The 144,179-nt window shown below is 35.5% G+C and overlaps 9 protein-coding genes, 2 long non-coding RNA genes and 2 pseudogenes across 15 annotated transcripts; 9 read left to right on the forward strand and 4 right to left on the reverse strand.

Annotated features, from left to right (window-relative positions):
• Positions 1-1,439: 1,439 nt before the first annotated feature.
• On the forward strand, positions 1,440-6,647 carry LOC145572585 (short chain aldehyde dehydrogenase 1-like). The gene is made up of 2 exons (XM_081631550.1): positions 1,440-1,583; positions 5,623-6,647. The coding sequence occupies exons 1-2, from the start codon at positions 1,543-1,545 to the stop codon at positions 6,437-6,439; spliced, it is 858 nt and encodes a 285-aa protein (XP_081487676.1). The 5' UTR covers positions 1,440-1,542; the 3' UTR covers positions 6,440-6,647.
• Positions 6,648-8,465: 1,818 nt separating this feature from the next.
• Positions 8,466-11,165, forward strand: LOC145572586 (short chain aldehyde dehydrogenase 1-like; annotated as a pseudogene). The gene is made up of 2 exons (XR_014096887.1): positions 8,466-8,532; positions 10,091-11,165. The product of XR_014096887.1 is annotated as a short chain aldehyde dehydrogenase 1-like (transcript).
• A 3,174-nt stretch (positions 11,166-14,339) lies between these two features.
• LOC145572587 (short chain aldehyde dehydrogenase 1-like) lies at positions 14,340-15,863 on the forward strand. Its single transcript, XM_081631551.1, has 2 exons — positions 14,340-14,473; positions 15,031-15,863. Exons 1-2 carry the CDS (start codon positions 14,436-14,438, stop codon positions 15,848-15,850), a joined length of 858 nt encoding a protein of 285 aa, XP_081487677.1. The 5' UTR covers positions 14,340-14,435; the 3' UTR covers positions 15,851-15,863.
• A 2,962-nt stretch (positions 15,864-18,825) lies between these two features.
• LOC145572588 (short chain aldehyde dehydrogenase 1-like) lies at positions 18,826-21,173 on the reverse strand. Its single transcript, XM_081631552.1, has 2 exons — positions 21,058-21,173; positions 18,826-19,749 (listed from the first exon to the last, which is right to left on the reverse strand). Exons 1-2 carry the CDS (start codon positions 21,093-21,095, stop codon positions 18,888-18,890), a joined length of 900 nt encoding a protein of 299 aa, XP_081487678.1. The 5' UTR covers positions 21,096-21,173; the 3' UTR covers positions 18,826-18,887.
• A 14,196-nt stretch (positions 21,174-35,369) lies between these two features.
• On the forward strand, positions 35,370-36,092 carry LOC145572589 (small ribosomal subunit protein eS17-like). The gene has a single exon (XM_081631553.1). It carries the CDS (start codon positions 35,470-35,472, stop codon positions 35,902-35,904), a length of 435 nt encoding a protein of 144 aa, XP_081487679.1. The 5' UTR covers positions 35,370-35,469; the 3' UTR covers positions 35,905-36,092.
• Positions 36,093-39,217: 3,125 nt separating this feature from the next.
• Positions 39,218-40,202, reverse strand: LOC145571334 (uncharacterized). Its single transcript, XM_081630385.1, has 2 exons — positions 39,731-40,202; positions 39,218-39,639 (listed from the first exon to the last, which is right to left on the reverse strand). Exons 1-2 carry the CDS (start codon positions 40,200-40,202, stop codon positions 39,218-39,220), a joined length of 894 nt encoding a protein of 297 aa, XP_081486511.1.
• Positions 40,203-46,737: 6,535 nt separating this feature from the next.
• Positions 46,738-53,714, reverse strand: LOC145572590 (uncharacterized). The gene is made up of 8 exons (XM_081631554.1): positions 53,567-53,714; positions 53,378-53,480; positions 53,176-53,280; positions 53,006-53,091; positions 52,133-52,374; positions 48,272-48,458; positions 47,733-47,916; positions 46,738-47,304 (listed from the first exon to the last, which is right to left on the reverse strand). The coding sequence occupies exons 1-8, from the start codon at positions 53,617-53,619 to the stop codon at positions 47,002-47,004; spliced, it is 1,263 nt and encodes a 420-aa protein (XP_081487680.1). The 5' UTR covers positions 53,620-53,714; the 3' UTR covers positions 46,738-47,001.
• A 3,698-nt stretch (positions 53,715-57,412) lies between these two features.
• LOC145572591 (uncharacterized) lies at positions 57,413-59,014 on the forward strand. The gene is made up of 2 exons (XR_014096888.1): positions 57,413-57,994; positions 58,312-59,014. It is a non-coding gene; the product is annotated as an uncharacterized LOC145572591 (long non-coding RNA).
• Positions 59,015-64,449: 5,435 nt separating this feature from the next.
• On the reverse strand, positions 64,450-71,117 carry LOC145570609 (uncharacterized). 3 transcript variants are annotated; one of them, XR_014096531.1, is made up of 4 exons: positions 70,971-71,117; positions 66,971-69,419; positions 66,411-66,482; positions 64,450-66,095 (listed from the first exon to the last, which is right to left on the reverse strand). XR_014096531.1 is itself a non-coding variant. In XM_081629738.1 (2 exons), exon 2 carries the CDS (start codon positions 69,417-69,419, stop codon positions 67,050-67,052), a length of 2,370 nt encoding a protein of 789 aa, XP_081485864.1. In that variant the 5' UTR covers positions 70,971-71,117; the 3' UTR covers positions 66,522-67,049. The 3 variants fall into 3 exon arrangements, 1 of the variants encoding a protein (XP_081485864.1); XR_014096530.1 differs by having other exon boundaries at positions 64,450-66,482; XM_081629738.1 differs by lacking the exons at positions 64,450-66,095; positions 66,411-66,482 and having other exon boundaries at positions 66,522-69,419.
• A 14,491-nt stretch (positions 71,118-85,608) lies between these two features.
• Positions 85,609-86,739, forward strand: LOC145572592 (putative CCR4-associated factor 1 homolog 11 pseudogene; annotated as a pseudogene).
• A 5,711-nt stretch (positions 86,740-92,450) lies between these two features.
• LOC145572593 (uncharacterized) lies at positions 92,451-96,550 on the forward strand. Of its 2 annotated transcripts, XR_014096890.1 has the most exons (4): positions 92,451-94,066; positions 94,254-94,362; positions 94,457-94,564; positions 95,504-96,550. It is a non-coding gene; the product is annotated as an uncharacterized LOC145572593 (long non-coding RNA). The 2 variants fall into 2 exon arrangements; XR_014096889.1 differs by having other exon boundaries at positions 92,451-94,362.
• A 4,253-nt stretch (positions 96,551-100,803) lies between these two features.
• On the forward strand, positions 100,804-102,414 carry LOC145572594 (transcription repressor OFP13-like). The gene has a single exon (XM_081631555.1). The coding sequence runs from the start codon at positions 101,098-101,100 to the stop codon at positions 102,004-102,006; it is 909 nt and encodes a 302-aa protein (XP_081487681.1). The 5' UTR covers positions 100,804-101,097; the 3' UTR covers positions 102,007-102,414.
• Positions 102,415-127,298: 24,884 nt separating this feature from the next.
• LOC145571335 (uncharacterized) lies at positions 127,299-130,060 on the forward strand. The gene is made up of 3 exons (XM_081630387.1): positions 127,299-127,430; positions 127,578-128,471; positions 129,563-130,060. Exons 1-3 carry the CDS (start codon positions 127,299-127,301, stop codon positions 130,058-130,060), a joined length of 1,524 nt encoding a protein of 507 aa, XP_081486513.1.
• The last annotated feature ends 14,119 nt before the right edge of the window (positions 130,061-144,179 follow it).

The raw sequence follows: 144,179 nt of genomic DNA on the forward strand, positions 1-144,179 counted from the left end.
GAGTCAACTCGGGTCGGGTCTATTCGGGTCAAGTTTGTGTTGGGTCGCCAATATAAATTAACTTAAAAAAAATAGTTGGAAAATAAAGTAAAATCGTTAAAAAAAAAAAAAAATCGTGAGTACCTATTACTTAGAAAATAAAGAAGCCTTAAAACAAGTAATTAACCATTTCATCCTATTCTCTTATTATTCGGGTCAATTCGGGTCGGGTTGATTGGGGTCAATCAATTCGGGTTAAAATTGGGTCGGGCCACTTCGGGTTTCGGGTCATTTCGGGTCGGGTCAAGTTCGGGTTTCGGGTCAATTTCGGGTCAGGTCATTCGAGTCGGGTCACTTCGGGTCATCGGGTCATGTTCGAGTCAACTCCATTTCGGGTCGGGTTCAGGTCGGGTCGGGTTAGTTCGAGTTCGGGTCATTTTCGGGTCAATGATTTCGGGTCAACTTCAGGTTACGGGTCGGGTTATTCGGGTCGGGTCAATCGGGTCGGGTCAGGATTGCCAGGTCTACTTGGCTCTAAAAGGTACGGATGCACCATTTATTCGTATTTATTTAAGAGGAAGACTATAAATTAACACTTAAGGAGGAGATTGTTGTTCCATTTGATTTGACATAAAACATTTTTAATGAAATATTTCTTCGGTTTTCATTTAGTTGACACGTTTAATTTAGGCAAATATATATATATTAAGGAGAGGAGAGATAATGTGAGAGAATGATAAAGTAAGTAAGATACACTAGTAAATATAAGAGAAAAAGCTTGCCAAAAAAGAGAACGTATCAACTAAAAATAAATACGTGTCAACTAAAAAAAATGTAGATAAGTATGATTTTGTTATGAGGTTGGCCCACTTATTTAAAATGTGCCTACCCACTTATTTAAACCAACTTTTGAAAAATAAAAATAAATTTATGAGATCTTAAAGACGCATTGCGACCTAAAACATGAAATTAGTGAATATATGACATTACTCATTAATTAAAGGAAAATTTGGCCGTAACACCTTGAAGTATGGCTTAGGTGCACTGAGCACTCTGAACTTTTCGTAGTAACCAAAAACACCACCAACTATGGTGTAAGGTGTGATACATGTCTTAAATGAAAAATTTTGGCCACTTATTTCATCGGAATAGGTGATCTTCAGCCTCCAAAATAGTTTAAAGAAATGGTGAACAATTGTCATCCACTTGGCAAGCTCGGATTCACCTCCTTCGATGAAATAAGTGGTTAGAATTTTTCATTTAAGACACACGTTGCACCTTACACCATAGTTGGTGGTATTTTGGCTACTAAGCAAAGTTTAGGGTGCTCAGTGCACCTAAGCCATAATTCAGGGTGTTACGACCAATTACTACTCTCTCTCGAGGTTGTCAAAAAAAATACACCAAGTATGTGTCTTTTGGAAGCATGCACTTTATAGATAAGTTGCTAAAGGAACCATTTTCCAATTTCCACCCTATAATTTATACAGAATTATTAGAGAGCAAAAGTTGTAAGAATATATCAAAAGTGCGGATAAAAAATAAAGAGGTCAAGATTCAAAAATGAACAACACATCATCAATGACTCCTCTTACTGCCCAGAGGTGTGATTCTTCTTTCTTGCTCAATGTTCATTTTCTTAATTCACTTATTTTTATTTTTTTTAGATATGATTGTTTTATCATAGTTTTTGGGAAGTTTTAGGAGTATATTTGATGCAATATTTCAATCTCATGAAATTCGTTAATTTAGCTTCTTAGTTTTGGTATGATATGACCATAGAATGCGAATAATAAGTGAAATCACTTAGAAAAATCATTTTCTCAAAAAATGGTTTCATCAAAACAAACGAAATAGACTCATCAGAGCCTTAGTCATTGCACTGAATAAAAAATTGGACAAATGCATTTTTTTTGCGTTGCCAGCAATCAAATTGCATCTAATTGCTAAAAAAAAAAAAAAAAAAAAAAAAGAAAAAAAAAAAAAAAAAAAAAAGCTAGTCTTGACTTAATGGAACTCCGTAGCAAATTAAGTCATTACATTCTTACGGTCAATGTAATACAGGATTAATCTTTTTTTTTTTTGTTTTTTTTTGGAGGTTGGATTATTCGATTATTAAAAAGCTTTTTTTTATGGAGAATAATTAATATGTGTAATTAAATTAAAAAGGTTTGAAATTTACTCGCTTTACTTTTAATATGAGTTTATTTTGTTAATGCATCCAATCATCTATTTTAAATGTGTGCTAAAAACAGAGGTTGACATCTTAATGAGAAAGACAATGTACTAGTGCTGTCAAATTTCAAACCGAAACCGTTTAACTGCCCGAAACCGACCGACCCAAATGAGAACCGAACCGATTAAAAACCGATTTTTTTGAAACCGAAAACCGACCCGAACCGTATTTTAGTAAACCTAAAACCGAATCGACCCGAATAATGTTAAACCGTATAAGAACCGAACCCGTTAACAAACCGAACCAAATATAAATCGAACTGAAAGAAAACCGAACCGAAAAAGAACCGAACCGTATCTAACCCGAAACCGATTCTAACCCGAAACCGTTTAAACTGGCAAAAAAACCGTTTACACCGAACCGTTAGCAAACTGCTACCCGTTTTCACCGAACCATTTAAAAACCGAACAGATTGTAAACTGAACTGTTTATGAACCGAACCGTTTATGAACCAAACCGCTTCTAAATCGAACCGTTTACAAACTTTTTAATATAATTAAATGGATTTTTTTTTTACGGGAATTTAATTAAATGGATTAAATATTAGAATATTTTTTAAAATAACCGTTTATGAATAATCAGTGTTCACAAACAAGAGCAAAACAAGCCTCAGGTAGGGGTGTTCAAATCCGGGTACCCGGGTTTTCGGGTACCCGAAAAAGCGGGTACCCGGATCTTCGGGTAGTTCAAAAGTCGGCCCATGTCCCGACCCAAGAAAACCGGGTACATAGGGTACCCGAGTTTATCAAATCCATTCTACCAGGATTATAATTAATTAAAACAAAATTATAAAAATAATACTAACAGGCAGACCAGCAACAATTACAAAGCCAAATAATCCAAAAATCCAAAAAATTGAAGGATCTTGTAATATTTTATCATACTTTATCATAGGCAAACCACATTAACAATTAATAATGAACATCTTCCTTAAAACTCATAGCTAAACTGGACCCATCTCAAACCATGAAAACATCTAAATTAACACTGCAACTTGCAGTCATCGTCATGTGCTTGTTTGCGACGAGATCTTGTACTCGCGCAGTCACCGGCTTGCCGTTGCGGTAGGATATCCGTCGGACGTCATTTGACTATGTGAGAAAGGGAATGAGGGATGATTGTGGTCGACGGCAAAACTATAATGATTTGGGGGGTTTCAAAACTAGAACAAATTCGCTTGTCTGTCAAAGAATACACAAGAAATGAAATAGAATTAGAGAGATGAGAGAGAGGAACAGCAAGAGAGGAAGAGAGAGAGAGGGAGAGGAACAGCAAGGGCGCGGCGGAGAGAGAGAGGGGAAGATTGATAAGTGATTACCCTAATTCCAAATTGGGCTTCAAAAGGGTTTCACATAAATCTAACCATTGATTTTTTAATCTATGGTTTAGATTGGTGATCTGTGTGTGTTGTGGGAGAAAGAATCTAACCATTGATTTTTTTTAATCTATGGTTGAGAGTGGTGATCAGTGTGTGTTGTGGGAGAAAGAATCTAACCATTGATTTTTTAATCTATGGTTGAGAGTGGTGATCCGTGTGTGTTTGTGTGTTGTACATTCATCTACAAAAATATTATTCCCTCAATTCTTTAGTATTTTTTTGCCCCATTTGATCGGGATCAGTGCCCAAGACACGTATTAAAACATCTACTAGTATATCTTTATTTTCATACACGTAAAAATTATAAAAACATTATATTAATAAAATGTATAAATAGATAAATTTAAAAAGATCACTAATGAGTCTATAACTTTGTACTAATACATACGAATAACGATGATACGAATATTAAACTATGAGATGGTTAGATGCCATGTGTTAATAATGTGTACATATGATCGATTGAACTAATCAATACTACCTTGTTAATTAGTCATTAGTGTTTTCTTTCATTATACAAATCAAAGCACTTTGTAATATCTTCATAATTTCATGAAAATATATAATGATAAACTAGTCATAATTATCAGTTTTGTTGACTAATCAAGTATCGAATTACCAAATTGCAAATTTCCATTTCACAAGAAGTCAAGAACTCATCAAATCATGATTATGATACTATGCGTAATATATAAATGATTAAATAAGAAGCATATAATAACCTAATTGTAAAACAATAATACATTAATACACTAACTCTTATAATCTACTTCGTAATAAACTAGTAAAAACAGTATGACTAAACTTGAAATAGAACATAATATGTATTTATAAAATCAATGAGAATTTGTTTATAATATGATGCCTAAATAAGAAATGATTCGCGACTTGCCGACTTTATATAAAACTTGTGAACGCAAAAGGTTAGCAAGTACTATCAAATTTCAAACCAAAACCATTTAACTGCCCGAATCCAAACAACTCGATAAACAATTTATTTTTTGAAACCGAAAACCGACCGGAACCGTAATTTAGTAAACTTGAAATGGAACCGATATGAATAATGTTAAAGTGGTTAAACCATCGAAGAACCGAACCAGTTATAAACTGAACCGAAAAAGAACCGAACCAGTTAAAAACTGAACCGAAAAAGATCCGAACCAGTTATAAACTGAACCAAAAAAGAACCGAATTGTTTCCAACCCGAAACCGTTTCCAACCCGAAACTGTTTGAACCGGGATAAAAACCGTTTACACCGCACCGTTAACAAACCGCAACCCGCCTGCACCGAACCGTTTACTACCCGGACTGTGTACAACCCGAACCGAATTAAAACCGCTTAAGAATAAACCGAAACCGAATCGAACCGATAACTATTTAAACAGAACCAAAACCGACCCATGAGACAATTAAACCGATTTCAAACCGACCCGATTAACTACCGAACCGATTTCAAACCGAACCGAAACCGAACTGTCAAACCGTTTTGACAGTGCTACAATGTACCGTTTGTGTAAACTCGTCTACCTATGGCTCTTGGGCGGTTGGGCCTTTCATTGGTTTATATGAAAAAATGTTCACAATCCTTGTTTATTTTCTTTAATTTATTTATCTTTTCCACTTTTAATTTTCATATTGTATGCAAAGCCCTTAAAGGGATTACTCCACTTTGTACAAGCAATTTTTTATTTTTTTTTATTATTATTTTTTTTAAATTAACAAACTCTATTGAAAGATCATAACAAAACTTATACCAAAAAATCATGAACCTTACTCTTTTTGCCCCTAAAAAATTGTCTAACATTCTTTATTTTCCATCTACCATCAGAAATTGAAGTTTTGAACCACGCAGAAATCATATTTAATTGCATATACGTTACCACTAAGGGTCTGAAGCTATAATTTAGTCCAACTTAGTTTTGCTTATCTAATCTAATCTGAAATTAATTTTTCAGATTTGACCGGAACTTTTTTTTTTTTTTTTTTTGACATGGTATACAAATACCATTTTCAATTAAAACTTTGCAGGTTGAAAGGTAAGGTAGCTATCATAACCGGAGGAGCAAGTGGATTAGGAAAGGCCACAGGAAAACTCTTCGTCCAACACGGCGCCAAAGTTGTGGTCGGAGATGTCCAAGATGAGCAAGGACTATCCTTGTGCAATGAAATAATTGCTTCCAACAACGACAACGATCACGAAAACATAATCACTTACATTCATTGCAATGTATCCGATGACAATGATGTCAAAAATCTCATTGATCTCACCATCTCTAAACACGGAAAACTCGACATCATGTTCAACAACGCTGGTATATACGGAGACACAACCCCATCTATTTTAGATACCACAAATGAAAATTTTAAAAGCGTGTTTGAAACAAACGTGTATGGTGGCTTCTTAGGAGCTAAGCATGCCGCGAGGGTGATGATTCCGGCTAAGTCCGGTGTCATTCTCTTTACGGCTAGCATTGCATCGATGATGGCTCTCGATGCACCTCATGCATACACCATGTCGAAGCACGCAATCATTGGTTTGATGAAGAACTTGTGCGTTGAATTGGGACAATATGGCATTAGGGTGAATGCGATATCGCCTTGTGCTGTTTCTACGCCATTAGCAACGAATGCATTGGGGATGGATAAGGAGACGGTCGATGAAGTAATTCGTGAATCTTATGTGCTCAAAGGGGTTAAATCAGATCCCTTGGATGTTGCTAATGCAGCATTGTTTTTGGCAAGTGATGAAGCTAAATTTGTGAGTGGTGCTAATTTTGTAGTTGATGGTGGGTATACAGTTACTAATCCATCTTTTACCATGGCTCTCATTAAACATTCTGTATGATCTTAAAAAAAGGCCATATTGAACATTGGCCCAAGAAAATAAGGTGTTTTAGAAAAATCACAATGATATTGTTCAATAGTCGCGCACTCGCGCTAGCTAATATAGTAGGACCATATGTTTTAACCCATATTGGTACAATGTAATAAGGCCTATTTTAGCAAGCACAATGTTAGTGAAGCACAACATAAATATAGGCAAAATACAAGTTGATAACTGATATAAACGAATCTTGTTAATATAAGGGCACGGAGGTCATTTCGGCTGATTTAGTGAGGGGTAATGGAGTAAATTCAAGTACATTACTATTACCAGTTGAAAGAAATCCACAAATTAATTGGTTTTGTCGTTAACTCCGTCAAAGCTACCACCTCCATTATCACTTTTTCATTACTTAAAGTTGAAACCTTTAATAGAGAATGTTCACCTGCAATGGTCAATTCGAAGAAGATGATAAATCCCTAACCTTTAGGGTTAACCATGGCCTTTGTTTTATCTTTTATTTTTAGGGTTTTTGTTAATTACGGCGGCGAAGCCGTCGAAAATATGGTGGAGGTGGACATGGTTGGGCATCTTCAATGGAAGACGGAAGGTTGAGCGTTGTCAATGGAGGGTGAGAGCTTAAGCAAACAAAAGCTCATAACATTCCATTAACGGCTGCAAAACAGAGTAAACGACGTGAACGATGCTTTAATTTTTTTAGCTTTTATTTTGGTTTTATTTTGCCCATCCACGTCAGATTTTGGATGATATAAACGTTGGGTTGTTTATATCCGATACTAACCGGGTCTAGCTCATAAATATATGTATGTTATCGTTTTTTTTTCATTAATCTTTATCTTTCTTAACCGATTAAAACAAAATGGTTTATATCAAGTGCGATAGAGCTATGCATGTGTTGAGCCAAAATAAAAATGACCCGATTCAATATGAGCCTGATACAGCACAAGAGGCACATTGACAGATAACACGTAAAAATCTTTTAGCTAACATAAATATATCACAAAATATATTCCCAATAAATATCTTATACAAAATTGTTTAGTGATTGCCTGAGTAATGCTAATTTTGTAGTTGATGGTGAGTATATCTCAATACATGTACATCTTTGTTCAAAATTTTGTAAATGTGATGGCTGACACGAAATGACTAAATCCAACATGTGTAAGTTTACCAAATCCTACTACGTATTTATTTATTCATTTAGTCATCCAAATTCCATTGTTATATTTTTAGTCATTTAAATTCCATTGTTATATTATTTTTACTAACCTTCCTAAAAACTTATGCTAATAATGGCCAATGAGACTTACTTCCTCCGGTTTTTTTTAGTTCACACCATTTGATTTTTACACTATTTACACAGCACGCTTTGACTCGCTTTTGTGGTTTATAGATACGATAAAACATATTCACGTGGGATCTTCTTTGAATCATTTTAATGTATATTTTATTAATATCCACTTTTTATAATTTTACAATGTTAGATAATTAGATATATTAATCGTTAAAAACATGCGTTGGCAAGCGTGATACTCCCTCCGTTTTTAAAAACTTGCTCCACTTTTCTTTTCCGGCCGTTTTTAAATACTTGCTCCATTTCCTTATTTGGAAAGTTTTTACAATATTTTATTCATATATCTCACTTAGTGGACCCAACATAAATTATATTTTATTAATTTCATATTCTCTCTCCTTCAATTCTCTTCACTATTTTTGCTTTTTACAATTTTTTATTCTCCTACCTACCCCACTACCTCCATATTTTATTATTTTCTCCAACTTTTCCTAAAACTCCGCGGATGGAGAAATGGAACAAGTCTTTAGAAATGGAGGGAGTAATAAAAAGGTGTCAACTAAAAAAAACAAAGGAAGTATAAAGGAACGGATGAAGTAAAAGTGATTTAGACATTTCAATCAAGTAATCTCCTGGTATAGCACATGTGTTTTGGAAGGTAGCACTTTATTATGATTTAAAGAGAATTAGAGATAGAGCAAGAGTACTAGAGTAGTAAGATATTATCAAAAGCGTGGATAAGTAGAAAGAGGCCAAGAATGAATGGCATATCATCAACAGTTCCTCTTACCGTCCAAAGGTGTGAATTACCTCTTTCTTGCTTATTTTCTTACTTCACTTCTTTTTTTTAGATGTGAAAATCATAGTTTCTGTAGTACATCTATATGATGCAACATTTCGATTCATTAGCTTCTTAGTTTTTGGTAGGATAGAACATAAAGTATGAATATTTAGTGAAGAAATTACTTGATAGGAAAATCGATCATATTTTCATTGTTCTAATAATGTAATCGTGGAATTGATATATGAATTTATATTGGGGTTGGGGAGTTGGTTTGGAGGGATAACTACATGTTGTACCACATTCTTATAATCTAGATCTGAAGATGGGCAGGGTTGAGCCTAAGTTCAAACAAAAACAATTTGTGGCCAAAATCTCTTTCGTGTCAAAAATCACTGGCTTTTCATACCATTTTTAGGCCGAGTCAAAATTATTATAACTAAAAATTAAATGTTAAGTTGTCTAAACCCCCCCCCCCCAAAAAAAAAAGGGTCTAAACTTCGAATCCAAATATCTGCCCAAATCTGACTAATTATTTAGGGGTTCGCCCCAGTTGATCTTCATAATCAACATATTATGTCAATCTAGTGCTTACTCAACAGTTAGCTCATCCTTTTGCTTTGTGCTTAATTATCACAAACACATGGCCTAAATCCTAACTCCGTTTATCAATGCTAACAATGGTGTCCAAGCTACTTCCTCCATCGAAGCTTAACACCGACACCACCATCTTCATCATGTCCATCAACACCATCATCTCCCTCCATTAAATAGTCCACCAACACCACCACTTTCGGCAACTTTGCCGTCGAATTAAACAAAAACCCTAGAAAAAAGGGTGAAATTAAGGGCTTGGTTAACTCCAAAGGGTAAGGGTAACCATTTCACCTTAAAATTAATGACCTAGGGAGCTTTGTCAATGAGCTCTTGGACATATTTCTTGCCAACGTTGGCAGACGAGAATGATCAATTTGATTACAAACACCATCACTACCCATTGCCGGAGTCACAGCTAGCTTCTGCCCAGCACTAATTTTAGTGTCATTGTCGCTGAACACCTCCATCGTAGGAGCTACTACACTTTTGCCATTGTTGAGACTTGAGATAGAGGAGAGAGAAGGAGTGATTTTGGGATTTGGGGCTTTGCTCTTAACAGATGTTTTACGCTTGTTGTTAACGCCATCAACCACAATAGTGCATAGCTGACACTATGAACACATCATTACATGTAAAATGACACTACTATCCTTAATGAATGAAAAAGACGCCATCACCCCTTTGACAAATTATGTTGATGATGGATGAATATCAATTAGGAATAATTTCCTATTATCTAGCCAGACTCGGCTTAATTAGATTAGCTCTACCACACCAAAAGCCTTATAGATCGAGTTAATTAATAGCTCGATTACTTTGTTCAATTTTATTAAATAAGCAATAAATAATGAGTCTAAAGGTAGGTCAGATAGAGTATAAAACATATTGCAAGACCTTAACCCATTAATTACCGTTATCAATTTAGACCAAATAACTGAGATTTGATGGTATAATTTGTTGGCAAATCACAACTACGCAGGTTGAAAGGTAAGGTTGCAATTATAACAAGGGGAGTCAATGGATTTGGAAGGGCCACAGCAAAACTCTTTGTCCAACATGGTGCCAAAGTCGTGATCGCGGATGTTCAAGATGAGCGAGGCCTTTCCTTATGCAATGAAATTAGCAACGAAGACGGAGATATAATCACTTACGTTCATTGCAACGTATCCGATGACAACGATGTAATAAATCTCATTGATCACACCATCTCTAAGCGCGGAAAACCCGACATCATGTTGAACAATGCTGGTGTAGTTGGAGACCCAGACTAGTCAATTTTAACTTCCACAAATGAGAATTTTAAAAGCGTGTTTGAAACAAATGTGTACGGTGGTTTGTTAGGAGCTAAGCATGCCGCGAGGGTGATGATTCCGGCTAAGTCCGGTGTCATTCTCTTTACGGCTAGCATTGCATCAGTGATATGTATCGAGTCACCTTATGCATACACAATGTCGAAGCACGCAATAATTGGTTTGATGAAGAGCTTGTGCGTTGAAATGGGACAATATGGCATTAGGGTGAATGCAATATCACCCGGTGCTGTTTCTACGCCATTATCGATGAATACATTGGGGATGTATATGGAGAAAATCGACGAAATTATTGGTGAATCTTATGTGCTCAAAGGGGTTACACCGGAGCCCTTGGATGTTGCTAATGCAGCATTGTTTTTGGCAAGTGATGAAGCTAAATTTGTGAGTGGTGCTAATTTTGTTGTTGATGGTGGGTATTCCATCACTAATCCTTCTTTTTCCATGGCTCTTAATAAACATTTTGTATGAAATTGTCGTACAATTGACCAATGTTCCCAGCACATTTCTGGCGTCTTAAATCTAATTGGTAAGATGGACTCACCGTATCGTACTTATTGTACTGTAGGCCCGTATATTTGAGTCAGGGGGCTACCAGAGTGGTTTTTCAAGAGTCGTGTAAAAAGGCCTATGTTTTTTTAGGAAATATTTTGTAAATAGGAGATCAGTATGCGGTTTATATTTAATTTGTATGCTTATGCTATGCTATCACTCAGGATTTTAACTTATTTTTTAATCTGCATTTTCCTCGAAATCAATAAATTTTCCTTTCATTAGCCCGTGAAAATAGCTAATAATATGTCGTTAGTAAATAATGTTAATCTTTGAATTTTTATTGTGTATTTTTCAAATAGATATAGACCATATTATTTTAACACGGGCAAGACAACTAATATAGTTTGAACAAGTAAAATTACCCACTTGGCCACAGTAACCATTGCATTATGATAATTGTATAAGGGCATGAGTAATAGAACAAACCTATAAGAGGTTTGTTTACTTGCCACATCATCATCATACAAACCTCACACTTAACAAACCTTTCATCAACAATAAACAAACTTGTTCAAAGGTATATGGGACCTACTTACAACTCATTAAATTTACCTAAACAATAAAATAGGCCCTAACAAGATTTAATTTTTTTTTTTTAAAAAGAAGGAGAAAGTGGGCTATCTGGAGCAAAATGAACCAGTTTGTATATACAAACCTGTTGCTCATTTTGCTCTTCCCACAATAAGAGGTTTCTCAACAAACCTCAAAATTGTTCCCACAAACCCAATGACAAACCGATGCCCTAAGCTAGCTCATATGACTATTGGCCAATAAGATGCCTTTAATATCTTGAAAAATGAAATAAACAAGTTGTAGACCTATTGATTAACAGCGTATAATTCAGAAGTCAGAGTTTCAGAATTGCAATATCTGATCTACATGACCATAGCCACATGGCAACTTGAATGTACTGTTCTGGCCTGTCAACCAATTTATTGCAGTATCAATAAATTATTTACGCCTTAATATCACTATCACTACCAGTCTAAGTCTACCACAAGTTACAAGGGGTGGCAATTCTGGTCAACGTCTATAAATTTGGTACAATATAAGTACTCGTAGTTACGAAGTACAAAATATGATATATGAAGTATAAGTTAAATTGTGTTGAATACAATTTAAGTTGTTCCAACTCGATTTGGACTGAGTTGAGAATTTTGTATAGTGGTTAATGACTTGTAATGTCTCACAATATATTACTCTCATTGTCGAGCTTAGTTGATGCTTATTGAATTTTAATTTTTGAAATGCAATTGTATCGAAATATTAAAAGCTCACCTTTTCTATTATTTATTGGAAGATTAACTAAACTAGCTAAAATTTAAACTAATGTTGAAATTCCAATTCCATGCATGGTTAGTTATATATTACTCATATTTCACTAAGGAGTATTAGATTTGGATCCAAGAAAGTTACAACGACATTGTAGAAATTATAATAATAGAGATGAGAGGGGGAAAAGAAGAACTTCTTACATATTCAATTCATTGAAAAATCAAATAATAGTGCAAAATTAAGTTAAAAATAAGGAACATGTTCTCATAATCATCAACCTATCATGGCTAATATTAACCCTCTAAACTCACTACTATTATGATTCCACTAACACAAACTTATTACTTAGGGTAACTACACACCAACAATTTGAAGTAAATATTCCAACAAAAATTAGGTCCATTAAATTTACAATTTTGCTGATAGTATCTAGATACAACCCCTAAAAATAAAAATAGTAAAATAAAACTGAACACATTTATATATATTTGATTTTCAGTAGTGATACCCCAGATTATTTATTAATCTGTTTATGTAATTAAATACACAAGGCAAAAGGTCCCTTTCAATTCCGTCCTCAACCACCAAATTTCCGGCCAAACTTTTTCAGATAATTTTGATGAAATTTTCATCACGTATATTTTGAATTTATTACCATCTTTAATTTTCACTTATAATTACTAGAAATGCAAAATATGGATCCGAACAATCATTTTCACTGCATTGAAAACATATTACCTATATTTTGATATGGCTAAAAAGTACCTATATTTTTTTCGCAAACTCTTATATGTGGCTGGCCACATCGTGTGACAGGGTTACTTCGTCAGTGTAATAGGGATTACTTAGTCTGTGTTAAAGGGGTTACTTCGTCAGTGTTATAGGGTTACTCAGTTAGTGTTATAGGGGTTACTCAATTAATATTATAGGGATTACTTGGTCAGTTTTATACGAGTTACTTTGTTCTTTTATAAGTGGCCACACACAAGACGGACAATATTTTTTTTATGATGTAAGTTGGCAACAAGCATTTAATAAGATAAAAAATGACTGTGTTGGTCGGCAAGACGGCAAGAATTTACTGTAGCTTAATCTGTTGATCGGTCGAGAAGTCTTGGTAGTGAAGACTGTCAAATTGTTATTTATTTATTTATTTATTTTTGGTGTTTAGAGAGTCACAAGGGCGGGAGTGAGAATCAATCTCATAAAATCTCCTGGAATTAGAGAGAAATCTCTAACCACTTGAGCTATCTCTCACTCTCACTGTCAAATTTCTATGAACAATACTCCCTCCGTTTCAATATAATAGTCCCATATGGAATCAATCACATAAAATAAGAAAAGATGAATATTTGAAATCTAACATTAAAGTAAAAAACAGTTCATAAATAGTTTTGCCATATTTAATTTTTTTGATATTTTTAAGGAAAGCATTAGCCATAATTGCATAAATCAAGGGAGTAATTTCTTTACTTAGAGTCATATTATCAATTCACAATCAATTAATTTAACTAATCAGAATTTAATATGTGTAAAATAGGAAATAAAAACTAATTTAAAAGTGGAATACATTCAATATGGGTAAATCTTTTTGAAACGCCCAAAATAGTATATGGGACTAACAAATTAAAACGGAGGGAGAACTATAATTTTTAGATTATCAATATCGAAATATATTTGTATTTAATATGTAGAAAATACTCCTATAAAATAAGACAAATCTAACAATTAACAGGACTCCACGTGATTTCCGTACGAAAAAAAAAAAAAGAAAAAAACAGAGAGAGAGATTATGGTGTATATTTATTTTAAAAAGAAACAATGTAAATAGAAATACAAAGTAAAGAAACTACCTTCTATTGGCTTATTGTCAAATTAAATATTAAACCTTATTAATGTCTTATTGTCAATGAGTGTATGTACATGAGAAAAGGTAGGTTGGAGATGCATGGTGTATGTAATTAGTTGCACGTAAATAGCATGTGCTTTTAATTCTATCAAAAATGCATAATTCAAATACAAACCCCGGAGTCCTGACCTGCTATAAATATTAAATTCTCATTTCATAAATTTTAGAAGCATCCAATATTTGGAATACTATTGTCCTTCTTTTAGTGGCTTTCTTTCTGCGCCTTTCCTTCAATAGAGTTTGGAGCGTCTTCCCTCATAAATAAGGTTGCAAATATGAATGGCAAATCAACAACTCTTCCTATTGCTAAGAGGTATGCTCTTTTATTTTATTCTCTCTCTCTCTCTTTTTTTTTTCCATCGTCTAAAACATACATGAAATCATTCATTCATTTAGTCATTGCATATATGTCGTATATGTTAGTAAACTACCTACATAGCCATATATCGACGTGAGTTCAGTGGTAAATCCATCTGTATCTCGTGGCCTAGTTCCAAGTAAGAGCCTCATAACCCCTTTCAAACCCCTTCTTCCTCCCAACAACTATGCAAAAGTGCACTAACCGGCCACTAGGAAGGCCGGGTGGGGGTTTGTGCCTTTGCATAGTTGTATTAGTGGCCCGAATATAGGAAATAGAAGATACACTAAAGTCAGGACAGTCTTAGATTTTTCACCATATATATATACATATATATATATATACTCCGTATATAGTAGTAATATATACTATGTTTTTTTTTTTGACGAGTAATAAATATTCCGTAAGTATACTAGGTGAGATATATACTTGTATCTATATATACATGTAAATATAATTATAAAAATATAATTAATTTAGCTAACATTTAATATATGTATTTATTCCCACAGGCTAAAAGGAAAGGTGGCAATAATAACTGGGGGAGCAGGAGGATTTGGAGAGATGACGGCAAAGCTCTTCGTCCAACATGGAGCCAAAGTCATTATTGCCGACGTACAAGACGATAAAGGTATTTCCTTGTGTAACGAAATTAATGCTACCTACAAACATGGTGAAAACGACGAAGAAATAATCTCCTATGTGCATTGCAACATCTCCGATGAGACCAACATGAAAAACCTCGTTGATCTAGCTATCTCAAAGCATGGAAAACTCGACATCATGTTTAACAATGCTGGTATCCCGGGTGATATAAACCCTACTATTGTAGGTGCATCTAGTGACAATTTCAAAAAAGTGTTCAACATTAATGTGTATGGTGGTTTCTTAGGGGCTAAGCATGCTGCTAGGGTTATGATCCCGAACAAGTCCGGTGTAATCCTCTTCACCGCGAGTGTTGCAACTTTGGTGGCCGGGGAGTCACCACACGCGTACACAATGTCAAAGCACGCGATCATTGGTTTAATGAAAAACTTGTGTGTTGAACTGGGACAATATGGCATTCGAGTCAATGCAATTTCTCCTTGTGCCGTCTCTACACCGTTACTTAGTAATGCGTTAGGGATGGATAAGGAAGGTGTTGATGGGTTGATTTGTGAATCGGCCGTGCTTAAAGGGGTTGTGCCGGAGGCCTTAGATGTGGCTAATGCAGCGTTATTTTTGGCAAGCGACGAGGCTAAGCTTGTGAGCGGACTTAACTTGGTTCTTGATGGTGGGTATAGTGTCACCAACCCATCTTTCTCCATGGCTGTCAAAAAGTTGTTTTCATAGAAGGATTTTTATCATTGAAAGGGTCATGTATGGGTTGTAACGTACTTGGATATGTGTAGGTGCAACTTATTATGCCTGTTTGTGTGTGTGTGAAAGTATGTAATTGTTGGTATAATCCATTTCATGTATAATATAAATATTTCCCTATAATAATGTCTTGATATTGAATATAAATATATGCAAGTAATATTAATTTTTAGGTAGTCTTGGATTCCTTTTCTAGTCTTATGTTTTGGTCTGGATTCAATATTGTAATACGTGTGTTTGTGTCTTTATGAGCTTGCTTTAGGCATTACAGAGGAAAAGTAATAATAGCCCCAATAGTAGTCCAATATAGTACTACGGAGTAGTTGTTAGGACTAAGGGTTAAGGCTAACTCACGACAAGATAAGAAGGGTACATACGTTAAATCATGAGTAAGTGATTTTAAATTAATTGTACCCTTCTGATCTCATGAGTCTTGAAAACCAATCTCGGAATCCATATAATATTTTGAGAGCTTGTATCATAGTTCCATTTCCAGATACATAATTCCGATGGATGTATATTCATGAATTGGATCTCTTGTTGGTTGGCTAGCCAAGCAGCATTTATGGGTCGTAGACAATGAAATAACTTCTAGAATGACCACTTGATTATGTGTAACAATATAATAACTCAATCTTTGCACACTCTCTTATTGTTCTTGCTAGAAGGTACTAATAGAGTGGCCACTGGTCTGTTACAAATAGAATACGAGTAATAATATTCACATAATACTCAATTATTGTCCTTATTGCTATTTGCTAGCGAAGTACGTACTGATTAATTGAATGCCCCCTCACTACAAGAAAACACGGCATTTCCGATGGAAAGTTTCCGATGGCCATATAAAACCATCGGAAAATACATAATTTTCGATGGTTTTAGTGGTCGTAGGAAATTTCCGATGACAATGTATAATTTCCGATGGAAAAAGCCCTCGGAAATTTCCTATGGCCTTTAAAACCATCGGAAAATTAATTTTCGATGCTTTTTCGATGACAAAAGCCCTCGGAAATTTCCTACGACTTATAAAACCATCGGAAAATATAGAATTTCCGATGGATTTTAAAGCCATCGGAAATTTCCTATGGCTTGTATAGCCATCGGAAATTTCCGATGGCTTAAAACCATCGGAAAAAATATATTTTCCGATGGTTTTGAAAGCCATCAGAAATTTCCGATGGCTTTTTACAAAAAAAACCCTCGGAAAGTTTTTTTTTTAAATAAAACAAAAACCTGAAACTTCCTAACCCTAAACTGATCCCCAGCCGCCCCTTTTACATTTCACTCTCTTTTCATTTCCTCTATCCCTCTCGTTCTTCCTCTCTTCTCTTTCTTTTGATTTGTTCTTACATTACTCTCTCTCCTCATTTTCCCTTCTTTCTTTTCTGTTCTTCCATCTCCTCTCAATAAACTTCTCTCTTTTCCTTCTTCTCATCATTTGCTCTAGATTTTTAACGTTTGAACACAAAGTTAAGTTTTTGAGGCCAAATTCATCCATGAAAACTCTAGATCTAGAGTTTTTATGGACGAATTTGACCTTATAAAACCAAATTCGAAGCCGATTCGGAGTTTTTAGTGGTATATTTTGAGGTATGTTTTCGTTTTTATATTTTTCGTACTATTAATTCTACTTTTGAGTTCACTTTTTTTTTTTTAAATGTGTTGGGTTGTGGTTGATGAAACAAACGGTGGTTGTTGCGGTGGTTGGTGTCAGCGGTGTAGGTTTCGGTTTCAGGTCGTGGGGTTGGGTCTATAGTTCGTGTTTTAAAATATGGTGGGTGGATCTGGGTCTATGCTTGTGTTTTGAGGGGATTTAAGGTGGGTGGGTAGGTCTGGGGTCGTGGGTTAAGGTAAGGTGGGGGGAGAAGTGGTGGTGAATTTGGATGTAAGGGAGGGGTGATTGTGCTCGGTGGCGTCAGGGGTGGTTTTGGGTAGGGGTTTTGGGTTTTTTTTTTATTTTTTAATTGCCGGATTTTCCGATGGAAAAGCCGTCGGAATTTCCGACGGTTTGGTTGGCCGTCGGAACCTTCCGACGGTTTGTCCATCGGAAATCTACGATGGTTTCAGCCGTCGGAAATCTCCGATGGCCTTGAAAAACCATCGGAAAATTGATTTCCGATGGCTTATCCATCGGAAAAATGGAAATTTCCGACGAAGGGATTTCCGATGACACATTTCCGATGGAAAACCGTCGGAAACCATATTTCCGACGGTTTTTGGGTGATTTGCGATGGATTTTAACCATCGGAAATAAGCTATTTTCTAGTAGTGCCTTTCAATTATCTGTCCAAATTTAATTTTTGAGAAAAGGTTGCAACTCTCTAGCTACCATGGTCGGATGGTCCCACTTGCGACATGTGATATATAATTGAATGACGTTGCTAGGAAGGTTGCAAAGACACTTCAATTCATATTGATAGCATTTTGTATCATTCTCGTACTAGCTATGGCAAAAGTTTAACAAAAAAAGGGTGAGATTGCCCGCATTGATCCGGCATGCGATTTTATCCTTTTTACTCTAAATACACAGTATCTATTTTGCCCCTTGATATATGTACATAAATTCTTATGTACATATATATCAATCCATTAGGTTACCTATATATGTTACGAAAATCAACCAAACTCCATTAACTTCTTACATGGTTATTTACATATATATGTTACAAAAATCAACCAAACTCCATTAACTTCATGTGAGGTTTTGAATGCTTAAAAATGAATAAGAAAAGAAGATAATGGAGTTTGGTTGATTATATATGTATATGTAACAATGTAAGATACAATACTCTTTTGATTTTTGTAAGACCATAGCAAATATGGGCTATATAGTTAAGTGTAAAGATTAAAAGTTTTTTTTTCTTAAAATAAAAAATAAAAGAAGAAAAAAAAGTATTTGGAAAAGAATGAAAAACACAAGCTAAGTCCTTGGAGTGATTAACTATCTCTTTTACTTTTTTTTTTTTTTTTTTTTTTTGAGAGGACCACAACTAAGTCTTGCAAACCCCACTCAAGAAGTATAACCTTGTGATGCAAGAAAATTTTGTAGCACAAAGGAGAACGATGGGTTAGTAATGCCAGAACCACCATCAATCATGAAATTAACACCGCTCACAAACTTAGACTCGTCACTTGCCAAATACAACGCGGCATTAGCAACATCCTCAACATCCGGCGTCACACCTTTAAGCACCGTAGCTTCACACAACAACTCATCAACCGTCTTCTTATCCATCCCTAACGCATCGACTAATATCGCTGTAGCAACACCACCAGGGGAAATAGCATTCACCCTTATGCCATGTTGCCCTAATTCCACACACAAGTTCTTCATCAAACCTATAATCGCGTGCTTAGACATTGTGTAGGCATGGGGTGATTGGCCTCCTATCACTGATGCCAAGCTCGCGGTGAAGAGTATGACACCGGATTTCCTAGGAATCATAACCCTAGCAGCATGCTTAGCCCCTAAGAAACCTCCATACACATTAACATCAAACACCTTTTTAAAATTTTCATTAGTTGTGCCTAATATATTAGAGTTTAAATCTCCTGAAATGCCTGCATTATTAAACATGATGTCGAGTTTTCCATACTTGGAAATAGTGAGATCGATTAGGTTTTTCATATCGGTTTCATCGGAGATGTTGCAATGCACGTAGGAGATAATTTCTCCTACGTGACCATTGTTAATGTCATGGTGCCCATTGACCATGGTACTAGAAGCCATAATTTCGTTGTATAAGGCTACGCCTTTTTCGTCTTGCACGTCGGCGATTATGACTTTGGCACCTTGTTGGACAAAGAGTCTAGCTGTGGCCTCTCCGAAGCCGCCTGCTCCTCCGGTTATGATGGCTACCTTCCCTTTCAGCCTGCATAATTAATTGAAAAGTTACATATACATTAATATTTTTATTTTATGTTTTTTATATATATATAAAAAAAAGTAATAATTTAATTTCAAATCAATATTTATTAACATACTTCTAGTTTAGGATACTTTCTTTTTTGCCAAATAAAGGAGTATATAGTAGGTGAAAAAATTAAACAAAATTATGGTACGGTCTGAATAAATACTAATCACGTGATTTTACAAATTGAATTTATTTCTTAGACATTTGATAATTCATTGAACAACTAAATTCTACTCCCTCCATTCTATGATATAGTGTATTCTCTAGTTATATCCATTTCAGTTTTTTAAGAGGTAACATTTGATCGTTGATATCTTTTGATAGCAAAAATATAAAAAGTTGATTACACATTGAAAGAATCTAACAAAATATATATATATATATATATATATATATATATATATATATATATATATATATATATATATATATATATATATATATAATTATGTTTCTGTGTATATTAATGAAATTTTTTTGTCAAACCTTTAAACATTATTTGACCATGAAAAAAAAATTGAGCAATATATTATATGGGACGGAAGGCATACAAGATATGAAGAGTAATGCATTATTCAACTAATGTTGTCAAAATTTGTCACTTTGTCGGCTTAGACTAAATATCTACTACTTCGTATTATTGTTAAGTCATAGCTACTAAAATTTATAGCATGATAACGTTACCAAAAGACTTGTTCAAATGTCAATATCACATCATAACTCAATGCAAATTGCAATCAATAAATTCGTCAAACTTTGTGAACTCTAATGACTAAAACCATTTTTCATCCAATCTATATATGTGATTTTGAATATGTGATGATTAATCCTTGTTTGAAAGTTCCTAATGTAAAATAGGTTATAGTATAATGATCTTACCAAGATTTTAAAAGGAAAAATAATGATTTTAAGGATTTGAATGCCTGCGATCTAGTCCATTTCAAATAAAATTGGTTATTAAATGGTTTTGGACCGAGCAAAAACAAAAATCTACTCAAAGACCGTCTAATTGTCTTCGATTAGTTAAGTCTAGTCTAGTATCCATTTTCGGTGCAAATCGACTAGCTTTTGAACACTCCTAGCTAACAACCTAACTATAAGCTAAGGCTTCCTCTTATTTCATTCAAACATGTCGTACATACAAAAAAATATGTGTTGAAAGAAGGGATCACGTGACATGTAAAATACCATTTTGAAATAAAAAAAACTAGGAGAAGCCTATAAAATAACAATTATGTGCTAGAGAAGAGAAGTGATGAAACTCACCTCTTTGCAATAGGAGCTATTGATGACTTTCCATTCATTTTTCTGAATCCTTTTTTTTCTCCCTTAAAGAATTTTAATTTCAAATTCTTGAACCTATCTTTTTATATGGAAAAACAAGCACTAAAGAAAGCTATATATATCACTCAAATCTCGATGCTTAAATAGCATTCATACATAAGATTAGGGGGTAGCTGAGAATTGAATATATAATTAATAAAATTTCTTTCCTCTATGAAAAAATAAATGTTATATGCACAATTACACGTCCATTTCCACATGCTAATTAGTTCATATATAGGTGCAAGGTGCACCTAATTAACATCAAGAGTAATGACCTCCTCTCACTCTCATGTGATCGAGATGTGGACTTGTGGCCCTAATCAGAAGGTCTGGTCCATGTGATAATTAAGGCTATTGCAATTTCAACACCATTTTCTCAAATAATTAAAGCTTTCATTGGTTGGTCTACTTCTTTGGTTTTGGTGTAAGAAAAAACAGAATTTAAAGTTATATTGTCTCAGACTTTTATGATTATAATACCTACGTTACTAAGTTATTGTTGAAACAACAAAACTTAGAAACTTTTTGGTATTGAATTTTAGTAAGGATGTTTTTGTGATCGATGATGTGACAATTTTTCATAGATCATTCTTAGATGTGGTTGAATTGAGTGGCAATGTGGTTGGTGGCCGATTAAAGGAAAAATATGTTCTCTTGGAAGAAGAAAGACGTAATAGGATTCAAGATAGTCTCCATCGCGACAAGAGAAATATTGAGAGCTCATTAGATAACAAATTAAAAGCAAGTAAAAGGATTTTAAAAAAAAAATTCATTGAGATAAAATCCAAAAATGCAAGCAAAAAGCTATAGTCTTGTTTGTTTGCTAATAGTTTGGTATGATACTGAAAAGATACTTCTTATTAGATAGTGTATGGTAACTTGGGTTTGATTTGGTGTCGATATATTCAAGTCTAGAAATTGAAACGTTGAAATTGAATTTATGAGAGTGAGGGATAGATCAAGTGGTTAAAGCTTCCCTTTCGATTATAAGAAATCTTGGGATTGATTCTCATCTCCAGCCCTTGTGGCTTTCTAAACACCAAAAACAAATTGAATTCCTAATTAATCAAGTATTTGACTAATACCCATCTTTTGAAATCTAGAATTTAAATTCAATAATTGTAATTTAAATTTAAACAATTTTTAAAATGAAGATTATTATAATGTCTCAACATATTATGACTATAATATTTGTATTAAAATATTAATTAGAAACAATTACTTAGACCTTTTTGACACAAAATAATTTCTAAGGATAACCATAAAACAGTGTGACAATTTCCTTCACAATCTCTGAAAATAGCATAGTTTGTAATAATGAATAGTGACTAGTAACGTGGTTGGTGGAACCGTGGTTAAAGAAAGTATGTTACTCCCTTCATTTTTTAATACTTGCTCCATTTTTATTTTTTGCATTATTCATTTATCTTCCTTTAACTAATGTTTGTGATTTACACATAAAATATATATATATATATATATATATATATATATATATATATATATATAGTATTGTGGATGCTTGTTGAAATCATCTCAATGAATATATTATTAATTTTCAATTGTTATAGTTTATACTTATTGATAATTACAGAAATTATTGATCAAAGATTAACATCGGCATACATGTCCAAGTGAAATGGAGCAAGTATTTAAAAACGGAGGGGGACTACGTATATTCGTTGAGAAAAAGAGGGGAAAGAATTTTGCATATGACAGGATCCGGAATATTAAGAGCTAATTTAATAACAAAGGCAGGCAAAATAATAATTTTATTCTTTTGTAAGTAAGATATATAAAAGAGAAATATAAGAGAAAGCTTAGTCTTATTGTTTGGAATAATATTGTAAGATATTAGGAAGCATTTTAAATTATAACTTTTTGATGTGAAATCTTAAAGAAATTGAATGGTTGAAATAAAGAATTTTAAATCAAGTGTTTGACAAAATACCAATACTATATAATTCACTTGAATTAATTGATTTTTTTTTTTTTTACAAATGTTTAAACTAATATAACATATTACATGTGTATAAATAAATAAATTGTGTTTCTTATTGCAAAGTAGTAAAAAAAATTCTCATTATTATGTGACATAGCTTACAAATTATCGCGGTATGGAGTTCTAAATATTAAAAAATTTGATTAAATTAAAATTAATAGAGGTGATGAAAACATATATGGGATTTGATTGTGAATGTAGAAAATTAAGAAAGAAATTATTTATCATACATACAACAAAATTACAAAACAAACTTGGGAAGGAAGGTTAGTGAAATTTCAAGGCATTATTTTTATGAGACTCGCCACCAGTGGGAAAATTATGGTATTGATAAGCGTGTCGCGTACCTAACAAAAATAAACCTAACTAGACCACTACTATGTAGACAGGCAAGTAAGGGTCGGATCCCAAGAGACTATGGTTCAACTAATCAAATAGACTCAATTAACTACTAAGCAAGGAACCAAATCAAATAATTGAGAATTATAAACTAAATATCAAGAACGATGATTAAACTAAATAATATGATAAATCAAATACTAAAGACATCCAAGATCAAGCATTACTACGAATATAATCAATGCAATATAATGATAATTCTACCCCCAATGTATAAATCAATTAACAAGAGGAAAAGTAATCCCTAGAAAATACCAAAGATCTCTCTCGAGTTATCAATGGTTTCTCTAATCACAATTATACCTATTCTCATGGAGTCACGCAAATTAGAGACATTAAGCACATTACTCTAACTTCCTAATCATTCATTCAACTATTCTCATGATGAACTTCAAACCCTTAATTAATATATTCAATTCCGTTAAAACCCAACTCTCGCTGTGATTAAAACAAAGGAATAATAACAATACTAATTATCTCTAATCTAGTATTGGCATAAGCACAATCAATTAAAGATGTCAATTGGGATTATTATTGGAGAATATAAAGATTTAATTCATCTATCAATCATATTCGGGTTCCGCAAGATCCCAGATTAAAAGACTACTCACACATATTAATGGAAGCAAAAACAATATTCAATAAAGAAAACATGATTAATAAGTAAATAAAAGTAAAAGAAGAAGAAAAGATGAATACCAAATACTTGAATAAGGAAAAGTACCAATTATTGATGAACAAAGATCAAAACTTGAAAGTGCAAATTAATCTAGATCTAGAGAGAAAACTAGGGTTCTAGTGAAGGTTTAAAAGCTGGAAAATAATAACTAAGTATGTTTAGTCGGGGTTTACAAAGGGTATTTGTAACCCATAAAATAATTAAACTCGAAAAAGTAGGAAAATAAGATTCCCAAAACATTGCCCGGGCAGCCAAGGTAACGCTACCCATATTACTACGCTCTTCTTTTCTCCTTCCTTCGCCCTGGCTGCCAGGGCAATGTTGCCCTGCCAGGGCGGACACGGGGAAATCACTCCTCCATCTAAACAAACTCTCGTGGCCATCTAAATTAGTCTCATTCATCCTAAAATACATCAAAAACAACGAAACTACCCATAAAAGCATAAAATGATCACAACCAAACCAAGCTAAAATAAGCTATGAACAACTCATCTAGACTCGAAAACGAACTACTTAAATGGACTCTAAAAACACGCACAATACACGAATTATCAGATACAGTGGAGAACAACAAATTATGCAACACATTACTGTGAACACCTCCGACAATAGAAAATAACATATATTTTCCACAACCACGACATGCATTGAAGTAATAAGATCAGATTGAATTAAAATTTTGATATGGTATTTATTAAAATTGTTTTTTTTTTTTTTGTTTTTTTTTTGACAATGAGAACTTCATAAATAAAGGCAAATTACAACCTAAGAGATCTAAAACAAGAAACTAAAAACAACAAAACCCACTTAGCTAAACCAGTAGAGGGAAAACGAAGTGAATGATTACACCCTCGTGCATCATACCAAATTCCTCGTGATCCCTTTTTTTTTTTTTTTTTTTTGGCTATCATTTATTAAAATTGTTAAGTGAATCATTTGTGTTTTATTCGTAATTGCATAATAATAACATAAATTTGGTCCAAATTAATTAATTTGTCAATACTTGAATTGATTTGCTCATATTCTAGAATTCCAGCCAAATGAACCTCTTATTTTCAATTATTAGGTCATGCATTAATGAATTCATACCTAAATTTTCTGACGTAGATATCATATAGGTGCAATAATGCCATAATCTTACAAGTGTAATGTCTCATATCTTGTACCAAGCACGCACTATAATTATTTTCTTCATTTTCTCGATCCTATAATATTTTTTTTCCTTATCATCAATTTATGAGTGGTTTCTACTCATTGTACTGTGAACGCATTGAGCCACATTAACATTTTACATATTATTATATACATTATGTACACTAATATAATGTATGAAAAGAAAAGATATAACAAATCACTTCTAGCAAGCATTAAATACATCACTAATGAAATTGCGAGCTATAAAATTCAACTAAATGTAGCTAGCTAGTATTATTTGAACGACAGATCATATATATCATCTTGGCATCACTTTCATTATCGTGGGAGGCTGTCAAGTTGTATTATGTGCAAGTGCAAGTGCAAGTGCAAGTGCAACTAATGGCCGTGGGTAGATCGATCTATCATTAATGTAATTGTGATAGCACCGCAACTATATATGTTTGTGTAGTATATATTGATGATTTCAACCTAATGACAACTATATATCCTTCATTGAATTATTAAAGACAAGACTTTTAATCGCACCCTTTTAACTACATTCATGAAAACCTTTCATACTAGCATAATCTAAATCAAATATATACGGTTTAAATAAGTTTAATATACTATGATCTCATCTACCAATGGTACTAATTTAACCAAGTTATTGCTTATTAGTAATGAGCCTCAATGACCATCTAAATCTACCCTTTTTTCAGAGCTCAGCTCTACCAATAATTATATGTATTGGCGGATCTATAGTGGGGCCAAGGCGCCGACCACCAAATATTTTATAGCTTAAGTATAATTTTAATGTAATAGATAACAATATAATGGCTTTGATTTGCTTTAGCGATGATGCACTTACTTTGCGAATAGAGTGTGTTAATTGTTTCAAAGGTCTTAGGTTTAAGACTTTAAGTTAACTTAAATCCGGCTCACAAAGCATCATGACTCACAACAATACTTTCTCTTTACTCAAACAATAATTATTGTGTGAGTCTAATTCATAAACTTATATGAAATGTTCAATAACATATACCTTAATTTTATAAGTCGAGATTAAAAAAATAATAATAATAATAATAATAATAATAAAAAATAAAAAATAAAAAATAAAAAAAACATATATTCATCTCACCGTGGATTTCTACTCGCACAATACCTTCTCTCTTAATAGATACATAAAAGGTTATTATATATGAAGCACTAAACACTTTATAATGACATTGAAAATAAATCCACTAGAAAAGAGAGAATTGAGAGAAAGTCAAGCAATTTAACCTTTCCAAACGTCTCAACTCTTATTAAACAACCATTTCCTCCTTATCTAATCAAACACCCATAATAGAATCAGAGCTTCGTTAGTTGGGTTCATCACACTTTAACTAACATACATGGCATTGTAAAACCTTGATCATTAATATATCTTTTATTGTCTATTAGAGAAAGCTTTATATAATGATTATATGCATAGGACTAATCCATATACTACGTAAAATTTTATATAACAATACTATTACAATTACCTATTGATAATAAAAATGTTGACAAAATTAGTATATAAATACGAGAAAATTCAATATAAGTTTATCTAATCTTCTTAGTTGGTAAACAAATATCAAATGAGAAAAATATAAATATATAACCATGTTAAATATTTACCAATAGAAAGTTTTATTTAGAGAAATAAAGGAGGAGTAAGTGAAGATGGAAATTGGTGGTGTTGCTCCGGTAAATTTTTTTTGTATCATTTACACTTGCATGACACTCTATATATAGCATGAGTGTTCAATTAGGAGTACAATAATTACACACATATAGCCATATGAGTTCACAAGGGTTTGGACTCATATGAGCATTGTAACATCAAATCAATAATTGGCATTCATTATCTTCTAACACTCCCTCTTGAATGCCCATACTTATACATAAAAGGTATTTGTTGCCTCATTAAAAACCTCGCTAAGTAAAACCCTATGGGATAAAAACCATAGCTAGGAAAAGAGTACAACGATATTGCATTATATGCTTTGGTATACTGCCTCGTTAAAAACCTTGTCAGGAAAAACCCAGTAGGATAAAAACCCGATCGAAGGGAAAAAGAGTACAGTACATATAATACTCCCCCTGATTTCAGCATAGTTCGCAAAGATATCGCATTCCGATTTTGTGAACTAACTGCTCAAATTTCTTCGAAGGAAGTGATTTGGTGAACAGGTCGGCAAGATTGTCACAAGACTGAATTTGCTGGATATCTATTTCCTCGTCCTTTTGTAGATCATGTGTGAAGAATAGTTTTGGGGTAATATGTTTTGTTTTATCTCCCTTAATATATCCTTCAGTTACTTGAGCAATGCATGTTGCATTGTCTTCAAATATGATGGTTGGGTCTTCTGTTAATGCACTCATTCCACATGGATATTACTGATCATCGACCTCAGCCATACACATTCTCGTTCTGCTTTATAGAGAGCTATCAACTCTGCATGATTCGATGATGTCGCGGTCAATGTCTACTTTGTTGATTTCCATGATATTGCAGTGCCGCCATAGGTGAACACATATCCATTTTGTGACTTGGCATTTTGAGGATCCGATAAGTATCCAGGATCTGCGTACCCAATGAGAGCAGCATCTTGTTTTGGTTGATAATATAAACCAAGGTCTTGTGTCCCTCGTAAGTACCAGAGTAAGTGTCGAACTCCCTTCCAATGCCTATATGTTGGTGCGTTGTTGTGCCTGGCTAACAAGTTCACAGAGAAAGCTATGTCGGGTCTAGTGTTGTTAGCTAAGTACATTAAGGCTCCAATTTCACTTAAGTACGGTACTTCTGGACCCAGAATATTTTCATTTTCTTCTCGGGGTCTGAATGGATCATTTTTCATATTCAAAGAACGGACAACCATTGGGAAGTTGGTTGGAGTTGCTTTGTCCATGAAGAATCTTTTCAAAACTCTTTCTGTATAGTTTGATTGATGGACAAAAATACCATGACTCAAGTGCTCAATTTGCAGTCCAAGGCAAAATTTAGTTTTCCCAAGGTCTTTCATCTCAAATTCTTTTATCAAGTATTTTGCAGTTTTCTCGAGTTCATTTGGGGTTCCGATGATATTTAAATCATCAACATAAACTGCAATGATAGCGAATCCTGAATGTGATCGCCTTATGAAAACACAGGGACTAACTTGGTTGTTTTTGAATCCTTCTCTCATAAGGTATTCACTCAGACGGTTATACCACATCCTTCCAGATTGTTTCAATCCATAAAGTGACCTTTTTAGTTTTATGGAAAGCAATTGTCCAGGCTTGTGGTTTTCTGGTAATTTTAGTCCTTCGGGGACTTTCATGTAAATGTCTGTATCGAGTGACCCATACAAATACGCAGTCACTACATCCATTAATCGCATTTACAGTCGTTTTGTGACTGTCAAACTTACCAGAATTCTTAATGTAGTTGCATCAACCACTGGAGAATATGTTTCTTCATAATCAATCCCTGGAATTTGAGAAAATCCTTGGGCTACAAGTCTTGTCTTGTATCTAACTATCTCATTTTTCTCATTACGTTTCCTCACAAATACCCATTTGTATCCAACGGGTTTTACACCTGTTGGTGTAAGGGTTATTTTTCCAAAAACTTCTCGTTTTTCAAGTGACTTTAACTCAACTAGCATTGCCTCCTTCCACTTTGGCCAATCACTTATACGTCGACATACTTCTACTGTTCTTGGTTCAACATCATTTTCATCAGACACAATGTCGATTGCGATGCAATTTGCAAATATTTCATCCACGATAACATCTTTCCTATTCCACTGAGTCTTGGTAGAGACGTAATTCATTGAAATTTCATTTTTATCGATGTTTTGAATGTCTTGTTCATTCCCCGTAGGGTTGTCTTCTTGTTCGTGCCTTTTTAGATTATCATCATTTTCTTTACTTTCATCCACATTTGGTCTTTCTTGACCTTCTAACGGGGTAACATCATTAGTCTCATTTTCTATTCCATCCAATCTTTTCAATTTCCTTGGCTTAGAATCTTTTGAATCAAGTGGTCTTCCACGCTTTTTGCGTGCTTGAGATTCATTTTCTATGGTCTTATTACCAATTACAATTTCAATACGTGCAGGGGCATTTTCTGCTGGTATATGTGATTTTGTCACCTTCTTTGTGTCTACAAATGCATCAGGCAATTGATTTGCAACACTTTGTAAATGAACAATTTTCTTAGCTTCTTGTTCACACATATTTGTTCGTGGGTCTAACATCAACAGTTGTGTTGCATTCCAAATAAGTTCAATTTCTTTCTTACGTGGGTCCACTTTCTCTCCCCCTAAGGCTGGGAATAATGTTTCATTAAAGTGACAGTCGACAAATCTAGCCGTAAATAAGTCACCAGTCAATGGTTCAAGATATTTAATTATAGAGGGGGATTCAAACCCGACATAAATTCTCAGCCTTCTTTGTGGACCCATTTTTGTTCGTTGGGGTGGAGTAATGGGAACATATACAGCACAACCAAAGATTTTAGATGTGAGATACTTGGTTCTCGACCACAAACAAGTTATAGTGGTGAGAATTTATGATAAGCCGTAGGTCTCAATCTAATCAGCGCTGCTGCATGTATTATAGCATGTCCCCAAGCAGATGATGGCAATTTTGAACTCATTAATAATGGTCTTGCAATCAATTGTTATCTCTTAATTAGTGATTCAGCTAGACCATTTTGTGTATGAACATGAGCTACTGGGTGTTCAACATCAATTCCAATTGACATACAATAATCATTAAATGTTTGGGATGTGAATTCCCCAGCATTGTCAAGCCTTATTTTCTGTATTGTATGATCTGGGAACTGTGCTCTTAATTTGATAATTTGGGCAAGTAACTTTGCAAATGCAACATTTCTACTTGAAAGCAGACTGACATGTGACCATCGTGTAGAAGCATCAATTAAAACCATGAAATATCGAAATGGTCCGCATGCCGGATTAATTGGCCCACAAATATCTCCCTGAATTCTTTCCAAGAATTTTGGAGATTCAGTAGCAATTTTGTTCATAGATGGCCTTATTATTAATTTTCCAAGTGAACATGCAGAGCATGTTAATTCATCTGATCGAGGAATTTTGACATTTCTTATTCAATGTCCAACTTAATGTGTTATTATTCTTTGCATCATCCCAGTTGCTGGATGCCCCAGACGATCATGCCATAAAATAATCAAATCTTTGTCATCTAACTTCTGGTTAGATACCATATTGATTTCCACGGTTCGTATATTTATACGATATAACCCCGAAGAATATGCTGGCAATTTCTCATATATATGTTTCTTACCATGTTTTTCTGCCGTGAGGCATATATACTCCTTTTGATCTGTTGTCATTGTTTCTAGATGATAGCCATTTTGGCGTACATCTTTAAAGCTTATGAGATTTTTTCGAGATTTACTCGAATATAAAGCATTATTGATTATTAATTTTGTTCCATTTGGAAGCATTATACAAGCCTTTCCAGATCCTTCAATTAATTTAGCTGACCCGGAAATAGTGTTTACATTTGCTTGAAACAACTTTAGTTGTGAAAAATATTTTCTATACTTCAAGATAGTATGTGTTGTTCCACTGTCCAAAAGGCATTGATATTCGGAACTAACTTCAGGCAGATCCATATCTTCATAAAATAAATTTAAGATTAGTTTAGAATAATATCATACGAAGTTTTATTGATGATAGGGATTAAAAGTACATGACTAGAAATTTAAAATACAGGACTTAAAGAAAATACATTAAAACATAATATATGTTACACTAGTAGATGGGAAACCTAAGCATTGTTATTTTCTCCAAGGATGAAATCGTTTCCAATTTCAACATTATCCATGAAATAATCAAATACGTCAAGGCTGGGACAAGGAGCATTTTCTTCTTTAACATAATTTGCTTCTGCATTTTTCTCTTTGCCTTTTACAGAAGCCTGGTAAAGGTCTACCAAATGTTTGGCCATACGACAAGTACGTCCCCAATGCCCTGTCATGCCACATCTATAACATGTGTCTTTTCCTTTCGAAGGAGTTTGTTTGTGGCTTCCAAATGACTGTCCCTTCTGTTTTTCAAAATTTTTAAAATTACTGTTTCTTTGAAAATTGTTCCAACCACGACTCCGGCCACGACCGCGATAATTTCTACGGCCTCTTCCACAACCATTGTAATTTCCACGTCCACCTCTTCGTGTAGCATTTGACTCGGGTGGATAAAAATTTGTTGCATTTGCCTCATGATGAGTGGCCAAAGACCCAGTTGGTCCAAGATTATGATTTTTCAACAAAAGTTCACTATTTTGTTCCGCAACAAGCAATACACTCATTAATTCATTAAACCTTTTGAAACTTCTTTCACGATACTGTTCTTGCAACAATATGTTGCTTGCATGAAAGGTAGTGAGTATTTTTTCAATCATCTGTTCATCCATGACTGGATGATCACAGTATCTCAATATAGATACTATCTCATGTATAGTTGTATTATAATCAATTACAGATTTGAAATCCTGGAATCGTAAATTTGCCCAGTCAAATAATGCCTTAGGAAGGAGCACCCTTTTGTGGTGTCCAAATCTTTCATTAAGACAATCCCATAATTCTTTGGGATCTTCAACCATCATGTACTCAGTTTTAAGGCCTTCATGTAAATGATGCCTTAACAACACTAAGGCTTTTGCCTTATCTTGTTCAGTATTAGGTTTTACAACCGTCATTGCAGAAGTGGTAGCATCAGTTGTTTGACCAGAGGGACTTTTATTTTCTTTAACAGTGTGCTCCAAGCCTTGAGCTTTCAAATTCATCATTGCATCCATTTTCCATTCTAGAAATTTCTTTCCAGATAAATCTAAGATGTTGAACTGTCTTTTCATAAGGTCTCCCATTTTAGCTACAACAAATTAAGTGATAATTAGTTTATAATAATAAATTTTATGTACAACACATATGTTTAGTCCTTCCATAATTATAGTTAGGTTAATAAAATAAGTAATAATTAAATTTATCAATAATAAATCATAAATAATATAGTTTTTTTCTCCCCCTTGGTTTATTATTGTGAGTAATTATATGATTAAGCAAAAATTGATCATGCTAGTTGCAAAAAAAAAGCAAAACGACAACAAAAACAGTTGTAACAATAATTATAATGATAACGGTAATATTATACAATGATGATTAATAACAAAAGGCCAACATAATAAAACAAAAACAAGCTTTTAATCTACGAAAACGACAAAATAAGTGAGTTTTACTTATACATAATGACAAAAATTAATATTGCTACTAATAAAACTACAAGCGCCGTAATTAGAAGAAAATATTGTTTTATCTTCATTAAATCTTCCTCAAAAGTGAAGGTGTGGGTGTTTTGGTTGCCGTGGGCGGGGAACATTTCGAAGAAGAAGGGGGTGAAAAAAAAATTTTAGGTGATTTTTGGATAAAAAGTGAGAAGGGATAAGGGATTTGTGGTGAAATCGGGGGAAAAATCCGCCTTTTATAGAGGTAGATTTATCCGTTACTATTCTATACAACTGTAAAAATGTCATATAATAATCTAATATACAGACAAAAATTATGGTCCAAATATATATATTTATAATTGTAAAAGGTTATCACACTGGGAATGCAAGCCATAGTGGTCCGAGAGCCCTAATATCTAAAAAAGATTATGGGTTCGAAAACGAAAAGAAACACAAAAGTATGTAAAAGTAAGAAAAATAATAAGTATAAAAGGCTGCATCTTTTTGTGAATTTAGTTAATAATATGCATGCAGAATTACTACTACGCAATTATAACAACTAAAAATTAATACTTTACGTGAAAGATGAGCATGTAATAAAAAAAACAATATAACAACATGAATAAAACAAAGGAGGATATAATGATTTTACAAGTAAGAGAATTCTTTTTCACCGTTGTTTTTGAGGTATATGATACAATAAATGTTTGAGTTTCTGGTATAGAGGATCCCAAATATGGGCAACTATAGAGCATACTCCTCAAAACATTTAGAAATAGATAGTATGATTTGTTATAAATTTTTAGAAGTAGGTATAAATATACCTGATTTGGAACTGGTGCTGATAACGTGTTAAATATTTACCGATAGACAGTTTTATTTAGAGAAATAAAGGAGGAGTAAGTGAAGATGGAAATTGGTGGTGTTGCTCCGGTAAATTTTTTTTGTATCATTTACACTTGCATGACACTCTATATATAGCATGAGTGTTCAATTAGGAGTACAATAATTACATACATATAGCCATATAAGTTCACAAGGGTTTGGACTCATATGAGCATTGTCACATCAAATCAATAATTGGCATTCATTATCTTCTAACAAACCAACTTTTGTTATATACGGGTCCACAATTATAGATTTATTTACAAGATTGTAATGCTAATTGAATAAAATTGTTGATTTATTTACAACTTTAACTTTTTTTTTTTTTTGGAGAGGAGACTTCACCACTTATTAAAAATTAAAATGACACACTTATTAAAATATTGAGGGCGAAATAAAATATAATACAGAATATAGGAAAATCATTAAAGAATGATTTTAGATCAAATTAGGGGGGAATGTGGTCCGATTTAGGGCATAACCAAGCCAAAGCATACAAATACAGATTGACATTTTATTTCAAATCAAACCGAACCGAACCGTAATTTATGTCTAACCAAACTAAATTAAACTGCATTAAAACGATTTGGTGCAGTGGTGCTGTTTGGTTTGTGGTTTTACATTCATTTAATTTATTGTTGTAAAATATAAATTTTTTTTTAATGTAAAAAATGTTAATTGTTTAACTAGACAACTTAAAATGACTTGAAAAAAATCAACATGTTAGTAAAATAAATTATATACATCAATAAGATTAATAATTTTTCAAAATGAATATTAAAAAAAAAAAAGTTTTTTATACAACGGCTTATTGCAGTTTGCGATTTGGTTTGGTTTCAATTTTGAAGAAACCTAACCAAACTACAAAATTGTTGTTTTAAATTTTTATAAACCAAACCGTAAACCAAATTAGTCAAAAAAAAAAAAAATAGAAACCATAGTGAACAGCTTTAGATTTGCGGCTTGGTGCGATTCAGACCAAATTCTAGACTTCCCTAAATGAAATAGGAAGTATGAGACAAACAAATACGAGTAGGCATAAAGGGAGTATTTTTTTTTTTATTGGCTTGCACTTTGATTCAGCAGTAAACCCCTCGACCCATTCTAAAACCAAAATATAGTGTTAAACTAATATTTCCTCTATTCTTTTCTACTTGACCCGTTTCTTTTATCACGCTTGTCAATGCAAAACTTTAACGATCTATAACTTTAGTTCTACATAAGTAAAAAAAATATAAAAATTATATATTATGATAATACTTATAGAGACGAATTCAAAAAGATCCAACAAGAATATATTTTTCCTTACATATTATTTACAAAAGACGGTCAAAAGAGGGTTGGTGAATAGTGTAAAAGTCAAAACGGGTCAACTAAAAAAGAACAAAGGAAGTACTAAATAGTGAAACTTATCGTGCGTGACATGGGACCTAACCTAATAAATGAATACCAAAAAAAACTTATATAAAGTGAAAAAAATAATAATAAAGGCCTATAGTTTTAGAAGGACCAAAACCTTAACGACCAGATCATAAGCTACTTGACTCGACTTGAAACCTTTATGAGTACGAGTCGAGCAAGGTCTTATTGAGTTTAGGTAGTAACGAGCACGAGTCAAGTACATGTAAACAGTTTTTTAGTCAAGTCGAGCTGAGCACCCCTCAACTCGTGATTGATTAGCATTCCTAGTTCAAATTAAACTCTGACACTTTTAAATGAAAGACGAAGTATGAGGCAAACAAATAAACACGAAGGGAGGGAGGCAGGGAGTGAGCATTCCTTGTTGGGCTTGCACTTTGATTCAGCAACAAACCCCTCGGCCCATTCTAATACCAAAACACTAAAACCCTAATTTTTTCCCCTCCTTCATTTCTCACTCACAGCAGCAGTTTTCTCTCTCCTCATCTCCTTCCTCTCGATCTCATCTTACTGCAATTTTCTCTCTCCTAAACCCAGCACAACCATGGGTCGAGTTCGCACAAAAACAGTGAAGAAATCCTCACGCAATGTCATCGAGAAATACTACTCAAAGATGACCTTAGATTTCCACACCAACAAGAAGGTTCTCGAAGAGGTCGCCATCATCCCATCAAAGAGACTGCGCAACAAGATCGCTGGCTTCTCCACCCACCTCATGAAGCGAATTCAGAAAGGCCCAGTTCGTGGGATCTCGCTGAAATTGCAGGAGGAAGAGAGAGAAAGGCGTATGGACTTCGTTCCTGATGAATCCGCCATTAAAACTGATGTTATTGAGGTTGATAAGGAAACCATTGATATGTTGGCTTCTCTTGGTATGTCTGATTTGCCTGGTGTTGTTCAAATGGCTGCTGATCCTGTTCCTGTTCTTCCTGCTGCTGCTGGTTTTGGCCGTGGTGCTGCTGGTTCCAGAAGGTACTAATCAATTGGATTTAGGGTTTAAGATTTTAATTTTTTTCCTTTTAATTTTGCGAGTAATGGATTTAGTAATAGGTAAGTTTTGGGCATATTTTGGTGATGAAATGATGTCGTATTTTGAGGATTTTTCTCTATGATATGAATTTTTATTATCGTTTAATATATATATATATATGAAGGAATTATGTCTTATTGTTTGTCTTTTCTCTTAATTTTATGTTTATGTTGATTGATTGAACAATGTGGTATTGATTTCGTGATTGGTTATCTGAATTGGTTGAATTAGTTTTCATGGAGTTGTGAGAGTTACATTATCGACTCGGCCTGTGGTTGATTGTTGCATTATCGATTCGACCTGTGGTCGATTGTTGCGTAGTATGTGGATAAGGAAAGAGAGTCTTGAAGCAGATTGGGATGTTATTTATTTAGGTTTTGAAGTGGGGTACGGTGGATTATTTCAGTCATCATATACTAGCTAGCTTTTGCTTGTTACACACTTACAGTGTGCTGGATAGGCGAATACTGATAATGATCAAGATGGGTTTTGGGCCTTTGATTGGTGGAAAAGCTGAATTGTTCGAACTAATTTTCTATTAGTTAACTTTAGAAGATTGAATTTCATGAACATTTCAAACTACTACTACTTATTACGGATTCAAAATAGAGAAGTAGGTATTACGATAAGTGATTGTGAGTTGCCTTGCTTTGTAGCTTGGTGGTGGACTGGTGGCTATATAGAAAGAGCCTCTCGACTTCAGAGTCCTTTGAGATATTTTCGTAGATTAAGGGATTTGCTGAATGGTTATTTTGTATGGCTATATTATCGGGGTAGTTTGTTGTGATGTGGAAAATATTTCATATGTGTCAATGTTACCGCATAATGAATACAGAGGCGCCTTGCTTTTAATCAGTAGTTGCCTTGAGTTGATAGCTACTGATGCAGGGGCCTTAACGTTGCATTATGCTCTGCTTTTGTAATAGGTGCTTAAACTTGCAGTCTTTTTTTGCGCTACCTTATTTGCTTAAATTTCTGGTTCCATTTTGATGGTTGGTTGGCACAACTATTATTATAGGACTTTATGCTAGGCTCAGTAGCGCTGATGTTCCAATGTGATGCATAAATAGTTACCAGTTTTTGTGCTTCACGTTAGCACTGATTTCCAAATGCGATACATGAATAGTTACCCTGTTTTTGTTCTTCACGGTAGCTATTGACCTTGCAGAGTGCTTGAAATTACTGTGATTCCAAATTTCTAGGACTTTAAACCACATTAGGGGTGGGTTTTGTCTTTGTTTTGATAGGATTAATGCATGAAACTCCAATCGCACATGTTTGTCACATTAATAATTTGTTTATGACAACCATCATTACTGTCTCACATAACAAGTTCCACTCTATCTCTTTTATACGTAGCCGACCAATTTTGGCTTTCGGTGTGCTGCTAGAATTAAGATGGACGAACGTTTAGAGCATTACAATGGTGGCAAAATGTATCCCTACTCTTGCATGTCGCCGTTGCCTTTCGTGCAACAACACACCACAATGGTGAACTTCACTGCCTTCATCCTCGTTATTGCTATTTATATTCTGTTGCTGAAACTCCAAACTGACTTCGTCTGTGATTTAAAACCGAACACCTTCATTTTAGAGAAAAAGAACTTGTTCGTACAAATTGTGCCCCAAGAAGTAGAAATCTTGAGTTGTCCTCTAACAGACCATAAATCAGAGTACAGATTTGATCAGTCTATTTTACCAACGGCTATTTCAGCCAAAATCTGGAATACTAATTTGATAAAACCCTTGCTAATGGTCATATGTATCTTTTCTCTATAAATAGAGGTCCTCTCACAATTTTCTTTCATATTCTCCCTTGAAAGTCTTTTTCATCTCATATTACGGAGTACATACCAAGTGTCGTATACATTTGCTTCATTTTTTTAAAAATAAATTCCAATATAAATTCTCTACATTGTTAATTCATTCTCTAAAATTAGAATTTTCTAATTATGCACCCAAATAAACCCAATACCTCAAATAATCTGAACTCCCAAATAAATTTTGTTACTTCTCAACTTGACCCAAGTTTTGTTAATCATCCCCAATTCCAAATGTTAGTGCAAATGTGTCGAAATAATCCTCAACTACCACAACAATTTCTTAGCAGAATAAACACTCCTAATTTATACTTCCCCAACAAAATCCTCAAACTGGTACAAGAACTCCAACACTTAATTTGCCACAGCATTCAAAAACGACCCAACCATCTCCAAGTGAGGAAGGAAGTAATTCCGAAACCCAAATTCCTTCGTCTCCAAGTAGGGATGGAAGCGATTCTGAAACATCAAATGAAGAGTACAGCAGTGAATCACAACCATCACAATTCGATGAAGATGTTCTTCAGATTAACTCCCCACAACTTAACCAAACACAATTCAACATGAAATGGACAGTAGATGAAGATAAAGCTCTCCTTTGGGCTTTAATGATGTCAGGGGTAGATCAACTCAAGGGCACCAGTGAAACATCAAGAGAAAAGTGGGTGAATATTATGCGATACTTTGAGTTGGCTCGACAAGAGGATCCTTACAACATCAGGCATACAAAAATGGAGGCTATCAAAAGTCGATGGAGAAGAATGGATTTGTCTGTGAAAAAGTGGGTTGATGTGTACGCAAAAGCAAAGAAACAGAAAGGCAGTAGGTCAAGTGAGGCTGATATCTTGGCCGAAGCCCATAGGATGTATCAAGGGTGCTCAAATGGAGCACGGTTCACATTCGAGCACTCGTGGAACATAATGAAGCAACATCTAATTGGCAGGGCTCAATGAACCAATTCCCCTACGACAGTAGTGGTAATGTCGGGCAAGTAGTTATGAAGGAAACTCAAGAGAACAAGAAATTGTAGAAATTCTAGAGAAGATGCGAGATGAGAACATGAAAAAGATGGAAAAGATAGAGAGACTCAAGAAACTTCATATGCTAATGACTATAACAACTAAAACTGCCTAAGAAACAGAAGAATATCATAAAATGTTGGAAGAATGTCTGAAAATCTAAACTATTTTTCTGCAGCATTAAAAATTATGCAATCTTCTTTTACTTTAGCTTACGGTTGTGTTAGTGTTTGAATTTTGCAATCAGTTGAAGCAAAGCCTTCTTGAACACCTTTCTATTGAATTGCCTCCCTTATTGTTGTTGCTTCCGCCTGAAACGCCTGAATTCGGAATTGTTGGTTATGCTTTTGCATTTGTCTACTGTATCAAGTATAGTTTTTTTTTTTTTTTTTTTTTTTTCCGACGAAAAGTAATCAAATATTATTAAGCACTAGCAGAGTCAAAAGCAATAGCAGAAATTACATCATCAGGAGCATCTTCAATCCAAACTCGCATATCTACATAATTCTTACTAGATTGAGCTAATTTATGGGTAACATTATTGCCTTTTCTGCCAATATGAGTCACTTCAAAGAGAGTGCATGCTCTGGCTAGGTAGAGGATATCAGCAACAATAAGACCAAAGTAGGAGTTCTCCACTTTCTTTCTCTTTAAGTGATGAATCAGCTTCAGACTATCCGATTCCAGAGTGAGTCGAATGAGACCAGCATCAATTGCAATGCCAATGCTGTGTCTTGCTGCCATGGCTTCAGCTGTATCCACATCAAAGCTGCCACTAACACAACAGCAGGTAGCGAGCATAACATCCCCACAACAATCACGGACAATGCCCCCCAACCCAATAGCTGCATCCTTGAAAATAGCTCCAAACATGACCTGTCTGGCTTCTATTACCAATCTCATATGGTTGTGTGGAGTTTGCCTTTTCATACTCACCAACGATGCTAGTTGCTTTTCGAATAACATCAACCACCTGGGTTTCCTTCTTCTCAAACAACCAAGAATTTCGCCTCAGCCAAATTTCCCAGAGTATACACCAAATATTATCCCACCAAATTTTATCTTTAATAAGTTCATCTTTTGTTTTACACCAAGATAAGAAATTTTGGCAGGTCTCAGCTTGAATAATCAGTCTAAGGGGAGAGAAATACCACACCTCTTTGGCCACATTACAAAATAACAGAGCATGAGCAGCAGTTTCTGGAGCTTCGCCACACATAGGACATAGATCTTCATCACAAATTCCTCTTTTTCTCAGATTGACTCTGACTGGAATAGCTGATCGAAGAGCCCTCCAGCCAAAATGCTTTATCTTAGGGGGGATTTTAGCACCCCAAAGATTAGACCAGATAGCCTGATTAGGAGGATTCGAGGAAGAAGCAGAGCAGTTTTTAATAGCTTCACGCATAACATGATCGTGCTTCGAACTGAGAAATCACCATTTTTAGTGTGATGCCAAGTCCAAGTGTCCTCATCCCCAAATCGTGCTAAGGGGATTTTTCACTACTAGAATCCGGGCAAATAGCGACAATTTTTCTACAACAGCTAACAAAACTATCGTAATTTTTAAATTGTACGACAGTGTTAGTAGTTGTCGTAATATTACGACGGCTTTTTAAACTGTCGCTGAATTACGACAGTTTTTGACCAACAAAACTGTCGCAATAGACATTAAAAATAAATGTAAATTTTTTTTAATTATTTACGACAGCTATAAAATGTGGCAACTGTCGCAATTTGCGACTGTGGTATAGTTTTTTTTTTAAAAAATTTAATTATGGGCGTTTAAAAGCCCAACAATCCCACACGCCCCACACCAAACCCTAGCCTAATTTCATCCGCCATTCATCTCCTCTCTCAGTTTCTGTCTCCTCTCTCCTATCTCTTAGTTCATCTCTCCTCCTCCTCTCTCTGTTTCTCATTTTCTCTCTCCTATTCTCAATTTCTCTCTTAGCTCTGTTCACTTTGTACTACTCTGTTCTCTAATTTCATCATTCGAATTTCTTTATGTACTACTCTGTTCACTTTGTTTGATGGTTGAATTCCTGTAGAACACGAAACTTCATGTTTGGAGGTCCAATTTCGTGATGTTAGAGTTTATTTGGTCAAATTCGACCACAAAAATTCCAAATGTGGAGTTTTTGTGGTCGAATTTGACGATAAAATCTAACATAGAGGAAAATTTTGAAGGTATGTTATTTTTTTTGTACTTTTCGTTTTTATTGATGTGGTTTATGTTTAATTTCTGATTTTTTTTGTTTCAGTTCATTATTTTTGTTTATATTACTGTTTATTTAGTTATTTTTCGTTTATTTTCATTTACCTTAGTTATATGTGTTTATTTTCAATTATTCCAAGTTAGTTTTGATATATGGGGTGAATTTTCTTTATTTAAAGGTTATTATTGTTTATATGTCAACTTTCATGTACTGTTGTTCGAATTGATGAATATTTTATGGGTTTTTTTATTCGTTTGATATGTCGTGGCTTTTTTGTTGAATTTGGTATTTTTTCTGAAAAATTCTGGTTTTTCATTAACTCTTTGTTTGATTTTATTGGTGTTTTTTTTTATGTTGATGTATACTTGTATTTCATGCTTGTTATTTTTATGTTTTTTTTGTTTGTATATTATGTTGGTTTTTTTTTTTTTTTTTTTTTTTTTTTGGTGTAAGGTGTGAGGGTTGTCCATAGTGGTGGGAAATGGCGAGTTGGTGGGGGTGGGAATGGGGGCATGCAGGGAGGCCGCCTGGGTAAAAAGGGGGGGGGGGGGGGGAGCCGCAGAGGAAAATGGAAAAGGGCATTGATTTATTTTTTTTTTCTTTTTTTTTTTTATTTTTTGCAACGGCCAACCGTCAAAAATTTCATAATTTACGACAGTTTTGTTCTCCATCGCAAGTTGCGACGGTTTTAAACTGTCGTTAAATAATTGTAGCGACAAAACATAAAACTGTCATTGAAATTAATAAAACTATCATAATAAATTTTTACGACAGTCAAAATGTCGCAAAAATGAAATTTTGCGACATAGCTGACTACGACAAACCCCTTACGAAAGTTGGCTATCGTAACTATATTTAGCGATGTTTTTTGTAATTTTTGCGACAGATTTCGGCTGTCGCAAAATCGCTTATTTCTTGTAGTGTTTAGAATTTCAGTTCTCTCCCATTCGTGGAAATACCGAAATGTGAATTGAGAATGGAACGGTTCTACTCACCTTCATTGATCAAGTCAGCAACCAGAATAGAGGCACCATCATCAAGTTGCTGCTGCCTATTTAGAACACGAAACTTGGGTAAGGTGGGCACCCAAGGATCTTTCCATATTTCAATAGACAGCCCTTTTCCAATCAACTTCCTGGCACCTTGAGAGATTAAATCTCTTGCAGACATCAGAGATCATCAGAGATCTCCAAGTAAAGCCAGCATTAGCAGGCTCTTTAGCATCCATAAGCTCGGCATGAGGGAAGTATTTTTGCTTGAGAGTTCTGGCCATCAGAGAATGCGAGTTCAACAGCCTCCAAACCTGTTTCGCAAGCATAGCTTGATTAAAAATATGCAGATCACGCATACTCAGGCCTCTTTTTTTGAAAAAAATCATCTTATCCCAAGCAATCGCTGTTTTGCGCTCATTACTCTTTTGTCCCCAAAAGAAATTGCGACACATCTTTTCGATCTCATTGAGAATGCTAGAAGGGAGGCTAAAGCATTGCATTGCATATGTTGGAATAGCTTGAGCAATAGCCTTTAAAAGAACCTCACGACCAGCTTGTGAAAGAAAACCCTCCTTCCACCCTTTTCACTTTTTCCAAACCCGATCTTGAATGGTGGAAAAAATCCATTTTTTTGAACTACCAAGGTAAAATGGGAGCCCAAGGTATTTATCGTGTCCATCGACGGCCTTAAAGGATAACTTCGATTAAAGCAAATTTTTCTTTTCTAGATCAACGTTTCGACTAAAGGACACCTCGGATTTTTCCATGTTCAATTTTTGGCCCGAAGCAGCTTCATAAAAGGAAAGAATATCAAGAACATTCTCAAATTCATCTTCATTAGCCCTTATAAAGAGGAGACTATTATCGGCAAAGAATAAATGAGAAATCGGAGCAACTTTCTTCCCGATTTTCACCCCGTGAATAAGCTTCTTATTTTCGGCATCTCTGAGAAGGGTAGAAAGACCTTCTACACAGATAATAAAGAGGAACGAGGATAACGGGTCACCTTGTCGAAGCCCCCTAGATGGAAAGAACTCCCTCGAAGGCTGCCCATTAACAAGGACCTTGAAAGAGGCACTTTTAACGCAGCTCATAATCGGATTAACAAAAGAAGTCGGGAACCCCATTTTTTTCATCATTCTCTCCGAGAAACACCATTCCACTCTGTCATACACTTTGCTCATATCAAGCTTTAGACCCAAATGCCCAACTTTCCCTTTTTTCTTTTTCCTCAGATAATGGAAGCATTCATACGCCACGAGAATATTATCCGTTATCAATGTACCAGGCACAAAACCACTCTGAGACTCATGAATAATATTAGGCAAAACAAGTTTCAACCTATTAGCAAGGACCTTCGCAACAATTTTGTACAAAACATTGCACAAACTAATTGGTCTTTAATCAGCAGGAGACTCACCATCTTTCTTTTTAGGGATTAGGACAATGTAAGTCTAATTAATAGAACCAATATCACCACCATTATTCAAAATGTTAAGAACACGATCTATCACATCATTACCAACAATACTCCAAAATTTTTGATAAAATAGGGCGCACATACCATCGGGTCCGGGAGCTTTGGTGGGATACATTTGTTTCAAGGCCTCGTAGACTTCTTCACCCTTGAAAGGTTCGGTCAACATAGCTTGCATATCATCCGCAACACATGTCATCACTTTCTTAATAACATTGTCTGTCTCAACCTGAAGAGAGGAGCCGAAAAGATTATCAAAATGCTTGACAAAGACCTCAGCAATATGGTCCTCATCCTTATAAACATTCCCGGCCTTATCTCGAATTTTCACAATGGAGTTTCTCATATGCCTCTGTTGAGCTTTCAATTCGTATGAAAAAATTTGGAGTTTTTATCACCGCTCTTTAGCCACTCTTGCCTACTACGTTGCTTCCAATAAACCTCCTCCCTTTCTTCAAGTTCATCCATCCTTTCGTCAATGGCTCTCATTTAAGCAATATTTTCCAAGGTAGGATCTTTCTCCATAAGAGCAGCCATGCTAGCTTTACAGTCACCCATCTCCTTGGAAAAATTGCCAAAGTAGGCTTTACTCCGCCCTCCTAAGTTTGCGGCAGTACGAGTTATATTGTGAGAAATATCGACACCTCCTTCCCAAGCTTGACGGAGGATATCACTACATGAGTCCTCACGCTGCCACATTTCTTCAAAGCGAAAGATTTTGACTCTTTCTTTCTTCTTAGGGGTGTGGACTTTGTCCTTAATGCACAAGAGAATCAGAAGATGATATGATTTTCTTCTCTCAAGGTAAGTGACAAAACTACCCGGGAACAACTCTCTCCATTCGTGATTAGCCACAAAACGATCGAGCCTTTCTTGAACATTTTCTTCCCCTTTTCTATTATTCGACCAAGTGTACTAGTAGCCCACATAGCCAAGGTCACCAAGCTTGCATCTGTCAAGTATATCACGCATGATCGTAGCCTCGGTGAAGTCAAAACCAACTCTCCCTTTTCTCTCCATGGACCACATCATCAAATTGAAATCTCCACCAACTAGCCAAGGGGTGCCATTCATATCATTGAGGTTGTTCAAAATTTCACCTGTTTTGTGCTTGTTTTCAGTTTCAGGAAAGCCATAAAAGCCATAAACTCTGGTGAATCTCCAAGTTGCCACATTCTCCCATTTTATGCAAACATCAATGTGATTGTGGGAGTAGGAATTAAGTGTTACATCCCAATCATCTCTCCACAAAAAAACAATTCCACCCTTTCTTTTTCTCCCTTCTCCCCTACACCCAACTGTTATCATTCCCCTACACTTCAATTTATTTTTTATTTTTTCCATCTCAAAGAGGCTAAGTTTCGTTTTTTGAAAGAACACCAAGCCCGGATCTTCAGTGATGACAATGCGTTTTGGCGCATTGACTTTACGAGAGCTTCCCAACCCCCGGCAATTCCAAGAAAGGGTGTACTTCATTGTTCACCCAGAGCCCATGGTGTGGGGACTGCCTCATTCTCAGCCAAAATCGAGTCATAGTCATCTCCATGATTCCCACTAATTTTTGTTTTCTTTTTTGCATCCTTCATTCAACTCTCCCACCTCCTTGTTTCCTTCATCATCCCTCATTTTTTAGATCACTCCAGAACTTTGACTAAGTTGGGGGCTGCTCTCATTTTTTTCCACTCGAGTTTTAGCACGGTAGTGTTTTTTCACACGTTGGTTGGCAGTGTTGAGAGTTATGCTAGAGGTGGTATAGTCTTGGATGTTTTGGTTTTTGTAGGGGTATCACTCGGGTTAGTGTTTTGGTTACCTTCTTCTCCACCCTTCATGATGATAGGATCAATGGTGTTGATAGCCTTACTACCCTTGCATCCAAGTTCCACGTTACTTTCAGGTTCCTTCACATTCAAAAGTTGCAGCTCCCTAGTGGAAGTTGTGGAAGTTGACCCTCCACAACTTCCTTGTCTTTCTTTTTTGGTCTGGTGGTGAAGAGACTTCTCGCATATTCACTACTTTGCTGCTTTTCCCACATTGGCATCCTCCCCTTTGCAACTCTTCCATGGGGAAGCCTTTAGCCATCCCCCATAAGGCAGCTTTGGGTTATCTTCATCACCGCACCCTTCACAATCTTTAACTCCGTGCCCTATTTTGCCACAGAAAAAACAAAACAAAGGCGGTTTCTCATACTTTATATCAAAAAATTTGTCGATTCCTCGTCGCATCTTAACCTTCACTTTTTGAAGCAAAGGTTTGTTAGCAGAACCCTTAATCTTACAGATTTGTCAATCCCCATGAGACCAGAAGAGTCGGCCTTGATAAACTTCCCAATCTTGTTACCAATAGCTTCGAAATTAGCCGAGTTTAATCTACTTTTGAAAGGTAAATTGTAAACCCTAACCCACATTGGAAATTCAAATAACTCCACATCCATGGCTTTAACATTGTCTGCTATAACACCTAATATCAAAGCATGGCGATCAAGTGCCAAGGTTGTCCTTCCACAACATTCAATTTATCTTTCAATGAAAAAACTGAAAGACAAAAGTACTTTTGCCAATATTACTAACCTCCAAACCATGTTTGGGTTGCCAAACATTCTTCATGGTGGATATGAAGGCGTTAACATTCACATTTCGGTTCATCCAAATTTTCCCGACTAACCCTAGTTCCACCCTTGCATCCTCGTCTTCTTCAGCATTCTCAATCCAATCGACTGCATCATCCTTCGGTTTATCTTCAGAATTGCGATCATAAAACTCGACAGTTTTCTCTTGTGCACTGTCATTATTTTCAGAATTTTGTAGTAATGGATTTTCTACTTCCACCACAGCCTCTAAAGATTTAGATGCCATGGCGAAGCAAAAAGATGAATCAAACAAGTCAAAAAACAGAAAATCCTTTAGAAAAAGGGAACCCTAGCAAAGAACTAGGGCTAGAGGGAGCTGTGAGGGAAGGGGCGGATCCTTTAAATCCTCACAAGGGAAACCTAGAGGGAACTTTTTTTTTTTAAAAAAAAAAAAAAAAAAAAGTATCCATTGTTACACAGATTATAGTTTGGATCTTGTAAACGATACGAAGTAGATCTTCAGACGTAAGTAGTTTCTACACATCTTCACCGGGGATTCCAGAGTCCCGATAAGATGATAAAACCTTCACATGTTGACATCCAAAGACAGCCTATCTGCTTGACATTCACAGAAAATGATACTTTTCAATGTGTTATTCGAAGATAAAATAGTTTGAGATGATTCCAGCAAGTCACAGTAACAATTTTATAGGTAAATGAACAGTATCTGAGCAAATATAATTACATAATTAAAGAGCTTTTAGCAAAACAGTAAATCATTCATCATAATTATGATGATACACATCAATATCATACAAGCACTGTCATTGCCACAGCTTGCAAAAATACAACCCAGGGTGGTGGAGGGGGGGAGACCGTGGAAATAGGATCATCAAACTCCATAAAAAGACAATATGTATCCTTTCGTCAATAATGCCCATGATGCAAGCATGTTACTGACTGGAATTTGCAAGGCCGACCAAGTTAAGCATGTTTCTATCCTCAAACCTTTCTAGCACAGTACCTTCGAGTGCATTGCTCCCTTTTAGTTGCACTTCTCTAGGGAAAACACTCCAACATTCTATTACTTCCGGGCATATCCTGTTGGATTTCGAAAGGGGAGGACTCCCAAATGTAGTACACTCGAAGGTTTGTCCAGCGTCAAAATTTGCTGTCAGAAAGAGACCAAAGTGATGAGTCCGTCCTCCAAAGCCAATTCCATTTGGGATGGATTCTGAACTGTAATTGACAGCGCACTGCAAATGTAGAAGCCCATCAGCAAAGGAAATTGCAAGAGACATAATATAGAAGAATTCAAGGAATTCACAACAGTTAAAGCACATCAGAAAGTATAACAGGGTAATCTACACGACCATTTGGAAGTTTCCAGAAACTGATCTGTAATTCTAAAAAGGTAGTGAAACTACCATACATTGTATTGAGTTTATTGAAGTACCCTTATTAATTGCACTCAATATGAGAAATATTTCCCTTACATCTTAGTAATGGGTTCTTACTTTTTAGGGGCCAGGGAATTTCACGTTTTCAGGAAAGGGTAAACTAATAAATTCAGGTGTATAAGTGAGTGGAGAGTGGTAGATAATTTGTAAGGAAGAAATGATCGTTGCAGAAACACAATATTATTTACTTCAAAAAGAGAAATATTTCATTTCTTAGTTCTTACCCACTGCAAATTGTTATTTGCTCCAGTTGGCCGATAAATAGACAATTTTGGATGTAGCTGAAACAGAAAACACTTGAGATCACCGTAGAAATCACTGTGCTTTTGCCATGGTTGGGAAGCATAACCTCCATATATGTAGCCTTCGGTATCCTTGATAATCAACACAGTTGGACCTTCATCAACTCTGCACTCAAATTGTAATACTCATTACTACAGTTATAGTTTTAAGCTATCGGCATCAAACATGCATTGGCAAAAAAGAGGAGCATTTTCTTCATCAAACCACAGAACTTTCAAATATTAAGGTAGCCATTAGCTGTGAATAATTGGCTAAACGCATAAAAGGTAATAATAAATTGAAAAGTAGGTAAGACAACAACAAAAACCTTAACAATATGGAACAAGAATGAACCAAAGAGAAAAAATGAAGTATACATGAGAAAAGATAAGCTATATGTCTTCTATCATAAACCATGCTTTGATCTTTCCAAGATTAGGACAATTAAACACTCATTAGTGAAAGTAGATAGAAATCTCACGCGACTTTGCCCAGGAATGTGTTGAAACTCTGGCCATGGTATGAACTGTGGTACAAAAGTTTCCACTCCACCAGCTCTAGCTGGGTGAGAAGGCCACCTATCAGCCAAGCATATTGCTCCTTCAATAGTAGGTTGGAATCATAAGTGTCAGGGTACAGCAGACGAGGAACTTGAGAACCCACCCTCCCTACATGGAAAAAGGAGTCAAAGTTTGCATTAGAAAATAAAGTCCATCAACAAAAGTTTGTCCATAAACAAAACGGGTTCAACTTACTGACAGAACACAGCAATAAGGTTATAGCTTGTAAATTGTAAGCTAAAACTATAACAAACAAGATGGGGAACAGATGCCAAGAAAGAAAATAAATGATGCGTCACAGCATAAATCATACCCACTAAGTAAAATTAATATCAACTTTTGACACTAGAGCACAGGTAGGAAAACTAATTCAAGCATTCTACTAGCCTAATTATATAGATTTATCAATAATTATGCTATTGACTCCCATTTTACTTGTTTGGTTTTATGGTGATAGCTAAACCAAACAGGCAGCACAACCTACAGGATAGGATACATTAGAATACAAAACAGACATATTTCTCCTAATGGTTTACATGTTCTTCTTTACAAATCTCCTTCTAATTTGGGTTTTTTTCTATATAGAATGCTTAGATAAATAGCTCCATGATATGGTGCCATCTGATCTTAAATAATTTCTCCTTTCTCTTTTATTCACAACGTGTGGAAATTTGTACTATTCATGTTCTCTCATTTGACCACCTTTGTTGATTTATATGTTGGCAAAATGAAGTCAGGTGGAATCTTGGTAGATTCGTCTCGATTTATATTTTCACAATAGTAAATTTTTATTATTTTTTAAATATGTATAATTAAAGATATAAAGGGTTTAAAATATGCATCAACGAGCATAAAAGTCAAAACGTTATGAGTAAAAGAGAATGGAGGAAGTACAAAGTACCATAAGTTGCTATTTGTGGGATACGATTGGAGCTTCATGCATCCAAGTGCACAACTTGAAGTATATGTTGGGAACAAATTACAAATTAAGACACAGGAAGCACCTTGCACTCACAAAACTGTATAAAGGCCTTAAAACACTCTTAATCCTAGAACAAGCTTCTATTGAACAATAAAGCCAGAGAAGATACTGGTGCTTCCTAATATCAAGGTTGGTTCGCTTTCATCTTATTCCCAATAGTTACCACCCCAATGAACTCTTTGTTTTTCTCTTAGCACACACAATATCAACTGATTCTTATCATGTGATGTCAAGGAAGAGAGGCTCCAAATAAAATAAACCCACCAAAGGAACTGACGCAGCAACAGGAGTCGGCACTTTTGCCTAGTTCATAACTCGCCAATTTGCAGAAAAAGTCACAGGAGAAGTGTAAGCTCTCATTCTTTGAGGCAGGTAAGCTATAAGCTGCTATACTTTAATTAATTTAGTTCCCAAGTTCAAATGTCCAACTGTGGATGATTTCGATCTAATCTCCTATTATATAATTGTATCACTAAGCTTTTGTGTGAGCAACTAAGTTTAGGGCTACACTAAGCTTCTGTGAGAAAGACTGAGGAAATGTTTCACCTTGGCCTTCATTAAAACCATTATACACTATCTCTCACCTTCAACTTCTCTGGGAGACTTTTCAAGGGAGAAAAGGTAGTGATGGTGAAGAAAGTTGGGGCTGTGAAGTTTTTTTAGAACTTTTTGTAAAGGTTGAGTAATTTTGTGGATTTAAGAAGAGGGTTAGTTTTTTTTTTTTTTTTTTTTTTTTTTTTTTTGTGTGTGTGTGTGTGTGTGGAAACCATCAGCAGAGATAATATTAATGGAGGTCGAGTTCCGCCAAAGTTTCAAGGCTTTGGGAAAACAGACCAATCAAATGAACTTAATATGTGTCTTTTGTATTTCTATCTCACTTTAACTTAATATGTGTGCTAAAAGTAAATGTGTCAACTAATTTAAAATGGAGTAGAATCTATCTTGTTTCCCTCTCATTCGAATATAAAAAAAAAAATTATGAAATAATTTTTATAGATACTAAAAACTAGTTGTATTGGTATGTGAAAAAAAGTTCCAGAAATTCATTTGATCATATCTTAGTGCCATAAAGTTTGAACTAAACTGTTGGATCCTTAGATTTGTGCTCATGCCTCACTCTCTTTAAAAGTTTGCATAGTAGTTTGGAATGTTATAACTACCACCATAAAAAAAAAAAAAATTAAAAAAAAAAAAAAAAAAAAAGATACGACTTTTTACACTTGTTGTAAGAACTAGAGCTAAGATCCAATTCTAGTGCGCTAGAAGTATCTTAGATACTCGAACAAGATAATTCATTGATTCCATTTTATCTGGAATAGACAATTAAGTATAGCTTATCCTATTCCAAAGAAAGTGACAAATGTACTCTCAGGGTAAGAATGAGCAGATTTGCTCAAAGCTATTGTGTGTGGAATTACATAATAATTGCACTTGGGAAGTGGTGTTGGGGTTTACAGGAATTGAAAATACAGAGAAAGGTTTCAATTGTTCAGTGCTAATCTTTTATTTCAATTGTAAGGTAGCGAGCAGAAAAGTTCGGGTGGCATAAAATTATCAGACTCCTGCATAAATAAGATGGAGGTTACGGAAATGCGCATGTTAAGGTGGATGTGTGGAAACACTTTAAGAGATAGAATCAGAAATGAGGTTATTCGCAAGAAAGTAGGTGTGGCGGGCATTGTAGATAAATTAAGGGAAAATCGTCTGCGTTGGTTTGGACATGTAAGACGGAGACCCGAGGGTGCACCGGTGCGAAGAGTGGAAGAGTGGGACCATGGAGGGATTAAACGAGGAAGAGGGAGACCAAAGATGACTTGGTTGGAAGGAGTGAGGAAGGATATGAAGTGCATGGATTTACGTGAGGATGAAGTTTTGGATCGTAAGGGATGGAGGAGAAAGATTTATGTTGATGACTACACGGAATAATCAAATTTGGTTCATGTTAGCCGACCCCACTTTTGGGATTAAGGCTTTGATTGATTGATTGATTGCATAAATAAGGTCTACACGTACTCTTACAGCCTGCTAACCTAGAGAACTACTCTCTTGAAAGGAGAACATCTCTAGAGGTTGCTTGTATTTCAAGTGAAAGAAGACACTGAGCAATGAGCATCTAGTGCTCTGTAAGAATGGGAGCATCTCTAAGAAGGAAATCTAAAATTGTGAAAGCTTAGAAGGTGCATGATGTACAGGTTGCATAAAGCAACCAGAGCTAATATCATATTTGACAACTGTGGTATGCTTCAAATTAAGTCACTGGGTATTCTTCAATCTAAGTGACTAATAATTTCTTTTTCTCAGACCCCAATACTTTAGAGTGTCAAGCTTGGTGGTTCTTTGTAAACTTACAAATAATTAGCTCTAAATCTTGTCCTCCACAATGAAATAAAGGCTTATTCCAACACCCCACCAAAGCAGCACACATTAAATTACCTTTTTCGAATAGCATGTAACAATCCCTGAAGACAATGAGAAACATTCCCTATCTAACAAGTTCTATCCTTTTAGAAGCTGCAATTTTCAACCCTTGATCATTCTTACACGCCAAAAATATGAGAAGGTAATTGAAGGATGAATTAAATCAAGCATACACTGTCATACATAGTCAATAATCTGTTACAACTCTCTGCTTTCTGTTAGCTTAATGGCAGTGTATAGCAATACAAGAACACAGCATTTGTAGCATCCCATAGCAGGAGGAGAATCAAAGAATTAATCCAAAGAGCAGATAGCAAATTATACGTTTCCATATAGCCTGTGTAGTAGTATAAAAAAATAAAAATAGATTAAAAGAAAGAACCTGGATCAGGTGGCGACAACAAACTTCCAAGGTACTTCCTTAGTGATGGAATATGGCCACACAGGTCCTTGAAGTCTTCAAACGACATACTTTTTGTATCACCTCCTTCGTCATCTTTTGAGAATGTTGCAGCATTTAAGATTGCATCTATTATGCACTGATGGGATTTCGTTTCAGAGTCATCATCCTTGAGAGGAAACAAGTCATAAAGAATTGCAGCTAAAACAGCTTGCAGATCAGACCTGTCCAACTGTGAGTTAAATCAATCAACACCACACAGTAAAGAAACTAAGCAACTAATGCTTAAATACATTATTGCCAATGACCCTGAACAACAAATACATACATACATTACTCTGATTCCAGAAGGATAACACTCCCATTTAAATGACAGTCACGTTGCTCTACTCCACGAGTAAGCATTCTATATGATGTGAAAAAAACACTTTTCAAACTAAAACATTCATGTTTGATGGCCGCTTACTTAACATACTACATATTTGCATGTGTATCATGGAATAATCAACTGCAAATCAAATCAAGCAGTAAACAAACTATCACTTGTCCCTCGCCGAATTTTAGAAGCTAGGGCACAGGCCACTGCTATATTCCATCCCACAACCGGGTTTTGCTTATTGTCTCAGGTAAGGGAACTTTTCCCAGGATGCAGCAAAATAGTACTAAGGAAACATTATTTCAATTTCTGGATAACAGGACCACATGAGTAATATTCAATCAATTTCTTAGCCTTCAGATAAATTCTTTTGCTTAAAATTTACATGGATTACTGATTTGGGACATAGCAAGCGAAGCAAGTAATAAATTGAGATTAATTTAATTAACTGATAAACCAGAAAGGTCAGACAGCAATACCTGTCCACTTTGCCATCATCAGAAACATCTAATAACTGGTAAATAAATTCTTCAATATCATCTTTGGTCCCTTTCTCATAAGTAGCCTATATATGAAATTCATAGCTTATAATAAGAATTAAAGATAACCCATTAAACTTTATAAAAAACCCAACAACAAAATTAATCACCTTAGCAATAACAAGATCTTCAAATGTAAGCTTTTGATCATGGCGTTTCTGGGTAATCAAATCGAACATTCGATCTCCAAGAGAATCAGGAATTTTGAAATAATCCTATCAAAGGGAAACAAACAAACTACATTAATAACACCAATCAATTCGTGATTTTGCTATGAAATTAATAAACTAATAAAAAGATTAAAAATCTGACCTTGAAAACTGAAGGAGAGATGAATTTGCCATTGCTTTGAGATTGAGTAGCAAGAGAATTAAATAGAGATTGAAGCTCGTCCAATTTATGTTGTGTAAATGATCTGAATATGATCAGATGAAGAAGAATTATATGATGAAATTAATTATGATAAAGATAGAAAATTTAGTAAGGATTGAGAAAGAAAACCTGGAGGCAGAAACGAAACGAGGGTTGGTTGAAGATGATTGAGAATTGCCCATCTATTTTTTTCTTTCTTTGTCCTTTGATTTTTGTACACTTCCAATTCCAACCCACTTCTTATTCGGGATACAGATTGAGCTAGAGTCTCAGAGTGGCATTCCAATAATAGTAGCTCTTGACATCTTCTAGAAATTATTTTTATAAATAAATAAAAACAATTTTAAAAAAATATCTTTTATACAATTATATCATGAATATTAAATAGTGTATGTACATGTATATTCTGTGATGATAAATTTCAAGTTCTGATAAGCAAAACATGTTATTTAAATGAACTTTTTTGGTATAACTGTTATTTAAAATAGTAATTTTGTCTGTAATATTACTCCGATTTAAACCTTTTAATTTACGAGTTTTGTTTATCAATATGAGAAACTGAGGTTGTGAATGAGAAGAGGCTATTAGATACCGCATTGGGGCTCGTTCAACCACTTCTTTTAATAGTTGAGGGCAATATAAATGAGTTTTTATGAGTTATTTCCTAAAAACTTATTGGTGTCTTTGTACACCAATTTGATTAAAAAGAGAATCATATCCCCTCTCTATTCGGTCTCATAAAGAGTCTGGAATTCAATTTCATGAGGAAACACGCCAACCCATAGACTCGCACACAGCAGGGCGACAATCTAAAAGTCTGTGGCGGATCTTCTAAGGGGCAAGGCTGGACTTGGCCCCCCTTAGATTTTGATCCAAAATTTATTATCTACTTAGGCTACTTCATTCATATTAGTGTCTTCAATGTAACTTGTCACATAATTACATCACAAGCAAATAAAAATCCTTGCATTCTAAATATTTAATGGCATTTTTCTTCTTACTTCAATTATTAGCAATGTTGTTAGAGATTTTATACTTGCTCATGCAACTTTTATATCGCTAATTTTGTTATTTATACTTTAACATATACACGGATACACCTACCGTATCTAAGCCATGCTAAATTTAATGTTTTCATACAAGTCAAAATGTAAATATGTTATTTATTGGGTTGGTTGACGGGTCGCTTTGTAACATCTATCCAACATGTTATGTTAACATTTATATATTAGTAAAAACAATATGTCATGGTAATACATGAATCGTGTAAGATCGTAGTTAGTTAAGGAACAATTAAACTTTAATTCGATCGAAACCTCCCCCCCCCAAAAAAAAAAAAAGTTGTCAAGATCCGCCGCTGCTAAAAGTCTCATGCGCTACTAGTCGAACGCAACTTTGAAGGTTGTGCATGACACTTAACAAAGCTTGAGCTTTAAAGGGTTCGATCACAAGGAGGATGAACCGCCCTCCTCACTGTGGCAACTCCGTTTGGGGACTTAGAAATCTTCTGCCTAGTATTTTTATTGTGATTCATTGATTTACCCATTAGGTATTGTCGAAAATTTTGAATGCTTACAATTGATCTCTAGATAGAGAATTAGACTTGAACGCGTAAACTTTAGCTTAGCATTTTCATTCACTAAAGTAAAAGTTAGGCAAAGCAAGATTGCATATATAATGCATGATTATTAGCACTAAGTAATAAAACCTCGGGCACTCGGCTATCGGATCCATGGTTTCCCACTTCGGCTTTGTATTCCTAATTTTAGTTTTTGCACCACATACTTTGGATTTTGGAGTACCCTCTGTTGGAGCATACTCCCTCCGTAATTTTAAGTGTTTTAATTTGAATTTTGATTATTCACATACATCACTTTGACTATTGTTTGTGTTTTATACTATTACCTAAAATGAGCAATAGTCATGTGAGTAATTGTTAGAAACGTCTCAACGTAAAATTTTCAAAATCATTTTTTTATAATTTATAATAGTTATTGATAATTAAATATAGTATTGGTCAAAATTTCATATTGGCAAATGTATCGGTCAAATTAGGATACTTAAAAAATGATACAGAGGGAGAGTATTGTTTGTTTGTTTTTTTTTTTTTTTCAAAATAGCACTTAATAGTTTGTTATGATGAAAAGTTATTCTAATTCCCGTGCACTTGTAACTTTGTAAGGAACTATCAGTCTATCACAAGTTCACAACTATGCTTGAATGCTTCTAGTCTTAAAGAACAAGAAAATACTGGACATTAAGGACATGAAAGTGTATAAAGAGTTTCGGGCTGGCCCAAATTGAGGATACTTGTATTCGCCCAAATCGAAAATCGTTGAATACACTAGTTAGTCCATATAGTTAGTAACTTCACTTGTAAGAAACCTGTAGAGTATTCGGTGGAGCCTAAGGATAGTGCTAAGGTTCTAATCAAATGTAGAGGCACAAGTTCTTGGCTACATCAATTAGACCAAGAATATGATACTGAACAAACTGCAATTATCTGCAGTTTGATTCCAGAAAATGTAGAAGAAGAAGAATAGAAAAACAGGGGAAGTGAGAGAAAGAGAGAGAATCTTAGAGAGAGAAAGTTAGGTAGAAACTTTTATTATGTGAAAAATGATCTTACAACAATAACAGCTCATAAGAGCCTTTAAATAACAAATACAACTCACGCAATATGCATGACTAAATTCTGTTAGGCTAAAACAGAATTCTAACAATAACTAATTACTGAGGCTAATATACAAAATGTACAGGAAGGTATTCTAACGATACACCAATAATATGAGGATATTATTGTATTAGTTAGTTCTTGGCTTGAAAATTAACAAAATCGAAATTAAAATAGGCAATCAAATCAGGTGTATCACATCATCTAAATGCGTACACGATCAGCCTCTGAATTTCTAGTATTCATCATTGTTCCAAATTTACTGTTTCATCCCTTTCTTAAAATGCTCATCAGAATAACCACTGATAGATGAAAGATTAATTATATGTATGTTTGATCTAAAAAGTTGTATTGTGATGCAAATTTTACTTCATATATCATTTGACTTTATTGAAATATTGTAACACCGAACTTGATAAAAATTAGCCTTGTGATAAATCTCTCCATTTTTCAAGCAATGTGTAGTCTTTTCCTTTCTAAAAAGTGAAGACATTGCTATACTTTTCATTCCAAATTTAAGACTACAATCAATACGATTGATTGGTCTATGCGCTTCTCTTATCACTTTACTTATTGTATTCTCTAATTCTTTGAAGGAGGCTAGGATGATTACATATCATAAGAAGGCTAGTCATTTTCATTTATAAACAAATTTGAGAGATAGTTAGTTCTAAAATGAATTTATAAGCAAATTTAATGAATAAAATGACATTAAAATAGGTTATCAATGTCTATGTATATACAATGAACCTCGGAATTTCTAGTATACATTCCTGTGAAATGACTTACATAATCGTATTTGCTAGTCAAAAACAGATAATTGATCTAGTTGATCATCAAATCTAAGCAAGTTAAAGATAGTCATAATAACTCAAAAGAGACATAACTACCAAATTAACTTAAATTAGATTTTCAAGAAGTTGCTAATACTAATATAGCTACATAGTTAGATAAAAAGGACATAAATGTATACTCAAACTATAAGGGAGGTCATTAATATTATCAGAAGATAGAGACAGAGACTTTAATTTTTATGGTTGATCTTCATATAAATGTTTTCTGTTTGCGAGTAGTTTTTATAATTTCTTCATTTTATTGTTATTAAAATTCATTTTCAAGAAAAAAAAAATTAAATACAAAATGAACTTATGATAGTTAATATAGTAGTAAATATTTTTGGCTTTAAAAGCAGTTGGGTTTATAGTGAGTAGTTGTAGTTTTCTAGTACTACTCAAGTTATAAATTAACACCGACTCTCCTAAGCAATAATGAATGACAATTCAATCCTAAGACTTCAATTTTTCATCACTTCCTTTTCCTTCTCCTCCTCCTCCTCTTCCTCCCACTTCTTCTGCTACGATATTACTCATATTAATATTACTACTCTCTCATTCTCTAAAAATTTTTCCTGTTTCGACAGTAATTGTCTCGCAGAATTATTAAGACTCTAATCAATTATTTAATGCTATTTATACTTTATATTAAATATTTTTCCTTATTTTGCATCTCTCTTCCTTGGGATTTTTTCCTTACAATTAATACATTTCCTTGGTGCCTTCAAGTTCTCATCACTTCAACTCCATTTAATTAAGCTTTAAAGAGAACCCTTCCTCCCATCAAACCCATCTTTAATTTCTTTCTCTCTCTCTATTGAATTCACTTTCTATATAATGTCCTTTCTACTTGAAAACTCACATCCTCATCCTCAACCAAATAAATCTCTTCTTACTACTAACTTACTTGCCGATAATAATGTTGTTCTAGTGCCTAAAGTCGCCCACGTCACCCTTGATCTCTTCGATTTCAAACAATCTCCACCTCGGACCAAATTTCATCCCCCGTGCCCTGTTTTCGCACGGGGCACTCATTTTCTTCACGACAAGGTACTTCAATTGTAACTTTTTCATCATTTTTTTTTTTGGGTTAATTAGATTTTGTATGTAACACTTCAATACTTGTATAATGTTTATTTGAAATTCATTAATATGATGATATATATTTTTTTATTATGTTAATTATGATATTTAATAGAATTTAAAGGTGATCGGTCATTTCATGTTGCTTACGTGATTAATTTCCTTACGTGATTAAATTAAAAGTTGGTCTTGTGTACTTTTTAAGTGTTTTTAACTTTATATATTTTAATTATAATTTTTAATTTTTGATTTTTAATTTTTAATTTAAATTTTTTGTTTTGTAGAGTAAGCAAAAGAGGGGTTTGGAAGATTATAAAAGTGAGGAGGAGACCATGAGCAGGAGAAATGGTAACAACGTGCCAAAGTTAGACTTAAAGTTAAATTTATCACCACCAAATTCAAGAATGATTGTAAACCCGAACCTGAACCCGAGGATGGAATCACCAAGCCGATCAGCATCGGTGTCACCACCGAGCTCGTGTGTATCGTCGGACGTATCGATGAGCAGCCCGGAAGCCACCTCTATGGTATTGGTAGGGTGTCCAAGATGTCTAATGTATGTCATGTTATCGGAGGATGATCCCAAGTGCCCTAAATGTAAGAGCACCGTCTTGCTCGATTTCGTCCATGACAATAACAATAACAACAACAACAACGATGACAACAACAATAATAGTAAGAGCGGCAATAGTGGTAGCTCTAAGAAGATTAAGAAGGGTTAAACTCGAAAAAAAATTAATGTAAACTCTGTTTTAGTAGCCCTGTTTTTAGCAATTGGAAGTCTAATTAAGGTTGTTAACTAATTTTCTTTATTTTTTAACCTTTTTAAGTTTTAGTTGTAGGATTCTTCGTGTTTGTGTCTTATTTTAGCCATGCATCATGTAAAAAAAATGAGAAAAAAAAAATGGGTTATTGGATTTGTACTAAATTATTTGGTACGTCTATCAGCAACCTCTAATTAATTAAATATTTAGGTTATGATTTGTGGCATGATCTGACCCCACATTATTTTTGTTGTATATTTTACTACGTATTTATTTTTTATTTTTTTTCTTTTCTTTTTTTTTATTTTTTTATTTCTACCTTAATCCAAGCATGTATAATTGAAATTTCTTCAAAAAAAAAGTATGTATAATTGAAATAATTCATCATTTAAGCTTGGTAGATGAAATGCATGGGACTTGAATACTATGTAGGAAACTGGTGTTTTCAAGAGGTTGGTCATTTTCATTAAAGATGTACAACTTTATGAACCTAGCTCTTCTTGTTAGTCCTAAATCAACTTTGCATGGCACTAATATAATTAAGTTCATATTACTGTATATCTCTAATCAACCATAAATTAGAGTTAGACAATTTTACTTTTTTTTTAATTGGGTTGATTTCTCTTTAGTAATATGTACTTCATTACTTGTGTAATCAGATCAAGCTTTAGTTTTGACCTACCTTTCATGCTAAATTCGATGTACAAATTTAGCTATTAATTCTGGATTCATCGTTCATAGCCCGTAGGATATGTGAAGGTCCGATGTAGGTAAACCTAACTTGTTAAGAACTCAAGATTATAATATGTTGGTTCCTTGAGAAGGGTCAATGTATGTAAACCTAACTTGTTAAGAACTCAAGACATAAGATTATGATAGCAATGCTAAAATATTTTTTGGTCAAATTGGATAGTGATTTACACAAAATATGAGGATCAAACCTGAATTTGAATGAGTAACAAGACTAACAACTATAATTAACAAGCATAATTTAATAGCAATAAAAATAGTTATAAGTCTTCATAGTGCTATTTATAAAGATTTGGAGTAAAAAACATACAAATTATTTCCGTAGAATTTTGGTTCATGCTCACAAGCGAAAAAGGCGGCCGGAGAAAGGGGTAGAACAACTATACAATATGGTCAGTAAATACCCTACTTTAAAATCAAATTTATAAGTGCATGGATATCATGGTAGCTAGTTTAAACACATGTCACCGATTGGATAAGAAAAATGGTCAATAATTAGAGTTGACTTTTTAAATTGACTAATAATTTTTAAATGGTTGGGTATAGAGTGATTTTGAAATTTTGAATAATAATATGAGGTCATTTTTAGATTTATTGGGTTCGTAATAAAATTTTTGTTTCTCATAACATTACGGAGTATTATAGGCAAGATATTCAACATACATGTGACAAGAGTTACAAAATTAGCTTTAAAAACAATTTGGCCTTAATTGCCTTATCTATAACAACAATGCTTAAATATAGGGATTTATAGTTACAAAAGAAAAGGGGTAGAAATAAACGGATCCAATTCAATTATAGATTAACCAACAACCGAGTCATTAAAACTAATTAACAAAATACAGGTAAACCAGCCTTACTAATTAGCCTTTATGATTTTCTCAAAAAAAAAAAAAAAAAAAAATATTAGCCTTTATGATTACTTAAATGGTGTAATTAATATAGCCAAGCTAAAGATCTTCTAAAGTCCAACTAACAAAGCATGAAAAAAAGCTCACACATTTATCTTTGCTATTGTTCAACGTATATGTCTAAATCATTTTAATTTATTTAACAAAAATACTACAGTACTTGTGAAAACAATTATTGTAAAAAACCAAATAAAAACCACTCCTTGAAAAAGTATTCATACATTCAACGTATAATAATACGGCTAGCTACCTCGTTGAACATTAAACATACATGAATGCCGCACACGTTAGTACAAAACCAATAGATAAATACTCCCACTCGTTTTAAATACTTGCTTCACTTTTCTTTTTTGGCCGTTTTTAAATATTTACTCCATTTCCTTATTTATAACCACATGTGAGTCAAATTATTGCAAGAAGAGGAAAAACTTTTATTGTATGGGGCATCATAATTTGTATGGAAATTAAAAACTTAACAAAGAGAAATCACATATATATAGCCTTTAGAAATATACTCCCTCCAATCCATTTTATTTATTTCATTTAAAATCTTGCCACTATTTATAAATTGAGATAATCTTCAAAATTACTTCAATATATAAAACATAATTAATACAGTCATTTTAGGTCTTACTCCGTATTTGATTCATCTTGATCAATGAGTAGTTTAATACAGAGTATATACAGAGTACTTGATATTCAATCTTTATACTTTGTATATATTTTTAAATACTACATAGTATAGATTTTTATAATAAAACTAATTCATTGGCACACATGTACAATCAAAATGGGAAGAGCATTTAGGATCTAATGGAATACATAAAAACATTTAATGCATTTCCGACACAGAACATTAATATGAAAATACGGAGTACTTGATAAATCACACATCAATCGGTGTAATTAATATTAATTTATATTTTCACTTTTGACCTTCCTTATATCATGCAACTTTAAGGGTTGTAGGAGTACATTTCAATTTCCAACTAAAACCAATCTTCTTGCACAATTGATTCAATTTTATTGACCTAATTAGCTTAGGCCCCGTGTCATGCACGGTAAATCTTATTTTATTTTATTTTATTTTTTAAAAAAAGTAATTAATTTTAACAAATAAAATTTGATAAAACAAACACATCAAATATGTAGAAATTATATAGTCATAATCTATATTAAAAGGCAAAGCAAAAGATTAATATATAATATCATGAATTAGATTAAAAAAATTGCAGGGTGGTCAGTGTTATAAAGGTTACGCCGCACACAAAACAAGCTTAAAGATTTAAGTCATGTTATTTTTAAAGTAATTTCATTAATATCAATTAGATGAATCAATTTTATTATGAAGTATATTGCTTTTTTGGCAAAATCTAATAGAATCCGGTTAAAGTAATTTCGTTAATATCAATTATATGAATCAATTAAAAAGAGTTGGACTAAGATTTTAGTTAAATGTGTATGGAAGAATTTAAAACATCAAATAAAAAGAAAAATATTTATTACAAAGATAATATAAAATATTTGAAAGAATATTAATATAATTGTATTATACAAATATTCTAAAAATATTTTTTGCTAAAAAGGAAGAGGAATTTTGAAGGGAAAAAATAACACCAGGATATGACACGTATTCACCTCCGGTATCTTTTTTAGTATTAAATTATTGATTAGAAGAGTTACTTAGTTTCTTTTTAAAAAAAAAATAGTTTAATTTCTTTTTAATTTTGTATTTTTTAGAGAAAAGAAAAACGTTGAACAAAATATCAACACGTTGGCTATATAAAAGGAAGAAAAATAAAAGAGTATCATTTGAGTTGTGTTGTGTGGGCGCAACCTTGTATGAGGTAATGAGAGTATGAAATTAAAACACATTCTATTTCTGAAATACAGAGAATCTACTCCCCAAAATTAACCATATTTTTAACGAAAATATAGTCAACTTTTAAGATTAAGGAAAAGAAGAATAATTAACAAGAAACAATGAATTTTGGGAAATTATTAAATAAATAATAATTATAGTAATTTAGAAAAATAGGTAGAGGTAGTTCAAAGGCATTGAAGAACAAAAATTTGATTGAAAGATCATTAAAAAAAAAAAATTAAAAATAGGAATTAAATGCAGAAGTAATTGAGGCAGTTGAGACTTGGAGAATAATGAAGAGAGTTGCATCACGTCAGGTGATAAATACCAAATATTAATTGATTTCATCCCTTTTCTTCCTCTTCACACTAATCACTTAATGCCATTTTTTCTTCCTTTTGTTGTCAATTTGGGCAACTTCTTTTTCCCCTCTCTATTTATTTATTTCTCTTCTTACTCTTTTTCCTCAATTTATTTATTTCTTTATTATTAATTAAATAACTTTTTTCGCATAAAAAAGGCTTGTAATTTTGAAGAAAAATAAAAATTAAAGTTTTGGTTAACATCATTCAATAATTTCAAGAATACAATTATTGACTTTTGTACCAGGTTTTTTTTTTTCCTTTGAACAAGACTTTTGTATGAAGTTGGGGCGGTAAATCGGTCATTTAAATTTGGTCGGTCAATCGAAAGCTCCATATTTGAAATAATTTTATACTCCCTTCATTTTTAAATATTTGCTCTAATTATCCTAATTTTTAATCAATAATATGTTTGATTATCAATATGTATAAATTCTAACAATTAATAATTAATAATCTAATCATTGAGACGACTCTAACAAGTACTTACAAGGCTATATTTTTTCTTATGTACTTCCTCTATTTTTTTTTAATTGACACATTTCTATTATCATGCTTGCCAACACATGTTTTTAACGATTAATATCTCTAATTATCAACATTGTAAAATTATAAAAAGTGAATATTAATAAAATATACATTGAAACGATTCAAACAAGATCCCACATGAATATGTTTTATCGTATCTATAAATAACAAAAGCGAGTCAAAGCGTGTTGTGTGAATAGTGTAAAAGTCAAACAATGTCAACCTAAAAAACAGAGGAAGTATAAATCACAAACATTAGTCAAAATAGGACAATGAATAGTGCTAAAAGTAGAAATTGAGCAAGTATTTAAAAACAGAGGTTAGAGGGAGTAATATTATTCTTTAATGGGATTTTCTAACTTATAATTAACTTTGTTTATCATCCAATGATTTTAAGAATACACATATTGACTTTTTTTTTTTTCTTTTTTTTTTTTGAGAAAACAAATATTGACTTACTTCCAACGCTATGGGGTGATCTTTACCCCTAATATAAGGAGACTTTTAGAAGTTGGGATAGTTGAACAGTATTGCATAAGACATAACATACAATTATATGAGGAGAATTTTCTCATCCTAACACTTATTGCATCTTTTACTAGGGTAGGTGCATGTACACATAACATTTAGAAAAAGATTGGCATATCACAATATTAAATATCAATTCATTAATTATGACTACGACTCTACGAGTTTATTAGTACCATTATAATTAAGATAGTTAAATCACCTATAAAATACGAGAATAAGTGACTTTCTCATTCATGTACTCACTCCATCTTTGGAAATGAGTTATACTAGTACGCTCATTTAGAACGAAAAATATGAAAATGACTATCATTGCTAAAGATATGTTTCATTCATTGCTAATTGGTTGCATTTTTAATGAAGTGATGAAACTCATGAAAGTATGGCTCTCACACACTACTCCTACTTTTCATCGAATGAAAGGTTAGATAATTCATAGAATTATTTGTATTGGGTTAGGATTCATAATAATTAGAGAGAGAAACTAACCCGAATAAATAAACCATTAATCCTTAGATAACACATCAAAACTTCAAATATTTAAAAACGGAGGAAGAAATTCTACGTAAAGTACAATATGTTAAGACAAGCTGAGTCAAATAGACCCCCAAATGAGAGGTTAGGATTAATTCAAATCTACCACTTTGGTCTTATGAATTAAATACAGTATGATCAAATACAGTATGTTGTTGTGCATACCCCACATTATTATCTACAAAGGTACGTACACTTGAAAAGTACTACGAGTAACAATCAGCTCAGTTTTCCAGGAATCTAATCTCTTAAGACAGTCAGAAACCTAAAGATCTCCTGAAACCTGAGGTTGTCAACTTTTGAAACCAAAAAACTACTTGGTGGCGTCAATTTGCAACTGTGACCCTTTTGAAACATGGTAATTGGTAAGTGCAGTTAGCCAACTTAAGACAACACTACGACCAAGCTGCAACGTAAATAAGCCACCCCATATCAAGAAATGGGTACAGACTAGCAGGCGCAGCAGCAATGCTTCGGAAACTAGACCTTCGGAAACGCTAGAGCATCAAAAGTTTTAATTATCTGGTCATATCTACCAGACCGAACTCATGACTTGCTAGCGGACCATCATCAGACCCCTGAGACTACAGGTGAATACACAACTCTGAAGGATGGAAATGATTTGGCCCAATTAGCACGACTGGCAAGTGGCCATTGAATTGATAGGAGAAACTTGATGTACCATTCCTACTCCTAATTATACCAACTAGTAGCCCTTAAAATTGACAGAAAATTAAAAGGAAACTGGGGCTTCAAGTCAGCAATACTCAGTTATCTATTGCCCCTGAGTCGGGCAGTTTGTTTCATTTCATAACAACACATCTTAGTTGAGTTAATCTGCATATGGGCTGCCACATTTTTTTTGGTCCATCAAATATCAGAGAAAAGCTTGCAAGAAATTTCTAAACCAAGCTCAAAAGTCGAAGCAAAGCAGGTGTTAATGGATGAAAATAATAATAATAAAAAAAAAAAAAAATTAATTTATTTTTTTCCCCAAATTTCATTCTACTCCCAATTCCCATCTCCACTCAACCATTCTAATCACTTACCCTCTCCACACAACCTGTGTGCAAATATATTAGACAGGTAATGACTGCCAGGACAATAAACACCGGTTCTCACAATTTGTTTCCGAACTTTTGCCTTCATGTGTCTTCATTTACTAATGTAGCCAGTTCAAATAAATTTTCATAATGACCATTGAACAGAGAATTATTCAAGTGATTCTCGATCATTTCAATACAGATACCAGATACAATTATAGCCCAACAATGAATATCCTTATCACCTCTCACATGGATACAAAATTTAAGGTTCACAATGTCAAAATGAGCCCACTCAACTCTTTTCTTCATGGCATAGCCACAGCCCACAATGTATAGCTCAACTCAAATATATCATTAAAATGTCTATAGTAATATTAATGCAGCTAGATAGAGGTTTATCAGGCATTCTTGTCTAACTCAAAAAAGATTTATGTGCTGATTTTATTGCAACTGAAGATAGCGGACAGCAGAAAATGAAACTATTTTAAGTTCTGCCAAAAACAATGAGATTAATGTTCCAAAATCCAAAGTAATCACTCAAGCTGGTTCAACAAGATGGATGCAATAAAGACGGATTTTATATTCAAACATGCATGATGGATACCAACAAGAAGAAACAAGGAGCTACACAAAATCATAAACCCTATATTGGATTATCAATTTCTCTTTCATGGTAAGTTTCTGCAATAACCTGCATACAGTACATAAGATAATAACACTTGGTAATACGTAACCAATCTTGACATCAAAATCCACCTATTCTTAGTGATTTAAAGCAGCCCTGCACATCAAACAACCTCACGACATAAACGTCACATAAGCAGCAGAGAAGGGGAAAAGGTAAATCATAAACTATCTGTTATAATTTCCAGCATATTCTTAATTCTGATGAATGATGTTTTAAGCAATTATAGATTTGAAGGTAGTAATCCCGGGTCAGTAGTTCCTTCATCCGTGACAAATTGTTGGTACAAGACCGGAGAGAAGAGGCACTCTTTAGGAAGAATATTGAATGGTGACAAGCAAGTAGGTCAGAGAAAGACATGGGGAGGGGGGTATGGGAGGGGAGAGAGAGAGAGAGAGAGAGGGCACTGACCTAGAATTTTTGGTTATAGTAAGTGCAAAACTCATTTTTCACCAAATTTTCGTTTGTAATATTCAGCAACCACTGCAAGAGATTAAGGATGAAAACCGTGACCGATAGCAATATAGCATACAGTTGGAAATATAACTCTGGAATTTCTAAACATAATACTCAGTGATTCTGGTTCTGTTCTAATAATCTACCGCAACATTTCACAGAAATTACAAAAGAGCGTGAAGCATTACAATTGATAGCAGAACTAGATAGATGAGAATCATGAGTAGAATATTAGATACTCCGTACTCAAAGAAAGAAATGACAAGGTCCAAGGTGAACTTTAATAACTAGCAATAAGATTCATGAAGGAATAAAGAAGCAAAAGAACTAACTAACTCGCTCAGCTTCACGTTAAAATAGCATACTGTGAATTATAATGCATTACAAGTTATGGAAGCAGCACAAAGAGTTACCCAACAGCATAACTACTCATTCTCTACTCGCTTCTTCCTTAACGTTCATGCAAAAACCTACTACTAAACCAAAAACATATAAGATCAAAAAGAAGAGCATACCTTTTAAAAGGAAAGTAAAAAAGATAACCACCACTTATATTCAAGTAACGCACAAGAACCATCAAAAAGGTAATTCTTTCTAACAATGTTCTTCAAGCAATTCCTCCCAACCACTACTACTTCTAATATATTTATCAGTTATGTGGAATGCTTCATTTTGTGCTACTCGCCTAGCATAGTTTTCCATTGAGATAAGACCCTTTTTCAGTCTCCGGTAATAAATTATCTCCCAAGGCCATAGTCGGGAAGAACCAAAGTAACCTCCAACATCAAGGTGCTGTTCATTCTCTTCTGGATGTTTCAAACCATAGCGTTTCATAACCCTGGACAATTCTTCTGCAGATATGCTTAAACGGCTGCCAACATGAGATTTAGGTGAAGCTTCCAGATCTGAGATATCATTAATTGGTTCCAAAGATTTAGTCGTTTCTACATTGGCATTTTCAAATTCTTCGATTTCTTTTAGCTCTGCAGCTGACATGTTTACAGCAGCATATTCACCGTCACCCTTCTCAAGCAAAGATGAGCTAGGATACTCGAGGTCACATAATACATGAGGGACAGTGGAGTCACTATCAGCATCAGTAAGTACTTTGTTCAGCTTCATGCCATCTATCATCTTTTCAGAAGTAGAAATGCATTTACTTCCTAGAGGCACATCTGCTTGTGAAGGTTCATGCTGAGGTTCTAACCACTGACTCTCCTCAAGCATTGCCTCCTGAATGTCCTGATATTGTGGAATCTGATCATCTTCCCCAAAACCATTCAAGCTTTCCTCTGTATGCTTTGTAGAAGTCATAATATCTGAGTTAGGTTCGGATTCCTTCCTCTCTATTGGAACATCCATGATTTGATAACTTGTGAGATTATCCATACATCCACTCAAACTTCTCTCTGCTTTGTTAACAATGGACAGGTTTTCCTCACATATTTCAGGTTTGTCATGTTGCCTGACTTCGGTATGCGCGTCCCTGGACAGAGGACTAGGTCCACCTTCAGAATATGCATTCAAATTAACCTCTGCCTTGTTTGGAGAGGAGAGTAAAGACCGACCAATAGAGATAGACAGGGAAGAGGATGGTGATCTTGACCTTGACCTAGACTTGATCTTAACACTTCTAGACCTGGATCTATGCAATCTTGAATTGGACCTGGATCTGCGCCATTTTGAATTAGACCTGGATCTTCCTGATCTTGAATTGGACCTGGATCTGCGCGATCTTGAATGAGACCTGGATCTGCGCGATCTTGAATAGGACCTGGATCTAGGAGAGGGGGAATGTGATCTAGGTGATCCATTTTTTAAATGAGAGCTCAAACCCCCCAAAGGCTTTGACGGTCTTGAATATCTGCCCAACTCAGGAGATGCACAATCAGAATGAAGATGAGACAAAGCAGACACCCTCTTTTTCTTATCATCATGCGACTCTACAATTTGATCATCACTCTCCCTTTGTCTATCTCTATTATAATTCTTTCTCTTATCCCACCCACATTCATTTTCTACTGAAGAGTGTTTAATTCCATCCTTTTCTGAATGAGATATTTCCCCGTGAATATCAGGTTGTCTTGCAGATTTCGAATTCCGACGACAAGACTGCAATCGTCCCCCAGATCTAATCTCTTCCCTTTCAACTTCATTCTTAGTTTTTACATCATGCCTATGATATGGGTGGTACGTGCTCTTCTCTTGCAAAGCCTCTTTTGATGAACAATCACGCATCTTGTGACCAACAGCTCCACATTTAAAACAAGTTTGCTGGCCTCTTTTTCTATCAGGATGTACCCTCCTGTTCTTGTCTGGTGATGTCCTTACTGAATGTGAACCAACAAAATGTTCCAAACCACGATTCTCATATTCTTCACCTCTTTCATCAACACGACCAGGGTCATATCGATCAAATCCCCTCTGTGCATCATAAATAGTATCATTTCGAAGATTATCAAGTTGCTCTCCCCACCTTCCATCATCTATATGATTGGGTTTAATTACAACACGACCACCTTCTTCCAAAACTACTTCCCTTTTATCATAATTTATACGTCCTGCATCATTAAGATTAAACCTGTGCCTATCATCATGTATCTCAGGAGACTTGTGCCTTTCTCGACCTTTATCAGGTTGTTTTTTGTCACTCATTAAGTAATCTCTACGACCAACAAAATCATCACCCCGGTCAGAATGTATTCCATATCGCACATCATGGGATCTGGCAGCTCTTTGCAATGGCTTAGGCTGTTTATTTGACCACGAAAGATATACAGACTCACCACAAATCTTCCTGCCCCTCAGAGTCCTTAAAGCCTGCTCAGCATCCCCACGGAAGTCATACACTGCAAACCCATATCCATCTTTCAGTTGCACAGTGCACCGGCCAAAGCTCTTGAAAATACGTTCCAACTGATCCTTGCGCATTCGAGGCGACAGATTAGCAAGATGCAAAGACATCTGCAATAAAAATAAAAGAAAAGGAAAACAAAGAGCAATAACAATTAGTTTAAATTTCTCTACAGTCAATGGTAGAACATCACTTGAAAAATTCTCAATGCTAATTTGCATCACCATTCTAACGTAGTTGCAAACTTCCAGATGTTATATATAGTGAGTGAGATAGAAATTACATGCAAAGGTGAACAGAAAAGAGTGGCAGTCCTTGTCCCCAACATCATCCCAATCTAACAACTCAGTTTAGGCTGCTATAAGTTATCTTCTCTAAAGCAACCAAAAGTATCAAATAGAGTGTGTATGGTTGTCACATAACAGAAATACTGAAACCACAACCAATAAAACTGCAATCATCCAAATGAATGATTATGTTTTGGCTTCATTATTAGTCTTTAGAAAGAAAAAAAAAAAACATACCCCTGCAACCAATCAACAAACAGGCTCTAATTCGGTTTTCATTATGAAGTCTCAATATAACACTCCTACAATCTATTCATAAAGAAAATACACATACACACAAAGAAAACAAACCATATTCATAAAGTAGAGTAAGTTTGGAGCAAATGTTTTGGCTAATCCACACAAATAATTATGAGAATGCTTAGTCCCCGGATTTTCCATCTGAAGGCCAAGGGATGGAATTCAATTCTTTTGCTCTAACTCAAACCAAACATTGGCACATTGCTACTGAAATTCCAAGTTGTTTCATAAAATCAAACTATGAATGAAAAGCAGTCCAGTAAGTAATCACTGGCTAGAGATTGTTTGACTATTCTTAGTCCACCGACTTCCTATGTCACTTGGACTATTCATTTCATCTCAAGCGCCCATGTCAAATTCTAGACACACCCACATTGGAATGACAACTTGAACTTCAATTTGAGCTAAAATCATGAGCCACATAAAATAGCCGAGCCAAACACTTGAACACATACACAAGTCAGACACAAGTACCCGAGTCCAAGTAACATAGCCAACCCACATCTCATGCCAAGGAAAGGACATTCAGTTCTTTTCCTCAAAATACAATCAAACATTGCTACTGACATTCTAAACTACTCCGAATTTCACAAATCACAAAAACAACCCCTTTAATCACTGGTTTGAGCAATTCCCCAACATACCCTATTTAAGAAATACCACCTCCAAAATTAAACTAGCTGTTTGTTAACTCAACTACAAAACATGTTCAAATTTGCCATAATCTTAACAACCCTTTCACGTAAATACTAATTAAGCATTCCTTAATCATTTGACATAATATTAACAAGACAAAGATTACCCAAAAAACAAACCAGGCATCAGCATAAAATTACCCAGAAAAATAAACACAAAATTAATCTTAAACCCATATTATTTTAGAGTCAATAATCTAGCAACATGAAATAAATAAGAAAAAACATATAAAATCCCAACAACACCAACAATATAAAATCATAAAGTAAGATAATAGACAATCATTACGAAAATCTATTGGCAAAAATTAATAAAAGCCACAAAATTTGTCCTTTTTATAAGGGAAAAATGAAGAAAATAAAAGGAAGTGAAGGAAACCTTGTAATAGTGATTTGCAGGTGATGATAGGTAACAATATTGTGAGATTTTGGGTTATCGAAAAAGAAGCACACAGGTATTTTCTCTCTCTTCAAATTGCAATTTTGGGGGGACTTGAAGCGTCGATGAGGTTTATAGCGCCTGAAAATAAATACGGAGACTGGAGTGGCGTATTGTGTATCTTAATTAAAACCTTAACATCGAAGTAAATCTATATGCTAATTTTTTAAAAAATAAAATAAAATAAAATCTTTATGCTACGGAGTACTGCTGACACGTGGATTGTTAGGGTCTAGTCAACTTTGGATTTAGTACAATTTCACTCCGGGTCGAGGATGGGTTCAGTCCAGTTGATTTCGAGTTTCGAGTCAATTTCGAATCATTGTTTTCAGGTCGATTTCGAGTCATGGATCGGATTATTCATAGAGTTGGGCATCATACCGTGCTGGACCGTCACGGATCGGGCCTCACCATGCCAGGAGATGGCTCGTGCCGGGCCTAGATGATGGCGGGTCATGCCGTGCCGGGCCACCAAATGGCACACCCCAGCCCACGTGCCTAGTGGGCCGGGTCATACCGGGCCGCAGGCCAGCCCATTATTTTTATTATTAATTAACTAATTTTAATATTTATAATAATTTTATTTTTATTATTTATAGTTCTATATATTTTTATGGCTCTTTTTATTATTTTAATTTTTATAATATTTCTTTTTATTGTTTTTATTTTCATTATTTATAGTTTTTTTTAATTATTTTTATTATTATGGGTCGTGCTTGCTAGCCAAAAGTTCGTGGCGCCCACGGGCTCGTGCTGGGTACGTGCCGAATTTTTATTATTTTGTTCACTGCACGGCCCACCCCTCGTTCCTCGTGCGTGTCGGGGGTCAAGATTGGTTAATTTTATTTTTATTTTTTTTTTTTGAAAAAATTTGCTAGTTACTCTACTGCTTTTGCTCTTGCTGTATATCAATATTTTCATTTTCTATTTGTTGTGATGTACTACTTTTAAACAACTATTTTTGTTTTGTTTTTTCTACACAACTTTCTTTTGTTTATGAAAAACATTGTATTATGTATCATACAATGAAATTAAGTTCATTAAGAAAAAATCAATCATGATTTTAATTGACAATCAAAATCATTGCGGCACAAAGTTGTTAAAAAAAGTACGAAGTATCTTGTTTCAAAAATATTACAGTCACTAGTATCATAAAAACCAATGTAACATGCCAAAAACTTGATCATTTACTTCCAATACATGATTGTCAAAAATAAATAAAATAAATAAATAAAATTCCAATAAATCAATTGCTTCCGGTTTGTAGGACTACTCATCAGGTACTACTCTTATTCCATCTAATTTTATTACTCTTATTCCATCTAATTTATTAATCATGTTAAGCTACGGTTATTAAAGGTTTATCAAAGGTTATTATTTTTAACTAATCCTTTTTTTTTTTTCTTTTTTTTTTTTTTTTTTTTTTTTTTTTTTTTTTTTTTTATGTATTAGATCCCAAGAGGCGTGGGAGTGCTATTTGATGATGGTGGCAATGTTCTACAAACTGGAAGCAATTGATTTATTGGAATTTTATTTATTTATTTTATTTATTTATTTTGATAATCATGTATTGGAAGTAAATGATCAAGTTTTTGGCATGTTACGTTGGTTTTAATGATGCTAGTGATTGTAATATTTTTGAAACAAGATACTTCGTACTTTTTTTAACAACTTTGTGCTGCAATGATTTTAATTGTCAATTAAAATCATGATTTATTTTTTCTTAATCAACTTAATTTCATTATATGATACGTAATACAACCGAACGATTTTCGTAGAAATTGCTTATTTATAAATTAATTCCCTAAGTATGTCGGTTTAAAAACTTATTCCCACGATATTGTCCATGTAGGATAGGTACAAGGTTCGGTTTTTTTTTTTTTTAAATTTCTCGTTCATCAAAGAACTGCTAACGATGATAGCGGTTCTTTTATATAAAACTGCTAACACCATTAGCGGTTCTTAGACAAGGACCGCAAATGGCAGTAGCGGTTTATACCTGTTTAAATCATCCTGGTCACTTAGGGGTTCCTTTACTGTTTCTACTTTGTTGTGTACATCATCCTTCTCTTGTGAAATAGACATGCTATTAAGTTTTCCGAGCTTCTCTACACAACCCTTTGCGTTGGATTCTTGATCCATCTCTACTGCAGCCCAACATCTTCATTAATTCTTAATTGCCGACCTGCTCCTACTTTCTCTCCACCCTCAAACCATGTTCTCCTACTCACTACTCAGAGTTGTTTCTCCATTCTGCTTGAGTTTTTCCCCATTAATTGCTACATACTCCATTTATAGATTCTTCACATTTGGTTTTCATATTAAGGTAGTCGTCTGAGGTGTTATGCATTACCGACTAATAACAAAAATAAATCAAATGTGATTAATTCAATGCAGAGGAATTGTTAGAAAGAAGATCAGGAGAAGAAAATAGAGAGAGAGAGAGATATTCTGATTGCTTGAGAGAAAATGGTTACAGCATCACTGCCTTTATACATGAACTAAGGAGCTGAGCTCAGCTAGCTGGGCAGGAATTTAATACATTCATGCACCCTAAATAACAGAAAGCTGAAGGACAAAATAGAATAACAGAATGACAGCTCATTGAATAGCTAAATATCCAATTATTTGGTGTGCTATCCTTAATACCGAGTCATTAACACTATTAAGAGGCACCTCCAAATTCACTTTAATACCATCAAAAAGGGCACAAAGGCTCGAGTACTCCCTTGTCTAAGAACTGCTAATTGCATTTGCGGTTCTTATCTAAGAACCGCTAATGGTTAGCAGTTCTAAAGGATGAACCGGAAATTTAAAAAGAATAATAATAAAAAATACACAAACCTTGTACCTATCCTACGTGGACAATACCGTGGGAATAAGTTTTTAAACCGACGCAATTAGGGAATTAATTTATAAATTTGCAATTTCTACGGAAATCGTTCTAATACAACCAATATGTTTTTCATATAAACAAAATAAAGTTGCGTAAAAAAAAAACAAAAGTAGTTGTTTAAAAATAGTACATCACAACAAATAGAAAATGAAAATATTGATATACAACAAGAGCAAGAACAAGAGCAGTAGAGTAACCAGCAAATTTTTTCAAAAACAATAAAAATAAAATTAACTAGAAATTATATTAAAAAAATTAAATAACATGTTATAATAGGTTAAACAAGTAAATGGGGTAATAAAAGAAGACCCACATTAAAGTTTAGATTATACAATAACTAAGTTAAAACCCGTGCGATGCACGGTTTATATAAAACCTATTTTTAATTTGTACATTTTAAAAATAAATCTCTATTATACATGAATATAAATAAGAATTACATACATTTTGTGATTTAAATTTTTTTTCATTTTCATCAAAATTATGATATAGTATATGTTCAATGTAGAAAGTCATTGATTAGTGTGGTATTTAAAATTGTTTCAATTTCCTACGATAAATTGATAGATTTTAGTTGTAAATGTAGAAACTTCTAATATTTAAATTTCAAAAATGTTAAATACAAGTATGATAGCTCTACAAAAAAAAAAAAAAAAAAAAAAAAAAAAAAAAAAAAAAACAGCATTGCATTTAGGCGGGAAATTTTTTATTAAGAGAGCGGCACGTGGGTAGTGGTGACATCAGCATCTTCTGTTTTAGTAATAGTTAATAGATAACTCATAGTTGGGATTAATATGAGAAGACTTCTCATAATTTGGATTATTCATGTGAATTTTTCCTAGTTTTTAAGGAATAGTTACTATATTTTTAGATTCTCTAATATTTGTATCATTAATTTCTTTATTAAAAAAAAAAAACTAAAGACAACAAGAATATGACACGTGTCATTGATGATGTGTCTTTTAGTATATAATAACTACTGACTGATGATTATTGATTGATTATACTTTATTTATACTCTATTTATACAAAATTATAATAAACAAAATTATATATACTCTATTTATAGATAAAAATATTGATGAAGGTTGGTAATTTTTTTTAAAAAAAATAATAATAAATTAGCCGTTAAAATATAACGGTTATCAAAATTGTACCGTTACAAATGCATGAACAAATTCAGCTAAGAAAACATTACCAAGTGTCTAACAATAATTGGTGCATATTGATGATTTAAAAAAAAAAAAATAATAATTCCCTTATCTCTCTCCACGTGTCACCCACCCACACATTCCCACCCAAAAGTTGGCTCTTCAGCCGATGCTCTTTCATCCTCCATCTCTAAAGGATTCACCTTCATCCTCTTTAATTGAGGATCCTTATGAAAACTTCCACAACAATCTTCATCCTCTAAATTCACCAAAACTATATTGAGGATGAGGATTGTAGTCCCCATTGTAGGTGTTCTAATTAAGGACCTATATTTCTTTTTTGGCAAATAAAAATTGAGGATCTATTTGCCTATTTCTATTCTAAGTTTGTACTATTTAAGAATATTCTCCACTTTTGGTGAGTTGTCATTACTTTTTTTTACTAATAATAACTTTTTACATCAAATCGCAAGACTTTCTCTCTCCCTCTCTTCAATTATTCTTAACCACTATTTTTTTTCTCTCTAACCCCACATGTACTTATATACTTCCACCAATTTTCTTAATATCCGTGAAAAAACCCAAATGGATTCTTAATAAAGAGACAGAGGGAGTAAATAGAAATATTTTCAATGGAAGTTTGTAATATGGTTATATTGTATTTGAAATGCAAACTATATATGGGGCTATATGTGCAAAATTATTACTCTCTTTGTATTTTATTACTTGCTCAACTTTCCTTTTGCGACCATATTTAATTACTTGTTTCATTTTCTATTTCGAAAACCTTTCACAATATTTTACTATTTTTTTCTCTCATAGTGGACCCAACAACCATCATATTTTAATACTCCCTCCGTATTTTATTACATGCTCCATTTCTCCATGCACGAAGTTTTATGAAGAATAGTACTCCGTATAAAGTAATAAAATAAGATGGAAGTGGAGTTGGTTGAGGAATAAAAATTCTAAAATAGCAAAACTAAGTATAAGCGGGGTGGAGAGAGAATATGAGAAATATTAAAATATGATATGAGGGGACTATTAATGGAAAGGAAAATAGTAAAAATATTATTAAAAGTCCAAAAAAGGAAATGGAGCACAAAGAAAGTGGGGCAAGTAATAAAATACGGGCAAAAGGAAAGTGAAGCAATTAATAAAATATGGAGATAGTATTTCTATATTCTCTGTCCACCCAACTATCATACTCCCTCCTTTTTTTTTTTTTTTTTTTTTATTTGCATCACTTTGGATTGCACAAACTTTCAGAAGAGTAATATAATATTGTGAGTGGGTGAATAAATTATTATAGTAAAAGTAAGATGGGGACTATGAAAGAGAAAGTATGTGAGAAAGGATAGATATTTTTATTATTTTAGTGAGGACCATGGAAGAGAGAGAAATGATAAAATAAGTTTTGGGGTTTAAAGTAAGAGAGAGAAATGATAAAATATAGTATAAAGTTACCAAAAATAGAAGTGATGCATTTAAAATAAATACCTCAAAAAGGAAAGTGATGCAACATAAAAAAAAAACGGAAGGAGTACTTTATTCTTCCATCAACCTTACTTCCTTGCAGAGGGATTTCTATATATACTATGTATTAAAAGACGTTTTGAATCAAGTCCATAGCCACGTGGCACTCTGTTGGCGTTTCGAATCAAGTCCACATGGCACTCTCCTGACTCTCTTTATTGGCTATATCCATATCATTACACATTAAAAACTCTAGAAACATGAATTCATATAAAACTAGTTATTGACCCGGGCCCCGCATCATCATAAATTCATAAGTTTGAACAAATTAATTTAAAGGAGTTAATGTTGAATAATATTAATAGCTAAATAAAAATATAATAAGAGGTTAATATGAAAAGGTTTTCAATTAAATTAAACACTATTTTATAGCATTAAAGTTAGTCCAATGAAGAGTTTTTAATTTGTTAAAAATACTAAATATTAATACAATTCAATATGGTGAGAGAAGAGGGATGGTACATAGGATGACATTGTAGTGCACATTTGGCATAAGGGTGACACATGTCGTTATTAGCATGTTGTCCCCATAAGTTTTAATAATATTATAGATTTGAACGCTTGATCTCAAGATTAATGATATGTCTATTTTATATAGTATTTTACCCCCATCCCTTGGTCATAATTAGTAGTGTTTTTGGCTCTTTAGAGCCACTTTTATTACTAATATGTGTTTTCTAGTGTTTTCGTAGTTTTGGTTGAGTTTTGTAGGGAATTGCACCTTTGGAGCATTTTCCCGGGATTTTATGGAGCAACTACGAGCATTGGAGGAGCACGACCATCTTTCATAGCCCAAGATCGGTTAGAGTAATCAAGCCGGTGAATAAGGGCTCGACTTGTGTGAAGACGAGGCATTTGGACCGAATGATTTAAGCCCCAAATTTGGTTTGGGCCAAGTTACGAGCCCAAACGAGGAGTCCAAGCGGCCCAAAGGTGTCCGCCCGATGGTCCGCCCGATAGCGCGCCCGATCGGGCAAAGAAGACTTATATCGCATCAGCCCTTCGTCCGATCAAAAAGGCGCGCCCGATCGGGCGGTGCCTCGCCCGATTGGGCGCGTGTTTCTGGAGGACGTTTTAAGCGTCGTTTAATTTGTTTTAACTTAGGATTTTCTAGCTTAGTATAAATACGCTTTTGTTAAGCGAATTTAGGGGGGAATTCTTTTCTCCCTTCCCTTACTCTCTCTTTTCTCTCTCTAACTTTTTTTCTTTCTCTCTTCTCTTAAACTCTTAGTATTATTTTCTCTCTCCACAACTCTTGTTCCTTTTAACTTTGGTAACGATTTCTTCTCTTTTAATCTCAGTTATTTATTTTATTTCTTTACTCTATCATGACTACTTTTATTGCTTCGTTTAGTTTAGATTTAATTATGTCCGAGTAGTTTAATTCTAGGGTTTATGGGGATCCATAATTAATATGAAGGGATAATTTGTTATTGTTGATTATTGATATTGCATGATAATTTCTTATTGAATTGTTTTAATTCTTTACAATTAGATTATGAATCGAGCAGATGTGATTTGATTGTAAAAGTATAGCAATATTGAATTGATGAATCGAGCAGATGTTAATTTAATATTAAAGGCTATTTTCAATAGGAACTTAGATCTAGTAAATTGCGAGAGCCTGTTAGATCTATGTTGATTAATAAATTGCGAGAGCCTGTTAATCATGTTATTTGTGCAATGTTGATTATTGATTGTTATGTTTTATCCCGGAATATTAATTATTGGTGAACCTGTGATCCTAGGCCTTCTTATTATTGTTTTCTCCCTGAACTTGATCTCCGTAGTTTAATTCCTTTTTACAATAACAAAATTGGTTACCTTAATAATTTAGATTATATTAATTAATTAGGAATAGAAAGACCAGTTTCCCTGTGGATTCGACCCTACTTCCCTATCTACTGTAGTTAGAGGACTTAGGTATTACTTTTGATTAGGGGATACGACTTTACCCTGTCAATTAACTAATTAAAACTTAGCCATTGAACTATAAATTAATATGTGTCTTTAATAGCAAAAAGAAATTAATATATGACAACATAACATACACAATTATTATTATTATTATAATACAAGTTTTGAATCATGAATATATTCACAGCTATTGTAATACATTATGACCCGGGGCATTGCCCTAAACCCAAAAACTAATGTAATCATAGAAATGAGACACCTAAAATTGAATATGTGTTTATGCGGGAGCATCCTTGAAATCTACGGATTGTTTGGCTACATGATTCGTTTAGTGGCATTTATAGCTCAATCTACTTTTTGGATAAATTCTCTACGTTATGACGTGACTGAGGTGAATAAAAGTGATCCTTGTGTCTTATTATTACAATTGATGGTTGAAGATCAAACATGTAATCAAGGATGGAAAAAAAAGAAGGGAAATTCTCAATAATAATACCCTTTTTTTTTTTTACTTTCTCAATAGTAATCCCTAATTTTTCATTTTATAAAAAATTACCTACTAATTTTTAATTAGTCATCAAACATGACATTACTAGTAAAATAAAGTTAATTTACAATAATCATGGTTAAGTGGGGATATATGGGTTAAATTGCTGACCATGGTTAAAATGGATTATAACGTAGAAGCACATATTTCTTTATCATCTGTTGCCACCAAACTTAATTACACCATCCAACTATCAAACACCATGCATATATAGTGTTCACCTTTTCCCTTCCTAAAAAATACGTTGAAAAGTTATACAGATTTAACTGTTCACCTAATCATCTTTTTTAGTGAATCAGTTTATAGAGAATATGGTGTTCACCTATGTTTTTTTTAGTGAATTCGGTTTTTTTTTTTTTTTTTTTAATACTTGAGAAGTTTATTAAGATATAGCTTAACTATGGTAATTAACCTAGGTTAGGATCATTTAATAAAAAATCCCCATCCATTTAACATGGATTTAACCTTTTTTAACTTAGTAATGTCATATTTAATGACTAATTAGTAATTAAGGATTATTTTTTATTGTATAAAAAACCGGGGATTACCGTTGAGAAAGTAAAAGAGTAGGGGATTACCATTGGTAATTTCTCAAAAAAGAAAGGCTTGTACTTGATAAAAAATGGCTAACTCAAATTAAATCAATGATGAGTGACATTTATGGCACTCATTTGGTCCCTTTTTGGATGAATTTTATTTCATTTTATCTCCCTTTTCTTTAGTTTTCCTTAATTTTATTCTAGTTTTCTTCATTTCATGCTTTTTGTAGTTAGTTTCTCTATTTTATGCATTTTCTAGTTTACTTGCTATTTTTCCCTTTTACTTGCCTTTTATCCTTTGATTGTAGGTTGTGATGATTGATTGTCCAAGGATTCCCGAGCTTTCTCTCCATGGTCTTCCATTGATTTTCATGCCCAAAACTTGTGCAAGAAGTTTCAAGTCAAAGGGGGATCCAAGGAGCATGCTTCAAGGCCTTGTTTATGCTCTTTTCATGGCTTATATTCTTCAAGAAATTCAAGAAAGTTCCTGCCTACCTTGTCCTCCATCACCATCATCTAGGATGTGTGCACCGTATGAGCTAGGACGAAGAAGAAGAGAAGGAAGCAGCAGCGATGTGCGGGCGCACTCGAGAAGTGTGCAGCCGCACATCTGTCGCGTGCGGCCGCACGCCAGGTGCGTGCGGGCGCACCTTTCTGGGTGTGTTCCCGTGCGCGCCACTCTCTCTCCTCCAAGCGCCCGCACCGGCGTGGGTCTATTTTTGGACGTCAATCCCAACTTCCTCTTTGTATTGATAGTTATTTCTTTCCTTTTAGAGAGAGAGAATTAGATCTTTATTGGGGAGAATTAGATTAGATTAGATTTTAGAGAGAGAAAAACACTAGTTCTTAGCATTTTTAGAGAGAGAAAATGTGGGTTTGATGATTGATGATTGAAGATTGCTACATTTGATTTGATTTCTATCAAGTTTGTAAGGATTCTTTACTCTTTAATGCAATTTAATGTTTGATTTCATTAGTATTGTTGTTTGATTTGGTTAATTGATAGTTTGATTGATTTTGATTGAATTTGTTGGCTTCAATTTGATTTCAATTGATGAATTTGGGAATGATGATTAGTTTAGCTTTGATTTTGATGTTCTTCATGGATTGTGAGTAGTTTATTTGCTAGGGTAGTGGTGAAGCATGTATTGATAATGAATTGAGATTAATTTGGGGAAAATTGATTGAGTTGATAATGTGATTAAATTGGTTGATTGATTTTGTGCATGTGTGTGCTTGATTAGGCTTGATCACCCTTGTTATTCACACTAGATTGCATTGTGAGTTCACATTGATACGGACCATTGATTTGTGGCTTACATTTACTCGATTGAGATATCTTGTGATGTTTTTCTAGCTAGTGTTTGATGTAGTTGACGCTAATTAGACCTCTAGAAGAATAGCTTGATGTACTCTCTTGGTTGCAATTTCGGTTTTCCCTCACATTGCTTGACTTGATTGGTTGAATCCCCAAGTTGATTGAACTTCATTGTTGATGCATGTGGATCCATTCCCCTAGTGCCTTTGCATTTGATTAGTATTTTTTTTTGCATTGCCTAGCTTAGCTCTAGTTTCTACCATAAACCCCTACTAGACTTCGGAATAGCTTGACTTAGGCATTGTGCATTCGACCTCCATTCCTTTGGGTTCGACCTTGACTTACCACTACACTTTATAGGGGTTAGTTGAGTTACAAATTTTGTTTGATTGGGTGGGGTGGTAGCCCAACGACCTACCGTTCTTCATCCCATCAATCAACCATATCATTCTTAACTACAAAGAATTTTCAAGGGATTCAAATTTGAGATGAAATTAGAGTCAGAGAGCTTTCCAATGATAGGTCACATGCCCAATTTGAGTGAGAAATGAAGAAGTTATGAGCGTTTGAAGTCGAGCTATCCAGGCATAATCGTCGGAGTGACCGTTCCAACCGTTGGAGTGACTGCTATACCCTTTGGAGCACCCGCTCCACCTTTTTAGCAAGCTCGCTCCATCCAGAATTGGGATTTTTGGCAGAAGTTTTGGAGCGACCGCTTTGTTCGAGCGGAGCGATCACTGCTCCAACCCTCTAGAGAGACTGCTCTTTAGCCCCTGTTTCGTAGCGGCTTTGTTCTTTCTTTTTGTTTTTCTTAGCTTGCTTTTAATCTTGGCCTTAAATTTGTAATCTAAGGGATGCAATTCAAGAACTCAAAGTTTTTTTATTTATTTATTTATTTTTTTTTTTAAATTTTTTTGTAAAGCCTTTGAATAGGGCTAAGCTTGCTTTTGGGAACAACTTTTGCTTAATTTTGAAATCAATGAGATTTGCTCTCTCCTTAATCTTGGCATGGTGATTATTTGCTTTATTTGTGATTGCTACTTTATAATCTTTGTGGTTACATCCTAATCCTAGCCATACTTGGTGTTGGTTTTGATTAAGAACCCCTATTTCATAGATCTTGTTATTTTTGAGATAGATTTATCTTGTGTTGTTGCTTTGAAATTGTTGTTAGTTGATTTTTCCTTATTTTCTTGGTTGTTTCATATCACGTGTAATCATAGAAAAGTGACAAAGGGAATACTCCATACGAAGTACTCATTATCTCTACAGCTAGGAAAAGTGTAGATCAATATTATATGAAGAACCAATCCTCATTAGATTCAATAATAGTTTTGAATCGGAAATCTGATATGAAAATTTCGGATATCAATTTATTTATTGCTGCAAAAATGCAAACAAGTTAATGATAACCAAATATATTACTTTTAAATTTACTTAACACTTGAAGCTTCTAAAATTACTCATGATTACCAAAAACACCAAACCACTTATTTGTAAGTTGGAAATGAACTTACCTAGTTTGCGATACTACTGAGACCTATTTAGGGTACGTAGTTTTATAAATTCACCCCCTCTGTATTTTATACCCATTCTCAATTATGGATGACTAATTGATCAAGATGTAACAAGAAAAATCTTTTTTTTTTCCACCTTAATGTTATTAGATTATTGTTTAGCTTCTAAAAACAAGTAACAAATAATTTTATGGCTCGATAATTATTCTTAACACAAATTATATTACTACGCTACGTAATCCTATTAGCTAATCGATACACATATACATGAAAAGATGGCACTCGCCTGGCAACTAGAGGCATGCCATGACCAAGTATGACATGCAAAATACAAAACGGGCATGAGGTAGGCATGAAATGTTGATGTGTGTGACGGGTATGAGCCATTTTTATTTGGAAGAAGCATATAGCACAACATGATAAAGATCAATAACATTTGGTTCAAGCACGTAAACATAACATGGTGTCTGATAGGCCGACCTTTGGAAATTTTTCAACTTGCACAACATGTAGCTCATGACTGGGCCATGGGCTTGGCCTATCTAATCCCAAAGAACGTGGGTTTGGCATGAGGTATGGCCTGACACAGACTGCAACCATTAAACTCCCTTCGTTTTTTTAAAAGCTACAATCTTTTACAATTTAATAATGTCTTTACCCATTAATGTCCCTACACTTTATTATTTTATCCATTCTCAATCCTCCAATGGTCTCTACTCCCTCTCACACCACTTTACTTTTCAATAAAATAATAACCTTATATATCCCAGTAACATCTTATTTTATTAAACCTCTTAAAACTCCGCACGATCCCATCTCTAGCTTTTAAAAAAAACAGAGGAAGTACATGATAATTTATTGTGAGGTTGCCCCAGTTTCTCAAGATGGCAAATACGTAAATAATGGCAACTTTTTAAATATTTTATTATTTTCTTACCGAGTCATCTTTTTCCTCCTCCTTCCATTTTCATCATTCCTTCTTCAACCTTTTGAATCATCCATGGAAGATGAGCCCCGTCACCATAACCAACACCATTCCCTCTACCACCAATACAACAACAAACCCCAACCATAACACCACACCGCCGAAATTAATGAAAAACCCTAAGAAAAATATATAAATTAAGGGTATGATTAACCCCAAATGGAAGGTTTTTGCCATTGTTTGAAATTGTTCCCTCCATTGTTGAAGAAATATTCGATTTCCATTGTTGTAAACTGCTCAAAGTTCATGGTTGAGGAAAGAGGAGTTGAGAGTAGTGAGTTGTTCTTTTTTTTATTTTTTTATTTTTTTATTTTTTATTTTTACCAAAAAGACCAAAATGCCCTTTTGAGAAACATACAATGTTTCTTATGTTGAAAAACTTGTAGTTTTTCATTTATTGTACAATGAAATATTGACACAAGGAAAGAGATTTTTAGCAATGTTGTTGATGTATTGCACATTGTTTTGCTTGCTTGTTTGAACGCCTTCATCCCATAAGTGGGGCGGCTACATGAACCAACACGATAATTTCCCAGAAGGTCACCCATCCTAGGTTTATTCTCAATTCTTGTGGTTGTGGCTGATGTATGTTGATGTATTGCTGTGCACTAAATAGTTGCGGTAACGATGAGATACAACAAGGGGCTAGTCCAAAGATCAATAATGTTTATGGTTACATAAAGATACAAAAGAGGAGAGGCCATACTTGACGCTTTGCTTAGAATCCAAATGATTGCATTCCTTAATTTCCTGATCAATGTATGTACTTATATTATTAATTATACATATGAAGACTTTAGGTTATAGTTTTATCATCTAACATGACAAACAATTAATTAAAGCTAAACGAAAAAGTAGAGAAACATCAAAACCACGACGTACCAAAACCACTAGGTTCATTTTAAATAATAATATTCAGTACTATGTGATGCATGAACATTAACTATATGATTAAACATTGGCTATTAAATAAAGTTGGCAGCCAAATTATATGAATGTTGGATGTTTGGTACCAAACAAATGAGCTGATACTCTCTGTGCTGCACATTGATCATGACATTCTTATATTGTTATGCAATTATCATAAATTATGGAGATGATCACAATCGTCATCCAAGTGGTGCTCAATTTTCCATGAATTAGTTTGTTGAATTACTTAAGGCCGATTTATCAATTAATAATCGAGAGTGGCAGCTGGTGATTGTCACGGTAAAACTTACATATGTCAATAATTTTTTTTAAAGTTATTGAATATTTATCGCACTATAAAAATATGACTATTTCGTTATTTCTCGTGTTTGAAAGTCACTGTCCACGTCTTCACTCTCTCTATTTTCTCTCTTTCCACTTCCATATATAAAAAAAATATGTTCGATAGTTTACAACTCAATATACGAAGTATTTTGTAAGGTCAGTGCTCCATTTTTATGATTAGAAAATCATCCACGGTAAAACTAATTAACTAATGCACGCAATGATCAACCAACAATCATGTTTAATGAAGCGGATGAATGACAATTATTCGATACAATGACTTCTTTATAGCACATCATCATTGACTATGAAACCTAAATATAATCAATCTTTTTCCTCGATTATTCATTTGGATTATTATATTGAAGCAAATAATTTATAATTGAAACTTTCAATCAGATAATTAATTTTAGTAAAAAGAGTTAAACTACATAATTAAAGTCATGGTAAAACTTTCATATGTCAATAAAATTATTAAGTCACTTTCCCAAATCATTCTCCACTGTTTGAAAGTTTCTATCTTTCATCCCCCTCTGTAAGTAATGTTTTATACAGGTTAAAAGTGGTTCCTAAGTTAAACTAATTCAATGTTTTTTTTGGTGCATATTACTAATGCGAGGATAAAACTTTGAAAGTGGAGCAAATACATAGACTTTTTCATCGATACAATGACTTGTTTATATCATATCCTCATCGATAATTGAATCCTATTCAATAATGTATCTTTAGTTTATAATTTGTACATTCGATCAAATAATTATTAATTCAATTCTAATACAAAGTAGAAAATAGTAACGAATTTAAAAAGTCACGCTATTACTTACATATGTCAATAATTTTAAAAAGTTTACTTTTCCGTTCTTTCACCATGTTTAGAAGTTACCGTCCCACGTCCCCGCTCTCCTTTCCTCTTCTTCTTTCCACTTCCATTATAAAAAAAAACCCCAAACCTCCCAATATCTTCCTCCTCTCCACTGTCACCGTCAAAACCCTAGAAATTCAAATTATCCAAAAATTCGCAGATAATTAATTCCAATCAACACTGAAGAAGTGAAAATTGAAGAACCCTAACAATTCGATAAGTTCTGGATTCTTCATGGCCATTGTTCAATCGATTAAGATCCGGGAGGTATGGTCTGATAATCTTGAATCTGAGTTTTTGTTGATTCGATCTTTGATCGACGATTACTCCTTCGTTGCCATGGATACGGAGTTTCCCGGCGTACTTTTCCGGCAATTCGGCAGCGAATCTCGGCCGAAGTACACTTCTCCGGGGAAACACTACTCTCTGTTGAAGCAGAACGTCGATGCTTTGAAGATCATTCAGTTGGGGTTAACTTTGGTGGATTCCAAAGGAAATCTGCCCAATCTCGGAAACCCTAAGATCGGCTACATCTGGCAGTTTAATTTTAAGGATTTCGATGTAATGACGGATAATCAGTCGCCGGATTCCGTCGAGTTGTTGAGGAATCACGGCATCGATTTCGCTATGAATTTGAAATCTGGAGTTGATTCAGTGAAATTCGCTGAGTTGATGATGTCGTCTGGTTTGGTATGCAACGATAATTCTATCACTTGGCTGACATTTCACTGTGCTTACGATTTCGGTTATCTGGTTAAAGTGTTAACTCAGTCGCAATTGCCGAGTGAGCTCAGTGTGTTTGTTAAGCTGGTGCGGATTTTCTTTGGGGGGAGAGTGTTTGATGTCAAGTACATGATCAGGTTCTGTGATGGGTTGTATGGTGGGTTGGATCGTGTTGCGAAGGCATTGGAGGTGAAGCGAATGGTCGGGCAGTCGCATCAAGCCGGTTCCGATAGCTTGCTCACATGGGTTGTCTTTGAGAGGATTCGAGAGATTTTCTTTAAGAAGCCTGGCAGCATTGACGATTATGCTGGAATGTTGTATGGGTTAGAGACTTCTTAGCAAATTCTCTTCTTTGATCATGCTCTAATGTAAATTAATGCCTTTGGATATGTCGTCATTGATGATAGTTTCAAGAATATAGTATAGTCCAGTTTAAATTTAATCTGGCTTCATTTCTTCTTTAATTTTTGTTTTTTTTTAAAAAATTCTTTAGCTTATTTTTTCTTGCTTATGCTTTTATATTCTCTTTACCTTATTTACGTTGCTCCAACGATTCCTGAGAGAAATATTGAGACTAGAGCTAAATGTGATATTTGTGGTTTTCGCAGACGTGAGGAAGTCGAAACTGCTTTATGAACTTCTAATGGAAATTGGGGATTTTGGAGGTAAAAATACTGAGTGCTTTTAGATGCAGTATTAGTGATATTCAAGTTTTGGGACTATATTGTGTAGTAATTTAGCTTGTCAGGGAGCTTGGGTGTTTTATTGATTGAATAGGATTGGAAGTGTACAAATTTGTGTATTTAAAAAAGAAAATTGGGCAAATTATGGACATATAAATGGGTCTATCTTGGTTTCTGTTTCAAAGGTGATGGAATAATGGTGGAACTTGGAACAAGGAGTTATCTTAGCTACTTATCTCTTGTGTCTATTTTTAACAGTCGAACATTGGAAAATTGTGTAAATCACTTTAGTTCCACTAATTTTCCTCTTTAGATGAGCTAAACAACAAAAAATGTGTAAATCACTTTACAATAATTTTCAGCTTTTTAGAGATTTAGACAACCAAATTAGTGAAGGTATTTTTGAAATTTGATGTTATTATTGTTACTTGTCTAGAGTTTTCCATCCAGTTATTCATGTCGAGAAAGAGGAAAGGGAGCTGGTCTATTTGTTTTTGTTTAATCTCTGATTTATGATCAGTTAATTTGGAGCAATGGTATTTGGTGTTCCAGATTGTTATCCCTTCCCTCAAGAGTTATATCTATATCTATGATAGGGTGAGATTTTGAAGAGTTGGATATAGCTGGAAGTCTGGAAGTTTGAGCTTAGCTTTAAGAAGTCTCTCCGTCGGGTTGAGAGAAGTTTATCGAGAATGTCTCCAATGGGTATAGTTTGACATGTTAGCTGAAAGGACTCTTGTCTTTATCAACTTGCATATCTTTGCTTTGGAGTTTGGACTGTCTAATTCTTTTAGATTGTGGGATGCTTGAGATAGTAATAGGTCTTGGAGCCTATGCATAGGGCAGGAGAATCATTGGTACATTTCCTTGACTGAATCATTTCTGTCTTATAATATAGAATGTTCTGATTAGAATTACATTTAGGCTCTATTCTCTTCACCTTTTGCTAAATTGAAATTAATTTTATCAAACTAAACTTATTGTTACTGAACTAAAATTATTAAAACTTATTCTTACTGATTATCTATTATATTTGTTCTTTAATGTTACTGATTATAAATTATTTTTAGTGAACTAAACTTAACTTATTTTTACTAAATTGAAATTATTTTGACGGAATATTATTATTTAAGATGAAGAGAACAAAACATTAGTAGGATAAGCTATACAAATTTGTTTGTTGACTTCACAGTGCCAAGATCCACAACAATGAAAAAGAGAACCTTGTTCAGATTTCTTTTTTGCCGTCTATGACCTAGTCAACTTCACCTAGAGTTGGATGATTATGAATTATGGTTTTATAGTTTTTATTTTGAACAGTTGCCGTAAGTTTTGCCTATTGTGTATGAAGAACATTAAGGTGTTCCTTGGTGAGGCATATTTTCTGGGAAGGTTTATACAGATATGCTCTGAGTTCATAGGTACATATTCAGTATTGGGAACATTGTAATGCCTATGAAAAATCCAATCTTGGATGAATAAGCTCTATAAAACAATAAATGACCTTGAAAAATCCATGGGTCCACGTTGCCATGGATAAAACCATTGTTAGAGGTAAAAGATGATACATATGTATAAATATGTGTTAATAATGAAATAAGCGATAATTAAGGCAAAATTATGAATCTGTAATTGACATAATTACGAAATTAGAGATAATTAAAGCATAATTTTCAACCTGCATTTGAGATAACTATCAAGTTATTATTAATGGAGAAATTGATAATGTTGATTAAGGCATTAATATGTGTGTTTTATTTTAATGATGATTATTCGATGGTTGAACATATATAACGAATGACTTATCAATAAAAAAACTTGATGACTTAAGAAGGGGCAAGAGTCACTTCTTTCTTCTTTGTAAGGCCTATATTAGTAAATAAATATTTAAATAACAAAAATTAATTAGAAATATTAGGTTCAATGCTCCATAGTCAATTACAATTGATTCTATTCAATTTTATTCCATAAATAAATATGATACGCATTATTTTATCATTATTACTCTAACTTTTGTTTGATTATTTTCCGTAAATAAATACTCCCTCAATTTTTTTTTTTAAATGGTTATTTAATGAAGCTATGCTATTTAATTCGTAAAAAAAAAAAGCTACGCTGTCTGTTGAGTGAGAATAAGATAAAGTAAGAATAATGTAAAAACCAACAAGAGTTGGCTCAAGTGGTAAACAACTTGATGTCGCTTAAGGGAGTTCTCGGGTTCGAGCCAACGTATGTCGAAACTCTTGTTGGGAGACTCACCCAGTCACCCATCATAAGCCAGGTGTGTGACCTGGGTTGGATCCAGATATAGTTAAAAGGTGAATGTGTAAGAAAAAGGTGAATAAAGTAAGACATAGTGTGGAGAAGTGTAGTTTTTGTGGGGTAAACTGATAAATGGGGTAGGCCTATAAAAAGTAATGCATAGTCAGCGGAACAAAAAAGAACAAATTTAAGTTTACAGTGTGTAGAACAAGGAAAATGGAGGAGTATTATTTTAGGGCTTTAGGCTATTATTAGCTTTTATTTGTATTTTTTGTCATTAGGACATGCTGAAATATTTAATTAAAGTGGTCAATGTTTGTGAACTAAATAGGGGTAAAAAATAATCCTTTTTATGTGGACTCCACTCCCTCCGATTCCAACCTTACCTAGACAGCAGTGCAACACTTGTTGGCTGATTTGTGTCCAGGATTAAAGTTGGTATGAAAAAACTTTGATTTTTAAGGAAAGACATCTTACTGCCCACCCAATCTGAGTCACTGTCCAAATATGTGCTACTTGTTGTCATCAATATTTAAGGTTTGCACTTGTCATTGACTCGTACTAATGTTTTGCACTTCCTTCTCTCTACAAGAGTTCAAACACTTGATGTTGCATAGAATTTTACGTGATAAGCTGTGGTTGAGTCACTGATTATATTCTTAATAGAAAAGTAGATGTAGCTGTTATGGGAGGTACTGGGATAATTGTGGTCATTGTAGTGATTAGGTGTGAGAAGGAGATAATGGCAAGAGAAAGGTAATAAATAATCAATAATTGATAAAACCTTATTAAAAAAAAAGAAAGTGTTCAACTATGTTGGGATGGATGAAAATTGAAATTTTAAATTTCAAAGGGAGTTTGTTTTTAATCAGGGAGGAAGAATTTCTCATGTATGCAACATTAATCTCCTACTAAATCCCCATCTGTCAATTTCTACCAAATGTCAAATAGGGAGATGAAGAGTGTGATTTGTGGCTTTGTGCTTTAAATTGAGAGACTGAGAGTGCATTTAAGTGTCCTCTTTCCTATGTACTCTTATTGAATTTTGGGATATCATTTGTGAAAGATGAATTCATCATTTTATCATCATCATCATCATGAATCCATACTTACCTAGGCTACTTGTTGGAGTTATTGTGTCTTGGATAAAAGTTGATGTGATCATATTGTTATGTGCTTGACCCATGTTTTATAGTGTTTCTTATGAAGTTGAATGGATAGAGAAAGGAAGTTGCCTCGTCATCAGAGCCCTAACCAAGTTTAAAATCTGCTCAGACGTGTATTTACTCATCACAACACTAGGCTTCCACTTGTCAGCAATATATGTTTTTTTTTTTTTTTTTTTCTTTCTTGCACACGAAATTATACTCTTGTAAATAGAGTCTAATCTTCATCTTTGAAAATGGTATTTACTTCTAATCTTCATCTTTGTAAATGGTATATACTTCACTCTGGAATCTGGATACTTTCCTAGAATATCATCTTTCTCTTTCCTTGCAAGATTTTACTCTGTTCTCAGAATTGGCTTGTTAGAAAATAATTATATGGAAAAAGAAACAAGTCACTTGAATTCTATTTCTCCATGAAGAAGAGAATTAACGATGATGGAGTTGAAATTTTACTTCGTGCTTATTAACATGCTTAAAGACTGCCCTTTTGGGTAAGTGCTGATAAATGATGGTAATGGTAATGAATTTGTATATAAATTTGTAAGGGAAATCAATTTTTGTTCCGTGGTAATGATAGCTCACCCCATACTATCTATTTTTCTTCACAAATTTCCATTACCATCTATTACCATTTCGGGGGTGGTGTTGGTTGGTAATGGGCATTTATGAAGAAAATCACTGATTTAGGGATGAGATTGCATTGTTATGGACATTATGATATTGATTTACTTGCCAAATTACACTTAAATCCATTCCCATTGCCAGGAAGTATTCTCATTTCATTGTGACTCTGAGCTATTTCTGAATTTCTTTGCCTGAGTCCTGCCTTGGTTTGACTTGTACAATCAAGATAACTAATTGAGTCAGCGGTTAAAGTACAATTTCTGTGAATTTGGATTATGCTAGCCTGAAAATGTTTGAAATTTGTTGTGTTGGATGCTGGGTCACTACACTAAGCAAGTAAGCAGCAATATCATTCAGATCAAATTATTGTTCTTAATGTCATTGTGACTTCTTGTCTTTGTGTTGATGACACAGACCTCTAACTTCATAGATTATGCTTTGAAGTAGTTTTGATATTGCTTGTTTTCTTAGGAGACTTAATTTCCCTTTTGATGTTCTTTCTAACTCTAGATTCATATGAAGGTTTCGTGCTTTTATTAGTTTCAATGATGCCATGCACTCAATCTAAATTTCCTAAAAATATGATAGCAATGTATTTTTGGCTTTATATTTCTTCCAAATTTCTTGGCCTGAAATACATGAGATTTTGAGCTGCTTATGATAAGTGCAAACAGGGGAGTGTTAAAAGCATATCAAAGTAGCAGATATATTCCAGATTTTCAGGTGAGTGTTCTTTATCCTTCATCGCAGCATCAGCTTGCTTATCAACGTGGTTGTAATATTTGTTTCTTGGATTGGCATTTGTTTGCCTGTATGAGCAGTAGGTTTCTAGTGTTGAAGTAGTGACTCCGTTTGTTTGTTACTTTTTTTCCTTGAACTTTCTTATATTATTTTTGACTTTGTTAACATGGCAATTGGGCGTACAGCAAATGTAGTATTCCCTCAATTTGTTATTTTGACCTGTTAGAGGTTATGCCGCCACAAAATATATGTAAGCAGTAATAGTTGCAGCTTGCAGGAATTGAAATTTTGACATTCAACCTTAACTAGATTTACTTTCATTTTTCCTGCATAATTAAAAGACTGTATCTGTTTGGTCTGATCCTGGTGACTAGCTGGATATTCTTAACTGTTTTCCTTTTTCATTATAAATTACTCCGAGATAGATCATCATAGTCTTTTATATCTGAGCTCCATCTGAATCTGTGTGTGAGTAAAGCCTGATTCCTCTAAAGAGACTTGAGATGGTGATGTAAAAATGAAAGACACTTTAATTATATGATTGCTATGAATATGGCAAACAGAAGTTTGTACTTTTGAGGCTAATAATGGGAGGTGGCGGTAATTATATTCTTTAAAATGCAGAAGGCCTCTATTGGGGGGGGGGGGGGGGGATATTGGTTTTGTTAGCTTCAGTCACTCCTTCGTAGCTTCAGTTGCTCTGTGATGTATACCTCTATAATTTATTAAATGCTATTAGTTTCAATTACGTTGTGTACCTTGTAACTATCAGTGTGAAATGCAGTGTTATGTAATTATCAGAATCTCTGGTTTCTACATCTTTTTTGCAGTAGTCTGAATATAACAAATTTCTTGTAGTCTGCATAGGACTTTGAAATTTCTAATTTTACGGGGTAATAGTCAAAATGTTAATCTCATGTAGACATGTAGTCATGTGTTTATCATGCCATTGTTTGATCTTCTTTTGGTAGCTGATAGGAGTATTATGAGCTCATATGCAGGTTCTCTGTTTAATTGAACTGCTCACTGCTTAATGCTGTACTGCTAATAGTTCTTAAACTTTTGCTGCTGTGAGATAATAAATACTTTAAGTTTTACATAAAAGATATTTCATCTGGTATGCATAAATATGTTATTCATTATCGTTTCTCGTAAGGAATACTACTGTTCATAGGAATTTTGTGCATTTAGGTAACAATGACGATCTACCTTATGCGAGGAACTCAACATTTTAACATAGTATACTCTCAATCTAATCTAGTAGTTTTTGTGTCAAAAGGTCCGAGTAAATGCTTTTGTTCAGACAACTTAATTTTTGAAATTTTTTTATTTTTTTTATTTTTTTATTTATTTTTATTATAGTTTTGTGTATTTTCATGAATCATGACTATTTAACCATTATTAATCAAGTTCATGTTCGTCATAGTGTAAGTTTTACCTTTTTTTTTTGGTCAACTGGATTGGTTTTACTCTGGTCAAGTCAGACCATCTTTCCTAAAAATTTTAAAATATAATATTTTAAGTAGAAATGTAGGTTGAGGAGAATTATTAATGCATCTTCTTTTAGGGTCTTTTTAATGGTTGATGTACACACCTGTCAATATTAAGAATGTTCCTATAATTACAGATTAGTTTTTAATGGCTTCGGTTTTGTTTGTTGGCTACCTGCAGTTAAAATCTTTTGCTTGTTGAAGTGTTGTTTGCTCTGGGTAGGGTAAAATTTATATGCCTGTGAATAGTCTTACAGTGCTATCATGTTTGTTCATCTAGAAAAACTTTCCTTGTGGTTAGTTTTCCTTACCATTTGTCATCTTGTTTATCTCTCAGTATCTGTTAGCCACAATTAAATGCTTGTTTTGGTAAACAACTGTGTGTAAGGTTATTTTTTCCTCTTGATTATGCTCAATGTGGTTCTATTACTTCCATATGTCTGGTAATTTATGATGTTTTGGTTGCTTCCCTAGGTTGCTATTTGAGCCAGAGGTGAAGAGCTGTAATTGCAGTTTTTGGTTTCCTGTTGATTACGCTCCTCTGCTTGTCATCTTTTGATGGTTTCATTGATTGTTGATAAGCTGTAAAATTTGGTTCATACCCAGTGTGTACACTGTAATTTTTTGTTCATAATTCTGGTGCCTGCTGTGACTGTTAGTTGTCACTTTTGTTTTTTTGATTAGATTTGGCGGAGCTGAATTAAAGTTTTGGTCCTTGTTTGATCTTGCTTTTGTGAGCTTTATGGGCCCAGGAGCTCTTGTGCTTCTGATCTCCATATCAGCATATTGTGTAAGTGAAGTTGTCTCTCATCCGTGATCAAGGTTAAGGCACTTTTTTTTAATAACTATTATTATTTAATTTTATTTATTTTTACTGTAAATATCATCTTAATGGCCTTGTGGAGTTTTGAACTTGCAAATTATAAATCTTTCTTAATCATTGTAGGTCCTGGCACATGCTTGATGCTTACTGTAGCATATCTTTTGTTTTAATCTAATAATGCTGCAGGCCACCATAGCCTTCTGGCTCTCATGACCAGTCCCAAGCTGGAGTTCTAGTGGTCATGTGACTCAAAACTTGTAGGGTATGCCAAGAGAACCTGTTTGTCAACATCAAGGTTAAGCCTGTTGGGCAGTTTTTGTTTCCCTTTAATTGGTGCCCACACCTAGGTTTTCTGTCACTGACAAAGAATCTTCTCTATATAATTGTAGGATACCACAAAAGCTAGATGTGTCTGGGCTCCACAAGTGCATCAATCTGCTTATATGAAGTTGATATTGTGACCAAGATGTCAATCTTAACTCACTGATCCATGTCATGTGAGTTTTATTTCCATGGGTACACTAGTATTTGCTGATTTGTTTTTTTGTTTTTAGTAAAATTGAACAATGATAACTGTAATTCAGAGTGGTGAATAAGATTTGTAAAGGAATTAACATATTACATTTTGGCCGAGTTATATGATATTTCAACTAGAAAATAGAATTGTCAAGCTTTTAAGAGCCTTTGTAGTGGTACTGTGTACTGTCTATTAGTGGTATCTCCACTGGCCCTTCCATTCCGTTTGCAAAAAAAGACCCAAGATCATTACCAAAAAATCCCAACATTGTTATGACACTCGAAATAGCTCTCTTCTTTTGCTTTTTCAGTTTTTAAACCAGTTCTGATCTAGGGGAGGGACGTGGGGTTGTCACATCTCCCTCTCTCTCTTTTCTTTTCATATGACGCGTCACACCCTTATGGTTAATTTTTTTAATTTATTATTATTATTTTTGTTTTTTAGGGGGGGGGGGGGGGGGGGGGGGGCAGGACGGGGGGTTCTTTTGGAAATCCTTTGGAGATACCTTTAAAACTCGTGTCATTGGTTAAGAGCTAACACTCCATTCTCTGTCCATTTGAGAGTCTATGAGATCCTTCCAAACTTTTTTTTTTAAATTATATTGGATCTCATGATTTTCTCGGGCTTCCTATATTCCCTTTGACTCTTTTGCTGTACAGGACTACAAGTAAAAATCTCTTGAGGTGTTCCTTTGGAGCTAGTTTAGTTAGTGCAGTGCAGTGTAGTGTGGATGATCTTGGACTAGTTTGACTGGGCTTGTAAGGTTGGCCCCCTAATTGTGTTTTTTATCTTCACTGTAATCTGTAATCCCCAATAGAGCTGGAAAAGGATTTTGACTGTTTGTTTTGAATTTATTTACGTTTTATGAAATTTGTCCTTAGCTTCATAAAAGGTCCCTCACTGTGTTTTTTCGGGGCAGGATATGTTCTAGTGGTCTACCACCATGAATGTTTGGACATGAGAGGCTTTTTGGCTCAATGCATCAGCTAATCAGCTGTGGAAGTACTACTGCATGTGAAAGGGGCCAAAATGTGGATTTGAAATGGAAATCATTGCCAAAAGTGAAGAATCGCCTGTGCGTTGATTGAAGCCGTGCAATCAGTTAACACTTGCATCAAGAATTTATTCCTGCAAATTGACTACACTTTTTTTAGCACACTTGATCAATTATTTCGTATTTACATTTAATTTACTGTTTCTTATTATAATTTGTTTATATGCTTTTTTTTGGGTATGAAAAGAGTGCCATTACACCTCATGTGTTCTACAGTTCTAGGGGATAAGTGTACAAGGTTTTGGTGTACGTGTGAAATTACTAGACCATAACAGAAAAGCATTAATAGATGCAGCTTAGGTGGGGTCACCATCATTTGGGAGAAAAGAACAGGTGAGGAAATGAGAGCAACCCATAGAATGTTGAGCTGTGCTGAGGCGGTCATTCGACGTCCCTATTATCGGAAGGAATTTTAAGAACTGTTGTCTAAACTCGGGCGGCATGTCAATATCGGATTATTAATGGAAATGCTTGCTTTGCTCTAAATTGGGTGTTATTCTATGACAATGAAAGTGTAAGGTGGCAAAATTGAACCTAATATTTCATGCACCCAAGCTCAGTAATGAATTGGAGTCTCCCTTGGACAAAATGGAGTAGTTGTTATGTTGTTGCATCAGGGTTCCACCTCTTTTTATTTGTGGTTGGAGGCGTAAATGTGCTAGATTTTCTTCTGTAATTTTGTTTATAAGTTAGCAATAATTATCACTACTTGTTAAAATGGTGATGGAATGAGTGCCCAACAACGATGTGATGTGTTTCCAAATTGTATATATAGTGTTTTGGCTGTAATTAACAATCTATCACATATGCTATTTTTACTTAACGGTTGGATTTTATTTTATTTTTGTTTATTGTATAGAATGCTTTGTGATACTAATATGTACGAAATATGTTATTATGTTACTGTTTAAAGTTACATTGTGTTTGGTAACTTGACAATAATATGTATAAAATACATTTTAACTTTTTTCAGCAAGCAAAAGTGTAGAAATGTAGTATATCATACTTTTAAAATAAAATATAACTATGTTCTCTCAGCTGCTTTTTACTAGATTTAAATTATTTTTACTGATTTACTTTTAGTGTTTTTTTACTGATAAGAATTAACTCGCTTTAAAACAATTTGTTTATATTGAATATTATTGTTTTCAAGGTGAAGGGAAGCGAGCCAAAGAAAGCGTTAAGGGAATTCTCGAATTATTTAATTTTTCTGTTTTGAGATAAGGTGATAAGCGAACAAGTGATCCCAAATCTCAACCAATGGAGAATATCATTTGTGGCCAATGTGGGGTTGCTGAACTGCTGACTATGGAAATTTTATAGAACAAATGTGGGCTTGTTAGTTGTGACGTATCAGTGATACTGTAGCTATTTTTGGTAAGTCCTGATATATGTATATAAGATTCTTGATATGGCAATTTTATTATTTATGCTTGCTTCATGTTTAGGTTTAGTTTAGTTTGGAATTTGTTTATGTGTGTTCAATGTCAGTGTTTTATCATCGTAACGCTTGATGCACTTTTACTCCCAAGTTTTATGTCATAATCAATTTTAGTCAAAAAAGGACATTACTGCATAGTGTTATTTACATATGAATTTTAGATCTCTATATATACATCTATTGTTCAATGTCAAAACCAATAATAATGGCGCCCAATGTTTTTCTTTTAACCCCTACATATATGCATATTATGCCTACAAAGTATGTTTTTTCAAGTTCGTATTCATTTGGGTTGTTATGTATGCATCGAATCCACTCACCTGGCTGTAGAATAAAATTTCAAAGATGGGAAACAATTTACGCATCAGTGTTAAGCCGAGAAAGTCCCAATTTATCTCTTTGATAAACAAATTTGGTTTATCAAGTGGCAAAATGGTAATTTATCAACAAAAATGCTTAATTAGATGCTATTATGATATTCTCATAAATATATCAACAAATATAAGGTACACATTAAATGTGAAAAAGTTTATTTATTTACCATTTTGATTTAAACTTGTATTATCTTGTGCAAGCCAAAGGAAGGCGTACACGCAACTAGCTAGAAGGTTTATTAGGACATTGGTGTGGAGGACCGTAGCGAGTCTAAAAATAAGATCAAAGTTACCCAATTTTTTACATTTAAAGTGATTGTCTCTTATTTACCTTCTTTTTTGTTTTCACGTCTTGTTCATTATTGATTAATGTACAAACCAAATGCAACACAGTCTATATCGTATTTGGGATCAAAGAATTTATTAAAACATAATCGTAACTAGTACTGTATTATGGTATACATGTCGTACAAGGTTGGGTATGTGGGTTTGGAGTAGGAGAGGTTTTTAAAAAAAAGGGACCACCCAAGAAAAGAGTATGGACCATGGTCTCAAGTATCTGAATATGATGTGAAACAAAGGATGTGGATATGATTTGGACTATAGTATTAGTATTTAGTATTACCCCCCAAACCAAACTTAATCCAGATATTCGTGTCCACAGTCTCACATGGGCTCATCTACTTTCTTTTTGTTTCATCATGCAAGCTTTATTTGGGTTGTATTTTCCTCAATTATCTCAATACCTTGAATGAGACATTTTGGTCGATGAAGAGGTCTTCATTTTTCACACCATAAATTTATCTTTGACCTATGGTTAGTTGCATTTCCTTTTTGAAAAATACAAAAATATATATATAAATTTGACAAAGTTATGTAAAAAACACATAAGGCCTTTTGTTCTTTTGAGTTGTTGTCGTCTGCTTTGTTTTACTCTACTCTACGTCTCTACTTAATATAAATAAGCTGTTTTGCTCTGCTCACACTTGCTCAACTCTGTTCAGAAGCTCAAAAGAACAGGGTCTAGCAGCTAGAAAATCACTTTGCCTCTAAGTATATCAAAATTATCTTTTAGAAAATGAATTGATTAACGACTTCTATCTAAGTATCGGTCATGTATTGAAGTCATCAAGTGTGAATATCGCATAGTTATTAAGTATTGATCAAAATTGCTATTAAAGGAAATTTAAGGTTCTTTTATTTGAGGTTTGAGAAATTGATAGATTCGTTGATTTCTAAATACCTAAGAATAATAAAATGACGATTTTGAAAATGTGGCTTTGTAATATATTTCTATAAGGGAATGGAAACCTTTAAGGCAGTGTTTGGTATGAATATTGGAAATAAAGTGGAAAGAAAACAAATATAAGGGAGGAAAGGAATCATTAAACTTTATATTTTCATATGTTTTAACTACGGAAATGAATTATTTAAACCTAACTTTTTTTTTTTTAATTTTTGGTTGAGGAGGGCAAGAGTAACTGTTACCTAAGGTTTAAATAACAAATAGGTGAAAACCATTACCCTTAAGTATGGTAATTGTTATCCGATCCAAACCTTTTGACCAAACACTTGAATTGATAACGATAACGGTTTAATTCAACATGTTTCCAACCCAAAGACACTCTTACCAAACATGCTCTAATATCTAAATGACCTCTTTAATATATATATGTGCATGCATGAGTGTATGCATGGATTAATAGAGTTGTGTTTCTATATGCTCACAAACGCCTCCACGATATCATTCATCGAGAAGCTAATAAGGCTGCTTAAATGTCTTCCAACTTAAGTTAAATACCATGTATAAAATTCGTCACCATCTTCTTAATATGTGATGATTTTGTCACTTAATTTATCTTATTTATCTAATTTCGGTATATATTTGGTTGAACTATATTATGTCACTTTGTGTGCTAAGACGTCTTGGCTTTAAACTAGACGAGTCACGATGTGTCCAAGTCTTCATTGCAATTGTTAATTAATTACTAGTTAATGTGGTGATTGTTGGATGCTAAAGCATTTTGGTTATTGACAAGATGATGTTTGGTGTGATGCTAAGTATTGTCTTTGTTGAGGGACATACATCTATAAGATACTAATATAATTAGGTTGCATCTATGCACGAAGTTTGCTATTTTTGAAAACTAGATACTTGTAAATATTTACTCCAAATAATTTTCTTACAAATATGATACTCTGTGCTGAATCATACTGTAAAAATTATAAGTTTGATCAAATTATGTCAAAGTAATAAGATTAGATAATCACATCCTTGTAAATTATACAAAGCCTAGTTATAACAAGTAAATTTTACCTAAGGGAATGTATGTCCATGTAGTTTTTATTTTAAAGAAAAGGATATGTACAAAACTAAGGAGTAAGGATTACATAGAAGATGTTAAGTAGAAATATTATAATTTATATTTGATGCCGTTTGTGACCAAAGGTGTATAGATATCATAATCGTTATTTAAAAGGTGGCTTCTTACAACAATAGGTTAATGTGAGACAAAAATGCCCAAAACTTATTTGTTGAAAGTTGATGTCCACTGATTTTATTAAGTCTTTGTTTCCATAAGTTTTGTCCCCTTTTTTTTTTATTTTTTATTTTTTATATTTAATTGATGAGGAAGGTAGATCAATCATTCATTAAGATTTAAACTCTTGTTTAATCTTTGAGACATTGGGAGTTAAGATTATTTCCTTAAATTAAAGATGTTTTACAACCCACACTTTCAATCCATCATAACTAGAGCTGAATGTCAACAATTTATGGTTGACTATGCTCCTTATTGCTTAACATAAATTTTAGTTTAGATAAGCTAATATAAATATTAGGGTTTTTATTCAAATAAGTTAATTTATTTTATTTTATTTATTTATTTTTTGTGTGTTTTTTTTTTATTTTTTATTAAATAAGTAAAGTAGATAGTAAAGGGTACTTAAATACTTTAATGTAAAGATAGATAACCTCCAATAAATTACTACTCCATAGTAAATTTCAGCATTTAATATGACATTTTATTGGTAGAGTGTTCAAAGGAAATATCCAAATCTTGTTTGCATCGTTTTTTTTATATATCTTTGTAGAGCAAATTAGAGTACTTATGTACCATATCACCTTGTATGTAAACTTTCTTCGTTTATGAAAGATCAACTCACTAATTAGTTAACCATATAGTTTCCATTCTTTTTATCTTAATTTCAGTTCAATTATTATTTTACTTCAAATTATCCATCTCTTTAAAAATCTATGAAACAGGCGGGTTGAGCCGTTGGAGTGAGCAAGTAAACAAAACCATAAATGACACACACTTGCTTTGCTTAGCAAAAAGTACAACAGAAATTGAATGTAGGCAACTGTCTCCAACATTAAAATTGCTATACTTTTACATTCAATTACCACACCTAAATCCCACATCTATCTATATTTTACATTCACTCTCTTTTCCCCCCTTTATTTTCTCTCTCTTCCTCCCTTCAAATATTTCTCTCACCATCATTAAATGAAACCCAAGCAATCTTACCACACTTCCATACCAAAATTCAATCTAACTCATTAATATTAGTTCCTTTCCTTCACCATCCACTCCAACTGTTCGACGAAATTCCTCAAAGAAAATTAAAATCTTCCATTAATAATGGGTAAGAAGAAAATGAAGCTTCCATTTCTCTTTCAATCTAAAAGCTTAGACCCAAAAACATTTTCTTCTTCACCTTCAAATTCATCATCTTCCCAACCTTGGCCATTTCCTTCTTGTGGAAACATAAAGACTCTTTCTTTTCGAGCCAAAGATAATGATGAAGATGCTTTTAGAACCTTCAACTCTGCTTTTCTTGAATCTGAAATGACCCCTCCTGAGTCTTGTTTCACTATTTCTTCCTCTTCTAGAAGCTTCTCGACTATGTCGGAAGATTCCGGAGACCCCCTTGAGTCCGTCATTCGTGGGTTGAGGTCCGATAGGCTCTTCTTCGAGCCTGATCGGAGTAGCTCATTGCTACTCCACTTACAGGACGAACGAAGTCAAGAACTTGAACCACAACAAGGCCAACAACAACAACAACAACCCAGTATAAATTCGGTCGCATCGGAAGATTCGGAATTAGTAGTAGAATATAAAGAGAGTGAGGTATTATCAATGGACTCAAATAGTCCATATGAAGATTTTAGAAGGTCAATGGAAGAAATGGTGGAAGCTCATGGTGTTAAAGATTGGCAAGGGTTAGAACAACTTCTGGGGTGTTACTTAAAGATTAATGGCAAAAATAATCATGGTTATATTGTTGGTGCTTTTATTGATTTATTGGTTAATCTTTCTTTTGTTTCTTTTGAATCATCTTCAACTTCAACACCAACAACAAGATCAACAACAACAACAACAACTACTACTACTACTACTACAACAACAACATCATCCTCTTATTCTAATTACTCTTCTCCTTCTTCACCTCTATCTTTGCCTTCTTCTTCGCTCACCACCCCTTGTCTTTCTTCAATACTCGATCATGGCGACGTCGATGAGCGGGACGAGGATGATGATCATGTATGATTGATGAGTAAATCTACATATTAGTTTAGTGAATTTTGAGGGTGGGTTAGTTAGTATTAATTGATCTTAATAGATCTTCACTATGGTTTATTATTACTTAGTATTAGTATTAGTATTATTTTTAGGGTCAATGCTGAGTTGATTATTATGCACACTATTAAGATTGAAAAAGATTGAAGTTAAGATTTTTCAATCTATTATTGAATGTTATTATTGTATGTACAATCTATCTATCTCTAGTTTGGTTAGACTAGGTTTATATTTCCTCTGAGATTGGCCTCATGAAAGTCTGTGACGAGTACTAGTAAAGGAAACTGCACATGTCATAGCACATGAATTAGAGAAATCAGAAAATGAGGTGTTCAAATTAGAAAAATAAATTTTGTTAATATAATGTTAGATTTGTTATTTGTTATTTGTTTTTTGTTAAGTTAGATTGTTCTATTTTTTTGCTAATTTAGGAATTGCCCTTTGTCTTGGGTAATGGCCATTCAATTATACGTAGTATATAAAATTTACAAGTGCTATTTATTACCATTATCATGGGTTAGGTGATCTTAAATATTTGTTTCATAAAAGAATGAGAAGAAAGAACATCTGAACTAGAAAATTTTGGCACTATATGTATAAACTAGTGTGAAACCATGAAAGAGTAGCAATCTAAGAGGTTTCATGAAATCATGGTGGGTGTGTTATGTCATGATGTGGTCTAGTCAATTCCTCTCATAAACATTGTCATCCAATCAAATAACAAAAATAAAATATGTATATATAATAAGATTTTATCGAGAATGATCATCATCAACCTATATTGTTGACCATCCTCGTGAAAGAAAGAGGTGTGAGAGTTTTCTCTATATCTCTTTCATTATGGTTGTTAACCTGGCCCGTGGGTTAACCAACTTCTTCAACAATATTTCATAAAAAAAGTATATTTATTATCTGAATAATTGTCATGGCGGTCTATCTTATTGATTAAATTAATCAGTACAAGTGTACTACAACGGTTTCAATGAAATGTTAAAATGTTATAATCATATTAGTTAATGTTAACGATTTTTTTGTTATGTTAGTTTAATTAAATTTGGAACTATTGCGTGTGGTCGGCATAAAAGGATTGAGAGATACAATTTGCTCTAGATTAAATTTCAATCTTGTTGGTCTTAAATAACTTGAAGTTTTTGCCTACCTTGTTAAAATTTATAGGAACATTTTATGGATTTGAGGGTTTGAGATTAGGAAAGGTAATGCTTGGAGCCTCACGTATCAAACCCCGAAATATAAAAGGCACACACTTCACTAAAAAAATGCCTAGGAGTTTGCCGTTGACATAATCCGCAAACTAGGCCGAACGTAGCTTTATAGCAAAGTTGCCACTTTTTAGTTCAAAGAAAGTAAACGATGTATCACGTAAACACTAGCTCGATAATGTAAAGCATAACACTGTTAGCTTATCAAATGCGAGATAATATAGGACGTATACAAATATTATTTATAACCAACTAAGTTAATTGATGTATACGAATATTATTTATAACCAACTAGTTAGTTGACATACATACACTAATTTATACTTCATGATCTCGATTTCCAAACAAATTATGACCAAACTTTTACTTAAAACTAAACAACCACTAAGATTTGTCATTTGTTTAACCAACTTTTAGAAGATCTGACATAGAATTAATTAATCCTAAAAAATGATGTATATTTTTCACTAATAAAGACAACCCACATACCCATTAAATGACAAACATCTACAAATCACAAATGCACTAACTACACTTAAAAATAACACACACTTCTATAATAATGGATAATTAGATAATGTATATACTCAAATTATTTATACTTTGATATATAAATAAGCTAATATTTCATGAATATTAATTAATAAAAAGAGGTTTCTTCAACGGCATTCTGCCATATATTAATGAGCATATTCAATTCCAAGTTCCAAACTGTGAAGGGTTTTTCACATTTATTGTTGCGCCCACATGATGGGTTTCATGCACCCTCAATCACAACCGTCAATTTCTACTTATTAGATATGATGGTGATATTTATAATTGATCTTGACCGTCCAGTTTAAATTTGGATGGTCATTGTCTAGTGATAGCTACTATTCTTCATTTATTTTTCAGAGATTTGGCTTGGCCTTTGCACTTATATGCTTACACCTGCAAATAAAATTAATAAAAATACAATAATAATAATAATAATAATAATAATAAATAAATAAATAAATAAAAGAAGAATTAAAAAAAATCGGTATTATACTAACGTCGTATCATTATTTGAGTTAACAAGTATTTGACGTTGGACAACATATTACTTTGACTTTCTTCGTGATAATGCTATGCTTAAGAAAAAAAAATGAGTTTGTTCTTGTCCCAATAAATATATTTTCTAAATACGTAGTATAAACTTTCTTTTGTACATCATACATTCTTTTGGTAAGGATATATTTCTTATAATTGAAGGAATTAATTTTTAAAGTTATGCGACATGCATTAGCAATCGTGCCTAAAAAAGTGTGTTTTCTAAAAGAACGGATCAAGTATTATTTCAAATAATAATGCATGAAATTCAGGTTTATATCTAATTTCTGTCTGTATATGAAGTTGGTATAAATGTAGTGTTACATAGTATAAAATGTTTCACTGATTTTTGACATTAATTTTTATGGGATGATATAATGAGAATATTTGGATGTCAAGATCTTAGCATGAGACAAAAGATGTAACACCTGGATTTCTGAAATTTTAATGGCTGAAAACCCTTCATTTAAAATTAAAAAATTAAATTCACAAAAATAATTAGAAGGAAACAAAAAATGTATATATATATAAATGATTCATTCATAAGTGGGCACACCCAAGTTATCATGTTTGGGTAGATATGAATATAAATTTTGAGGAGTAAAATGTTAAAGAATAAAACAAGATTGAAAGACATACACATATATTTTCTATCTTGCTCCTCAGTGAGTGGGTTGTGAGGATATGGTTGCCTTTACAGAGAACAATTGTCTCTGATGAACATTTTGCCTGGCAATTCTGAAATTATTAGAGACTTTACAAAGTTTTACAAAGTTTGCCTGGCCCTCAAGATTCCACCAATTGCGCTCAATTAATTGATATTATAGTGACGAGTCATTCGATGCGGTTAGGATCGATTTAAAATGGATAATATACTAGTTTTATAGAGGTTAATTGACTATGCAATCAATTTTGTTATAATCGAATAACAAAGTGAAAGCCACAAACTTGCATCATATTATGGGAATATTAAAAATGTTTAATGATGGACTAATGTTTTAACAAGAGCTCTCAAGATCTCTTAGGCTTTTTCCTCTCATATTTCGATAATTATTCAGCCAGGCCATTTCGGCTTAATAACGACATAGATTAGGGTACATCTATCTATACTATTGTTATCCCAACTACATGTCTTTAACTTGACAAATGATGTCACACTTTATAGGTGTAATAATCAATTGATATTATTTTCTCATGAAAAATGAATATTGCATGCTAAGACCACTCTCATTCATGGGCAAATAAAAAAAATGTCATTATCTCTCTACCCACTTTCTCACTCCTCTTTTCCACTTTTTCTTATGGGCATTTTTTTTCTACAACTTCTCACACATTCATGGGCTAAGAAAAAACCCACACCACTCTCTCTCCTAAAGTATTACTATCATCACATTATTTATTTTCTTTCTTTTATTTTTTTGCTGATTTGGTACCATGGCCCACACTCTGTAGCAATTAATTTTTGCCATTGCTATGGGCATTTGAGGATTTCCCCATAGGCATTTTTTCTAATGCTCATGGGTGGGAAGCCAAAATTTCATTGTTTTCATTAAAATCTCCTCATGGGCAAAAAAAAATGCCCATGAGTGAGAGTGCTCTAACACTAATGCTTAATTGGTTTCATGTATGACATCGTGTTCATTATAGTAGAATTTGCATAGGTAGACCCTAGACAAACAATTTTCTCTATTTTGAGAGAAGAACTATCTATATATGATGATTTTGTTAACCAAATCACCACACATATTATTCTACGTCTTAGTAACTTTTAATCACTTTATTTTCATATACAAGTATATTTTACATTAGGAAAGCAATTAACAAGTAGATCTCACAATAAAAAAAGATGAGAGAGAAACCTAGTGAGAAAGAGAGTCTATAGAAATCCCAAAGAAACCTCCAGATCCACCAGATAAAGTTCCACCACCACCTCTTCTAAACCACTCTCAATCTAAAAACCAGCCACCTCATAGCCAAAAACGACCAAACAATATCCCCACAAAATTCTCTTCCTTTAGAGAAGCCCTAAAAACCACAGTCCACCCTATCCAAAACCATCAGCTCTGCTTAAATGCAGCAGATTCCGATCCCCTCCTCCTAACTTTGATGAAGTTCAAGATATGTTTGTTGCAATAACATATGATGAATACTCAGAATTATGTGCTCCGTGGGCGGATGCGATCATTTCAAAATCGTCTGGGAAGTCCTTCTCCTTAGACTATTTCATCCAAGGACTACAAAATCTTTGGAAGCCAGTGGGAAAAATTTATTCCTTCCCTATTGGAAAGGGTTATTTTGTCTCCATATTCGAAGACTATGCAGATGTGGAGCGAATTCTAAACAGTGAGCCTTGGTTCATGAATGGATCGTTCATAGCAATTCAAAGATGGAAGGCTGGGTTCAAGCCATCAGAAGAAAAGAGTACGTTCTCCCCTATTTGGGTAGACTTGCCTGAGTTACCAATGGAATTCATGAACGAAAATATAATCAGGAAGATTGGAAACTCAATCGGTGTATTTGTGAAGAACATCTGTTCATCCATTGAGCATGGGAATCTCAGATTTATTAGAATCCTAGTGTTAATAGATGAATCAAAATCAAGGAAAAAATGGCTATGGCCGGGGAGAGTAAAACAAGAAATTGTTTATCAAGCTCTTCCGGGGACTGACAAAAGATCAGTAGTAGTGGAAGAGAATTCCAAGGGTCAACCCCGCCAGAAAACACCAGTGGTGACCACCTAAAAGGACACGCAAAACAGAGCAGGTGAGTGGAAGATGGTAATTTCCAAAAGGGCAAATCAGGTATTAACCACCAGCCAATTTCCCCGCGAAAAAAGGGAGTTTAAAAAGGGACCCACCCAATTGATAAATCTTTAGAAAATCCTTTCCAAGCTTTGGAGGAAGTAACAGCTACTCAATCTATAACGTGTCCGTACCCCATTGTCCGACATATTTTAAACTCTTTAATACCCTTACCCAAGCCGTCACTTCATTCCTACTGCTACACTCCATCCCCTGAGAATTTCACAGACTCCGGCCGCCTAACTCCCTCTTGTCAACTCAATAGTCTTTTTTCCTTCCCAATACAAGGTTTAACCATGGGGTTTTCCCTTCAAAAAAATTCAAACTTCATTTCCCTGACCATTACCATTCTAAGAAACTTTTTGCTCTTTCAAAACTCCTCTGCAAAAACCTCCTATTTTCTCATCCATGGAGAAAATGACTCTGAACGGGTATCTCAATAAGCTCATGAACAAAGACCCAGACGAGCTTAAGGATCAGGGTGGTTTTCCGAGGCCACCGATTTTCCCTCCAAAGGTGATTCACCTCAAACTCTCACCGGAGAGAAACCTGGTTACCAGCACCAAACTGGTTGTAACGCTACCAGAAACAATGATCAACTTGACTTCCTTCTATGCCCAAAGGTTGTTGGGGGAGTGGAATACAGTCACTCCGGGGGTCATGAGGAACATCCTCCTCAATCCTCAGCGAGTAGCCCCTCTGTTCTCGACCTTGCAGATGGCTTCGGCAGAAAACCCATTCCAACTAGCCCCGGCGCATGTCCCGTCGCTAGTAGATGTGGGCCACATAAGCAAGCCGCTAGAAGTGATCCTACGCTGGTGGACCAATTAGCTCCAAAAGGAGTACACTCTGATGGTAGTTCCTTTGGAGCTCCAATTCATCATCGACCCGGTACTCGTACTTCTGAAAGAAAGAAAGGCATTGTTGATTACTAAAGAATGGCTGGTGCTCCAATCGGTATCGGGGACAAACAATGTCAAGATCATGCACCTGGTAAAGGAAGCTCAATAGCTCAACCTGTCCGTAGGATGGGGAAAGGAGAAAGGGGGCGACAGAGAAATGTCGGGAATCAAGATAAAAAAAAGAACACTGTACAAATGTACAGCAAGTACTTGGGCAAGTATGTCGAACTCGACAACAACGCCAACTATGCGACAAGGAAGGAACTAGCCAACCTGCCAATCATGATTCCGGGAACAACAATTCTGCTATAGAATGTTAGGGGGATTTCTCGGGATGGTTTTAAGCGAAACATTCGTCAGCTTATCAAAGACCATGACCTTGATATCATCATTCTTACTGAGACCAAAGTCTGTAAGTCCAGCTGTGAGCATCTAATTGAAAACCTCCCTTTTAACTCATTTAAGGTGGTGGATCCGGTTGGTTTCTCTAGAGGAATTCTAATTCTGTGGAACTCGGGGCTACAATGACATCCTTGTTGTTGCTAAGAAGCCTCGCGCTATTCATATGGTAGTGCAGGTAAATCCTTCCCAAAAGTTTTTCTTATATGCTATTTATGCTTCCACTTTACATAAAAGTAGATTAGATTTGTGGGATTCTCTGAGATCTTTAAGCTCATCTATTTCCATGCCTTGGCTATTTTGTGGGAATTTCAATGATATGCTACCACCATGAAAAATGGGGGAGGAACACCCATCAAATGCACTATATGACAACCTATAAGGATGCAATGATGGACTGTAATCTAGTGGATTTGGGTTATACTGGCCATAAATACACCTGGTTTAATAAACAGAAAAAAAAATCCTATCTTTGAAAGATTAGATAGATATTGGGCCATTAATGATTGGATTCAGTGTTATCCTCATCAAATAGTTCAAAACTTACCTAGGATGTCCTATGATCACAACCCTTTGTTACTCTCTCTCAATAAAAAAAACTGTGTTTCCTGGCTTGAAACCTTTTTGTTTTGAGCCTCTGTGGCTCACTAACCCTGATTTCTTGCCGTTAGTGAACAATCTCGAGGATTCCTATAACTTTGATTTATGCCAAAAGCTTTCTAAACTAGCTACTAACCTTGATGCTTGGGCAAAAAACCACTTTAGATTTCTCACCAAACAAAAAAAGCACATCCTAGCAAGAATAAATGGAGCCCAATTAACTTTCCAATTAAACCTAAATAACACATTTCTCTTTGATCTGGAATCAAAACTTCAGACCTAGTTACACCAAATCCTAGAACAAGAAGAGATTTACTAGCAACTAGAGCTAGAACCAACTGGCTGCTAGAAGGGGATAGGAATACCAAGTTTTTTCATTGCTCAGCCATCATTAGGGGCAAGAGGAATAGAATAATATCCCTCAAAAATAGTGTGGGAGAGTGGAGTGACTCTCCACAACAAATACATGACCTTATAGTGCAGCACTTTCAAACTATTTTTACTTCTGAGGGCTGTGAGATTCAGATGCTGAATCAAACAACTGGAGACATTCAGTGTGACATGGCCCCTTCTCAGGCTGAGGTAAAGGAAGCCATCTTCTCTATGGGGCCCCTTAAAGCACCTAGAGTGGATGGCTTCCATGCTTCTTTCTTTCATTCCACTTGGAACACAATCCAGCCTGACTGCAACTCCTTTGTAGCTAGGGTCTTCCAAACAAACAAAATCCTTCTTGAAACAAATAGAACTGTAATCTATCTTGTCCTAAAGATCCAAAATCCTTCTCAGATTACCAGTTACAGACCAATTAGCTTGGTAAATACATCTTACAAGATCATTTCTAAAATTCTTGTTAATAGGATAAGACCTCATCTCCATTCTCAAATCTCCCCAAATTAAAATATTTTCCTCAAAGGGAGGGGTACTGAAGTCAATTACATTATTTCCTTAGAGATCCTTCACTCTATGAGGAAAAAGAAAGGTTCAAAAGGTCTCTTTGCTTTGAAGCTTGACCTTGAAAAATCCTATGACAGGCTTGAGTGGCCTTTCATAAGCCACTGTCTTCATTCCATTGGTTTTTGTCCAAACACTATCTCTCTCATAATGTCCTGTATCACCTATGTCTCCTCCTAAATCTTAATAAATGGGAAACTCTCTAAGAAGATCACCCCATCTAGGGGAATCAGACAAGGGGACCCTCTATTCCCATATATTTTCATCATTTGCCTTGAGTATCTCTCAAGGAAAATTCATGAAGAGTGCTTACAAAAGAGATGGAAACCTTTTAGATTTGGGGAGGGGGGGGGGGGGGGGGGGGTACAAAAACTATATCTCACCTTCTATTTGCTGATGATATTCTATTTTTTGGGTCAGTTGACAAAAAAACTCTTTAGTCCATCTCAAACACCCTAAAATTTTTTTTGCATCATGTCTGACTAGAAGATAAATGAGGAAAAGAGCCATATTTACTTCTCAAAAAACACCTCTCTGAACATAATAGATGAGTTTGAGCAGACTCTTAATGTCTCTAAGTCTGGTGACCTAGGATCCTACCTAGCTAGGCTTTCCCTTAACTAAGAGAAAACCAAGTAGAGCTCAACTTTTTGGGCTAATAGACAAGATGGGAAAGAAATTGGCTTCCTGGAAGTCAAACACTCTGTCTAGAGGGGGTAGATCCATCTTACTCCAATCAACTATGCAATCCATTCCTAGATATCTAATGTCTTGTCTTTCCATTCCCAAATCCATTACTGGGAAACTAGATTCCATTTGCTCAAATTTTCTCTAGGGAGGGAAAGAGGGAAACAAGAAGATAACTTGGGTAGCCTGGAGTAAGGTTTGTCAAGAAAAACAAAAAGGGGGTCTTGGTTTTCTAAACCATGAAGAGTTGAACAACATTAGCCTTGCTAGGACTTGCTGGATGATAGACTGTCAAGCAAATTGTGCAGGGAAGTTGTTGTTTGAAAAATACATCAAAAATAAGTCTCAACCCACACCCTTTAATAAGGGATCACACATCTGGAATGTAGTAGGGAAAGGGTGGGACCTATTCAAGCATAGCTTACAATGGGAACCAGGTAATGGGGAAACAATTGATTTCTGGCATGATTGTTGGTTACAGGCTGATGTTATGAGAAGCTTGCTAGTGGGTCTTTTAAACACAAATAACCAATCTCAATCTTTAAACTCTCTCCCTATCCATTCCAAACCTGACCTTGAAGAAGCTATTAGTTTCCCAGTTGATGACCTTCTTTTTTCCAGAATCAAATTAACCTTCCTATCAAACAAAGTGATTTCAATTTCACCACTTGGTCAAAAAAAGGGAAATTTGATTCAAAAATGGCCAAAACCTGGATCCTGGATCATAGATCTTACCAAGGGTGCTCTACAAAACACCACAACTGGGGTTGGGATGCTATTTGGGAAGCTAACACCTATCCAAAAATAAAATTATTCCTTTGGCAGTTGATGTCGGATAGGCTACCATCTGCTTCAAACCTCAGTTACAGAAAAATTGGCAACTCTGACGCTTGTATCTTCTGTCCTGCTACCACAGAAACTGCTGATCATATATTCTGGTTCTGCAATAGAGCAAAAGAGTTCTGGCTAGAGCTTAACCCAAATAGGATCTGTGCAAGGAGCAATGATGATTCTCTCCAGAAATGGATTTATAGAAACCTAAAGCATTAGAAGCTATCCCACATTGGCATCCCTTGGAATATTCTGTTTCCTTTTGCTTTATGGCAAATTTGGAAGAGAAGAAACCAATGGATCTTTTCAAAAACAAATATCCTACTTCAAAAGTATGTATCCCTTTGCTCTTGGGCTGCTACTGAATGGTTTTACTCAACTAAAACTGATTCAGCTAGAAAAGAGCCTAAAATTACTGCTTGGGATCCCCTCCTCCTTCTTTCTTAAAGCTTAATGTGGATGCTACTTTTGTTCTTCCATCAAAGGAATCAGGTTGTGCTGGTGTCTGTAGGGATGAGAGAGGTCAATGGATAGGGGGTTTTCAATGGAAGGGTTACTCTACCTCCCCTAAGGATGCTGAATTACAAGCTGTCCTGTTAGCTATTGACTGCCTGAAGGAGAAAAACATTTATAGATGTCACCTTGAATTTGACTGCAAGTACCTAATTGAAGAGATTAATATGGATGTGACAGGTGACATTCTAAAACCAAAGATGAACTATTGTAGGTTGCAACTACAGGATCTAATTAACGTCAGGCTGTACTATGGGGAAAGAGGGAAGAACAAGGCAGCAAACATCCTGGAAAGAGATGCAAGGGAAAACTTGAGCATTCTGAACAAGCTTTGTAATATAATGGAACCTCCTCTTGTTTGCATAAATGTTTTGCAGAAAGATCTAGCTTTTGAAACTTGTAGTAGTAGTGTGCAGGATGTAATTTTGAACTACCCTTTGGGTAGTTAATACTTTGTTAAATTTGGCTATGAGTTCCCTCTTTTACCTCAAAAAAAAAAAAAAAAAAAAGTAGATCTCACAATGAAAGTCAAAGACTTGTCATAACAGGAGAGGAAAAGCAAAGAAAAAAGTGTAGAAAATAGCTTAGGGACCTACTTTAATTAATTTGTAATTGAAACTCATGTGAATGTCAATATGAATTACAATACGTTCCAAGCATATTATCATGGTACGATGCAAGTTACTATTTTTTTTTGTTCCACCCGGTTCACCCTTTGGGCTAATCCGGATACGGGGATCAGTTACGGGTGGTTAGGTTACAGTCCCCTTTCAATTGTTGTTGTGGGGGATCGAACACAAGTCCTCCCTATCAAATGTGTTACTATAAGTATCTAGTAAGCATGACTTGAATATATACCTGTAGTCCTATACTAGAGTTTTTTTAGGGAGTTTTCCCTTCTAAACCCTACATTTTCTTTTAGATATTTACAACATTATTATTTTGTTTAGGAACTTAATTATTTAATTAGTTATTGATATGGTTGAATTTTAAGATATATTATTTTTCTAGAAACTTTTATTTAAATTTCAATTACCATTAATTTAATTTTTACAATATAGCATTATTATTAAGATATATTTTAGGAAATATTATTTATTTGATTTGGTGAATATTTAGTCTAGGATATTATTTCCATATCCTATCTTTGTTTTCCTTAGCTGACAATACACGTTTTGTGTAAGTTTAGGAAACTAATTTGTGTAGGCTTAGGAAACTAATATGTTTGTATCATAAATTTTGAGCTTACGGAGCTAATGAAAGCAAGCCAAAGTTCACAGTTTCACATTGTATCAGGCCAAAGTCTTTAGATTTTAATTAAATCATGGCTGGTGGCGATGATCAACCACCACCAAAAATCGAGCCAAACTCACCGTATTACCTCGGTTCACAAGATCGACCAGGGGATTTCATCACTCCTACTCGCTTAATAGCTGAAAATTATGGAACATGGGCTGCCGACATTCAAACGGCATTAGAAGTGTTTTGGGTGTTTTTGTCCCTTGGGAGAGTTATAACTCGAAGACTGGTCCTGCTGGCTCTTTACCTGCAAAATCAACGAAGACACCGGTTGGGTGGTGCTCCGCCTCCAACGCTCAAGTTAGTAACTTGAAGGAGAATAAAAAGTGCGGAAATTTAGGTGGGGATCTGCTTGGATTCCAAGCTTAAGAGTTCTCTGATGAGAGAGAAAGTAGGATGTAATAAATGATAGTAAATTTCTGAATGCCCCCAAATTGGGGGAATATCTCCCTATTTATAGGGTCATTGGGAAAAGTGCCCCTCCCTAGGTCATTCTGACCTAGGACTGATGGGCTGCGCCGCCAAATAGCGGATTTTGGGGAATTGGGCCCTTGAAGGCCGTAATTCTACGAAAGTATCTGGAGAGGCCATGTGTCAGCTGGGGATTGGTCAAGGGTGACCTGCCAGCCTCTGACATGTGGCACCTCCTCATTGGTCCACTTGTCTAGGGTAAAAATACCCTAAACATTTGCCCCTCACAGGTGGCACGTGGCAGGCCACGTGGCGCCTGTGACACGTGTCAGCCAGTGAGAGATGAACAGTAAAAACGGCTAGTTTTTGACGGAGGTGACAGGGATTTCCACCGTTTCACCCCCTATAAATAGGGATTTACCCCCCCTCTCCTCTTCACTTTTACATTCCTTGACTTTTTAGAGAGAGAAAGAGAGTTTTCTAGAGAGAGGTGCTCTGATCCCGGTTGCGTTTAAGCAAGTCCAAGATTTCCGTGTGCTCTTTCGAAGTCACCCGGTCACCGGTTACTTTGCCGTTTTCAGATTTTCAGAACTCAAAGTAAAGTAACTATCCGTTTCCTTCTTAAAGTTTTCTTCTTTTTCTTTTTCTTTAGCCTGTATACACTCGTTTTCGGCTGTATACATTGATTTTCAAAAATAAAATGGGCTCTCCTTTTGCACACACGGCACTGCCTAGGATGCTCAGCCGGTCACCAGGGACGGTTGAGTCTAGAACTGGGGGTGCCTTGTTTGGAGTTTCTGGAGTGCTTTGCTCATCTCCGGCTTCTTCCCTCTCTGTGTCTGTGCAGGATACAATGGCTAGAGTCAAACAGACGGCTATCAAGCCCAGGAGGCGGCGCACTAGGGTAGTGCCCGCAGATGAAGTTGTGAGGGAGGAGGATTACGAGGCGGCTGAGCAAAGTAACTCAGATGAGGACGCCCCGTCTACCTCCAGCAGTAATGAATCAAGGGGAGACGGTGAGGAAACCGCCTCCTCTCCAGAACAACCAAATAACTCAGCCGAGAAGGCTGCTGAAGAGTCAGAGGAATCCGGCTCTGATAAAGAGGACCTTGCTGAGGCTTATCGCCAAACAGCAAAGAAAGAAATAAATCCGGATCCTCTGAAAACCCGGATGGAGCTAGGAGATATCTCTCTTCTGGAAAGTGGCTTTGAAGCCTTCAAACAACAACACCCATTCGGGGAAGATTGGGATATTATCGTCCCTCCGCCTGATGCTGTACTAGCTTGGGAGGACGACATTGACAATGCGGACAATTACTTTGTCTGCTATGAGGCGGTGATAGAAGCCGGCCTCCGCTTCCCCCTTCACCGTGGCATCCGGAAGATTCTGAAGGGGTACGACTTGGGGGTGTGGCAATTGACACCCAACTCCTGGGTCAATATCCTGAGCTACATTGGCGCCTGCGAGCTCCAGGATATTGAGCCCAGTTTCACTGCATTCGCCCATATGCACTACCTCAAGAGTGCCCCAGGCGGATACAGGGCGTGGTACACTATTTCCACGCTCCCGGAATACTTAATGACTTTGGACAAAGTGTCCAAGTGGGGAGGTTGGAAAGACAAGTGGTATTTAGTCTCCTCCCCTTCTCTGAAAATGAACAAGATTCTCCGGCGCTACAATAAGGAGCCGGCTTTGGTGGGCCAGAAGTGTGTACGCCCGACTCTCTCTACCAAAGCCAGGGTGCAGATAATGGAGCCGGAGTTCTTCAAGACAACAACTGAGCCCTTGGGGGATGGGTCTCATATAGTTGTTCCAAAAAACTGGATCCCCCATCCGAATTTCTTTGCGGACGAGAGATTCTTGTCCGCCTGCGGGTTGAGTCCTATGTTTCCACAGGGTAGATACACTCACCCACCCGGCGGTTTTCCGCCTGCAATTTTAATACTTTCATGCCTTGAACTTTTTCTCGTTCTAACACTTTTCATGTTTTTGTGCAGTGGAAGCAAAGAAAATGGTTGACCCAGCCAAGACGCCGGCTAAGTCAGCAGCTCAGCTCCGCAAGGAGCAAATTATGGCCAAGAAGGCTTCTATTGAGGCCAAGGAGGCCAAGAAAGGCGGGGTAAGATAAACTTCAACTTCTCTTGAATTTTTTCAAGTCTTTTCAATACCGGATGACTAATGTTTTACTTGCATTTTTGCAGGCTTCAACTGGCATCCTCCCCCGCTCAATGACAAAGGTCTTAAAAAGGCCAGGGGATGAGCAACTCCAAAAACCGGCTGCCAAAGCCGAGAAGAAGGCAAGCTCAACGGTCTCCGGCTCTGATGCCAAAGACCGCCCAACAACCGGGGGAAAAAGCCCCAAGGCTATGGCGACTCTGAGTAAAAGCTCAGAGAAGTCAAGTAAGAAAAAGCCGGATGCTTCTGAAGCATCGAAGGGTGGCGAGCCACCCATGGCTGCAGGTGGTGCTGCAGTCGGAGGAGAGGAGCCGGCGAGGGCCGACTCTAAAGGTAAGATAGAGATTCCTTGGCCGCTTGATTTTATGCGCGTTAAGACTATGACTGACCCTTCTGGGGGTTCCGTGAGTAGCCGGCAAAGAATGAATGCCAAATACGCTGCTAGTCTCTCACCGAGTCCTTCTTATGGTGCAGATGCTACTTCTGGGCCCCCGGACTTGGCGGGGTTTGGCAAAAGAATGGTGAGGACTCTCACCCAGACGGAGAAGAACTCCGTGCCCAACCGCCACGAGGTCGACTTCGACCAAATTATGGGGCAGCTGGCGGAGGTTAGTAGAACTTGCCCCTTATCTTTTCATTTCAGTTCATTTCATTTTTCTTTTTTGTTGCTAAGTGTTTAATTTCCCGGATGACCTTGCATAGGTTATGGTCCGGGTGCCATTCCGGAGGAAGCAGGAAAAGGTAACTGATGCCAAGAGAAGGGCTCAACAAAATCTCAACTCTGCTGAATATGCATATAATATGTTTGATCTTGAGATTAAAGCACTGGAGTTGAAACAGGAGGAGCTGGTCAAGAGTTTTACGGCTGCTAATGATGCGGCTAACAACCGGATCAACGACCTGGAGCTCCAGCTGCAGAATGTCGGCTCAGACCTCAAGGCCTTGGAGGGAGCAGACAAAGAGAATGCTGATCTCAGGAAGGATAATTCCCGGCTGGTTGCCGAGATTTTCAGCTTGAGGAATCAGCACCAAGAAGAGCTCAAGGCTGAGCAGGAGAGGCTCATCAAAGAGAATGAGCGGGATAATGAGATCTGCCTCCGGATGGCCTGGGGGCTTCTCTACCCTGAGGTAGACTTTGATGTCTACAAGCTGAGGTATGACTACGCCACTGCGGCGTATGATGCCAAGGTTCTTGGGGATCCTGCTCCGCCTCAGTTCAAGCCCTGGGCAGCGGAGAATGGCGCTGAGGTCTCGGACACTGAGGAGCCGGACCTTGATGAGATAATGAAGGAATTGGGCACCAAGGACAGCCAGCCTGAAGAGGCTGTGGTTCCGGAGGAAGTTCCTTCTACATCCCAGGCCCAGCCGGACCAGCCCCAAGAGTAGCTCTCTTCCATTTCTGCGGCAGTATGCCAACCATTACTTTTTCGGCCTGTATGCCGAGTACTTATGTAATTTTTTTATTTCTCTGTATACCGGATGTGGATCCGGCTAACAATCATGCCTGGCCTTGAGCCAGTTTATTTTATGAAGTATACCGACTCAGTCGGTTTTTCTTACACTTGCACAATTTTTCAATTTTTTCAGTTTTTCAATTTTGCATATATACTCAATATATATACTTGTGATTTTGCCTGTCTGATGAAAAGTATGCGATAGGTACCAATCCGGCTTTCCTTGCCCCTGGACGGCTGTGTGGTTGGTTTAATCTGAAAAAGGATTGATTGTATTGGAAACTTCTCATACTTAAAAGAGTATGGGATGTTTGTAAGACAATCAATCACAATAGTGATTGCCCCAAACCAAGTACACAGCCGGACAAATGACAGGCATACAACCTCTGCCCCAGTCGGTATCAAACCGCCTGGGTATTCTTTTATAGCCATTACGCAAAAAGGTTTTGCCCCAACAGGAGGAGTGCGCAACTTGAAGATAAAATAATCCTAAGTAAGAGCTTATGATGGCACTCCGGCTGATGTTTGAGAACATCCGGAGTTTTCACGACCAAAAATTACTTAGAATAAAAAGTTAAGTCAGACAGCTATGAGTTGGCTAATTTAGCCGTTCAATCTTTGCCGCCTGCATGGGTACATAGAACGAGCAAGATGGCTGTTCTCTGCGACGATTGCACCCGGAGGGGTGTCGCCGGACGCCTATATCCATAACAGGATAGACGAATTTGTAAAAAAAGACAACCATCTGGCCATTGGCCTCTGGCCTAGTTGGAGACCGGCTACATAGCCACTAGGCAGTTTTGTGCCTAGCTTAAGAATCCGGCTATTGGCCTCTTGTCACTATGGACTTTTGATTTTAAATACAAAGTGTCAAACTTAGTTTTTTATCTGGCCATTGGCCTCAAGTTATTCACATAGTAAATTTGTTACTAAACTTTACAATACTCAGAAGTAGTACTTTTTTAAGTTATCTACATTCCAAGTTCTAGGCAGGCGTCTACCGTCTGGGGTTTCCAGGCGGTATGTGCCATCCCTAACTAGGAGTTAGCTTTCCAAGCTCATTGGCCCTACCGATTGCCTCCATTTTCCGTAGCACAAAATCGTCCACTTTCAAAGGGCGTTTGTGCACTCTTTTGTTGTAGGCACTCGTCATTCTCAGACGGTATATCTCATGTCGCAGGGAAGCATTGCCCCTGCGTTCCGGGAGGGAGTCCAATGCCAGCCGCATGGCCTCCCAATTTGCCTCTTCATCATAGAGCATCACTCTGAGCGTAGGCTCATAGTGTTCAATGGGCAAAACGGCTTCAGCTCCGTATACCATGAGAAATGGGGTTTCTCCGGTTGACCCCTTGGCAGTGGTCCGGATGGCCCATAGAACATGAATTAACTCTTCAGCCCATAAACCACCGGCTCTTTCAATTTTCTTTTTGATGCCGTCTGAGATGAGTTTGTTGAATGCCTCAACCTAACCGTTCGCTTGAGGACGGCCAATTGAGGCGAAGTAACTTGAGATACCCTGATCTCCTAACCAAGTCTTGAGCTGAGGCGTTTCAAATTGAGGGCCGTTGTCAAATACCATAGACATAGGTACCCCAAACCGGGTGATGATATACTTCCAGATGAAAGAGACGACATCCTTTGTCTTGATATTCTTAACTGCCTCCGCCTCTACCCATTTGGTGAAATAGTCCACAGCCACCAAGATATAGCGTTTTCCGCCTGGAGCAGGCGTATAAGGACCCAAAATGTTCATGCCCCATTTAGCAAACGGGACTGGGCTGTGGATTGCCGTCAGATCAGTAGCCGGGCGATGTATTAGCTTGCCAAACCTTTGGCATTTATCACATTTCTTCAAAAATTCTTTGGCGTCTGCCTCAAGGGTAGGCCAAAAATAATGCTGCCTGGCTCTGACGGCTAGGGACTTGCTGCCTATATGGGAGGCGCAGAATCCCGCATGCAGCTCTTCGAGAACCTCTTTCCCCTTCTCTGGGGTAACACACTTCAACAAGGGCTTGAGAAATCCAGCCTTGAAGAGTTCTCCGTTTCTCTACTCGAAGTCAGCTGCTCTCTTTTTCATGACGGCTGCCTCCTGAGGTGAATCAGGGAGCGTACCGTCTGCAAGATACGCCCGGATGCCATCCATCCAAGTAGAACTTCGATCCAGAATTCCAATGGGCTCTTCATAAATACTTCTTTTTTCAAGAACTTCCCAAAAGACTGACCGAGGCGTATCATGGCAGGCGGATGATGCCAACTTTGACAGCGCATCCGCCGGGTGGTTATCTAACCGGAGCACTTGATTCAATCTGAATTCCTCGAGTGTCCCAGCCTCATCTTTGACAGCCTGAAGATATTTGATCATAGCCGGATGAGTTGCTTCATAAGTGCCCTCATACTGGCTAACAACCAACTGAGAATCAGAATGGGCGTCAATCTTTGTTGCCCCTGCCGCCTTATACATGCGGATTCCGGCTAGCAGGGCTTCATACTCCGCCTCATTATTTGAGGCCTGAAACTTATACCGTAGTGCATACTCATATTTATCTCCTTCTGGAGATTCACAAACAATGCCTGCACCACAGCCGTTCTTTGTAGAGCTCCCATCTACATACACCTTCCAAACCTGATCAATATTATCCGGAAGAACCAGACGAGTCATTTCAACAATGAAGTCGGCAAACGCCTGACCTTTCACTGCTTTCCTTGGTTCGTAGGTGATTTCAAGACTTTGCATTTCAATAGCCCACTTTAACATTCTTCCGGATGACTCCAGAGTAGACATTGGCCGCTTGAGAGGCTGGTCGGTGTAAATTACAACCGGATGGGCCAGAAAGTATAGCTTCAACTTTTTGAAGGCCATATATAAAGCAAGACCAAATTTTTCCACCATGGGGTATGAAATATACCGGGAGCTGAGTACCGTCTCGTTCAGCAAGGAGAACGGCACTGAGGGCATGGTCTGAGACGGCTAAGTACATGTACAACTTTTCTCTAGGCAAAGGACTGACAAGCCTTGGCAAAGAGTGCAAGTGTTCTTTCAATTTCTGGAAGGCCGCCTCAGCATCATCCCCCCATTCAAATCTAGTCTTCTTCCTGATTGCTTGGAAGAAGTAAAGGCATTTATCACCTGACCGGCTGAGGAATCGTCCCAAGGCGGCCAGGCAACCGGTGAGTCTCTGTACTTCCTTAACAGTGCGGGGTGACTTCATGTCAATTACCGCCTGTATCTTCTCAGGGTTAGCCTCTATCCCCCTTTGATCAATCAAGAATCCGAGAAACTTCCCAGACTCAACACTAAAGACGCATTTCTTAGGATTTAACATAACCTTATGCCGCCTGAGTGTGGTGAAGGTTTCTCGGAGATCAGCAAGGTGATCCGCCTGCTGCTTGGATTTGACTATCATGTCATCAATATAAGCCTCTACGTTCCTCCCAATTTGACTAATGAAGACTGTATTAATCATCCGTTGGAACGTAGCCGGCGCATTCTTCAAGCCAAACGGCATCACAGTATAACAGAATAACCCCTGATCAGTGACGAAGGCCGTCTTTTCTTGATCTTTTTTCCACAGGGGTATCTGATGGAAGCCGGAATAGGCATCCATGAAACTCATCAAGGCATGACCGGCTGTTGAATCAACCAAACTGTCAATTTTTGGAAGTGGATAACTATCCTTTGGGCATGCCTTGTTGAGGTCTGTGTAGTCTACACACATCCGCCAGGTACCATTCGGCTTCTTTACAAGCACAACGTTTTCCACCCAGTCGGGGAAATTACAAGGCCGAATGAACCTGGCATCCAGCAGCTTTTTTACTTCGGCAGCTGCCGCCTGACCTCTTTCCTCACCGTGGTTTCTCTTCTTTTGCCGGATGGGCTTCATTTTTGGATCCACGGCAAGTTTGTGGATAGCGAGATCCGGGCTGATGCCTGGCATCTCTTCCACTTCAAAGGCAAACACATCTTTGAATTCTTTCAACAAAAGGTGCAAGTCTGCACCCAGAACAGCATTAGCAACCGTCCCAACCTTAACAGTTCGCCCTGGACGGCTGTCGTCCAGAACAAGATCAATACTTTCACCAGCCGGTTGGGGACGGAACTCATCTGACCGTTCACCGGTCAGTGATTGCTATTTCTTTTCTTTCTTCACCTCCACCAGCTCTGCAAATTTTCTCTTTTTTCCGGCTGCTGGTGGGGGTGAATTGGTATCCTTGACGTTGTCAAGGTCTATTGGTTCCTTCCCTTGGCCGTCTGAGGCCACAGTATCTTTGACGGCTGAGAGATAGCACTCCCGGGCCGTCTTCTGATCCCCATTCAGGGAACCAACAGAACCATCATCCCTCTCATACTTGATGAGCATAAGAGACGGGATGATTACCGCCTTGGCTTCGTTGAGGGTTGGCCTCCCAAGAATAATGTTATAGGCGGTCAACTCCTCAACGACCAAGAATCTGACGACAATATGTCATCCCTGACCCTTCTCTCCCAGCCGGATGGGTAAGTCAATTCTTCCGGCTGGATAGACCATCCCACCCCCAAAACCAACCAAGGGGTGGGTGACCGGATGCATGCTGCTGGAGTTGTATTTCAGCTTCTGCAAGCACCGGAGGCTGATGATGTCTGACGAGCTGCCGGTGTCAATAAGGATGCGTCCAACTAACTGGTTGGCGACCTTGCATTCAATGACAACCGGGTCGTCATGCGGGCAGCGGACGCTGCCCCTGTCCTTCTCAGTAATGAGGACATCCGGAAAAGTGGAGCTGGCAGACGCCTGCTCATCATCATCCTTATCCATCTTTCGAAGATGGCTTTTGGTGCCCCGGATGGTAGGGCCACCACAAGAGAATCCGCCTGCTATGGTGTAGACCGGATCCCTGTCGGTATCCGAACTACTAGTAGGCTGGGGGGTAGCCTTGGAGGGCTGACCCTTGTTTTTCTTTTTTGCCCCGGCTGGGGACTTAGAAATGTAGGACTTTAGAAGCCCTTTGTCAGCCAGACGGTCCAACGTCCGCTGTAGACTGAAGCAGTCGTTGGTGTCATGGCCAACCTCCTCATGGAAATGGCAAAATTTATTTTTGTTCCGTGACTGGACGTAACTCTTCATTGGATTCGGCTTCTCAAAGGACAGCCGGTCCTTTACCTCCATGAGGATGGAGTTACAATCTTTGTTAAACTCGTACCGGGGAACGTACGGTTTAAACTCTTTTTTCTTTTTCTGGGACGGCTGCTCAGAATCACTGACCGCCCAGACTTCTTTTCTTTTCTTGCTCTCTTCTTTTTTCTTTGCCGGCTGAGCAGACCGGCTCTCTTTTTGCTTGTCAGACTTTTTGGAGTCCGACTGGCTACCAGGCGTGTAGAGGTCAGTTGCTTGAATATAGCTTTCCGCCTCCCTCAGGGCCGCCTGTAGCGTAAATTCCCCTTTTCTGACAAGGTCGAACTTATAGGTCGACCCGTCTCTCAGACCCTTGAAGAAGTCTGTAAATGCTACCTCGTTAGACAGCCCCTGGATCTGAATCCTGACCAGGTTGAACCGCCTGACATATGAGCGTAGCCCTTCTCTCTCTCCCTGCTTAATGGTGCTCAAGTCTAAACTTGTTTTCTTAGCAGGGATGTTCATTGAGAAGTTGGTGGCAAACAAGAAGGCTAGCTTCTTGAAGCAATCAATAGACCCGGCTGGCAAGTTGCCAAACCATTGTTGGGCAATGCCCTTCAATGTAGCCGGGAAACAGCGACACCAGGTGGCATCGTCCCAACCTTGTAAACACATTAGGTTGGTATATGCCATTAGGTGGTCTTCTGGGTTGGTGGTGCCATCATAAGCACTAACCAAAACATTTTTAACCTTGGCCGGCTGGGCTGCCTCGGTTATATTGGCTGCAAAGGCAGACGGCTGTTCGCCTAGCCTCATCAGCCGCAGCTGCCAGTCCAGTGGCTGGACATTGGTATATGCCGCCTGACCTCCAAATGGGGGTGGCTGCATAAACTGGAGGTCATATTGCCCATACTGCGCCTGGGGTGCGTATGGCATAGACCCTATCATGAGTTGAGGTTCGGTGTTGACGGATTTACCGCCTGTCCGACTCTCATGCAAGGACATGGAATTCCTTGCAGAAGCTTCCTTGAAGCTGTCTGGAAAGCTTGAGGTAGAAGCTGACTCAGACTGTTGTTGTCTCCTTCGATTAATGACTTCTCTAGCATCGAAGGTAGACGCCTTTTTGGCCTCCGGCTGGGGTTGCCGGGGCTGCATCTGGGGCATCAGAATCTTGCTCCAGTCAAGTTTTGCGGCTGCCTTCTCCTTTGGATGAAGAGTTGGCTGCCTGTCCTTTACCGGCTTCTTCTTCTTCCCATCATTGGGAGTCTTTTTAGCCAGCCTTGTTGTTGATCATCTCCTTAATTTCACCCTTCACTAGTGGAAAAAATCTCATTCGTAACAAGCTATTTGTAACGGGCAAAGCTTTGCCCGTTACGATTAAGACATTCGTAACGGGCAAAATAGTGTCCGTTACGAATACTTATTTATTTGTAACGGACAAAATAGTGTCCGTTACGAATACTTATGTATTTGTAACGGACAAATTAGTGCCCGTTACAATTAAATAAGTATTTGTAACGGACACCATTTGTCCGATACAAATACTATATTAAATGTAACAGGCGTATTTTGCCCGATACAAATGCCCAAACTTGGCCCAACTAATGAGAGGAGCCCATTACTTGGCTTTTTATTAGGGTTTTGCCTATAGCCGTCATTCAACTCTTTCTCTCTCATTTCACACACTCACTCAGTCCCTCTCTCTCTCCTCTCCATCAATCTTCCCCGTACCTCTTTCTCTCTCATACCCCAGTCCCTCTCTCCTCTCCTCTCCTCCATCTATCTTCCCCTTCCATTCTGTTGATGATGAAAATAGGCGAGAAAAACGACGAGATGGAACGAGGAGAGAGAAAAAAATGGTTAGGCAGTTGATGATTCTACTGTTTGGGTTTGCAATTTTGCATGTTTGATGGTATTGTCATAAATTTTGAGTTTATAAGGTACTTTTAATTGTTAGATTTGGTGAAAGGAACTTGAATCCAAATGTATTGTTTGAATAATTTGAATTCAGATCCAGTAGTTTGAATAATTGATTTCGTTGCATTTATGATTTCAGCGGCGGTGGTGGCACCGAAGGCAGAGGAGTTGCCGAAGACGATCTTACCACTGAGGGCCTCCCTTAATGGTCAGTGGCATTTCACCTCTTTCGATCTAAACTCTCGCTCTCTTTTCCCCTTCATCGGAGATCCCAAATGACCTCATACTCCTCTCTGTGCTGCTTGGCGTATCGTCTCCTTCATTGAGCAAAATGAACGGTAAACCATGTCGCTCTTGTTAGAAACTACCCTTGAAAAGCTGAATCTGAGCTTTCTGCTTGTATTCTGAAGCTTCTCGAATTTCATCTCACTCGTACTGCTTGTATCCTACAGGTTTGTGTGTTTTCTTTTAGTTTTCTTTAATTTTTTTTGTTTTTGTGCCATTTTTTAGGATTTAGATGCTCAATTTTGCAGAGATCTGTTCGAATTGTTTTTTATCTAAAATTTAATTCGATTTGTATTTGTTATTTTTATTGTCTTCATAACATTGGGAGAATTAACTGAAACAAAAAAAAAAGCATATACATAACCACAAAGTTGAATAAAATAAATAAGACTCGACATTAATTGAGTCCTTTATGTGAAACAAAAAATTAGAGTAATCTCCTATTTTTCACTAATTTTTTTAGTTCTATTTATGTATTTTTTGTGTTCTCACAATTTCCTTGAATTTTAATGATATGGAATGTCATATGGTATGTGAAATACATATTACACGTACTCGAACCAGTAATCTATTGGCACTTCCTTTTGTTTTGAGTGTTACTTATGCTTGCTACTTCCTTGTATTCTGTGATTTTGATGATGTTTAGATAATACTAGTACTGTTATATTAGACCCTACAAGGCTGATGCTTCAATTGTGTATGTTTCAGAGAGATGAAGTAGAGAATATCCCTCTCTAAATTTGAACAATGTTAAGTGCGAGGAAGAAAAGGATCGATGACGAAGAAAAGGATACCAAGTTGCAACTTTTTTTTTTTTTAAGATGTAAATTATTAATATTTTTTTTGAAGGCAAGATGTAAATTATTTAATACAGTACAAATTTAAAGGGATTTATCAGTAAACCTGTTTTATTATTATAACATTAGGATTTGTTTTTGCTCTTTTTATTTTATTTTGTCTGATTGTATAATTTATGTGTATTTAAAATGAATAAAATATGGTTTCAACAAAAAAAAAAAAAAAGAATATAAAATTTTCTAGTTCATTGATAAAATGGTCCAGCATGTGCTGGATTTTTTTTAATTTGGATCACACCTATTCGTAACGGGCAAATATAATGCCCGTTACAAATAACCCGTTATTCGTAACGGACAAAATAAGTGCCCGTTACAAATAACCCGTTATTCGTAACGGACAAATAAGTGCCCGTTACAAATAACCCGTTATTCGTAACGGGCGTTTTACGTGTCTGTTACGAATAACGGGTTATTTGTAACGGACACTTCTTTTGTTGGTTACGAATAACAGGTTATTTGTAACGGGCAGTGCCCGTTACGAATAACAGGTTATTTGTAACGGGCAGTGCCCGTTACGAATAACATAGCCTATCCGTAACGGGAGCATACGTAACGCCCACTGCCCATTACGGATGGGCTGTTTTTGCCCGTTACGGATAGCTCTTTTTCCACTAGTGCTTGAAGGAGTTCATGAATTTCATGAGCTCATTCCGGGTGACTGGAGCCTCTCCTCTGGTCTTCCGGGTTTCCCCGTCTGACCTCCCAGTGGGCCGCCTACTTGGACCCGCCTGGTCTAGATTTCGCTCCAGTTGATCTCTGGAACGAATGGATTTAGAGATGAGGGAGCCATCTTTGGTTATGTAGGTCTCCACATCATTGTCTTCTTCTTCCTCCTCCTCAGTGAATACCTCTGGCTGAGGCTGAGGCGGAGGTTGAGGGATTTCAAAGCCTTCCGGTGGAATAACCGGTTGTAAGTCCTCTTGGTTACCCGCCTGAGTAACCGGACGCAGAGAAGTAGAGTTAAGAATTGGTACAGAATTTTGAACCATCTTGAGGTACTCTCCCCACAGACGGCGCCAAATGTTTTGGGTGTTTTGTCCCTTGGGAGAGTTACAACTCGAAGACTGGTCCTGCTGGCTTTGTAACTGCAAAATCAACGAAGACACCGGTTGGGTGGTGCTCCGCCTCCAACGCTCAAGTTAGTAACTTGAAGGAGAATAAAAAGTGCGGAAATTTAGGTGGGGATCTGCTTGGATTCCAAGCTCAGGAGTTCTCTGATGAGAGAGAAAGTAGGATGTAATAAATGATAGTAAATTTCTGAATGTCCCCCAAATTGGGGGAATATCTCCCTATTTATAGGGTCATTGGGAAAAGTGCCCCTCCCTAGGTCATTCTGACCTAGGACTGATGGGTTGCGCCGCCAAATAGCGGATTTTGGGGAATTGGGCCCTTGAAGGCCGCAATTCTACGAAAGTATCTGGAGAGGCCACGTGTCAGCTGGGGATTGGTCAAGGGTGACCTGCCAGCCTCTGACACGTGGCACCTCCTCATTGGTCCACTTGTCTAGGGTAAAAATACCCTAAACAATAAGCTCAAAGGAAATTTGATTTTTTAGATGGTACAATCACTAAACCGTCACCCCCTTGCACAAAGTCCGATTAGACAGCGATCAATGCCATGCTTATATCGTGGATAACAAATACAATCGACCTCGATTTAAAAACAATCTTGTCGAAATTCAGAGAAGTTAAACCCTTTTGGGATCACCTTAAACAACGTTTCGCTCAAACTAATGGTCCTCGCATTCAACAATTGCGTTCCTCGATCGCAAAGTGTGAGCAGACCAAGTCAATGTATTATGTCCGTCTCTATGTACTATGGCAAGCTACATACTTTGTGGCAAGAGCTTGATCGCCACGAACCTCTGATTTCATGTACATGTTGCGATAATTGTTCAACAGGGAGGCTACATGAAGAGCGTAGAGCACAGGCAAGGCTCCATGATTTTTTAATCGGGTTAGATTCTGATTTTTACTCCTCCCTCTGTATGCATATTTTGTCTCAAGATCCACTCTCGAGTCTTGACAGAGCATATTAATTGGTAACACAAGAAGAGCATGTTCACAATCCGAAACAGGAAGCTCCACCCGCACCATCTGAAGCCGTAGAATTTGCTGTTCGTGCAGGGTCTGATGCGGCAGGTGTGGGTCGTGGAAGGGGTCAAGGCTATGACAAACCACTTTGCAGTAAGTGTAGGAGGACAGGGCATGAGGCCGCAAGCTGTTGGGTAGATATGATTTGCGGCTATTGCAAGAAAAAAGGCCATCCCGAGACTCACTGCTATGAGCTCGTGGGTAGACCCGATAATAAAAGGCAGGGGCAGGGACGAGGTCAGCCTCGTGCTAATGCGGCAGCAAGTGGAAGTGTGACTTATACCCCTAATTCTTCTACTGCCTCGGTTTTGGGGCATATATTTACACTCGAACAATGGAAAGCTACTGCAGGCGTTGTTGGTACTACACAAATTCCTGAAAATAGATTGACTGGTAAGTTCGATCTTTCATCTTGGATTATTGATACCGGAGAAACTCACCATGTCACAGGAAATAGTTCTGGGTTAATTGACACTCAGAGAATTGAATGGCCCGTTGGGCTACCTAATGGTGCAAAATTAATAGCTACCTTGGTGGGATCCGTTTCTTTGTCGGATAAGATTACTCTCACTGGAGTTCTTTATGTCCCAAACTTGAATTGCAATTTATTGTCTGTTTCACAGCTTAATGATGACTTACACACTATTCTCCAATTTGATTCTCATGTTTGTGCTATACAGGACCAAGCGAAGGAGATGATTAGAACGGGAACTAGGAGAAATGGACTATACTATTTTAGCAAACCGACAATGTCAACCGTTGAAGCTACATCAAAGTTGGAGTTGAGGCATCGTCGACTTGGGCACCCGTCGGAAAAAGTAGTTAAGTTAATTCCTCATGTTAGTAGTAGCAAAGATCATTTAGATAAAGGTTGTGAAGTATGTATGCATGCTAAGAATCCAAGAGACAAATTTTCTTTAAGTGATAATAAAGCATCTCGAATATTTGAGAAAATTCATTGTGATTTGTGGGGTCCATATCGACATGTTTCGTCATGTGGAGCTCGATATTTTTTGACAATTGTTGATGATTATTCAAGAGCAGTTTGGGTTTATTTGTTGGTTGATAAATTAGAGGTTTTTCAAATGTTTATGGCTTTTGTTGCTATGGTTGATAGACAATTTTCTCAAACAATTAAAGTAGTCCAAAGTGATAATGGGACGGAGTTTAATTGTTTGCTTGAATATTTTAGAGCCACTGGAATTTTATTTCAAACATCATGTGTGGGAACTCCCCAACAAAACGGGCGTGTAGAGCGGAAACATAAACATATCTTGAATGTGAGTCGTACTTTGCGGTTTCAAGAAAAATTGCCTATTTATTTTTGGGGGAATGCGTTCTCACCGCCGCTCACTTGATCAACCGTACCCCAACTCCTCTTTTGGGAAATAAAACTCCTTTTGAGATTCTTTTTGACAAACCATCTTTTTTGACACTATTCGAACCTTTGGATGCCTATGTTTTGCACATAATCAAAAAACCAAGGGTGATAAGTTTGCTAGTCGTAGTCGAAAGTGTATGTTCGTAGGTTATCCGTTTGGCAAAAAGGGGTGGAGATTGTTTAACTTGACTTCAAAAGAATTTTTTGTCTCCCGGGATGTGAAATTTATTAAAGAAGATTTTCCGTTTGGAGTCCAGAGGTAGTAAACATTCCAGTAAATGAGTATTTGGATCAAAACATTCATGAGGATTTTTCGGAATTAGTTTTTGATGAAACACATGAAGTGGGAAATTCAATGGGTGAGCAAGTTCATACAGACCCAGTGAGCCCACTTCGGTCGAGCCCGCATCCTTCTTCGCCTTTTGTTAAGGCCGATGGGATTCCAGCGTCTGCTGGGCCATCGTCTTCATAGCGGCCCAACTCGGCCACTCCCAGCAGTCCAAGTGCACATCAGCTGGGCCGCATGCTTCACAGCATCCCAACTCAGACTAGCTTGCTTCTGCTGGGCCGCATGCTTCCATTGAGCAGCCCAACTCCTTGCCCATTGATCAAGTTGTTGATGGGTTGGTTCTTGACAATGAAACACAAGGCATTGGCGCTAATGCACAAGAATTGGGTCATGGACATCGTCAAAAGTTTTCCAATGTCTTACATCGTGATTTTGTGACACATACGATTTTTGCTAATAGTACATTCTCTTCTCCTTCCAGTCACTCCTCAGGTACTCCTTATCCTTTAGCACATTACATAAATTGTGACAATTTTTCTGTCAATTATCGGAAATTTCTTGCAGCAATTGTTAAGGGTAATGACCCAAAATCGTTCAAGGAGGAAATGAAATATGATGGATGGCGCAAATCTATAAAGGAAGAAATCCGTGCTTTAGAGGATAATGGTACATGGACTCTAGCACACCTTCCTCTTGGGAAACGTGCTCTTGGAAGTCAATGGGTCTATAAGACCAAATATTTATCTAATGGTGAGATTGAGCATCTTAAATCAAGATTAGTGGTGTTACTAGCATAATAATCAAGTCACGCATAATAATCAAGTCATAAATAAATAAAGCAATAAACACATCATATACTTATAGAAACTAGCATGATTCGCTCTTCACTCATGCCCATTCATGAAAATGCTTCATCACCTGAAAAGCTTATCTCTACTTATTTCCACTACTCTCCATTAAAAATGGGTCATCATAGGGCCAAGATAAAGACAAGGCCAACAAACACACAAAACACACAATCAGCAAACCTGAGTACATAAGCGCAATTAACACACTAGCATACAATTCTCTATCAACACACTACTTACCTTGTTGCACCTGTTTTTCAAGCATACCACATTCAATAAAATTTCTCACTAGACACTTAATAATTTATTTAGCGTTGATTACGCATCGAACGGGTTTCCCACTAACCTCCCCCAAATAAATTGAGGTTACTGACATGGGAGCTAACCGTGCCAGCATTAAAAACCACACATAGGTGGCGGAATTCCAGCGCATAATAATAATAAAAGGAATGTACAGCGTCCTGTACTCCAGTAGAAGTTATGATCAAATATAAATTCACATAACTCCCCCCATATGTTCATACTCAAGGTATACACGTTCCAAGAGTTTTGGTGCGCAATCTCTTTCACTTTACGTTATTTACCGATTATTAAACTTGGTGATGACTCTCAAACCATAATCATTCAATCAACAATAATTATTCAAACAATCAAATATATCAATTTAATTCTTGAATAATTAGTGACCACATAATATTTAATGTTGAACCCTTTTTAATTCTACCTCGGTGCCAATGACACCTTAAACGCATAAAGCGCCACAAATCCTATCCCTCGGTGTTAAAAACACCTTAAGTGCACTAAGGCACAAACATACAATTTATTCCTCGTGTACATGGACACTTATATAGCTCTTTCCTCATGCTTATAGCATCAATAAAAATTATATGAACCATAATAAAATTCCTTTTCAATATTCCAAACCAAATTAAACATTTAGTTTAATTAAACATGCTCTCTATCATGCCATAAATAAATATGTGGTTCATAAATAATATTCTAAGCTATTATTTTCCATTCAATAATCCATCACAAATAAATCATGCTTCATAATCCAATCACCAATAACATCCAAATCATAATTTCCATTCCAAACCTTGCATGATATTACTTGTAATCAATCAAACACATTTAGCATGCTACTACATCAACATAATTATGCTAAGTACGCGAACGTACCTTGAATACGATCTTAATATCACCACAATTAATAGAAATCACTCATTTCAAAGTCTCTTACAATTTAAAATCATAGAAGAATATTAAAATCCACTCTACACAAATTTCCAGCAATATATACTCTTATAAAACCCCTCATAATTTATTTAAAATAAGCTGAAATTATATTTAAAACATCATAATTCAATCCCAATTAATGGGTAATTAAAATTCCTTAAAGAAACTTGATTTTTAATGCTTTACCAAAAATTTTAGCACTATATTTTAATTAAATCTTGCTGTAATTTAGTCTTAAAACACTTTAATCAAAGGTTTACACCATTATATATCATAATCCTTCAATAATTTATAAATCACGAACCTAGGGTTTCAAAAATTGGGGCTTTTTAATTAAAAACATAATCTGAAAATTAATTAACATAATACTTATAATCAAACATCAAAAATCAAATCACAAAACTCATAATTAATATTTAGATCTAGGATTAAATTGGTTTTTAAAACAAAATTTAATTTTTTTTTATTCGAAAAAGAGGGAGGAAGGAGGCAGCGGCAGCCACCACGCCGGCTGCCAGCGCCGGTGGCCGCCTGCTGCCGGCGGCTGACGCTGCTGGCGGCGGCAGCCACCTGCTGCCGGTGGTCAGCAGTGGTGGTGGTGGTGGGCAGCCGAAAAAAAGAAGGGGAAGGGGAAAAAAAGGAGAAAGAAAAAAAGAAAGAAAATAAGGAAAAAGAAGAGAGAAGTTTTCCTTGGGTTTTCTCCACTCTGGGCAAAGTTTGATTTGCCTCATATGTGGGATATTTATACCCCTTCTCTAAGACCCTTCTCCCTAAACTTTCCCTTTTTAATTTTCCTAATCCCATCCCTAATAAAACTTTACTAAAATAAACTTTTCTAAATTAAACCCCAACTTAATTAAAATAATTAATTAAATAAACTTTCCTTTTATGAAATATTTCCAAACTTATTAAAATAAATAACTAAAATACTTTAAATAAGACATTTCAATTCAATTAAATACTTCTCAAAATACTTATTTTAAATAAAATACGTATAAAAATACGAGGTATTACAGTCTACCCTCCTTAAAAGAAGTTTCGTCCCGAAACTTGGGAAACGAAATCCAAAGTTTTTTCTTAATTAATATAATATTGTTGTACTTTTTGTCATACCTTTACCTGTTGTGTCTCATTGAGAGCACAATAACTCAAAATACTCGATAAAATTGTGCAAAAAGCATAAAAATAACTGAAAATATAGGAAAAAGCGCGAAATTCTACCGCATTCTACCCCCCTAAAAGAAAACGAGTTACGTCCCCGTAACTCAACATACCTGAAACAACTCAGGGTTTTTCTTTTTCATTTCATCTTCTGCCTCCCAAGTGGCTTCCTCATACTCTTGATTAGACCATAACACTTTCACAATCTTAACATTCTTATTGCGTGTACTACGCACTTTACTATCAAGAATTTTGACAGGTCTCTCCTCATAGGTCAAACTTTGGTCCAGCTCTATGGTTTCAGGTTGTAGCACATGGGATATATCAGGTATATACCTTCTTAATTGAGACACATGAAATACATCATGCACTTTGCTTAGCTCCATAGGTAAGGCTAACCTATAAGCTACTTTGCATATTCTTTGTAGTATTTCATATGGACCAATGAACTTTGGGCTCAGTTTCCCTTTCTTTCCAAATCTCATTACTTCTTTCATTGGTGATACCTTTAATAACACCTTATCACCAACATCAAACTCCTCTTCTCTACGCTTTAAATCTGCGTAGCTCTTTTGGCAATCTTGAGCTGCTTGAATCTTGGCTTGAATTTCCTTTACTTGCTTCACTGTATCCTCGATCATTTGAGGCCCTAGAATCATTGTTTTGCTTATATCGTTCCAACAGATTGGACTACGACACTTTCTCCCATATAATGCCTCAAATGGAGCCATTCCTATGCTCGCATGATAACTATTGTTGTAAGAAAATTCAATCAAATCCAAGATATCCTCCCATACTCCTTGGAAGTCTATAACACAAGTTCTCAACATGTCCTCCAAAGTTTGAATTGTTCTCTCAGTTTGCCCATTTGTGGCAGGGTGAAACGCTGTACTCATCTTAAGTGTCGTACCAAAGTTTTCCTGTACGCTTTTTGGAAGAAACCTAGAATCTCTATCAGACACAATATCCTTTGGAATTCCATGTAACCTCACAACATTCTTGATGTAAGCTTTTTCAAGTTGCTCCATCTTCCAAGTCTCCTTCATTGGTATAAACACCGCTGATTTTGTCAGTCTGTCCACCACTACCCAAATGGTGTCATTTCCACTCTTTGATTTTGGAAGGCAAGTCATAAAATCCATTGAAATGCAATCCCACTTCCATCCAGGAATTTCCAATGGTTGCACAGTTCCCTGTGGCCTCTTGTGCTCTATTTTCACTTTTTGGCAAGTCAGACACTTTGCTACAAATTCCGCAACTTTATTCTTCATTCTAGGCCACCAATACACCCTTTTCAAGTCTTTATATAGCTTATCCCCTCCTGGGTGTACTGAATAGGGCGTATTGTGCCCCTCTTCCATTAGCTTTTTCTTCACTTCCTCACACTTTTGAGGTACACACCATCGACCTTTATACCTCAAACTTCCATCTTCATGAATCTTGAAATCTGTAGCTTTGCCTTACTTTATTTTCTCTCGAATCCTATCCAATTTCACATCTCCTGCTTGGTTTTCCCTTATCTCGTCGAATATGGTTGGTTGGATAGTCAGACTCGCAAGAATGCCAGCTGGTACTCCCCATTCTACCACTTCTAAGTTCATTTTCCTCATTTCCCTACATAACTCATCAGCCACTATCAAGGTATTTAATCCGTGACTGGTCTTACGACTTAGAGCATCTGCAACTACATTTGCTTTCCCTTCATGATACTGTATGTCCAGGTCATAATCCGTCGTATATTCAAACCATCTCCTTTGTCGAGAGTTCAAATCCTTTTAAGTGAAAATGTACTTTAAGCTTTTATGGTTTGTATAAATTCTACATTTCACTCCATACAAGTAATGACGCCAGATCTTTAGTGCAAAGATAATCGCAGCAAGTTCTAAATCATGGGTTGGGTAATTCACTTCATGAGTCTTTAACTGCCTTGATGCGTATGCAATTACCTTCCCATTTCGCATAAGCACACACCCCAAACCATTCTTTGACGCATCGATATACACATCATAGATACCACTGTTGTCTGGCAGTGTAAGCACTGGTGCTGTAACCAGCTTCTGTTTTAAGAGTTGGAATGCTTCTTCACACTTATCATCCTACTCAAACTTCTTGTCTTTCTTCATTAGAGTAGTCATAGGTTTAGCAATCTTCGAGAAATCTTTCACAAAACGCCTATAATATCCTGTTAGACTTAAGAAAATCCGAATGTCAGACACTGTTTTGGGCGTAGGCCAACCCTTTACGGCTTCGATCTTGGCTGGGTCTACTTCCACGCTATCCTTAGACACAAAATGACCTAAGAATGCTACCTTTTCCAACCAAAATTCACACTTAGAGAACTTTGCATAAAGATTGTTTTCTCTCAGCGTTTGTAGAATTTCTCTCAGGTGTTCCACATGCTCCTCCTGGTTCTTGGAATACACCAATATGTCATCTATGAACACCACAATGAACTTATCCATAAATTGATGAAACACCATGTTCATCAAATCCATAAAGATTGCCGGAGCATTAGTCAATCCAAATGGCATCACTGTAAACTCATAGTGTCCATATCTCGTCCTAAAAGCAGTTTTAGGAATGTCTTCATCCGCAATCCTCAATTGGTGATATCCAGACCTCAAGTCAATCTTAGAAAACACGGTTGCGCCTTTCAATTGATCAAATAAATCATCAATCCTTGGAAGTGGATACTTGTTCTTTATTGTCACCTTATTTAGTTCCCTGTAATCGATACACAACCTCATGCTTCCATCTTTCTTTTTAACAAACAGAACTGGTGCTCCCCAAGGGGATGCACTCGGTCTAATGTACCCTTTGTCCAACAAATCCTGCAATTGCTCCTTTAACTCACTCATCTCTGCTGGTGCCATTCGATATGGTACCTTGGATATTGGTGTTGTCCCGGGGACTAAGTCTATGGTGAAATCGATTGCCCTCTTAGGTGGAATTCCAGGATCTCATCCGGAAATACATCCAGAAATTCATTCACTACTTCTATATCTTCTGGCTTAATTGCCTCCTTATAATCCATGTTCCTCACACTACAAAAGTATACTGGATGCCCCTTCTTCATGTACTTTGCCAACTTCAATACAAAAATCAACCTAGGGCATTTGGCTTTGCCATGCATCCAATAAGTCACTGCCTCATTTCCACTTGTGGTCATTTTTACTTTCTGCGATAGGTAACTTATTTCTGCATTATACTTGCTCAACCAATCCATTCCTAGGATGACATCAAAATCCTTTAACCCAAACTCGATCAGATCAGACTGAAACACTTTCCCTTCGATCTCTAAAGGTACATTCCTAAAGGTTTTGGTACAGTTCACTACCCCACCCGTTGCAATGGTTATCGGTAAATCTACTACTTCTACTGTTTTCAAACAGTCTTTAAGTATCGAAACAATTATTTTAGAAATGAAAGAAAAAGTTGCACCAGAATCAAATAAAACTTTAACAGGAATAGAGTGAATAGAAAAAGTACAAGTGATAACATATTTTGTGGAATCAGCCTCATGCCTACTCAACACATTCAATTTTCCTACAGCTCCACTTTTCTGCTGATTGTTCCCATTGCTGCTGTTATTGTTATTCCTTGCTCCATTCTGTTGCGCTCCCTTATTCCCATTGAAGCTATTGTTGTTTCCCTAAAAGTTCCTTTAGGTCCCTCCTGAATTATTGTTTGGTTTATTCCCATTAGAACCCTTGGAGAAACACTCGTATTCTCTATGCCCCAACTTGTTACAAGCATGACAAGTAACCAGGTTTCCATCACAGTCCCTTCCAGGATGGTTATTCTTGCATCTCCTGCAAAAATAACGCCTCTTATTTCTGTTATCCCCTTGATTATTATTTCTAGCCCCTCCATTGAAGTTACGTCCTCCTTGACGATTGTTACCTTGGGAATTGTTGTTCTTGTTGTTGTTATGGTGGTAATTCTGCTTTTTGAAGTTATTTTGGTTACCCTGTTGACTCCCAGAGTTCTGTCCCATCTCTTTCCTCTTCTCTTTCACTTCCACATCAGCCAGTTCCTTTTTTTTCTTCAATTCCAAAGCATACAAGTGGGCAGCTCTACCATACACCTCATCCAAGGTTTCAAACACTTGACCACATAAATTTAGTTGTAAATCAGTAGTCAAACCACTCTCAAACTTCCTAGCCTTTGCCTTCTCTGTAGAAACAGACTCTTCAGCAAAACGGGACAACTCAATAAACTTTGTATAGTATTCAGTTACTGACATGCCCTCCATCTTGAGGTTTGAGAACTCCTCAGCCTTTTGTTTCTGTAAGAAGCTAGGATAAAACTTGTCTCTCACCTTTTCTTGGAACTTAGCCCAATTGAATCCAGGTAGCGCTCTAATAGTTGTTTCATTTTGCTGCCACCAAAGGTCAGCTTCACCTCTCAAGTAATAAGTAGCACAGCCTACCTTAGAATTTTCTGGGCACCCAACTGCCCCAAACAGTTTCTCAAACTCCCTTAACCAATTTTCCAGTATGGTAGGGTCAGGTTCTCCTTGATAGGTTGGTGGTTTTCTTTGGGCCACCTTCTTAAAAAGTTCTCCCTGAGCATCCCCATTGGTGGTTGAATTCCTTACTAACTGCTGGGCTACAACTGCTAATTGTCTCACAACTTCATTCAAATCGTTTCCACCATTACCAGAATTATTTCCCCCTGCCATTTTGCTTCTCCTGAATTAAGGACAGGGGTCTATATTAGAGATGGCTATGGTTAGCTCTCGAGACATACACTCATCTATTACTTAGCACCCTTGAAACATTCACAGTAAAATTTGAAGCTAACAAATTGGGATAGCGACAGCTAAGAATTCCCTAAATTTGTAGCTTTGTCAATCAATTATTGATTGCTAACCAACCATACATTTAATAAAGCATCACATAGATAAATAAAAATAATTCCCATAGATTCCCATAGCTTAGTAATAATTTATTGGAATTAATTTGCTTGGAATTTTGGCTATTGGAATAGTGATGTGAAATGGAAGATTTTGGAAAATAAATGAATTTATTTATTAATAATATAAATAATTTTAACAAAGAAATGAATAAGATTTTATTAATTAAAATAAACTGGAATTACCAAAATAAAATTGTTTTCTAGAAACTTATGTGGTCATGCCACTTATTAATTTAAAACTAAAGTGATAATAACTGAAATAAAAACTGAAAATTCATGACGAGGAAAACTATAAAAATCTAATCCTTTCGGACATCGTCTCTCTTGTCGGCCGACTGCTTGTAGCTACCAGGGTCAAACTCCGGATCATCTTCCTCCTCCATTGGCTCAGGTGACTCTATCCTTTAAAACATTACTCCTGTAGGAACAGTAAAAGCGAATCTTTTGAACGTAATCATAGGGATGTTCATTAGGTTTCTTAGTGAGAGTGCCTTGTTCGGTGTATCTGCTAGGAAGATTCGGCTTCCTGTAAGGAAAAGACTTAGAAAAGAATTCCCTTTTCCAAAGAAAACAAAATGATACAGTTCTTGCATGAAATAGGTTCAATGTTCAATCAAACAATTTTCTTATTTCTAACCACATAAATACATGCTCACAAGTAGTCCATAAACATGATTAAACATCACAACCTAAATATTAATGCATACAAGAACATGATTATTTCTAACTTATATGCCCAATTTCTTTCCTACCCAATCTCACTAACATGCTTTTTAAAAGCTATTAACACATAATACTTACCTTAATCCTTGCTTTCCTGCAAAATGAACAAACTAAAAAAAATATTTTTGACTCCTTTTTAATTAAATTTTTCGAAATTAAATAAGAAAAAAGGCAAAATTTCGAACCTCCCTAAAAAATTTTGGACCTTCCCTCTTAAAAAAAAAATTCGGACCATTTGAATAAAATAAAAAAAATTTCGGCCCTTTTTTTATTTTAAAAAAAAATTCGAACCAAATAAAAAAAAATTTGGTTTTAAATTAAGTCAATAAATATTTAATCTTCCCAAAATAAAATAATTAGAATAAAATAAAATAGAAATTAATTCTCTAAAAATTTTACCAATAAATAAGTACTTGGCCAAGTTTAAACTTAAAACATTTTAAAACACGTTTTTGGCTTTAGTGGTAATAAAATCTCAACCAAAGCTCCCAGATACCACTTTGTAACACCCTAGAAATTCCTTTCTTTTAAAATACCTGTTTTGCCCTCTTTAAAACTTTAAATAGGAATATCTAAGACATTACCGCCACCGTGAGAACGGCTAAGGCAACTATCAAAGACACACAGCGGAAGACTAATTTCAAAACCTTTCAAAAACAAGTCAACTTGAAAAGTCAATCAACGAAAGTAAAGTCAAACCAAAGTCAAACGAAGTAAAATAAAATCAACCTACAACTTGGAACCATTATAGGCCCATTTTAAAACCAAACCAAATTCAAAACCTTTTCGTTAGTCACGCATAATAATATTATCATAAATAATTAAAGCGATAAACACATCATATACTTATGGAAACTAGCATAATACGCTCTTCACTCATGCCCATTCATGAAAATGCTTCATCACCTAAAAAGCTTATCTCTACCTATTTCCACTACTCTCCGTTAAAAATGGGTCATCATAGGGCCAAGATAAAGACAAGGCCAACAAACACACAAAACACACAATCAGCAAAGCTGAGTACATAAGCGCAATTAACACACTAGCATACAATTCTCTATCAACACACTACTTACCTTGTTGCACCTGTTTTTCAAGCATACCACATTCAATAAAATTTCTCACTAGACACTAAATAATTTATTTAGCGTTGATTACGCATCGAACGGGTTTCCCACTAACCTCCCCCAAATAAATTGAGGTTACTGACATGGGAGCTAACCGTGCCAGCATCAAAAACCACACATAGGTGGCGGAATTCCAGCGCATAATAATAATAAAAGGAATATACAGCATTCTGTACTCCATTAGAAGTTATGATCAAATATAAAGTCACATAACTCCCCCCATATGTTCATACTCAAGGTATATACGTTCCAAGAGTTTTGGTGCGCAATCTCTTTCACTTTACGTTATTTACAGATTATTAAACTTGGTGATGACTCTCAAAACCATAATCATTCAATCAACAATAATTATTCAATCAATCAAATATATCAATTAAATTCTTGAATAATTAGTGACCACATAATATTTAATGTTGAACCCTTTTTAATTCTACCTCGGTGCCAATGACACCTTAAACGCATAAAGCGCCACAAATCCTATCCCTCGGTGTTAAAACACCTTAAGTGCACTAAGGCACCAACATACAATTTATTCCTCGTGTACATAGACACTTATATAGCTCTTTCCTCATGCTTATAGCATCAATAAAAATTATATGAACCATAATAAAATTCCTTTTCAATATTCCAAACCAAATTAAACATTTAGTTTAATTAAACATACTCTCTATCATGCCATAAATAAATATGTGGTTCATAAATAATATTCTAAGCTATTATTTTCCATTCAATAATCCATCACAAATAAATTATGCTTCATAATCCAATCACCAATGGCACCCAAATCATAATTTCCAATCCAAACCTAGCATGATACTACTTGAAATCAATCAAACACATTTAGCATGCTATTACATCAACATAATTATGCTAAGTACGTGAACTTACCTTGAATACGATCTTAATATCGCCACAATTAATAGAAATCACTCACTTCAAAGTCTCCTACAATTTAAAATCATAGAATAATATTAAAATCCAATCTACACAAATTTCCAGCAATATATACTCTTATAAAACCCCTTATAATTTATTTAAAATAAGCTGAAATTATATTTAAAACATCATAATTCAATCCCAATTAATGGGTAATTAAAATTCCTTAAAGAAACTTGATTTTTAATGCTTTACCAAAAATTCCAGCACTATATTTTAATTAAATCTTGCTGTAATTAAGTCTTAAAACACTTTAATCAAAAGTGTACTCCATTATATATCATAATCCATCAATAATTTATAAATCACGAACCTAAGGTTTCAAAAATTTGGGGCTTTTTAATTAAAAACATAATCTGAAAATTAATTAACATAATATTTATAATCAAACATCAAAATCAAATCACAAAACCCATAATTAATATTTAGATCTAGGATTAAATTGGTTTTTAAAACAAAATTTAATTTTTTTTTTATTCGAAAAAGAGGGAGGAAGGAGGCAGCGGCAGCCACCACGCTGGCTGCCAGCGCCGATGGCCGCCTGCTGCCGGCGCCTGACGCTGCTGGCGGCGGCAGCCACCTGTTGCCGGTGGTCGGCAGTGGTGGTGGTGGTGGGCAGCCGAAAAAAAAAGAAGGGGAAGGGGAAAAAGGAGAAAAAAAAAAGAAAGAAAATAAGGAAAAAGGAGAGAGAAGTTTTCCTAGGGTTTTCTCCACTCTGGGCAAAGTTTGATTTGCCTCATATGTGGGATATTTATACCCCTTCTCTAAGACCCTTCTCCCTAAACTTTCCCTTTTTAATTTTCCTAATCTCATCCCTAATAAAACTTTACTAAAATAAACTTTCCTAAATTAAACCCCAACTTAATTAAAATAATTAATTAAATAAACTTTCCTTTTATAAAATATTTCCAAACTTATTAAAATAAATAACTAAAATACTTTAAATAAGACATTTCAATTCAATTAAATACTTCTCAAAATACTTATTTTAAATAAAATACGTATAAAAATACGAGGTATTACATTGGTAATCACCAACAAGCTGGAATTGACTATGATGAGACATTTGCTCCGGTTGCCAAGATGACTACCGTTCGTGCCTTTCTTGCAATAGCAGCTTGCAAAAAATGGGAACTACATCAAATGGATGTACATAATGTTTTTTTGCATGGTGACCTTGCTGAGGAGGTCTACATGAAGTTGCCCCCCCCCCCCCCCCCCCGAGTTTGAAAGCTCGGATCCTTCTTTGGTGTATAGGTGGCGCAAGCCATTGTATGGCTTGAAACAAGCTCCTCGGTGTTGGTTTGCAAAGTTGACGACTGCTCTGAAACGGTATGGTTTTATCCAATCCTATTTAGATTATTCTTTATTCACTATACTAATGGAAAAACTCAAATCAATGTCTTAGTTTATGTGGATGATCTTATTATTTCTAGGAATGATTCAGCTGCACTTAAGGTGTTCAAAGCATATCTCAGTGATTGCTTCAAAATGAAAGATCTTGGTCCTCCTAAATATTTTTTGGGCATTGAGGTGGCTCGTAGTTCGTCTGGATTATTTGTGTCAACGGAAATATACTGTAGATATTATCTCTGAAACAGGTCTATTGGGAGCAAAGCCTAGTGGGTTTCCCATAGAGCAAAATCATAGGCTTGCACAAGTGGCGAATTGTTGCATAATCCTAAAGCATATCGCCGACTTGTGGGACGACTTATATATCTTGTGGTTACTCGTCCTGACCTCGCCTACTCAATTCATATTCTATCACGGTTCATGCACGAGCCTCACATAGAGCATTGGGAAGCAGCTTTGAGGGTCGTACGCTATCTAAAAGTTACACCTGGACAAGGCATATTGTTACGTTCAGATAGTGAGCTCACACTGGAGGGATGGTGTGACTCGGATTGGGCGGCGTGCCCCCTTACTCGGCGCTCGTTGACTGGATGGCTAGTGTTCCTAGGCAAATCTCCTATTTCTTGGAAAACTAAAAAGCAACCTACTATATCTACATCTTCTGCAGAAGCGGAATATAGGTCCATGACTGGAGTCACTTGTAAATTAAAGTGGCTCAAGGGTTTATTGTTGAGTTTGGGTCTTCAACACCCTAAAGCAATTAAGTTGTTTTGTGATAGTCAGCCTTCGTTGCATATTGCGAGGAACCCAGTGTTTCATGAGCGTACGAAACACATAGAGGTTGATTGTCATTTTGTTCATGATGCGATCGATGAAAGCTTGATTTCCCCGTCACATGTGTCTACTAAGGATCAATTGGCGGATATATTCACAAAAGCTCTCGGCAAGGCACAATTTGACTATCTTCTTTCCAAGTTGGGCATTTTCGAATCTCATGCTCCAACTTGAGAGGGGGGTATTAAGATATATTTTAGGAAATATTATTTATTTGATTTGGTGAATATTTAGTCTAGGATATTATTTCCATATCCTATCTTTGTTTTCCTTAGCTGACAATACACGTTTTGTGTAAGCTTAGGAAACTAATTTGTGTAGGCTTAGGAAACTAATATGTTTGTATTATAAATTTTGAGCTCACGGAGCTAATGAAAGCAAGCCAAATTTCACAGTTTTACAATTATCTAGTGAGTTATAATTTTGAACCTAAACCTCACACTTATGTTTGGCAAAATTAAAAGTTGTGTAATGTCTATAAATGTTACTACTCCGTACTAATTAACTTAATTAACTAAGTCTTGAATGTTTTCCTTCTCAATATTCGGCCACTCCTAGACTAAATAATACAGTACTTCGTAATAAAACAGAAGGGGCCTGAATGCCTGATTGGTTTGTACAAATATAATTATGTGTACATCATTTTAGTACATGCAACTGTATTAAAAAGATGACAAATGAAAATAAAATTTACTAATTTTAGACTTTTAAAATTTCACCCGAAAATAAATAAATAAAAACAGTATAGTACCAGTTGTCTACTTGCCAAGAGAATTTATACGGAGTAGTACATTGTACATAACTTTAATTTCTACGGAGTACTAATTAATCTTCAATCTGTTCCAAACTTATTTAAGACTTTCTTCAACTCTATAAATGAATAAACAATCAACAACCAAGTCACCATTGGAATCTAACATCATTGCATTGGTTTGTACGTGCACAAATTAGTTATCGAATCTCAAATAAATGTAGATCAGATTCTTGATATATAAGCTCAAAAATTATTAGCATCAAGGTCACATAAAAGTCTTTTGTAATGATCGAATTTTATGTAATTAATCTTCTATAAAGATCTGTTGAGCTTGAGGATACTTTTTTAAAAATCCTTTTATATTGAATACTTCGTACTTCATCTGCCTCATAATATAACATTTATTTTTAGACGGTCAATTTTTAAGTTTGTAGTCAAATTTCAAAACCCTTGACCCTGAATTGTCATTAATAGTCTTGACACAAAATCCTTAACCCTAAATTGTCATTAATAATTAACTTTCAAAACCCTGGATACAAAATTATACTCCCTCCGTCCCTAAATTACATTCCTATATATCTCTATTATGTGAGGAATAGTAAGAATGTAATTTAGAGACGGAGGGAGTAGTAATGTGAGACTTTTATTTACACCAGCTGAAATATATGATACAAATGTGAGTTATTGTTATACTCATATTAGTTTTAATGTGTAGTTTTATCATTAACTTTTTATAACTATTTAATTAAAGATATTAATGATTATTAAATATATTTATCAAACATTGTATAATACTGTATGAAATACACTATATTAAATGTACCTCTTTTCATGTTTTTAATATTTCTCATTTACGTAGAGCTGGAAATACAGTAGTCCTGTAGTCCACCTTGTAGGAAGATGGGATATTCGTAATTGTTTGGAGCTTATTTGTATTGACTCTATTCTGCAAGGTGCTTTAGCCTTGGCTGAGCTTGATTTGAAATAAAATTTCTGCTAAAGATTTTTCAAAAAAAAAAAAAAA

This window comes from Chenopodium album, chromosome 12 (genome assembly GCF_948465745.1).
Source record: "Chenopodium album chromosome 12, dcCheAlbu1.1, whole genome shotgun sequence".
In the NCBI taxonomy this organism is placed as follows: Eukaryota; Viridiplantae; Streptophyta; class Magnoliopsida; order Caryophyllales; family Amaranthaceae; genus Chenopodium; species Chenopodium album.

Coding starts and splice junctions, on each gene's coding strand:
- LOC145572590 (XM_081631554.1), bottom strand. CDS start 53,619: ATGGGCAATTCTCAATCATCTTCAACCAACCCTCGTTTCGTTTCTGCC. Junction 48,459..52,132: donor GTTGTCGCCACCTGATCCAG/GTTCTTTCTTTT, acceptor TTTTCCATGTAG/GGAGGGTGGGTTCTCAAGTT. Junction 47,305..47,732: donor CAAATAACAATTTGCAGTGG/GTAAGAACTAAG, acceptor CTACATTTGCAG/TGCGCTGTCAATTACAGTTC.
- LOC145572585 (XM_081631550.1), top strand. CDS start 1,543: ATGAACAACACATCATCAATGACTCCTCTTACTGCCCAGAG. Junction 1,584..5,622: donor ACTCCTCTTACTGCCCAGAG/GTGTGATTCTTC, acceptor AAAACTTTGCAG/GTTGAAAGGTAAGGTAGCTA.
- LOC145570609 (XM_081629738.1), bottom strand. CDS start 69,419: ATGTCTTTGCATCTTGCTAATCTGTCGCCTCGAATGCGCAAGGATCAG.
- LOC145572594 (XM_081631555.1), top strand. CDS start 101,098: ATGGGTAAGAAGAAAATGAAGCTTCCATTTCTCTTTCAATCTAAAAGC.
- LOC145571334 (XM_081630385.1), bottom strand. CDS start 40,202: ATGCGTGAAGCTATTAAAAACTGCTCTGCTTCTTCCTCGAATCCTCCT. Junction 39,640..39,730: donor AAAAGCAACTAGCATCGTTG/GTGAGTATGAAA, acceptor TCAAGGATGCAG/CTATTGGGTTGGGGGGCATT.
- LOC145572587 (XM_081631551.1), top strand. CDS start 14,436: ATGAATGGCAAATCAACAACTCTTCCTATTGCTAAGAG. Junction 14,474..15,030: donor ACTCTTCCTATTGCTAAGAG/GTATGCTCTTTT, acceptor TTATTCCCACAG/GCTAAAAGGAAAGGTGGCAA.
- LOC145572588 (XM_081631552.1), bottom strand. CDS start 21,095: ATGAATGGAAAGTCATCAATAGCTCCTATTGCAAAGAG. Junction 19,750..21,057: donor ATAGCTCCTATTGCAAAGAG/GTGAGTTTCATC, acceptor TTAATTATGCAG/GCTGAAAGGGAAGGTAGCCA.
- LOC145572589 (XM_081631553.1), top strand. CDS start 35,470: ATGGGTCGAGTTCGCACAAAAACAGTGAAGAAATCCTCACGCAATGTC.
- LOC145571335 (XM_081630387.1), top strand. CDS start 127,299: ATGTCCGTCTCTATGTACTATGGCAAGCTACATACTTTGTGGCAAGAG. Junction 127,431..127,577: donor ATGAAGAGCGTAGAGCACAG/GCAAGGCTCCAT, acceptor AATCCGAAACAG/GAAGCTCCACCCGCACCATC. Junction 128,472..129,562: donor ATTTAGATAAAGGTTGTGAA/GTATGTATGCAT, acceptor TCCATTGAGCAG/CCCAACTCCTTGCCCATTGA.